Source organism: Paramisgurnus dabryanus, chromosome 12 (genome assembly GCF_030506205.2).
Source record: "Paramisgurnus dabryanus chromosome 12, PD_genome_1.1, whole genome shotgun sequence".
Lineage (NCBI taxonomy): Eukaryota > Metazoa > Chordata > Actinopteri > Cypriniformes > Cobitidae > Paramisgurnus > Paramisgurnus dabryanus.
The window spans coordinates 10,115,090-10,259,268 of record NC_133348.1 but is presented as its reverse complement, the minus strand read 5'-3'; the positions used below and the strand labels follow the sequence as shown (position 1 = coordinate 10,259,268).

At 36.7% G+C, this 144,179-nt stretch overlaps 6 protein-coding genes across 10 annotated transcripts; 3 read left to right on the top strand and 3 right to left on the bottom strand.

The window, feature by feature from the left end:
* The first annotated feature begins 9,317 nt into the window (after positions 1-9,317).
* Positions 9,318-56,376, top strand: tmem121ab (transmembrane protein 121Ab). The gene is made up of 2 exons (XM_065256537.1): positions 9,318-9,539; positions 51,555-56,376. The coding sequence occupies exon 2, from the start codon at positions 52,460-52,462 to the stop codon at positions 53,408-53,410; it is 951 nt and encodes a 316-aa protein (XP_065112609.1). The 5' UTR covers positions 9,318-9,539; positions 51,555-52,459; the 3' UTR covers positions 53,411-56,376.
* Positions 56,377-68,084: 11,708 nt separating this feature from the next.
* Positions 68,085-92,569, bottom strand: slc24a4b (solute carrier family 24 member 4b). Of its 3 annotated transcripts, XR_010528704.2 has the most exons (18): positions 91,244-92,562; positions 89,524-89,634; positions 84,161-84,237; positions 82,252-82,326; positions 82,006-82,090; positions 81,752-81,855; positions 81,598-81,672; positions 80,193-80,218; positions 80,042-80,095; positions 79,845-79,936; positions 77,674-77,843; positions 77,444-77,585; positions 74,574-74,740; positions 74,382-74,496; positions 72,575-72,687; positions 72,388-72,453; positions 70,290-70,537; positions 68,085-69,535 (listed from the first exon to the last, which is right to left on the bottom strand). XR_010528704.2 is itself a non-coding variant. In XM_065256539.2 (17 exons), exons 1-17 carry the CDS (start codon positions 91,419-91,421, stop codon positions 70,388-70,390), a joined length of 1,845 nt encoding a protein of 614 aa, XP_065112611.1. In that variant the 5' UTR covers positions 91,422-92,569; the 3' UTR covers positions 68,085-70,387. The 3 variants fall into 3 exon arrangements, 2 of the variants coding, with proteins under 2 accessions (XP_065112611.1, XP_065112610.1); XM_065256539.2 differs by having other exon boundaries at positions 68,085-70,537; positions 79,800-79,936; positions 91,244-92,569; XM_065256538.2 differs by having other exon boundaries at positions 68,085-70,537.
* A 3,486-nt stretch (positions 92,570-96,055) lies between these two features.
* Positions 96,056-108,041, bottom strand: cpsf2 (cleavage and polyadenylation specific factor 2). The gene is made up of 15 exons (XM_065256540.1): positions 107,898-108,041; positions 107,222-107,387; positions 106,981-107,140; positions 106,766-106,871; positions 105,977-106,106; positions 105,766-105,881; positions 105,314-105,501; positions 104,780-105,070; positions 104,577-104,677; positions 104,226-104,429; positions 103,826-103,978; positions 100,779-101,004; positions 100,242-100,553; positions 100,009-100,143; positions 96,056-96,352 (listed from the first exon to the last, which is right to left on the bottom strand). The coding sequence occupies exons 2-15, from the start codon at positions 107,368-107,370 to the stop codon at positions 96,260-96,262; spliced, it is 2,364 nt and encodes a 787-aa protein (XP_065112612.1). The 5' UTR covers positions 107,371-107,387; positions 107,898-108,041; the 3' UTR covers positions 96,056-96,259.
* Positions 108,042-108,356: 315 nt separating this feature from the next.
* Positions 108,357-109,288, top strand: LOC135738473 (NADH dehydrogenase [ubiquinone] 1 beta subcomplex subunit 1). The gene is made up of 3 exons (XM_065256543.1): positions 108,357-108,451; positions 108,903-109,047; positions 109,131-109,288. The coding sequence occupies exons 2-3, from the start codon at positions 108,908-108,910 to the stop codon at positions 109,165-109,167; spliced, it is 177 nt and encodes a 58-aa protein (XP_065112615.1). The 5' UTR covers positions 108,357-108,451; positions 108,903-108,907; the 3' UTR covers positions 109,168-109,288.
* Positions 109,289-109,939: 651 nt separating this feature from the next.
* On the bottom strand, positions 109,940-116,256 carry riox1 (ribosomal oxygenase 1). Of its 2 annotated transcripts, none has more exons than XM_065256541.1 (15): positions 116,111-116,256; positions 115,428-115,562; positions 115,199-115,350; positions 114,843-114,942; positions 114,628-114,741; positions 114,311-114,417; positions 114,107-114,214; positions 113,592-113,626; positions 111,964-112,142; positions 111,614-111,718; positions 111,390-111,531; positions 110,597-110,717; positions 110,413-110,512; positions 110,251-110,337; positions 109,940-110,140 (listed from the first exon to the last, which is right to left on the bottom strand). In XM_065256541.1, the coding sequence occupies exons 1-15, from the start codon at positions 116,180-116,182 to the stop codon at positions 110,072-110,074; spliced, it is 1,626 nt and encodes a 541-aa protein (XP_065112613.1). In that variant the 5' UTR covers positions 116,183-116,256; the 3' UTR covers positions 109,940-110,071. The 2 variants fall into 2 exon arrangements, with proteins under 2 accessions (XP_065112613.1, XP_065112614.1); XM_065256542.1 differs by having other exon boundaries at positions 116,117-116,242.
* A 643-nt stretch (positions 116,257-116,899) lies between these two features.
* extl3 (exostosin-like glycosyltransferase 3) lies at positions 116,900-143,003 on the top strand. 2 transcript variants are annotated; one of them, XM_065256545.1, is made up of 7 exons: positions 116,900-117,045; positions 133,320-133,544; positions 133,636-135,897; positions 136,451-136,578; positions 139,461-139,605; positions 139,897-140,025; positions 141,030-143,003. In XM_065256545.1, exons 3-7 carry the CDS (start codon positions 133,756-133,758, stop codon positions 141,237-141,239), a joined length of 2,754 nt encoding a protein of 917 aa, XP_065112617.1. In that variant the 5' UTR covers positions 116,900-117,045; positions 133,320-133,544; positions 133,636-133,755; the 3' UTR covers positions 141,240-143,003. The 2 variants fall into 2 exon arrangements, with proteins under 2 accessions (XP_065112617.1, XP_065112616.1); XM_065256544.2 differs by lacking the exon at positions 116,900-117,045 and adding an exon at positions 119,611-119,690 and having other exon boundaries at positions 133,320-135,897.
* The last annotated feature ends 1,176 nt before the right edge of the window (positions 143,004-144,179 follow it).

Below are 144,179 nucleotides of genomic sequence, written 5' to 3'. Positions count from 1 at the left end.
GAAAGGGTCACAAGAAAACTCATCTTGGCAACAGAAAATAGCGAGATTTGAAAGGTCAGCTTTTGGAGGAGGCGTAAATCTATCATCAAACTTTTATTCCTTCATCTGTTCACTTCTGCTGCCTGAAGGAGAATAAAACTAAACCAATGATAAAGCACACGCTACAACATGCATTTAAAAACACAACACTAACACACATATTAGCTTAGACAGGGAAATATTTGGTAACTTCTGTGTTTTATATGAACACTGCTTACATTTTCACAGGTACCAGCAAAATTAAACCATCAAGCAAATCCGGTGGACATCAGTTAATTTAGTCTTTGATAGCTCCTAAAGGTTTCAAGTATGAAAACAGCACCATGTCAGCGTAGAGCATAGAGAACCGGAAGTGATCTACTATGTTTAACAGGAATGCGAAAGTAAGTTGCTCATATACCCTATTTACGTGAAATTTTTGGGAATTATTTGGAAATCCCCAGTTTATTCCCATTAATTCCTATGAAAAGTTTCTAGCCCTAAAAATTTGTGCAATTTTGCTACTCTAATACTATTGCTAGTGTGTGCTAATATACACTCACCTAAAGGATTATTAGGAACACTTGTTCAATTTCTCATTAATGCAATTATCTAATCAACCAATCACATGGCAGTTGCTTCAATGCATTTGTGGTCCTGGTCAAGACAATCTCCTGAACTCCAAACTGAATGTCAGAATGGGAAAGAAAGGTGATTAAAGCAATTTTGAGAGTGACATGGTTGTTGGTGCCAGACGAGCCGGTCTGAGTATTTCACAACACACAAAACCTTGAGGCGGATGGGCTACAACAGCAGAAGACCCCACCGGGTACCACTCATCTCCACTAAAAAAGGGAAAAGAGGCTGGAATTCGCACAAGCTCACCAAAATTGGACAGTTGAAGACGGTCTGATGAGTCTCGATTTCTGTTGAGACATTCAGATGGTAGAGTCAGAATTTGACGTAAACAAAATGAGAACATGGATCCATCATGCCTTGTTACCACTGTGCAGGCTGGTGGTGGTGGTGTAATGGTGTGGGGGATGTTTTCTTGGCACACTTTACGGCCCTTAGTGCTAATTGGGAGTCGTTTAAATGCCACGGCCTACCTGAGCATTGTTTCTGACCATGTCCATCCCTTTATGACCACCATGTACCCATCCTCTGATGACTACTTCCAGCAGGATAATGCACCATGTCACAAAGCTCGAATCATTTCAAATTTGTTTCTTGAACATGACAATGAGTTCACTGTACTAAAATGGCTCCCACAGTCACCAGATCTCAACCCAATAGAGCATCTTTGGGATGTGGTGGAACGGGAGCTTCGTGCCCTGGATGTGCATCCCTCAAATCTCCATCAACTGCAAGATGCTCTCCTATCAATACGGGCCAACATTTCTAAAGAATGCTTTCAGCACCTTGTTGAATCAATGCCACGTAGAATTAAGGCAGTTCTGAAGGTGAAAGGGGGTCAAACACAGTATTAGTATGGTGTTCCTAATAATCCTTTAGGTGAGTGTATTTAATCATGGCAAAATACTGAGATGTGCAAATAAATCTGATTTCTGCACAACTCCAGATGTTAAGTAACTCTGTGTTGATAAATGAACTCATACGAGAGAGAGTTTTATCCTCTTAATAGGATGAAGTGCAGAAGATAGTTAACCTCCTGAATTTTATCACATTTTTTATGGATTAATGTATGGGGCAGGAATTTTAATCAAAATTAGGTTGTTTTTATGAGTGTAATAAAATATTTCAACCTGGATGAAAACGGCAGTAGAATACAGCGAACGCTCACAGATGAAGCTGAAGAAGAGCATTTGGGGAAAACATCTTTACCTGAGACCTGCACATAAACAAACACGGCGTATAACTGTTACCTGTGAGATTTCAGATGTTTTCCTGACAACTCATCTGAATCTTCTCTCAGCAGAAGTGAATCTGAAAGTATTGATGGATGATATGATAGCAGGAGACAGATGATATGAGACAACAAACATGCTGAGAAGACGCTCATGTTCGGTCTGCATGAATGTTTACGCTGCCAAAAACAAACACTGAAATACAGCCAAACTTTTCTCAAATCACACAAAAAGATCTGACAAACTGATTCTCTTAAACTAATATAAATATCTAACCACTAAAAGATATTTGAATCTTAAAGATCATCTGTGATTTATGATTTTACATTTCCTTTGGTGTGTAAGTCTGTATTAATTGATGTGCAAAAGATAGACGATAACGCAAGTAATCATTTCCAACTTAAATCTCTTTTCTTGGACTCCAACGAACACACGGATTGTAGGCAACCATTAATTTATGAAACGTGTACTCAACTGTTTTGCATTTTTGCAGTTCAATGACCACAATGCGTGGCGTAATAATGCCCTCTCGGCTGATCCTGGATCTGTTCTTCCATTCCTTACTAGATTCTGCCAACCTAACAAAGCTGATCTGAGCACTCCGTCATTCCCCAGACCTGCTAGTAAATCATTTAGACTTTCACTTAGACTAATCTTGAGTCAGCACATAGGATGACACAAAAACAAACAGCTGATCTCTAACCAGTGTGAAAATGTAACCCATCCTTTATTTTTTCTCTGAGCTGTTAGATTCGCTTCAGCTCTCCTCTCCTCCTCCCAACCGGCAATTTATGTCCTAAAATTGGCAGAGCACAGAGGCGTTTGTCCTGCCACTGCATGTACATAACAAATAAATTGATCCTATAAAAGCGCAGAGCCCAGATATGAAGACACCGGGACGCAGTAAGCCATTAAATTAATGTAACACCACTAAAAATGCACATAAAGGACAAACGAATCAAATAAATGAGATGATTTTTACAGTCATGTATCTGAGATTTGTTTGGTAAGAAGTCATAGTTAATAAAAAAAGAAAATTCTGACAATATTTTTAATCTAACCAAAACCTTAACTGTCAAAACTGCCAACATTCTCGTGGCAACCCGTACCTTTTATATGCATTAAGTTCATATACGTACGAAGTGAATCGTACCAAAAACATACGATTATTATAAAAAAATGAAAGCCCACCCCTAACCCCAACAGCAAAATCGTAAAAAAAATTTCTTATTTCCTTATTGTTTTTTAAAATAATTTTATGTCTTTGTACGATTCACTTTGTACAAATGCATACAAATTACCCACCTCATAAAATACATACGAAAGGCCATTCGATAGCGTTGTACGACCACATTCATACGTTTTTGTACGATTTGCTTTCACTCCTGTAACATTGGGGTTAGGGGAGGGGTTAGCTGTAGTTTCCTGATTGTTTTTTTATAATTGTATGTTTTTGTACAATTCACTTTGTACAAATTCATACAAATTAGTCACTTCATAAAATACATACGAATTGCCATGAGATAGCATTGTACGACCACATTCATACGTTTTTGTACGATTTGCGTTCACTCCTGTAACATTGGGATTAGGGGCGGGGTCAGGGGAGGAGTTTCCTTATTGTTTTTTTAAATAATTGTATGTTTTTGTACGATTCACTTTGTACAAATGCATAAAAATTAGCCACCTCATAAAATACGTATGAAAGGCCATTAGATAGCGTTGTACGACCACATTAATACTGTACGTTTTTGTACGATTTGCTTTAACCCCTGTGACAATGCGATTAGGGGCGGTGTTAGGGGTGGAGTTTCCTTTTTTTTAATAATTTTATGCTTTTGTACGATTCACTTTGTACAAATGCATGCAAATTAGTCACCTCATAAAATACGTACGAAAGGCCATTAGATAGTGTTGTATGAACACATTCATACTGTAAGTTTTTGTTCGATTTGCTTTCACCCCTGTGACAATGCGATTAGGGTCGGGGTTAGGGGTGGAGTTTCCTTTTTTTTATAATTGCATGCTTTTGTACGATTCACTTTGTACAAATGCATACAAATTAGCTGTAAGAATTCCTGTGAAATCAGGCTGAAACTGCTGTTATTTTCCATAAAGATGTGCTCATGTGAACTAGTGAAGATATTTCACAGATAAAATAAGTGTGTAGTGTTAGAATTGCCAGATGAGTGTAAGTACATAATGACAGAAATCTCATTTTTGGCTGAACTTTTCCTTCAATCACTGCAGACTCACTAAATTAGGGGCACATTTTGTCCTCACATAAATATATTTTATGTGCCAGTATGTTCTATTAATTTCTTTTTTTTTTATTACAAGAAAACGTCTGCCAAAATATGGCGAGCTCTGCTGATTCAAGGCAAAAGTCAACGCTGGAACGATGTGAGCGAAGCAGAGTCTGCCAAAGGTGCTTTTAAAACATCATGACAAACACCATCATGCTTTAATACACACACGTGCGTGCACACCCGCATACATCAAATTAACACACACACCACATTAACACACACACATACACTGTACAAACTGCTAGTTTAGACAAACAGACACACAAACACACACAAACACAAACAGTGACAGCAGCACTGAGATCACATCACCATCACTCACAATTTCTCTCCTCTTTGTTTTTCCATTAACAGCGAGAAGAGGAAAGGTTGTGATGAAGTGGGAGGCATGAAATGAAGACAGCGTGAGACGAATGAAAGATGATTGATAGATACCTGCACACAAAACACACAAACAAACACACGCACACACACACACACACACACACACACACACACACACACACACACACACACACACACACACACACACACACTCCATCAAACCTATCCCTGAAGAACAGATATAGTCGGTCAACAGCATATGGAAAATATTGAAATCTGTGAGAGAGCTTAAGATATACAGCATGAAAACTCACTCATTATAACTTGATTATTAACAATCGAAATAAACATTTAAATGTCTAACAGGACAGAAATAGAGAGCTAACAGTGTGAACGATAGCAAACCCTGAACCTCGTTTTTTTTACTTTGGCCTTTACTGGACATGAATGATCTTTAAATTATGCAGCTCATTTGAAGAGATCATCTAAATGATTTGAGACACAATTTTCACTTGGCAGATGATACAACAGGCAAAGAAATATCAATATACTCGCTTTAAAGAAAGAATCTAAGCCAAAATACAATAAAGATTTAATACGACCACACACAAAACCACAGGGATTTCCTAGCAACCAATCATAACACCTTAGCAACCACACAGCTTCATGATTAAAAAACACTTCACCACCAGGTACACCAGCACTAACTAGTATTAACCAGCTCACCACTAAACCAACTAAGCTGATGTGATAAACAACTGCAGGGCTTCAGGTGACATTCATCAGTTCAGGTCAATCCTTGACATGGTAAAGAGAAAATCTGTTTATAGATCAACACATCTGAAAGAGGCTGGCAGGAAAAGAGAGGACTAACAGGAAAGACTCAATGTCTTAAAGAGCACATATTTCATTGCTAATAAACAAGGTTATTTTGTGTATTTGTTATAATGCATTGTGTTTGTGTGGTTTATGGTTAAAAAAATATCTTGTGGCTACAGACATCCCTGCCTTCATGAAATGCACTGATTTGAAAAGCTTTGTGTTCCTGATTGGCCAGCTAATCTGTACATTGTGATTGGTCTGAATACCTCTGACATCAGCTGGAAATGAGACGCTCCTTACAAGATTCGGTCACAATGCAATGCTAACAGGAGTTAACTTACAGTCTGAAGCGGGAGGAATTATGATAATGTCGGTCTTGTCTACATCACCAATCCCAGGAAGTAAACTGTTGCCTACAATCTGTGTGTGTGTGTTGTAGTCCAAGAAAAGAGATTTACGTTGGAGACGATAACTCACATCATCGTTTACTTTGGGGTTTGTACCTTTTGCATATCATTAACATGAACTAATACACACTTGACACATGTAAAAATTGGTGCTCTTTAAGATTAAAATGAAATATCATTATGCTATACACAATTATTTTACAGCTCTATATATCAGCAATTGAATCATGAACAACTCCTATTTGAAAAGAAAAATTCAACCAATGAAATAATTACAGGACACGGTTGAATGTTTGCATTCTTCCCCCAAAAATGCACCTGTAGCTTGAAATGAATGTTAATGACAGAAAAAGATGCTGAAGGATAAAATAAAGAAACCATGTCTTTCCATTGAGTTACACACTAACTAACAGACAGACAGACAGACAGACAATAAGCTGTGATTCAAATTCACAAATTTGAGTCTCATTTATAACAAAAACTCAAATGAATAATCTCATAATGTATGAACGACTCAGAGCACCAGAACTAACTCGGTGGAAACAGAATCGCTATAAACCTCAAGATAAAATGTCTGAGATCTTCACCAAGTCTCCTGAGCTATGAATGAGAAACACAGAGAAAGACAGAAACAGATTGTGTGAATGTGAGGAGAAACAGTGAATGCATAAACACACAACGCAAAGAGACTTCAGACAATTCACAATATCTTCCACAAAGCCATAATATAAAAACAAAGGTATAAAACAGCTGAAGGGAGGAAGATGATCTTAAATATCTTCAAAAGATTTCCTGCAGTTATTCAGGGTGAGGGGATTTGGACAGCAGAAGGTTAAACCTCGTGAAAATGAAGAATAGACAGTGGGTGAAAATTAAATATGAACTTAATTATGCACATCAGTTTAATTCTGCATTCACCACCCAATTAACTTCTCTATATAACCTGCTTCATTTTAAAATATAAATAATGCTGTCTGTTTCTATACATAAAGCAATAACATGCATAAAGATCATCACTGGGTTTGATCATTTGGCTTCCTTCATGTTCATAATCAGCTCAATCCATCAAACCATGAAACACGTGTCCATTTTAATCATTCTGCATACTGGCACGTGACAAATCACATTTTAATTATTATTTTAATTTAGTCCAAAAAAAAAAAATGAGACTGAAAAAGAGAGAGCGTAATATTGTAATACAGTATATTGTACAATCATGGCAATAATACTTTTTTAATTGAGAATTTGAGAGAGTTGTTTTTATTACAGTTTTTCTCAATTGCTAAAACACTAAACCCTATTGTCTGAACCAAATGCTCAGTTGCCTGAACCCACTGATTGAATCAGTCACTCTTTTGGCAAAACCTGTGCAAAATGGTGAACACAGGTGACAAAAGTCAAACACAATTAAAGCACAAGTGTCACTATTTGAACACAACAATTCAAATTTGATCACACTTGTGTCTAATGATATGAGGGAACATATACAGCAAGACAGTTCAGAGAGCACTGGTTTGTGAGGCCCTACAATGGATAGAAATCTGTGTGGAAGAGTTTGAGAGGAGGTCTCGGTGGTCAGCGAAGACAAAGATCAGTAATATCTGACGAAACCATGTTCTGCATAAGATTTCTCTTTTGTCTTTTTGTACAAGTGCCAAATGCACAGTTTTTTTTTCAGTTTTGCAACATGCATTTAGCCTACAGTAAACAATAAACATTTATTTTTCAAGCTTCATGTCCTGAGCATTGTGTTTTCTATTTTTCTACGTAGTGACTGTTCCATAGTGTTTTTAATTTTGATTGACTCGGGGCACGATTTGACAACATAATTCAGTTTTGAGCAAAGATTGAACTGTTTTGAGGTGAAAGCTTGGTTTTGCAAGAAGAGTTTGAGGTTTTGTGAACGTAGCTTGAAAACTGGGTTTTGTGTTCACAGTTTAGAGAAAAAGAGAGCAGCATTCAAGAAATGTATCTTAGCAATAGTGAAAAACTGTTATATATTAAGTATGGGATAATCCACGGCCAGCCATGCATTAAAGGGTTTTAATGCACGACGTAGAGGCGAAGAACCACCCGACGCGTAGCTGGCCTTTAATGCATGGCTGGCCGTGGATTATCCCGCTTATACCTTGGTTATTTGCCAAGTTAAAGCTGTAATTAATGTTTACAGTGTAATTTTAACCGACAGGTAAAAAATGACGGTCATCTTCTTAAGTTAAGGCTCGCACTTCGTCCGCTTTAAATAAAGTAGTGCCATTGTATTGCATTTATTTAAATGAATTATCATATTTATTTAAATTCATTAAATAATTTATGAATGACAGCCAACACTGACAGTGACAAGGCAATCTTTATTTGAACTAATCATTTATTTAAATGAATTATGTAAAGTGTGAAATAAAACCGACGTCTCTAACCACGATTATTATATAAGGACACATTACATTTATTGAAATGGATTAAATTAAATGAAAACAAAAATCAAACAGTTGGAAATCTCTCTCTCGCTCTCTCTGCAAGTGTAACTGTGTTACTATGGTTACCAATGTTTATAGTAGTGGATTAATTTCTAACTTTAATCAAACTGACTGGAACTACCTTTGCGTTAAACGGTTTTAATGCACACCTTCCAGCCAATCAGAATCGAGTATTTAAACAGACCATGGTATAAATATATATATTGTACCATGATATTGTGCTTATGCACAATCGTGGCAATAAATTAAGATTCTGAGAGTGGGCGCATATTACCGTGATATATCGCAAAACCGTGATATGCTCTGATATTGCAATGTTGTAAGTACCACAATCATGTCAATAAAATGCCTTTAAATTAAAAATATGAGTGTGCGAGTAACACTGCGATACATCATGATATACTGTGGCCATATTGTAAGCGCATGGTCGTGCCAATAAAATGCCTTTAAATTAAAAATATGAATGTGTGCGTGTAACACTGCGATACATCACAGTATACTGTGATGATACTGTAAATACACGGTCATGCAGATAAAGCGATACATTTAAATACCTTTAAATCAAAGATATAAGTGTGTGCACAATTCTGTAGTTTATTGTAATATTGTAATTTCACACAATCGCGCCAATCAAAACAAATTTATGCGCGTGCATAATATCGCAATATGTTTGCCGTTGTATCGCTATATCACGATATTGTGAGGGTCACACAAACGTGACAATAAAGTTCCTTTAAATTACAAATATGAGAGTAATACTGCATGTAATATTGTGATATCGCAATATTGTAAATACACATGATCATGCCAAAAAAAGTACTATTAAATTTGGAAAAAATTAGAGTTAGTGTAAGAGAGTACGTTAGAGATAGAGGGAGAGACATAGAGAGTGTATGAAAGAGAGAGAGAGAGACAGTGAGAGTGTGTGTGTTAAAGAGGCAGAGAAAGAGAGAGAGGGAAAGAGCGAGAGAGAGAGAGAGAGACATAGAGTGTGTGTTAAAGAGGCAGAAAGTGAGAGAGAGAGATTGAGAGCGAGAGCGAGAGAGAGAGCGAGCGAGCGTGAACTGCATCGTTGTTTCATACGAGCGCAGCTGTGAGCTGATCAGGTTAGGCGCTGGAAACCAAATGTGTTTTTCTCTTTGTAAAGCTTCTCCTCTCGACATTATCTGCCTTCTGAGCCGTTATGTTTATGTCTCACTACATGAGCTGGATTTTAATTCTGTAAACCTCATGGAATCATTATTATGGAGGGATTTCTGTCCTCTGGATTAAACCCTCATTCAGTACGACGGACTGCGAGCTGTGAGTGAGTAGGTGAGAAAAACAATAACTTTATTATTATATATCAAGAAACTAAAGCTTTATTTAAAACTAGTAGTCTGAAACTAGTACTCTGTGGTCTGCATGTCACTCAGCTACTCAAAGTAACAGTTAGTAAACCGGTCCTGATTTTACATTTGGACTGAGGGTAAACCCAAAACTATTGAGTGTACACAAGTAACAGGAGTCAGATGTGAAACTGCAACATGACTCAGACTAGTTAGTAAAATGGCTGTTTAGTAAAAGTATGATTACCCCAAACAAAAACATGACCAATTGATTTTATATTAGCATTAGAGAGCTATTACCAAGTGACAGATGATTTTACACCAAAATACAACATTTCTCATAGATAATCTCCTAACATGCATGATTTAAATGATATCAAATCACACATCACTGCTATCACATCTGTGTATTATGGGATGTTTGTATCTGCTTTAGTTTCTGCAAAGGATTTCTGCTGCTGGGTTTTAAGTTTATTACGCACACACAGCACTGAAGTCCTGAAAGCCTCTCCGGGTATTTTATGATATTAGGCAGCCAGCGTTTGATTTATGAAGCCTCAGTGTTCTGGAAATCATTGGACTGGTGATCTCTTGGGAATAACCCTGCTCTCCAAAGCCTTCATAAGTGGTCCAAAGTTGCCTTTAAATGCAATATGTGATATGGTTTGTTTCTCAGATAGGGTAAAAGATAAAAACATAAGAAAAAGCTTTTATGCAGGACTTTAATAAGCCGACTGTCAGGGGAATCTTTTAGCATTCAGACATATATACAGTACAGTATATCCTCTTACTGAGCAGACATTGGTGGCTTACTGGTACATGAAGCTCCTATCCATCAAACGGGCAGGTCCCATTTCAAGATATTGACTTGAATTGAAGTTGCTTTAGTTTGCTGTCATTTGACTTTCCTCATTCACTCAGTGAAATGGCCTTCCTGCATCTGCCTAAAACTGACATAAAACCCTCGGAAAGAAGATGAGATTTGCCACTGAAATCACATCTGAAAGGAATAAACTGCAGTCCGAGCTTTAAAAATCCCCTTAAAGCATCTTCACCGCTTAGAAATATGAAAAAAATCACCCTTTATTACTATGGTGTGATAATGAGACTATTGCAGGCTCATAAAGAGCAAACCCATTTTTACCCTAAGGATAAGATGTGTCATTCCCCAGACTGAAGGAAATAAACTGTGTAAATTGTCAGATGAACTCAAACTAGAACAGGTTTTTGTCTTATTGTTCAGTTTAAATGGGGTTTTCTCTATTTATAGACTCTGATGTATGTGCCAGATTTATTTAGATTTTTTTTTTATCAAGATTATAGTCGCTGGCGAGTCTCACTGTGGGTTTATCTGAAAGCAAATAATTGCATTTCTCTATAATCTGTTTGTTTATGAGAACTTCAACTGAAAAACTGTGTGTGCTGAGACATGAAACTATGATATATGAAGAGTTTGGTTCCAAAACGCGATAAATGCCATTTTTGAAAAAAATGAGTTACTGTCAGAATCAGTATTATATCAGGTCAGTATTTAAAAGTAAATTCTTAATTTTACGCAAAATCCAATATCTGCAGTGTTATTCTGTCATCTTTTCTCCCAAAACGTGATATACGCCACTCCTCCTTTTCTACAGAATGCAATAAATCCGCTCCACATATTACAGAGCGCACCATTCCACACAATGTAAACAAACAATGGCGGCGCGTTGAGTACACAGAATCCTAGTTTTCCTCATCTACTTTTTACTTCGTGATCAACAAACAAACAAAAACAAAATAATACTTTAATTGCATTGATAAACCTGTGGTTGTTTTCTGTAATTGAGAAAGATTGTAACTTTAAGTCGTCAACATCCAATAACTTACGCGAGAGGCACTCGGGAGACGGGTGCTTGTTTCTTCCGACAGCATCTGTGAAGTTTATGTGATTCTAACACATTGACCCCAGGGGATCTTATGAAAAACTTTCCATTATTTTACTCAAAGTCAACGAAAATCGAGGAGGACCAAAACATTTTACAGCTGATCGCTTTGAAGAATGTTAAGCGACGGCGTCAAATATAACCGCAGCAATGACAGGGTCATTAATATAACAAAGTAAGTGTTGTGATAAATGGCATTAATGTTTATTTTTTATCGGTGTATACCAACTAAATGAATATATAATGGCAAAGATGAATGCACATTTATACATCATTGATTGAATAGATTTATAGCATTTTGAAAAAAAACTTTTATTTACTCTGATTTATTGCATTTTGTGCATTAGTTTTTATACTAAATCTTTGAAAATCAAGTTATGGATTTGAATTTTTTATGTTTTTATAACCTAAAGATGCTATGTGAAAGTTTGTAACAGAAAATAGTGGTTTTCATCTTGTCACTTTCTTGGTATAGAAATCATGTTTTTACCGAAATTTGACAAAATGGATTTATTACGTTTTGGAACCAAACTCTTCATATAATACTCTCTGAATGCTAATGATTATATATATTTTATCTAAGATGGGTGCTAATAAATCAGAAATGACCGATATTAGATGTTGCTTTGAAAGTGAGTGTAGAAATACACAAAAGAGATTGTGAACGTTACAGTAGATATGTCTCTGTGAATATAGATGTGACAGATTAGTAGTAGTAATTAATATGCAAACACAGCCACTTACTCTAGAAACTGTTTAAATCACATGCATAGTGTGAATAAATCTACCGCTGTCTTGTGTGAGAAATCTCTGAAGATGGTGAAAATCATTTCCCTAATAGAGAAAAAGTAAGAAGGAGATAATCTCCATTAATTGATTCTGGGATAGCGCACATGAATCTTAAAGTCCCCTTGTAGTCGATAATTTTATCACTTAAAACTCATCTATGAGCACCATATGTTAAAGTTTTTCCTGTTACAGTATTTTCTTCATGCTCTTAAACTGCTTTAAAGGTACATTCCACTTTTAAAAATATGCTCATTTTCCAGCTCCCCTAGAGTCAAATATTTTATCTTTACCGTTTTGGAATCCATTCAGCTGATCTCTGGGTCTGGCGCTAGCATAGCTTAGCATAATCCATTGAATCTGATTAGACCATTAGCATCATGCTAAAAAATAACCAAAGTTGTGATTTTTTTAGGCAGACATGGCTAGGAACTATACTCTCATTCTGGCATAATAATCAAGGACTTTGCTGCTGTAACATGGCTGCAGGAGACGCTGATATTACAGACTGCCCCGAATATACTCCCCTGCTATTGAAAGTAACCAAGGGGACTTTTTCATTGTTATCAGAAATAAGCTACTGTAAAATGACTCTGTTGTTATTGATTATATGTGGAAGTCTACCAGAAGTTGCGTTTAGTCCACAAAAGCCGTTTGTTTATGTAGTGAACCGTCTATATTTGGAAAAATTTTATGAGTCACACTATACTTAGGAAATATGAAAAAGTAAAAACAGAGGGGTGTTAAATAATACCAATGTTTAACTTAAAACTACGTTATTTTTTTACTATTAATTTATTACAAAAAAGTGTCTATCGTGTAATACTTTTTTATTAGCCTTTGCTGTATCTGTTTGAATTAAATAGACATAAGAGTAGCAGTGGAGCTGTATTACACTTTTTGTCAAGCATGACAAGTTACTAGTTTATTAGTTTTAAAGATCAGTTCTTGTGACGACTAATTACAATATAAATGACATCTAAAATAAAAAGCCAAATATATCAAGTTTAAGACATCCCATCTAAAAATCTCTTTACTCTTTTACTAAATCCCACATAATCCATTACAACCTTAATATCCAAGGGCAACTTATTCCACACTTTTGCACCTGAATACGCAAACACCCTTTGTCTATACACAGTCTTAATCCTACATTACATAGATAAAGTCCATCTAGTAAAATGTTCATGTCTTAAATTAACCTGAGAAAAATAAGAATTAAAATCTGTTGCAATTTAAAGCATTAAGAATTCAACTTACAAGTGTTTATTGGCTATTTCATCTTATCCAGTGAGAGTTAAGATGAGAAACTAATACACTAATATTCAAGATGGAAGATGATGATGTATTACCAGTTTTACCCCAGTAACGGTTACTCGGTATCCCATCAGTGTGTCTCCTAGACTGACAGCTCTCATACTGAAACATTACTGTATATATCAGGCATTGCAGAAGTCTACAGAGCTGGACGGTAAATGTCTTTCAAAAGAAACTGTGACACCGACACCAACACACCTAAATAATCTTACATTAAAAGGTTAAAAGCAGCACTGCTGGGAAAGTATGATAAGGGCGACCTGTATTTCTCATGGCTTCCACAAATCCTCCATCATGTCACAGCTACACTAAACCTCCAGTCAATATGTGAGGTCAGGATAGTTAAGGTCTTAGGATGTCGACTGTCTGACCCTGCTAAACCTATCTGATCTATATCAGTGCGCCTTAGATTTAAACAAACACCCAACACTAATGAATTGTCATTATTTACTCACATAAATGTACTAAACCCATGTGCTGCCTTTATTTACATTTAGCAGACACTTTTATTTAGTGTTATGTCTGTGAAACAAAGAAATTAAAGCATTAAATTTATTTGTACAACAATTTACAGTCATTGTTAGCTGTCAATAAAAGCACAATAAAAGTGGTTAGCACGACATGTGTTAAGTTTTGTAAAACTACACAACAGTTAATAAAAGGGATAGTTCACACACCCATTGACTTCCATATAGGAAACAAATACAAATGGAAGTCAATGGTTACAATCAGCTGTGTGCTTACCATCATTTATCACAATATCTTCTTTTGTGATCATCAAAATAAAACACTCATACAGGTTTAGCACAACATAATGGTGAGTAAATGATGCCAGAATTTTTGGGTGAACTATCATTTTAAGAGTGAGGAACAAAGTAATAAACAGTCTTAGACCAAGGGTTTAGTATAAATCAATCTATTTTTATGAATAATGGAATAAAACTTCACATGCTCCAACAAGCCAAAGCAATAAACAAACCCACAACTCAACCCTCAGTCTACATAATCTAACCAAAAGAACATCAAAAAGATAATACAGAAAAACATTATAGTTGAAAGAAAAAGACATCTAAGCTCTATTGTTCCTGTCAGATCATTTACTAAATACATTTACACAGTTCAAAATAAACACATGTAAAGAGCCACAAACATCACAAAATGATTAGCACCACTTACAACCACTTACAATATATTGTTATATATTCAATATTTACGGATTCAAGAACAGTGACCAAAAACTCAACCATCAGAAGAACCAAACTCCATCTATAGAAACAAATCCAAATAAAACTTGCTGCTCTGATAGATCAACAAACCAATCAGGATAAATATATATCAAAACTAGAAAGAAAATGCGAAGTGGTGCTTGCCATGGTAAAATGCAGGAAACAAACTGGTACAATAATGTTAATGGGCCCTATCTTGCACCCAGCGCAATTGACTTTGTCAGTGACGCATGTATCATTCGTATTTTGCACCGGCGCACAGCAGGTTTTTTCCTCCACAAACGCACGTCGGCAAACTAGGGAATGAACTTGCGCTCCCTGGGCGGTTCAGCGCAAAAAAGGAGGCGTGTTCCGGCGCAAACCATCCCTGATGCTATTTTGCAGTTTCAAAAAACAATTGCGCCACTGACCAGAAAAAAAAAGTTTAAAGACAGTGGCGCGTTGCGCGTTGTTCATTATGCTATTTTAAGGGCGCAGGGTTGACCATAATGTATAGAGTGCACAACGCATCTAATCTACACAGATGCAACAGTTATTTTTGCAAATCATAAATTGTTACACTAAAAAATATTAACACATGAGATAAGGGGAATCATAGTGGTGAGCATTGTGGTGATATATTTTATTTATTGTGTGGCTGCGTTAAAAAATTATCATGCAAATAACGATTAAAATGTTTTCATAAGAAACCTTAATGTATATGAACTTGATTTGTAAGAGTACTTTGTAGTTGGACGTTGCTTGCGTTTCTTGAGTCCGATTTCAAAGCCCCCAAAGCCTTTCAGCGGTGAGGGTGGACGCAGCGATGTCCTCTGCTGGCGTCTGTGTAGAGGCAGATCCACCTCCCGTTACACCGTGCGCCCGATTTATGCTGGCAAGCTTGGGATTCCCCCGTCTCCTGACATCATTGTAGCGCTTGGCGCAACGATGGGGATGTCAGCTGATGAGACTGTGGCTATTTCCTCTCACGCCTGTTTAACCTACGCTGATTTGGGCGGGTTTCTCCTATCCCTATACAAAACAACTTCTCTGTCTTTGACTGCTCTTACAAGAACGTCGGTCTCCTCGGCAGTGAACCACTCCTGGCGTGTGCCTGGTAAATCCGTCATAATAATAGCAACCCGCCATGGAACTTGCGCCCTTGCGTTTAAAGGGAATGTTGGATAGCATTCTGATTGGTTTATTTGACGTTACGCCCAAACCACACCTATGAATAATGAACCTACTTCAGACCAACCCCTTATTGATTTGCGCCCGGCGCAAGAGTTATTTCTCACGCCGGGAAAATAGCAACAGCGCCCAAGATCCGCCCACAAACTCACTTGCGCGTTGCGCTTCGCACTTGCGTTTCAGATCATTAAAATAGGGCCCAATATGTTTCAAAAGAGCTCACCCGATGTATCAACAGAACTCTACTTCAGAGATATAGGTCTTGCAAATCGGTTGCTAGGGTACCTCTGTTTGGTTGCTAGGAAGTGAATTGCCATCCACCAGTGATTATACTCCAAGCCACAAGTGAAACAATCCAGTCCCCATGTTTCTACGATGTTCTGATGCAGAGATATAGGCTTTGTTAATCGGTTGCTAGGAAACTGTCTTTGGTTGCTACGGAGTAAATTGGCATCCACCAGTGATTATATTCCAAGCCACAAATGAAACAATCCAGCCCTTGTGTCTCTTCAATGTTCTGATGCAGAGATATAGGCTTTGTTAATTGGTTGCTAGGATACCTCTGTTTGGTTTCTAGGGAGTAATTTGGCATCCACCAGTGATTATACTCCAAGCCACAAGTGAAACGATCCAGCCCCCATGTTTCTACAATGTTCTGATGCAGAGATATAGGCTTTGTTAATCGGTTGCTAGGAAACTGTCTTTGGTTGCTACGGAGTAAATTGGCATCCACCAGTGATTATATTCCAAGCCACAAGTGAAACGATCCAGTCCCCATGTTTCTACAATGTTCTGATGCAGAGATATAGGCTTTGTTAATCGGTTGCTAGGAAACTGTCTTTGGTTGCTACGGAGTAAATTGGCATCCACCAGTGATTATATTCCAAGCCACAAATGAAACAATCCAGCCCTTGTGTCTCTTCAATGTTCTGATGCAGAGATATAGGCTTTGTTAATTGGTTGCTAGGATACCTCTGTTTGGTTTCTAGGGAGTAATTTGGCATCCACCAGTGATTATACTCCAAGCCACAAGTGAAACGATCCAGCCCCCATGTTTCTACAATGTTCTGATGCAGAGATATAGGCTTTGTTAATCGGTTGCTAGGAAACTGTCTTTGGTTGCTACGGAGTAAATTGGCATCCACCAGTGATTATATTCCAAGCCACAAGTGAAACGATCCAGTCCCCATGTTTCTACAATGTTCTGATGCAGAGATATAGGCTTTGTTAATCGGTTGCTAGGAAACTGTCTTTGGTTGCTACGGAGTAAATTGCCATCCACCAGTGATTATACTCCAAGCCACAAGTGAAACGATCCAGTCCCCATGTTTCTACAATGTTCTGATGCAGAGATATAGGCTTTGTTAATCGGTTGCTAGGAAACTGTCTTTGGTTGCTACGGAGTAAATTGGCATCCACCAGTGATTATATTCCAAGCCACAAATGAAACGATCCAGCCCTTGTGTCTCTTCAATGTTCTGATGCAGAGATATAGGCTTTGTTAATCGGTTGCTAGGAAACTGTCTTTGGTTGCTACGGAGTAATTTGGCATCCACCAGTGATTATATTCCAAGCCACAAGTGAAACGATCCAGCCCTTGTGTCTCTTCAATGTTCTGATGCAGAGGTATAGGCTTTGTTAATTGGTTTGCTAGGGTACCTCTGTTTGGTTTCTAGGGAGTAATTTGGCATCCACCAGTGATTATATTCCAAGCCACAAGTGAAACGATCCAGCCCTCCTGTCTTTACAATGTTCTGATGCAGAGATATAGGCTTTGTTAATTGGTTGCTAGGGTACCTCTGTTTGGTTTCTAGGGAGTAATTTGGCATCCACCAGTGATTATATTCCAAGCCACAAATGAAACGATCCTGCCCTCGTGTCTCTTCAATCTTCTGATGCAGAGATATAGGCTTTGTTAATTGGTTGCTAGGGTACCTCTGTTTGGTTTCTAGGGAGTAATTTGGCATCCACCAGTGATTATATTCCAAGCCACAAGTGAAACGATCCAGCCCTCCTGTCTTTAGAATGTTCTGATGCAGAGGTATAGGCTTTGTTAATTGGTTGCTAGGGTACCTCTGTTTGGTTTATAGGGAGTAATTTGGCATCCACCAGTGATTATATTCCAAGCCACAAATGAAACGATCCAGCCCTCGTGTCTCTTCAATGTTCTGATGCAGAGGTATAGGCTTTGTTAATTGGTTGCTAGGGTACTGTCTTTGGTTGCTAGGGGGTGGCTTGACAGCTGTCAATGACAACACTCCAAAGGCTACTTGCCAGTTTGAGTGATATAAACTGCCATGTCTCTAAGACATTCTATAGAGATATAGGTCTTGCTAAACGGTTGCTAGGGTACCTCTGTTTGGTTGCTAGGGAGTGAATTGGCATCCACAAGTGATTATAATCCAAGCCACAAGTGAAACGATCCAACCCCTGAAATATATATAAAAAAATTACAAATACACATCACACCATACAATACGTCTACTGTGTGTGTTTGCGTGCACTGTGTACTGTACTGTGTACAGTGTTGCTTTTTTAAATGCACATTATAAGCGACTCAAACTCAATAGTGATTTTAGGTATTTTTAATGGGGAACGCAATGCATCGTCACAGCCTTAAAATTGAACATCAGTATAACAACAGTTCAAACTTATTGTTACTCCCTCATAGGAGAGCGAGATAAACAATTATTTTATTTCACATTTTGTTGAAAATAAATTGCCTGTGAATCATTTCCAAAGACACAACAAATACTCATGCTCGCAGTTCATTGATGAGAACGCCTCTCTCCTGCTGGGAAGTAAAACTAGGCTTTTTAAAGAGATGAGCACGCCTGTGCACCGGTGTACCCAATCCCGCTGATTATAAACGAAGTAACCACTTCAAACCAATAGAGGACACTGCAAAGGAGAGGCAGAGCGATGGGACACTTACTCATTTTAGAGAATATCATATGTCCAACATAATCTAAACAACTCTTCAAATCTTATAAAATATGAAAATTCACTGTAAAAATAGTCTCTCTCTCTCTCTCTCTCTCTCTCTCTCTCTCTCTCTCTCTCTCTCTCTCTCTCTCTCCTGTTTCTAAGGCTCATAATCCCTACTGACATAATGGCCTCTATTTCAATCAATATCAGACTGACTTGTGTGATCAATGAGAGGTGAAACATCCACCACTAAGACTCTGATGGCCAGGAATCAAGTCAGTCCCGCCATTTACATTTCTGTAAGGTTTATAGCGAGTTAAAACCACATATATACTATCTATAACCTGCAATGAGGTGAAGTAATAGGACAACAATGTAGTGGATACTCCAGACTTTCACATACTATGGTAATATTTTAAAACTCACATCATTGGTTGAGCCGGAGGTTGACAACAGTTGGTTAACATTGGTAAATTGTCACAGTGTTTCTACTCTTCAGGAGTGTCACGTGCACATCAGTGTCATTTACAAATGATAGTGAATATTAAACCGAGACTAAACATCATGGGAGAAACACAGGACACACAGGAGTTTAATCTTATACTCTACACACAGTGGTGATGTATTAAAGACCTCAGTTTCCTAAAGGCCTACAGTAATTAGACGTCTGATGTGAAATCAATCAGCTGAAGTGGAGAGGCCAGCAGATACACACAAACACACACATACACACCTCAAATACACGCATGTATGTGCACAGACACATGTCGCACACACAAACACACAATACTTTCTCCAGTAAACTTTATTGCTATTGTGCTCATCTCTTGGGTTTGATAAACTTATGTGACCTAAATTTTCAAAAGTCTCATGAATATGCAAATGTCATGCATAAATGCTTGATAAAAATCAGACGCACACACACAAATGCTGCTATCCAACCTGCACACTGTTTGCACTATTTAAATATATTTTAAATATACTGTACTTTTATGTGCCGCAATGTCTACTTTTCTTCTTCTTAAATACTGCATATTATTTATATCTATTTTTAATTTCTAAAACTGTTTTTGTGTAATGTTGTTGTTGTTGTATGCTGCGGTTTGAGGGGACCTAATTTTAATAGCATAATTGACAATAAAGTTGACTTTGAGACAAACGAGCACCATACACGTTATATCCAAAGCTGAAAATAAGGGTGGACTCATAGGGCTCTATCATACACCCAGCGCAATGCAGCGCAATGCAGCGCAATGTGTAAGTGTCTTTTGCTAGTTTTAACCCGGCGGAATGATAATTTTCGCGTTTAGCGCCACGTTATTTAAATAGCAAATACACTATAGACTATGCCATTGTCCAACTAAAACCTGGTCTAAAGTCTAAAGTCAATGGCGCAATATTGCTTTTGTTATTTAATGAGCGCGTTCGTAATACCGGACGACAATGTGCGTTTGCTTATCACACACATGAATGCGCAGCAGAACACAACCTTTTTATAATATGAAAAATTAAAGAATTAAAATGTAAAAGATTATTATTGAGTCTCTTGGACATAAATGAAGATCGATTATGAGAAGTTAGAAGGCGTAAAGAGCTGCTTCACCTGTAGCCTGGTTTTTGTTTTGCTTTAAACAAATGCAAATATTCCATCTATTCCTAAATGTTTTTCAAATGCTACCACACAGATTTATTGTATATGATGACTCTGTACCTGTGGATATGGTAAGATGAGAAACATTTTTAAAGTAATGCTTTAAAAAAAAAACTCATGCCACTGTCCGGGTGCTGAAACGCTTCAGCTCTCCGCATGTTTGTAAATTCTTTATCTTCTGCAAATAAAGTATTTTTAGAGTACAAAGCTTTACTTACATACTTGTAAATTATTTGTTGATGATATTGGATAGCCATACATTTACAGCAATTAAAAGCCTGCTATTTTTACTTCCATGACTAAAAGAAAACGTCTTTTAAAGGTTTTAATTAAAAAATAACAATTTCAATACGAATGAAAACAACACAATTACTTGACATTAATCTTAAACTGGGGGTCTTGTTCCTCCGCCCAAAATACACCCATTACTCAAGAATAGGAACAACCCTCTCGTGCGCTCCATGAACATAAGTGGATTCGGTCACGCCCCTCTACACTGTGCACGTGCGCCGCTTTAGACCATGCGCTTAGTTCGTCAAATGAGGGCACACTGACTCAAAACGCTATGTAAATTTCATGCATAGATATCGTGGGATTTCCTGCATCTACTGTACTGTATGATATAAAAGTATAAAATAGGTCCCCAAACAGTGAAACTTGGCTATTTCGACCACTGGTTCTACACATCTTAATAAATTAAATGTTCACCATGTTCACCAGTCACCAGCTTTTCGGACCCAGATCCTGCTAACAATCCAGAAAATCGTAACAAGACTTTAGCAACTACATAGCCAAGTCCTGACAACCACCCACATAACACTAATAATCTATAGCTCTGAACGCCGCTGATATGCTGCAGGGTCGAGGTCACACATTCGGGTTCCTCACAAAGCATCTGTCTGGATTTGCTGCTGCTGATTTTCTGCCTTCACTGTGTGTCTGTGGCTACGTGCAGATATCTTATCCGCAATTGTTATTGATTTTATCTTTGCAATTACCGAGCCCTCCGGCCAAATGAGAAGAGGAAAACAGAGGAGAGAGGTGAAGTCTCCTCGCTGCTAAATAAATAAAACGCTCTAAATGTAAATGACAGTCAGGGGGAATTACAGTGAATGAGGCTGAATTGTGTCCGCTGATGGTGTCATTTATTTGCATGCGTTGTCCGTGCTATATGAGCTCCCAATTTATTTAAGGAATTATGCAAACCAGGTAATGGCAAACCTCCAAAAATCAGTGCTGATGGCAAATTACACGGCATAATTCACAAGTATGTGGGCCGGATGCAAGCATGAGGTCGTGAGGGATGGATAATAACAGAAAGTCATGATCTTACAGCGCGACTATAACACTGTGATCTAGACACAGGATTCAGCTCTTTATAATGCAGGACGCACAGCACTGGATTTATGCCATTATAATACACTTCACCATCAGTTAATGTATTGTACTGCTGTCATGATCACTAGACAATCATCCATCAATACAGTTGTGTACACCAACAACTGCATGTCTAAGGATGGAGCCCAGCATCATAAAAGATTTGAGCACAGAGATTTGATCATTTATAAAAAAGCATGCATAGAAAGCAATGACAACTACTTTATATTGTGTAACACTACACCAGCATGTGTTAAATAGACTGCGTTGTGTATAAAACAGGACACAAGAATAGTTAATGTGAGCGTGTGTTTGTGTTTGGGGTGAATTTGAGGTTATTCTGTCCGTTGTACTTTAAAGGGGGCATATGATGGAAATCTGACTTCATGTTTAAGTGCTATAATTGGTTCCCCCGTGCTTTTATCAACCTAAAAAATGTGATAAAGATCAACCCAGTAACTTAGTTTTGGTGACCCATTCTCTGCAAGCATGTAAAAAAATAGATCATTAAAATGTGGCTCCCCTTGTGATGTCAGAAAGGGATAATACCCTTTCTACCCTTCCCCTTAATCTACACTATCCAATCATGACACTGACATTTAGTGCTGAGGGAAAGAGAAAATAATCGAGAATCAATTTCAACGAACCACTATTATGGTGATCAGTGTTTGCATTTCATCGGCTCATTTGCATTTTAAAGGACACACCCAAAAACAGCACATTTTTGCTCACACCTACAAAGTGGAAATTTTAACATGCTATAATAAATTATCTGTGAGGTATTTTGAGCTAAAACTTTAAATACGCACTCTGGGGACACCTAAGATTTATTTAACATCTTAAAAAAGTTTCATAATATGACCCCTTTAAGAACACTCATAATCTCAACATGCACACGCTTGCAGATCCAGCAGATAAGGAATCGTCGGCAGAGATCTCTTGTTATGAGCTTATTTTTAAATAGTTATTTTTTATAATCCATAGTGATGTACAGTGTTTATAGATCTATGGCCTTATAATTCAATTCCGTTGAAAAGGTCAATTCTATTCACAGGGATTTATGGGAGTAATACACAATTCCTTTAGAAGAACATTTACTTTAATTTACTAATAATAGTGAGATAGTGTGCATGAAGGGATTTTACTTTATTTAAGGTCATGAATAACTGTTAATTGGAGAAAATATATGAAATGATACATGTAGTATTGTGTTTAAACAGGGCACAGAATGACTATACAGAAGCTAGACATCAATGCACACTACTGTACACATTTACTTATCATAAAAATAGCATACACTGTAGTTCAACATACAAAACACGATGTTTCACAGTACATACAGTGGGAAAAATAAGTATTTGACACATCAGCATTTTTATCAGTAAGAGGGTTTCTAAGTGGGCTATTGACAAAATTTTCATCAGATGTAGCCATTAAGCCAAATATTGAATTCATACAAAGAAATCAGAACATTTAAGTATACAAGTTGAGTCATAATAAATAAAGTGAAATGACACAGAGAATAAGTATTGAACACATAAAGAGAACAAGGTGCAAAATGGCATAGAAAGACAGGAGATCACCTGAAATCTGTCAGTATTGAGAGATAAACCCTGCCCCCATCAGTACTAACTGATATCAGCTGCTTTAGTCCTAATTGATGGCCTATAAATGCTTCTCATTACCCAGGAGGCACACAGGAAAGACTTCATGATGGGTAAAAGCAAAGAACTCTCTCAAGATCTTTGTAATCTTATCGTTGAAAAGCATTTTGATGGGAATGGTTAAAGGCGCATTTCCATAATGCTGAATGTTCCTGTGAGCACTGTAGGGGCCATTATTCTGAAATGGAAAGAGCATCACTTCACCATAAACCGGCCACAATCAGGTGCTTCACGTAAGATCCCTGCCCGAGAAGTACAAAGAATAATCAGGAGAGTTCTCCAAGAGCCAAAAATCACTCGGACAAAACTTCAAGAAGACCTTGGATCAGCAGGTACTGTTGTTTCAAAGAAAACTATAAGCAATGCACTGAACCGCCATGGCATCCATGCACGCTCACCACGCAAGACTCCATTGCTGAACAAAAAGCATGTTGAGGCTTGGTTAAAGTTTGCGAAAGAGCATTTGGAGAAGCCTGTGGATTATTGGGAGACTATAGTATGGTCAACTTTTTGGCAGTCATTCTACACACCATGTTTGGAGAAGAAATGGCACTGCCCACCTCCCCAAGAACACCTTACCAACAGTTAAGTTTGGGGTGGAAGCATCATGGTTTGGGACTGCTTTTCAGCAAGGGTTACTGGCAGACTTCATATTATTGAAGGCAGGATGAATGGAGAAATGTACAAGAAAGCTGAAAATGAAAAGAGGGTGGAAATTTCAACAAGACAATGATCCCAAACACAAGGCCAAAGAAACAATTAAGTGGTTTCAAAGAAAGAAAATCAAGTTGCTTGTATGGCCCAGTCAATCACCTGACCTGAGTGAACTGAAGACCAAAGTTCACAAAAGAGGCCCAGGAACCTTCAAGATTTAAAGACAATTTGTGGGGAGAATGGGACAGGATCACTCCTGAGCAATGCAGACGACTGGTCTCTCCATACAAGAGACGTCTAGAAGCTGTAATCATCAACAAAGGCTTTTCTACAAAGTATTAAATAAAGTCTGTTCAATACTTATTCCCTGTGTCATTTCACTTTATTTATTATGGCTCAACTTGTATACTTAAATGTTCTGATTTCTTTGTATGAATTCAATATTTGGTTTGATGGCTACATCTGGTGGAAATTTTGTGTTAATAGCCCAATTAAATATCCCCTTACTGATAAAAATGCTGATGTGTCAAATACTTATTTTCCCCACTGTACATACAACATAGTGGTCAACCGATGTGTTTTTTTAAGCCGATACCAATACTGAGAATGCGGCTGATATATATTTTAAAAAAAATCTAACTACAGTAAATGAGAGACAAACAAAAAAAGGGTGAAACAAAAAAATTGTTAATATTTATAAACAGTCATATCCATAAATATTGGGACAGAGACACATTTAGTGTTATTTTAGCTGTCATATAATGAATAGTGGCATACAGTGCAGCTATTTTTGGAAACATTAATTGTTTATTTGTTAAATAATTTCCTCATAAATGAAGTCTGTTAAAGGTCTGGAGTTGATTGAAATTTGGCATTTTAGGGCTGCACGATAAATCTCATGCAATTGTCCTGCGCATCTCGCCAGTAATGCTGGTTCCTTGATTAGTAATAAATCTCCATCACCTGCTTTCAGATGGAGCGGCATTTACTACACAAAGCCATAGTTCACTAACAAGTAAACAATATCGCATACATATCACCAGCAATACGTCCGCAAATAATAAAAGTGAAATTGCCCCGATTGTCAGTAAACTACGGTCCTGTCAGTGAACTAGTGTCTTTTCATTACGAAGAAATTTAACATAGAAAAACTTATTAGACATTATTAGACAAAAACATCGGCCATTGCAATGTATCGGTCTATAGCTAATTCAGTACATACATACAACTTTTTTTTCATCTGTTGTCTCTTGAAAATAATTCTGATCTGATCTAAAATGAGTCAAACTCATTAAAACAATAAAATGTGTTCCTGTCTGTGAAATCCAGACTAAAGTCACATAATTCTAATGATGACATTAAGAGCATCAAAGATTGATTTCAATCATTGATTTTAACCTAACAACAACTAATGAAGTAGGCAAAGGTGTTTGATTAGATTCTGATCTATGCTGCATTATTCTTATAATTATGGTTTAGCTTCACAAAAGATAGAAATAACTGCTTACACACAAACTACTGACATTATATTATGTCTTTAACAAAACAAAATCATGTCCTACACGGCAAAACAAATAACAAATGGTAGCATATGAAAAACACACACACAACACATTTATTTGTGCCTCGAAACACAGTTTAATTTGTCATCTGCCCATTTTTTCAAGCTAAGCAGCTAGAGACTGAATCCCTGTGGGAAATGAATCCGTCAACTCAACACTATATGGGGTCCAATACATTAAAAGAAATAACTAAAATGTGTGTGTGTGCGCGTGCGTGCGTGCGTGCTTGCGTGTGTGCGCACTATGAAGAAAAGCAGGTGCTGTTTTGAGGGGAAATGTGATTTCTTCATGCACCATCGCCTGCCTGGTAAACATCTTACAGAAAAAATTTATTTTATTTTTCCCTTCATAGTCTAAAAAACATCAATCCAGAAAATGAAGCATCTCAATGCTCAATAATCAGATGCATCACAAATTCGGATGTTTTCTTTACTTAAATCAGTTTTAGATGAACTGTGTAATTGTTTTGATTCTCGTGAGACTGACAAAGAGTTTTTGGGCTGTTGAAAATCTGGCGTGAAGTTGATATAACACAACACACTTTATTACACAGCACTCTGAAATGCTTTGATGGATTGATACTTGTTTGCCTTGTTAATCTTAGCTTGAAGCCGTTAAGAAAGTTTTTTCCTCAAAAAAAGTCTTGCATTTCTTAGAGATAAGCTACAAATATATATATTCATATCAATCTATTGAATCAATTTTGTGTATGCTGTATATTTTATCATGTTAATAACATACAAAAATCCAGACAAAATCGCTGCACGGCTACAGCTTTTCTTGTGTAGTGAAAGCATTATGTGCAGCATTTAGTGCAAATACATTTATCTTCAATGTGTCAGGTTTTTAGGTGCACAAGCAAGGCGTGCGAACCGACAATAACTGCCCACGTTTTGCCACTATCTACGCGTCTTTTATTGAAAATGAACTAGACACTTGCGACTGCCGCAATATAGTAATATAATATAATATAATATAATCATAGATTTTATGGCAATTTGTTCATTACTGTTCATCTGCAAAGGATGCTAAAATGTGATATTGAAATATTATTTATTGACTTATGATAAAAATGTTTCAGACATCTTTGTTTCTCTGAATCTTAAAACTTGTGTGGACCCCGCATGAATGCATGAGATCATTATGGCAGAAATAACAACAGCTTTGTTGGCGTCAGGTTTAATGTTGAAGTTTGATGGATATTTGGAGGATCTCCTCTCAAAGCTGCATAAAGTTTGGCTTTGTCTTTTCATTACAGCACAGTTGGACACCAGCAGAAAGACACAGATGAGTTAACAGACTGTGGAAAGCTGTCACAACACAAATCTGCTAGAAACTGACTGAGAGTTGAATGGTGCCCACAAACATTGAGTTAAATTAATAAACAGACCGATGACTTAGCATCAGATTCAGTAATCTTGCAGATCTCTGTTCCTCACCTCACAGGCCGGTTCCTCACGTCACGGGTCGGTTTAGAGAGCTGCAGATCGACACGCTTTACTGAGATTGTAGGTCATCGCTCCATCACTGCAGTCCAGGTCTCTGAAGCACTCTTTATAATGCAGTACATGAAGCTCGGATACAGTAGATGTCTGGACACACAGTCGCTTATAGCACACCTTCTCATTACTTGATGAATTACTGCTGCCATGATCACTACAAAGCAAACACAAGCAAATCTCTTTAAAATCATTACAGTGAAATCAGATAGTTTTAATATAATCACAAGGGAGTAAAGAGTTAAGCATGTGTATACAGAACACACAACATGCAGTCGTTTTCCAAGCATTGAATGTCTATACGTCATTATCTACAATGTACAGCATACAACCAGAGCTCACTCCAATTAATATTCAATCCCACAATGCAACACTCTTCATTAGACCTTTCACTTCTCATTGAGATTCACTCCTATCAGTTTAAGAAAGAATCTTACTGAACGATCAGTTAGTTAAAACACGATTAATCATTTTTACTGAGGTTTATTACAGACGCAGAACAGCCTCAACTTTCGTAACTTCGAAAACACAAAACGCATTTTTTGTACATTTAAATTGATGCTGAAGCGGTAAATGTAGTCGTATTTGCAACATTTAATCGTAGCATTATTATGTTTTACAGCTACAAAAAATAAACCAAATCCGTCATACCATAAAGAATTTCCCTTTAACCACTTTATCAATAATGTTACCACACTAACCCTACCCCAAACCTTTCCTTACACCCATAACTTTATGAATTACAGAGAAGTACTAAAGTTATTAATCCACGAGAATGCTAATCCAGCTTCTCTCTGTCAACACGCACATTTTAAATTTCAAAAGTAAAATGACTGAAAGACTGAAAGAGCCAATGAGCGTTTGATATCACTGCCGTAAAGCAACACGAGATTTGATGTTAACGGTCACTGATGAGAACTGAGATGGATAAAGAGCTGAGTTTGGATCTGTTAAAAAAAATGTGGATTACAGCGAATGAATCAAATGAACATCTTTTGTGAATTTATGTCGTGATTTGGTGTAATTATTATTGTAGGAGAAAACGCCTTTTGTGTGTCATGAGAATTAACAAACTAAATATTACAAAATGGTTCAATAATTTGTTTTAAGGTTTTATCTTGTTTAATATTGTGTGATTCTGTGAAAGTCATGAGCATTTCATTAGAAAAAATGAGTAAACTGTCTTAAATAAGTTTCCCTGTGATTTTAATATTTATAAATAGGAATATTGTATGTATGTAAAGCTGTAAATATGTAAATAATTAACATATTAGTACTGTCAACATGTTAAAATTATATGTTTCAGCGTGTATAAAAATGTAATCAAATGTTTGTGTGGTACCAGGGGCGGACTGAGACAATAATTACATTTTTGAATTATTTAACTCCATCCCAGGCCACCTTCGCTGCTGCCCTCACCATGTTCATGTAATCTTATAGGTTAACATTATTAGTTGATATAACAGGTAAACTACCAGACGAATTATAAACTCAGCCCCTGTGTTTATCTGACTGGGAACAAATTTAAACAGATTTAAAATATAGAAAAGGGGACTGACCAACAAGTGATCTATACCTTAATGAGGAGTTATCATTAGTGATGCACCGATGTATCGGCCGCCGATATTTATCGGCCGATTTTTGATGGATTTGAAACCATCGGCATATCGGCAATAGCACGAGAAAGGCCGATACCGATTGTTTATTAATTAACTAAAGAAATTCATTATATGTAAAAAATGAGTTAATGTCGTTAATAAAATAAATGCTGAATAGCAAAAACCACCTTTGAAGGTTGTCATGCTGTCTTCTTATATTTGTTTTAGCTTAATTTGTGCCTCTCTTATTATGTTGGTCAGTTGAATGTTAATTAGATCCAATCCATGTTCAGTAAAAATAATTTGATGCAGAAATAAACTAGCTAATAGACAAACTGTATAGTATTGTATACAAGTGTTTAATATCGGTATCGGCATCCATATCGGCCAGAAGTTGTCTGTTTAAATCGGTATCGCCCCAAAAAATCCTATCGGTGCATCCCTAGTTATCATCTATGTCTATAATGTAGGTGAACCCTCAAAAACTTAATAGGAATACACAGTGTATCCTACAGTATCAAACCACAGACAAACACACAGTTGGCAAATACTTTTTAAAAGGGATGATACACAGTTCAAATGTTGAAATATTTATATTTTACATTAAATGAAATAAACATATTTATATAGGCCTACTTTTTGTGTTTTTGCAGCATCTCACTGCCTCTGTGACAAGGGCTTTTTTTTATTCGCTCACTTTCTCTCTTTGCATTTGCACTGCATGTTTCTCAGATATAGCCAAATGTGCGTTGCTGGAGTAAGGTCATGTGGTGGCAGTTTTACACCGCTATAGCCTAATTCATAGATGTTTAGAGGTTCGTCATTCAATCATATCAGCCTACCACGTCAACCTGAGCTGAGCTGACTGCACGGCAGGTCAGAACGACCGCCAGGCCACCGGTAAAATGTCCTGGTGCTCCAGATGGCCAGTTAACCCGTGTATTACAATCATACTTTATGTTAAACAAACACATATTCTCATGAGATCATGTTGGTATGCACAACAGCACTGCAAAGCCAACAAAGCCAAGCTTTAACATCTTTGTTTGCATGTTGTTTGTAAATACAGCGCGGGTGAATAATGATTGTTTAACACACTGCAGTAAAATTTTACAGTCATGTTTCATTACAAGGGGAGTAAATTATTATTATTACAAATACTGTACACAGAGAAACCTATTAAAAACGTCTGTATGATCTAATGGTTCGGTTAGTCTATTCCTGGGCTTATGTACATAATTTATGATTCATGGGAAAATTACCACATTCATCTTTAAATTTAGAGATCAAAGCCGGATGTCTTCTTAAAAGAGATTCATTCTGGATTTAATGTCTTCATTTAATCAACTACTTATATTTTAAATATGACTTGATTTCATTAGCTTGGAACCAAAGAAATTCATTAGACATGAAATATAAATGATATTGAATATCTGCTCGCTTTGTGAGCGTGTAATATATACTTTATATTTGTATTTGGTAGTATTTTGCAGCATGGTAAATAAACAGGGTAGTGTTTACACTTGACATTTACTGATAAATAATGAGTTTGTATTGGTGTTTATTAACATACAGTTAGTGTGCAGACAAACAGTACAACATGTGTACAGCAGAGCTCAAGATGGATGAATTTAATGAGAAATTACGTTATCTTGAGATCTCTGACATGTGATTACACACAATCTAAGTAAAGTTTGTGATGTTACAGAGATGTTACAAAGTGCTTATGTTAGTAGTTGACACACATGAGATTGCTCAGGTCTTTTAGGACAAAGTTTCTTTAAATGTCATTGCTGTTTAAAACAAATAATTAAAGAGAACCTGCGTTACTGTTATCTTATTTTTTACATGGACTTTTATGGGAAACTGAGACAAAGTTGATACTTAATAAAGTAGATACAACAGCACAGTGATTCTCAGGGGCGTCATGCACCAATTATTTTTAAGGGGGCACAGCTCAGAAATTTGTGCATAAACAGACATTAAAAGAAACAGTCTGATGTAAAATAGTCTTTATGTAAAAACCACCAACATAAATGTGTGTCAAATACTAATATCAATGAATTCAATCAGAATAATGACATATAGGCAGAAGATACTAAAATGGCATTTATGTTTACTTACGTTTTGTTTAACAAACTGCGTTATTCTATAAAATTAATTTAATTTTAAATGCAAATAGTACATAAACAATGAAAATAAAGTATAAACAACAGTATGTGGTTGATTTTAATGTCCAAGCTGCAAAACAATAATGATGTAATCTATACTTTTATTTATTTTTAACTTTCATTGTAAGGCTGCGTTTACACCAGCCGCGGTAGAGGTGTCAAGCGCGAGTGATTTCAATATTAAGCGCGGCGCAGTAGTTTGCACGAATGGCGCGCATTAAACGTCTATCGTGGTACCTGCGAATGGTGCTTTTTTGCATTTTGGGTTTGCAGCTTACTCCCGAGTTAAAAAATGTTAACTTTGGCGGATTTTCGCACCGCATTAAGCAGTCAGGAGCCGATGCTGATGACGTCTGCGACTAAGCTGTTGCGTCTGCATGAAGTAACATGTAACACAATCAAGTGTCAAGAAGATCCTATCAAAACCGCAAAAATCTCTGAAAAGTAATGAGGATGCATTACATAACTCATAATATTGCACATATTAAACGGACAAAAAGACATGTAACAGATTAATGGGCACTTCTTTGATTTGGAGGATGCATGCGAAATCCATTTGGCTCAAAAACACACTTGCATGACGCGTCTGATGATTCTTTAGCAACCAGTCATAGCAATGTAACATTGGGCTGTTTAAAAAAAAAGTAAACATTTATGAATTCTTTGTAATCTAATGGATTTTGTACTGGAAGTTGATCTATAATGTGACGTGAGGAACTTTGTGTTTTTGGATGGGTGTTAAACATCTCATCTGAATGTTCTGGAAGGAACTGAGAATGCCTTTGTGTGAATAAGAACAGAAGGACCGCCGCATTTTGTCCCAGAGGAAGATGATGAGTTTGGCTGTATCAGCAAGATGTGGGATTTTATTGTTACAGCAGCTATATTTTATCATTGTCCAGTAAAGTACAGATGTAAAACTCAATATCCACACAAATCATTCAAAATCAATCAGCTCATGTTGTTAACTGCCAGAGTGTGATGCAAGGCATGGCAAGGTCACGGGTACGATCAAATGTATAAGACCCCGAATGCTGTAACTCTGGATAGAAATATCTGCTTCAAAGTGTCAGTACAATACAATATAAACAACAACCTGAACTACAGCTAATGTTCATTCAGATCTCATACAGGCCACGAGCGGACATTCATGATAAACAAGAAGCATTATTTCTGACACTGTTTAATGCTTCGGGTCTCTTTCAACTAGAATCAAAAGACCTCAGTCACAGTTCATCATTCATACGCTGAATATTCATCTGACCAAAAACTGAGTTGCAGCTGATGTTTTTCTTGTATAATAATGTTTATGAAGCGTGTAAAAAGTGAAATAAACAAAAAGTTACAGTTCACAAAAACATCTTTAAAAACAAATGCAAAAAATGTAGCAACCAGTGGCGGATGGTGCCTCCGTTCGGGTGTCGTGTGTGTGGATTGTCATGTCAAAATACTGTATGTGTTCGGTGTGCCATGGTAACCTATGTGCATCACGTGTCATGTCAAAAAAAATACGTGCCGTCTGCACACGTGTCAAAAGGGTTCATGATAAAAGAGACACTCATGTCTCTCAAGACACTTACTGCATTTAACAATAAAACTTACCCATAAGATTAACGAGTATCTAGCAAACATGGGTGTCTTTTTTATCATAAACCCCTATAAAGAGTCTGTAGCAGGCACATATTTTGACATGACGCACGATGCACATAGGTTCACATGACGCACTGAACACATATTTTGCCATGATGATCCACACACATGACAATGATTTGACAAGTTTCACATTCATGCCCTTGGAAAAGAAGTCACAAGCCGCCACTGTAAGCAACCAAACTCAGAAACTATCGATTTTTATTTCAAGCAGGTTGTGCATCACAATCTCATGGTAATTCATATGTGTTTTGCAAGGTTGTTAATTCATATTAATTCATATGTTTTTGTACGATTGACACAATTTGCTCTCGCCCTATGACGATGGGGTTAGGGCTTCATTATTGTTTATTTTCTAATGATTGTATGTTTTTTTATGATTCACTTTGTACATTATCATACAAATTCGCCAAACCATAAAATCCGTAAGAATTCCCATAAGATTACGGTAGTAGGTGAAAAATATGCAGAAAATTTTTCATTAGATCTACAATCCACAGAAAACTCACATTCAGCTGTGACTCTGATGTGACATATCCATCAGCCAATCAAATCCCAACAAATAAAGTCCCGCCCACCATTTTTCCTTATAAATATTCTGTATAAAGGGACCATTTAACATGTCCGCCCAAAAAAAAAATCAATTCATACTCCACACTCCAAACAGACGGGGGCAGTATACCTCCAGAAAGTGAGTTGGTCTATTTTAATTTAGCAGCATATATCAAGTTTGATTTACATAAGCAACTAAGTAAGTTATCATTAGTCACAAAAAAAAAACATTCGGTCTCATTAAAATTGCAATGTTTTCCGCTACGTATCGTGCGTCCATTTGGTGTTCATTATAATCGAAGACATTTCAAGCTTCTTAGCTAATGTAACATTTTAGCATCAGCTTGGTAGATAACGGGTGAAAACCGGATCGGATCCGTGGGTAGAGCTAACTATTAAACGCTAACAGCTAAGGATGCGCGATAATTTGCATGCGATAGTCATTGCGCTTCTCGTCAGTGAAGCCGGTTTATTGATTAAAAGTGAATCGCCATCAGCTGCTTTCAGATGGAGCCACATTTACTGCACAAAGCCGTAGTTCATGTACAAGCTGAGCATAGGTTATCACAAGGCCTATTATAAGTGAACTTCTAGCGAAATACTAACAGCATCTTACTTACCAATCGAAAAGAAATATTGTCATTTCGGAGTCGAACCTCATTTCTTTCATGTCCATTAGTTGTCCCCAGCGATGAAAAGCAGTGCCAGTATTTACTCTGGTTCGGTTACTTTATTTATCATATTTTATTTGTGATTCCGAGCGCGTTGTTCCCTGCAGCAAATGGTTGTGGTAGTGGTAAATGTCTCTTGCTTTAGCCATTCTTCCGCTCTCTTCCCTGAACTGAAATACGTCCGAAACCCCTATTGCAAGGCAGGAAGGCATCAATGCATGTCCGAATCCATGGCTGTCCGAATTGCATTTCTCTGAGCTGCCTTCATGAATCTTAAGTCAACAAGTCAGCTGTTTTAGTTTTCGGACACAGCGGTAGTAGTAGAGGGCTGTACTCCCACACATGCGACTTATTCGTGTATTGCAGTTTGGCTGGCGGTTAGGTACGTGGCCAGCATACCGCCTCCCATGGTCGAAACTGGTATTACAACACCAGTCGGGCTGTAGCTAGTAATTTAGCATGCTAATTCAGATTGATATTTCTGCAGCACTATACTTTGTCATTTTTTTAATGACATCTTTATTTCTTCTCATTCTTTTGATGCGTGTAGCTAATTTTTTTAAATCTTTTACCTCAATTATTACAAATGGCACCTTTAAGTCAGAAACATGAAACGTGTTATATCAGAGAAGCAAAACAGGTTGTGAAATGTGAGGTGTCAGTCTATGAAATCCTCTTTTTAATTCTGTGCCTCTTCTTCTCTTTCATCAAAGCTTCATTTCCCCTGATTATTTTTTGGTGTTTCAAAGCAACAGTGAATCAGTATTCATAAAATGATGCGTCAGCCGTCAGAAATTACCAGCAGAAACGCGCCGTCGAGCAGGAAAGAGGCTGCGCATGCACGAATGCAAATGATTGGGTAATTAATGACTGACGCCTCGGATAATTATCAAAAACAAAGCCGGCGTGTGAACAGAGACAGACGTTGAATAGAGAAGCACAGTGGTTTATAAAAGCCCACACGATAAAGACAGAACAGAACAACTCACCCACTTACAATAAAAAACAACATCATTGACTCTTCCAACAATGGTGAATTTTAATGCCTGAGTCATATTTCATCCTAAAGCAAGAAATGATATTATGGTTTAAGAAAATGAAACCCAATATTCTACATAAACACATCCTCCTGTACATAATGTAAAAATCGTTGTGAAAATAATAATTGATCATTTTTCTTCATGCATAATAAGGGCAGGGCAGGGGTGTCAAACTCATTTTAGGTTGAGGGCCGGATGGTAAATAGCATCACCATGTGAGGGTCGGATAATTTTTTTACACCTTAGTGTGCTGATAATTGAGTTAATATTAACTAAACAAACTACAAATTAATTAGCGAGAAAGCTAGAAAAACACATGGCTCTGTGAAAACTTAATTTCATAAGACCTCAGAAACATTAACACTCATGATGTACAATAAAAAAATATGCACACAATTTGTAAAAACCCACTGGTCTTGGGTTAAAGAGTAACTAAACCCCTGGTCAGAGCCTGACTCCACCCACTGCAATATTTGAAAAATGCAAGAAAAGTGGGCAGATCCCAACGGAGATAGAGGGGACGAACTAGCTCGTACCGAGTGTGTGGTGAGATCGTAACAAGGGCGTGGTGAGCTTGAACCTGCTTACGTCACAAGTTATTTCTTGGACCCAACATCCAATAGGAAAATTCAACTGCAGTAGCCACCGTTCAACCTGAAGAGGGCAGCACTCAGACGTCTTTACACCATATATTGTAGTATTGAAACACTTTATATCCAAATGTCAAAAAACTTACTAAAATCAATGAACAGCACTAATAAAGCATCATTCTTACAGATCATTAACTAAAAAAAGTTGGTTTAGGGTTTAGTTACTCTTTAAAAATCTTTAATTTGACTTCATCTACACTGTAAAAAAATGTCTGTATAAATGACAGTATTACTAGGAGCTGGCTGCCAGTAACTTACTGTAGATGTCATTTACTAGCAACAGTTTGTTCAAGTTAAATGAACATTAAACATTAACAAGTCTTTATCTTTACAGGAAAAACTAAAATAACAGCCTCATGCAAAGCATTCTGGGAACCAAAATCTGAAGGAAAAACTTAAAAAGGTTGATGAGGCATTCTTGTTCCCAGAATGCTTTGCATAACGCTGTTTATTTCATTTTACTCTGTACACCTAATGCTCATTTAGCTTTGAACAAACTGTTGCCAGTAAAAAACATCAATTTAAATCTACTGCAAGTTACTGGCAACCTGCTGCCAATAATGCTGTCATTTTACTAAATAATGCCAAAATCATTCATAAATCAGTCACTTTTCTTTAGGATATATATTTGTAATGAAAACAGTCATTTAGAAAAGAAAATGTTAGATTGCATTTGTAAAGAATTTCAATACAATTTAAAGTCATAAAACACAGGCCAAACACGAAACCAAACCCCTAACCCCACGTCACAGCTGTGAAGGCAGATCATTCAAAAATCTACGCATGTGCTTGTATGAATTAATACAAATCGTAAAGTATGTAGAAAATTGGCATGAGATAGCGTTGGTCCAGACCAGTCAAGACATTTAATAGAAACCACTGCTGTCCGTCACTTCTAAAGTGGAAACTGATTTGAGGGCGTTTTATACACCGTACACGGCAAGTGTTGGAACTGACACACGGCTGCCGCTTTTCTTGGCACCTGCCGCGTAAACAGCAGTATTTTTGGGGTGCACGAGCATCTGCTTGAGCAGGGCTGTGCATTCCTGGTCCTGGAGGGCCACTGTCCTGCAAAGTTTAGCTCCAACCCTAATCAAACACACCTGAACAATCTGATCAAAGGCTGCAGGATGACTTGGAAATGGCATTCAGGTGTGTTTGATTAGGGTTGGGGATAAACTTTGCAGGACAGTGGCCTTCCAGGACCAGGAATGCCCACCCCTGTGCTTGAGGAACGTATGCTTGCGACCCTCGTGACTGCAGTGTCCCACATGAAACGGTTTTTAAAATATGTATTTTATATTTAATAATACTTAAATCATCATGTGGGCTGGATTGGACACCTTTCTGGGCCGTGTTTGGCCCGCGGACCGTATGTTTAGGGGGTGAGATCCATGTGTTATACTACAGTATATGAAATGAGGACCTGCTCAATAAAACATAATCACTGAAGATCTTGTGCAGAGCATCTCTGTGAAGTGAATATCTTTCTCACCCTCATGAGTGAAAGCTTCAGATGAAGAGAGACATCTGCAGCTCCATTATCATCCTCATCATCCTCATCATCATCCAGTCTCTGCTGGTCCTGATGTGACACAAAGCCCATATCTGTCATTAAACATACTGTCTGTCATTTCAGAATCACATAGATAAAAGTATTTGAATCAAATATTCAGAAATGATCACCTCAGGAGTGCTGATCTCATTGACTGGAGCTCTCATTAGATTTCTTCTCCATGCTTGTGTTACTTAATGAACTTTCGGTTTTAATTACACGAGCTTTATGAGATGATAGAAACTCTAAAATGCTGCTTTTATCTACAAACACTTCTGGCAAAATGAATATGTTTAGTTTTATTTAAAATGACATTTTATCTTGCCCTCTTTTTCACCTGTATTAAAGTTTTGTTTTTTTTTTTGTGAGGGACACGCATGCTTGGATCGATGCCTTGGCTGTGTTCATTTCCTGACTGTTAAGTCAGATGCTGAGCTGGTGGACGAGCTGTCTGTGGACTGTGATAAAAAATATTTAACCATTTAAAACAGCTTGGTCTCACTGTTAAAACGTATATTAATACATAACTTTCAAAAACATAAAATATACTTTTTCCATACGTTTTAATAGATGCTAAAGCGTACAATGTAGACGTATATTTGCAATATTTAATCATAGCATTACAGCTAAAAAAACAAAAATACTTAAAACATTTACAAATCTTTCATACCATTAAGATTTCTTAATAATTCTTAATAATTTGCCTTTAAACAGTTTATTGATTATGTTACCACCCTAAACCTACCCCAACCCCAACCCTAAACCCAAACCCCTTTTATACAAATTTTGATTGTAATGCAACATAACAGACAGAAATGTGCAGGAAACAACAGTAACAATTTAGCATTTAAAAGATATTGATACAATCCTACCCTAAACATTTTATTAAAATCATTTAATGTTAAAAATAAAAGCATACCAGACAGACAAGAGTAATCTCAATTATTGACTTGTTTCAACTTTTGTATGAATTACAGAGAAGTATTAAAGTAAAAAAGTGATTATGTGATCGCATGATTCAATGAACAATCAGCCAAAGTCCACATATTTTTGCAGGAGCCGCATTTTTTCAAATATGCAGCACTTTCGTCACGTAAATTGCAGATTTCCGCACGCAAAAAATGCGGTGCCACAATGATTTCATAATCCGCACATTTTCTTAGCAAAAAGTCACATATGTCTTATCAGAAAGTTGAAAATGTTTGCATTTACTTTACACAAGCGCAGCCATGTCCCCTGTTGCTATGGGAACGTTATGAAGTGACGTAATTACGCGACGTAAACATCATTGAAAAGCTGCAAACCCCAACCGCAGTTTTTGCAAGATCTCCCCAAAATTTCATTGCATAAATATCCCGCATATTCCATCGCATTTTTTAAGAAAACGTGTCGCAAATCAAGGATTTTTGCCCACAACAACCACAAAAATACCCCACAATTTTTCTGGAAGGACTGTAAAGTTAATTAATCCACCTGAATTCAGCTTCTCTCTGTAAGCTGCACATTTCAATTTTCAAAAGTACATCGTCTAAAGACGGCAATCAATGGCACAAATCTGTGAGGTAGCACACAAGAGCCAATAAGCGTTTGATATCACTGCCGTAAAGCAATGTGTCGTAAAGCTTCTTGAGGCGCAATATTTGAATTAAAATTCATAACGAACACAAGCTTTTAGTTTACGGTCGCTGATGAGAACTGAAATCTAGATCACTGGATAAAGGGATGAATTTGGATCACAACCATATGAATCTTAAAGATGTGGATTACAGCGAATGAATAAAATGAACATCTTGTGAGTTTTTGGTGTAATTATTGTTGCATAGCAGAAAATGCCTTTTGTCTGTCATGGAAAACAAACTAAACATTACAAAATGGTTAAATGATTACAGAAATGTTATTTATTTTAAGGTTTTAAAGTGAAGTCTTGTTTAATATTGTGTTATTCTCTGAAAGTCATCAACATTTCATTAAGTAAATGAGTAAAACTTAAAAAATAAACATATTAGTTCTGTCAACAAGTCGATATTATATATATTTCAGTGAGTATGAAAACTCAAGTAAATGTACTTGTGGTACAACCAAACTTTAAGTAAAAACACACACATACAGTATTCTCATGAAATGATGTTGGCTCAGAAGCATACAGTAATGGTTACAGCTTTGAGAGGATTTTGAATGTAACAAGTAACTGAATGTTTTTTACCTTCTACAAATCATTTTACATTTGATGCAGTTGTCAAATATTACACATTTTAAAAATCTAAGCACAAATACTGTTTTTGGAAATATAAATAAAATAAATCTGTGTGACAAAACATCATAACACGCCATCAGGTGCCTGACAGATGTGATAAATCCAATATAGTCTTTATTGTTTTGGCCTGGAGCTAATTTTTCAGATGGGAACAGATCGAGCACCTGCTCTGGCACCAGATCACAAACATTCAGTTTTAGACTTTGTAAATTTCATTGACACAGTGTCAGATGGGAGTCTGCATCAATGAATGTACTTAAGTTAGCAGCAGATATTTCAACATCTACAGACGTTTATGCTTTAAATTTAATCTCCATTATGGTCCAGCAGTCTGAAGACCAGATTAAAACATCAGTCTGTATTTGCAGAGAGCATCATGACCTTGAAAACGAGCAGAGGTGCGGGCATCGCCTCCTTTACGCTTTTAGTCAGAGTAATAAACGAGTATATTTCTAAATTTGTAATGCTGCTGTGTTCACCGCTCTCATTAACACAGCGTGAAGCCGAACCCCAATGAAACATTCAACTTTAATCCCAGTCCATTAACACAACCAGCAGAAAAACATTCGCAAACATTTTGTTCATTTTATAAATACCAAATAATCTCATCTGCAAAAATAACTTTTAATAGCTCACTGTCATCCAGATTTCACCTCTGTGGAAATATAGAAGTAAATATTTGTGATAATATGAGATTCAGTTTGGTCATTACTTACACCGGTAAAACATGTGCATGCACACAGTGTTACGAGATGTTTATTTTAATAAATCTGTATATGTTCATTCATACAGTACTGTATATATCAGGCCTGTGGACTGTTGGGTGAATGTGAAGAGGTTTGTCATAATCGTCGTTTCAGTTCATCTGTGAATGCTAAAAGTTGAATGACTGATATAATCACAATAGCATGAAGACTCCTGAGTGACAGATTATCTGTGGTGAATACTGAGTAGATACTTTCACCATCTGATGCACTTCATCACTTTATTCAGTTATTCCAATGATTGATGGTGGAGAATAGAAGATGAAGTGAAAGTTTATGTGTAAGTTTTCAATCACTACTTCACATTTTAAATCATTTGGTGATGTGACAAATACATTTATTAAATATGGGAAATGTACTTTTATATGTTGTTTGAACATAACTGTGTCATCTGTATGTGTACCCAACCACAACAAAATCTGTCCACTCCTTACCATCTCATGGGACAAGCTGTTGGCGTTTTCTGAGCAAAGTGATGTCACTTTGAGCAGGCCCCGCCCACAACCATCCAAAGACCAGTTAGGTCATCATTTCTATTAAAAATTTTCACTTTACATACTGTAATTCATCACTGCATGTGCATTATGAAGAATGAAGTAAGGTGATGGATTTATTAAAAACGGCGTTTGCTTTCGGTATATTTAACAGTAAACAGGAAGGGAAGCAGCAGCTCATTTGCATTTAGAGAGACACACAAAAAAACCGACCTTTTCAACATGGTATAAATAGTATATGGTATTTGGACCTGAAACTTTACAGGCACATTTTGGGGACACCTAAGACTAATATTTCATCTTGAAAAATTGCCCCTAAAAACATTGCAATGTTTTTTATATAGGTGCATGCTGGATATTTACATTTATACCAATAAGAACAAAAATATCAAGACTCATCATTTAGATGTGATTTGACTTTTCAAGCACTTTTCAGACTTATGATTAAACACCTGACAGACAAAAAACAGCTGAAAGCATCTACGGTAAAGGAGCACAGGTCTATTACAGAGACCTAGACATTTACCACAGACACAACAAGACCAACATACTACTGAATAAAACAATTGCAACAAATATAATTAAATAAGAGTTGGGCCAAAAATGGACAAACCAAGCCGTTGTGTTGAAATTAACCAGAAAATGTTTATACAATATTAGACATAGTGAAGAAAATGTCCTAAAATGAACTAACTGTGGGACTTTTTTATTTATTTTTGATTTTTTGCAGTGCAAGGCAGCCTCTTAACTTAATATTTTATATAATTATAATATATAATATTAATATAATTGTTGTTTATATTTACTGTCAAACTGTAATTCATTATGATTTAGGATGCTTTAATATTTGATCACTGCTTATAATTAAAACAGTTACAGTGGGAGTAATTTCACTGATTATAGTATTAATATTATTTATAAAAAATAGTACAAATAATGGTCCTCATTCTTTTCTTTTAACTGTGTGTTCAACAAAAAGGATAATTTTTATGTTTTATTTTTATCTAACATTCAGGCATTTAATGCATTTAACAAAAATGTTATTCATTCATTTTAATAATCTAGTTTGCGCTAATGTTCCTGTATAGATTCTATGATAAACCAGTCTGCCCCCAAGCTTAAATGTCAAGCTACGCATATTTCAAAGGGTTAATCCAACAGTGGGTTGAAAATAACCCAGCATTAGAGTGTAGGTAAACATGAATTCACATAAAGTCAGTAGGTCAGAACTAAATTTCAGCTTAATCCAGATTGAAAAAGTCATTGCAGTTTGAGATTTCCCAGCTGACAAATCTTTGTGTCTCTCTGAAAGCTTCCTTAGGTTTTGTCCTTCAAAAAATGAATTTGCACGTTTCTAAAGAGTTCATGACAGCATAGCAGAAGTTAAAACATATTATACACACTTGACAAAAACATCTAAAGCTTTCAAAACACAAAACATCAATCTCGTCCTTCAAGCTTTTCATCTGTGTGCATACAACTTCTTTTCAAACTGATCTCAACACAGTACACTTTATAGAGGACACAGTATTTAAAATACAGCATTTAAACCTGCACAAGTCTTTTTAAACTATCTTTTAACTTTCAGACAAACGTCTGTCAAGTCAACATCACAGACTGTCTTTCTTCAGAAGAACTACAAATAATTATTCACAACAGCACAAAGCGCAAAACAATCCCATCTAAAAATAAAATGAAAATAATTTGAGAATATTGACATTATAAGATGAATTACCCTGAATAAGACCATTTATTGTCCTGAGGGTGAACACGATTCATTATTTTATAAATGAACAACATTGTGTCTCATACAAATCAATGCATCTGCTACACTATGATGCTGATGTCTTTATATTCACTTGTTTCATTGATTTGTTTATTTATTGACTTCATTGCGTCTTTTAACGTTTTTAATCATTTAAGAGATGACAAAAGAATTAACAATGTAATCAAACCATTATCTAATGAAATTGATGTCCAGCCTGATTGAATGGGAATTCGTATGACTCTTATTAAGAGAATTGTACAAATATGATTATTATAACAATAAAAAACAGTCCCTAACCTAAACATCACAGGGGTAAGAGCAAATCATGCAAAAAGTCTGAATGTGGTCGTATGAATTAGCCACCTCACAAAATACGAACAAATTGTCATGAGGTTGTGTAACGTCAATGCATTTTTAAACTAAATTAACGAAAAACGGTTTTATTTCTTTTTTCTTTTCTATGGAAAAGCAATGGATTATAGAAAGTTTTCAGCAACTTAAAAGTTTGTAAACCTGACATCATCTTGTGGTAACCAAAAATAACACATACAGACATGAAGACGACAATAATGTAACAGGACTACAGCCTGGTATAACATTGTGCAGTCATTCACATTGATGTTTATGAATATCTTTGAGTCTGTAACTGATGTGGAAATGATGTCAATACTCAAATAACTGTAAAATGTTTTGAGTAACGTTTGCAATGCTTTTTAAATCTTACAGCAGTAAAACTGAAGATTTGCATGTTCATAAATGAATTGCTATTGGAAAACATGAAGTCTTTAAATCCACGAGTTCTTGTTTTTCTCTGGAGCTTTGAGTGACAGGATGGGGAGAATCTGTCTCCTCTCATCACTTTGAGGATGAATTATTCATACATACAAGCTTTCATCCTTTTATCCCGTTGAGCACAAAGAACACAATTGGATTGACATTTCGCAAAAAAATTGTTTAGCGCAAATTAACTTGCTCATAAAGAAAAAGACATGAGTGGGGAAATGACATCGGAACAACTTTATATACATGCGCTTCCTGTGAAAATAATTGACATGTGATTAATCAGGCACATAATGTCCTGTTCATAAAGGCAAACTGTGATTGGCTGCTTTACTTTTGCTCAGTGACGGCCGTGACTTCTCTTCCTAAGACTGCCAATTCAAAATTCAAAAAGCGTTCATTGCGTGCATCATGTGTCATGTCAAAATACAGCCTAGTCACATGAAATTACGTACCTATAGTCACATAATTTTTTATTCTTCTTCGTGATACTGTCACGAATTTTCCACCTTTTTTCGTGATCGTATCATACAATTTCTGTTTATGTGTCATTGTCACGTTTTGGTTACTCAACTGTTTTGTCCCATTTCTTACCATTTTTGCTATAGGGTTAGACTTACATAAAATGACATCCTTACCCAAACCTAACCCTAACGCCAGGCGACAATTGTTTAAAATTTAGAAAACATAAAAAATAAATCTGAAAAAATTGTGTAAACCAATACTTAAAGTGACATACTAATGCAAACACCAAATCTAACCCTAAACCGAAGCGACAATGGTTCGAAAATAGGAAAAAGCAGTTGAGTAACCAATACGTGACAATGACAAATAAACAGAAATTTGTGAAACGATCACGAAAAAAATTCGGGACAGTATGACGAAAAAGAATAAAAAATTACGTGACTATAGGTACATCATTTTGTGAGACTGGGTAGCAAAATACGTCACGCACATGCATCGAAAGGGGTGATGTTATAGGAGATGCTCACGTTCACGAAATACTCGCGAGACACTAACAAAACACTAAACTCTGATTACAGATGAGATTAAGCGAGTATCTTTTATCATAAACCCCTTCAAAGCATCTGCAGCAGGCTCGTATTTTGACATGTTGAGAGAGGCACATAAGTTTACTTGACCTGCCGAAAACTTGAATGTAAACGTGAATTTGAAAATAGATGCTCTTTAAACGTAAAACTTTTGTTCCCATAGTGATGCTTAATTTGGGAAGCCCCACTAATTCTGCATTCAGTCCACAGCACGACCCTCATCTGCTCTGAGCAAATCATCTCCTTTACTTCAAAATGACTTCAGGTTAGCGTTGAGAACAAATGATTTCACACTTTTTATAATATCAGCTTCAGTATGACTCCACAGCAGTGCTGAGCTCCTGTGATTTCATTTCACGGCCAGACGTCTCTTAGTTTCTTTGAAATGACCGAATAGCTGTGAATAATTAGGGAGGAATAAAACCCCGATGGTTTCATGACCTTACTAATGCCAAAGAATTTATATATACATGCCAGTTAAATTAAAATAACATCGTCCAAGCAGTATGATGTAGAGAAACTAAAGAAAATGCCACAAAGAGCAAATACAAGCTAGTGCTAAATGCACAGATCAAAGAAATATCTTGTGTCTTTATGACACTATACTGTGGTCATTGCACGGCATGCTTGCTACTTGATGTTCATATTTATCAGCACAAATATCATTATGTTTGGTTGTTATAAATAGTCAACAGAAACACAGATGAAGCGAGTCTGAGAAAGACAAGCAGCTATAAAGCAATGTCAGAAAACATCTGCTGTGCCAACAGAGACAACACGCCAGTTCAGCACACTGTAAACCCCAACCAAACAATGTAGTCATTTAAAATGAGTGAACTCTACTCAAACCAGTGAAAAAAGTTTATTCAATTTAAAAGTTTTATGTGTTTTAAGTTTTATGTCCCACAAACTCAAATAAAATGAGTTAAAGAATTTAGCTAACTCAAAATCTGGATTTATAACTTCCAAACAGAGTTATTTCAATAAAAACAAACACTGCAAATAAGTTGATCTTTATGGCATTCAATCTGCCAAAGATTCTGGCACTGCAAATTTACTTCAGTTTAAAAATAAATCAACACGATTGGTTAAGGAGGCTTTCCAGTTTATGTGACTTGTGAACTGAAAACAAATGATAAACAATACTTAACCTCCTAAAGCCCGGTATACACTGTGCGATTTTAAAAAGTCCTTTAGGATTGTTGCTTGCCACACTGTGCGATCAAGATCGTAGTTAAGTCCTTGTCACACTATATGATCTCAGTTTCCATCAATGTCAGACTGTACGAGTTTAAAGACTTTTAAAAATCGGATGCACGCAAACAAACACATCCGCAGTTTTACGTCATCGATTGACGACGGCTGGGAAAACACACGCTGAACAAACCGAAACAACATCTACTGTTCATTTTAATCATGACTTGTCTCGAGCATAAAACGAAGAAAAAACGAAGGAGACGAGTACCTGGCATTTGTATTTCCAGCGTGATTTCTCTTCAGGCTGCTTCATTTTTATCCTATCATGGTACAGTGGCGATGACACAAACAGTCTCTTTCTGCAGTACAGTTTATCTGGCTTTTTTTGACATTTGTCTGCGTTGATTTGTTGTTGTCGCGGCACTAATTGCGTCATCTGGTTCTGTGCTTCTATTGGTTCTTGATTTGCCGGTTGTCGTAGGGAGATGTCACACAGCAGGATTGTCTCACAAAATTTCTGACACTGCCAGAATTTTGTCGGAGTATAATTTTGATCGCAACGGTTATTAATCGGCTGTCTGTGAACATGTCAAACTAGCGATCAAAGACGGCAGATTTTAGCCTAGGCTTCCAGAAATCTTTTAGGATTTCAAAATTTGTCCCAGACAGCTAAATTGTGGCTAAAATCTCACAGTGTGCACCGGGCTTTAGACCTGATATTTAGTTTGTCTTTTTTCAGATTTCTTCAAGCTATTCTGGGGTTAGGAAGAACCAATAATTTAATAACCAAATATTTTTCTTTGAACAGTTCCAGTTGCACAGAATTAAGTATTATGGTGCAAACAACAACAAAAAATTGGTCTCAGGAGGTTAAAGCGGTAGATCACCCCAAAATGACAATTTGATCATAAAACACTTACAGTACCCCTGTCTCGTTCTTAACCACCAATGCATCGACTGTCTTCAGGACACATTTTAAGGTATTTCTGATGAAAACCGTGAGGCTTGTGCCTGTCCCATAAACAGCAGTTTGATTTTCACAATCAAGCCCAAACAAAAAATGAAAGACATTGCAAAAAGGTCCATCAGTAGTTCAATAATAATGTTATGAAGTGACAAGAAAACTTTTGAGCGCAAAGAAAACAAAAAGATTTTATTCAACAATTTGTTTCCTTCTTGGTCATTCAGGGCGTATTCACGAGCAGACAACAGCGCAGGCTACAGACGTACAAACACAAAATACACTGGCTAGTAATGTGTGCATTTATATGGGCTGTTTAAGTATTACTTACAACAGGGGTCTCCAGACTTTTTTGTGTGGCGATCTACTTTTAAAATGATAGAGCTGACAAGATCTATCTGCTAAAAACACAGTTAACACTTAAAATGCTTGTTAGGACTATACCACTACATTGAATTTAGGGCTGTTATCATTAATTTACTCTTTTTGAGGAGTTAAAAAAAATCATTGAGAACATGTTGAGTATTCCTTAAAATAGCGGAGATGCAGTTTTGTTAAAAAAACTAGAAAATGACAACAGTGCGCCGGGGTGAAGGCAAGAATGCGCATCCTGGTGAATTTCGGAAGTTAGACGACTGAGCTGCAGCGGCCTGGCATAAGATTTATAAAAGCACACTTGATAAGAAAGGCGCAGCAACTCAGAGTAATTGTGAAACACACAAGTATTTTAAGACCATAGTGCCAATTTCGCGCGTGGAGCAGCAGTTAACTTATGTGCGATCTACCGGCATTGCCCTTGCAATCGAACAGCAGATTTCACTCGCGTTTAATATCTAACTGTAAAACAAAGATATCTAAACACAGACAAAAACTATAGCAGGTTTAAGTATCTACCACATGCAAAACGACAAATCAGTGTCACTCAAAATGAAAAATAAAAAAAGATTTTGAAATTAACATAAAAAAGCACTAATGGATTAGTTTCAGGATATTTTTAGTCTCAAGGATTTATTAAACACAACAGATGAGATAAAGACATCTGACAAAGTGCATTTTTAAATGACATCTCTTCATGAATATTACAGACTTTTCATTATGTATTTATACGAGTATGCATTTCATTATTCATTGTTTTAATTTAGGCTAAAAATAAATCTCATCAGCTGTGTCTGAGAATATCTGTGCTTGTTATAATCTCGTCTCTACTTTGAAGAAAGTCAAATTATGAAGAGATAAAGTTGTGTCTAAAGTAGGACAGTATGAAGACTTTGTAACTCACCTGTGGGAAAATATTTATTGTTGCGCATGCAGGAGACTTGATGGAGATCACAGTTGTGTCTAAGCTTCTCAGGATCCTTGAGGAATAAAACAACACAAAAACCAAGATACAGGAAGAGTTATAAAGGGAAAGTTTTGCTCATGAAAGAAAGTGGTGAGAAGTTTTTGTTGAGAAATGTTCATCCACTACTACAAACAAGACTGAGATGCTTTATAACATCTAAACTGAGTCAGTGAGTCAATACAATACATCTGCTGAAATGACACAATGATGAAAGGTTTCTTAAAAATGCATTATTCTGTGAGCATAATAAAAAAGACCCAGCAGCAAGTGAATAAACAATTAATTTTTCTTACCAAAGTGGTTTCACAAAATTGATTGATCTTTATTTCAGATATACAGTATATTATTAACTGCAAACGTATTAGCAAGTAAATCCAACTGCAATAAATCATCTTCATTAAACTTGACGCACTAGCAAAACATAATAAATGGGCTCTTGCACACTGAACTTAATTATTTAGTAGAGAAATATTTGAACGTGAACAGAATTAGAAGTGGAACTTGCCAGCATATCTAACCTATAAATATGCATTTTCTTGCGTATTTGTTAATTATTCTTTGAGATTACATTTACAGCAATTAAAAGCCTGCGAATTTTACTTCTATGACTGAAAGAAAACAACTTTTAAAGGTTTTAATACAAAAAATAACAATTTCAATACAAATGAAAACAACGCAATTTTTTAACATCAATCTTAAACTGGTTTAGTTTTTCAGTTTACAAACTCCGACATCTAAATAGGGAATCAGCATGGCACCAGCGCAACTGGCTTTTAAAGGGGATGAGAGCTGAGACTCTCATTGGTTTATTGCACATTAGGGCCAAATCGCACCAATTACTCATTAGGAGAATAGGAACAACCCTTTTAGACTTTGTGCTGGGCACACAAACCATTTTTCCCATCATTAAATTAGCAAAAGTGGATTCCTTCACACCCATCTAGACTGTTCGCGGTGTGCTTTAGACCATGCACTTAGATCATTAAAATAGGGCCCTATTGGTCAACTCAGGTTAAACAGCAAAGTTATCAAACAACTATTAACTACCAACAAAAACTATTTACATGAGCTCCTCCCCTAAGCCACACCCCCAAACCCAACACACATGTGAACAGACACACATTTAAAAAATAAAAAGAGAGCGAGAAGTATTTAAAAAGGCGTATTACCTTTAAGTATATTATTAATGCTTTTTTCTAAAGACTAAATCTAACCTCAGTTTTCCTACGGTAGAGCAGCCATGAACAGTAATGAGACCTATGTCTCGTATTATTTAGGCATGGGCCGATTACCGGTTTCAAGGTATACCGAGGTTTAAAACAGTCAAGGTTTCAAAACCACTAAAATGTTCTGTGATACCGTCTCCAAGGTATGAGCTGTGCTTATACAAAATTCATTAAATCATGAAGTCATGTGATTGATTTGATGTTTACATTTAATATACATTACGAAAATATTATATGTGTTGAAAGCATATTATAATTTAAAGGCTTTATTGTACCTGGCTTTTGAAAATAACACATTTTAGTGTTGCAATGGCAAAACCGCAACACCGTGAAACCGTGGTATTTTTGCTAAAGGTTATCATACCGCCAGAATCTTATACCGGCCCATGCCTAGTATTATTAAATGTAAATAAGATTGTGTTGGACGTGACTGGAGCTGTAACTCATCTACTGATCTTTCTGTATTTAAAATACATCACTGATACTTTAATAGCTGTCGTTTATCCAGCCTCTGTGATATTTTAGTAAGGAAACGGTGAGTCCGGTGAGCTGCGTTGTGCCGTCTTTCCATTATTTGTGTGTAATTTCTGCTTAAATGTGAGTGAGCGTGTTGACTGGTGCTCTTGTGACCTTGACTATGAGACAAACGCCTGCCGCTCTGTGTGTGAATATTAAACAGTTTCAATTATTGAGCTTTATTGACCTCCATGAATCCATTCAACAGATGAGTCCTGAACAGACATGTCAACATAAACCTTCCAGATAATGTTATATTCATTATTTGTAGTCAGGGACCTTCTTTGTTCATATGTATATAAGGGCTGTCAATGGATTAAAATATTTAATCTAGATTAATCGTATGATTGTAATGAGTCAATTTTCGATTAATTGCAACTAAATCACACATATTATCTCTTCTATATTAAGCTAAATTTAACACTTTTCAAGTTTTTAATACTCCAATCAACATTCGCATGAACAAATATGAATGCTTTATGCAAATGTATGTTTATTATTAGTGAAAGAGTCAGCAAAAATAATTTTGAAAAAAATCTAGTTAAAGATTTTTTAAGGTTGAAAAACAAAATCACAGCATCCCCATACCTTAAAATCACTGTAAAACTAATAGATTTATCACACACAAAGTCAAAAACATTATCTATAGGAAAAATATATGTTCAACTAATTCTCTTTTTTTATTGTTTGATTGACATTGAGACAGACAGCTTTAAGATCGACTGTAATGCAATGTTCTAATTTAATCTTACACATCAGATCCCCAACAGTTAACCAAACAATCAATAAAGACATAAAAAATTATATCTGCGTGAATTCTTGTCGAAACAGATATTTTTCAAATTTTTGTAATTCTGTCTATGTATGCATGTATCAGGGTCACGCCACGTGCCTGTGTGCATGCTTCAGATGTATCAGTCAGCGCGAAGAAGATTGTTTTTGAGTCGTGTCCCTCTTAATAACTCTTTCAACATCAACCATATTGACACGCATTATTAACCCATTCATTTTGACAGCCCTAATATTTTATATCTTTATTCATTGTGTCTTGTCAATCACTTTAAATGGTCTATTTCTTTTGTTTTGTAAAAAGCCCAAATGCTTTCCTCTCACTTTATTTCGACAGGACTGTTAAACTTACAACTCTCTTTATTATCTGACCTGTTTCTTTAAAACACCCATGAGTTTAAACAGAGAACACATGTTATTTTAAAATCTTCTCAGATTGTTGTAATCTCACAGGATCTCATCTGGAGTTTCAGAAGTCATCAAAGTCTTTAGTCGTATGTCAGACATTTCAAACATTTATCTGCAAATCCTCCTGAAACCTTCTGACAGCTTTTGTACTTTCTTTACTAATGAGGTATGAAAAAATCCAGCACACACAAAAAAAAATCGGTGGACCAGCGTGAAGTTTCAGGTCTAAACGGTTGAAACTAGTTAAAAAAGGGGCAGTCCTCCAACTCATACTATTGCTTTGGTTGTTTGTACATTTCACTGAAACGGTAAACTGTTGAGGTCCACTAAAGTCCACTATATGGAGAAACATTCTGGAATGTTTTCCTCAAAAAAATGTGGAATACTCCTTTACTAAAAGTTTTCTTCTTATATCTGATATTTACTCAACTTTCGTGTAGAGAGAAAACACTTCAGGAATTATTTTCTATTGGGTTCTTGGCTTCCACCATCAAGTGAAGCTAAAATCAATGCTAGAAAACTGCCATGAATTATTGCCCTGGGCTGTACGCTTATATTCGGTAGAGTAAAATAAGTGGAAATACTGTCTAACATTGTTTTTCCTCTTTGCTCTTTAAAAGAAATCCTGTAGCTTAAAGCACGCCGCATGCAACACTGCGTTCTAATAAAACACATACAGTACTGGAGCTGGTGCTGGATAAAAAGCATAAATGTTAATGCTGACAATGTCAGGAGACGGTGCAGTCGGATGTGATTTATTATCCAGTTTGTGCTGACAGATCCTCTTCTTCACTTTCTCTTTCTCAGGTTGTGTCAGAAAAGGAGGGAAGCATGAAACCCAATAAAAGATCTTTCCTCTGGAGAGTCACAGAGAGATGGCAGGTCCCTGAGGCCAATGACCCTTTGTCCAAATGATCTATGGTTAGAAACCAGCTGCCCTATACAGTCAATCTGCTCAACTACTTGACACAAAGACTGAAAGACTGAAGAACTGCTCGATCAACATTCAGTACCTGCATACACTCTGAAAACACACATTTCAACATCTCTCTTCTCTTAAAAAAGGTTATCTCATATGTGAAAAACTACCTAAACCAGAATCTGTTTATGGAAGAAAAGATTTACCTAGAAAAAGGTAACGGCCCTCACGTATCCTTGCATCACCTTCTGTTACCATGACCACCAAAGGAAGAATTATTGCATCTCATTTGAGAATGCTGAGGTCGTGCAGGCGTGCGGTCCAAAGCGATCAATACGACTTCACTGATTAATGAACAGATTTCTCTTCCATTTAGTGGGTCAGAGAAAAATCATCTGCCAAGACAAAGATTGTGAAATTAGCTTCAGTATTTACGAGTTGTGTTTCCATTGCAATGTACGGCAGCACAAACTTTATATCATTTAACACCGTTTTCTTAAGACTCAGAATCGATTAGGCCCTTGCAAAGCTATGAATCAAACTGTCAGCTGGTAGCAAATGGCCTTTTGGTAGAATCATGGGTTTGTGGACCTACTGACCTTTTAAAAATTAAAGCTCTCCTTTTAGACATTTAGAGGCGAGATGTGTAAATGTCCCGTCTGGGTTTATTTTTATGCCTTCAAAGTACAAAAAAACTGTGATGATGGACCAAAAGAAGAGAATCCAACCAGCTTAGCGTAGCTTAAATCGTCCAAAGTAACTCGAGCGAGTGCATGTCGTGGCGGCCATCAGCATGGTGTTGCCACCACCGGACAAACGGCATGTGTGTCTCACCACCTTGGTCATCATGACAAGCATGGCCTTCATGGACGCCTACCTAGTAGAGCAGAACCAGGGGCCACGGAAGATCGGCGTCTGCATCATCGTGCTGGTCGGAGACGTCTGCTTTCTCATAGTCCTCCGCTACGTGGCCGTGTGGGTGGGGGCAGAGGTGCGGACGGCCCGACGCGGCTACGCCATGATCCTCTGGTTCCTCTACATCTTCGTGTTGGAGATCAAGCTTTACTTCGTCTTCCAGAACTGCAAGGCTGACCGCAAGAGCCTGGAAACGGTCGCCAGGAAGGCTCTGACGTTGCTGCTTTCCATCTGTGTGCCGGGTCTCTACTTGGTTCTGGTGGCTCTGGACAGCATGGAGTACGTTCGAACCTTCAGGAGAAAGGAGGACATGAGGGGTCGGCTCTTCTGGGTGGCACTGGACTTGTTAGATTTGCTGGACATGCAGGCCAACCTCTGGGAACCCCAACGGACGGGTTTGCCCATTTGGGCAGAAGGTTTGATGTTCTTCTACTGCTACATTTTGTTGCTGATTCTCCCTTGTGTGTCCTTGAGCGAGATCAGCGTTCAGGGCGACCAGGCGTCCCCTCAAAAAATGATGCTTTATCCTCTCCTCAGTCTGGTCACCATTAATGTCGTCACCATTCTCATTCGTGGAGTTAACATGGTGCTCTTCCAGGACAGCCGGGTTTCCACCATCTTCATCGGTAAAAACGTGGTGGCCATCGCTACCAAGGTGTGTACCTTCCTCGAGTATCGGAAACAGTCGTTGGACTTCCCCGCTCGGGAGAACGCGACGGGCATTCCGATGGAAGTCCAGCAAAACTCTGTTGGACACGGACAAGCTTTGCCAAATGCTATAAGCCTCCCACATGAACCAAACCCAGCACAAGAGATTATGAATACATGACATGATGAAAAAAGTTTGGCATAGTTGTAACTTCTTATACAAAGTGACTCATTCCATCTCAACTCAACCAAAGCTTTTATAAGAATTTATTATATTATTATAGAAATTTTTAAACAAAAACAATGTTAATTCCAAATTGTAAAAGCCAATTTAAAATATTATAATAATAATAATAATAGGAGGGATCAGGAAAAAACATTTAATCTGGAGCCTGATGGGACGTACACACCAAACGCAAATTCAACAATTGAATTGGGTGTTATGTTTGCCACAAAAATAAGCGTTATTCGTCTCAAATTCGTCTTTCCGCAATTTGAAAATATTCAACTCAAGCAAAAATTCGCAGGGCACGAAGTTAAATCCCGTGAGTAATCTAGAGCCAGGAACATGACGCTTTGCGCTTTGTGTGTACGCACCATAAAACACATTGAATAAAGTCACTCTTGGACATTTTTATATTTTAGCAAATAAAGACATCATCTAATACTTATAAAACAATTAGAAATTTTAGTTCACAACATCTGTATGACTCAAATACAAGAAGATTTTTTTCATGCTGAATTTTTAACAACTATACCTGATTTTAATACACAGCCTAAATATTGTACATTTACATTTATGCATTTGGCAGATGCTTTTATCCAAAGTGACTTACAGTGCATTACAAGGTATACATTTTTATCAGTCGGTTCGAACCCATGGCGTTTTTTTGTTTGTTTGTTTGTTTTGCTGCTTACGCAATGCTTTACCACTGAGCTTATACATCAATAAAACGTAGTTTTCATTTCTTTTTGAAAGGCTTTGGTTTTAAACATAATTGCCATAGTTATACACGTGTTATACCATAGTTTTGATGAGTTTACTATTTTTCAAAAATGTGAAAAATATAAATAAATTGCTCATCATGTGTAAAAATGGTATAAACAACAAATCAGCCCATAATATTTGTTATAAGTTATGTTGAGTTGAAATGGAGTGACTATCATTGGATGACTTGATAAGGAAGAGACATTTAAAGAGTATGGGGAGTTGATATGAATAAAAGCAAAAGTCTTACAAAGACTTGTATCTTATGAGTGGAAATGATCAAACCTTTAGTGTTTTATAACCACTCCACTTAACTATCTAGCGAAAGCTTGTTATTAAAAAATACAAACTTTGTGAGAACCATTTTTATTTATTATATTTAGTATTTTTAAGTGCAGTAGAAATTAATTCTCATGTTTGAGAGGAAACTATAGTGCTAATGTCTATTGTGTCTGATGTTGAGGTGAAGGAGTAAAAAGCAAAACAACTGAAATGTTGTATCGGTGCATCCCTAGAAAATAACTACAAATATCATTGTGAGAATAACCATTAGAGAGTTACTGTACATTCCCTTAGAAAATAAAACAGAGAATGAACTTCTAGACCTTGGATTGTAAATGGATAACATTATTATGATGATTATTATATACCACTTGTGTACTTGATTTTTTTACATTTTTGTTCAAGAATTCAGCTGTGTTTATTAAAAAAAGGAAAAAGGAAGAATGTTTTTGACTAAAGATTACCTCCTCACCAGTGCCAGACAGTGATTTCTCTTCCAAGGGACGCAAAATCAAGATATGTGTTCGTTGCGTCATGTGAACCATGTGCATCATGCACCATGTCAAAATACGTACTGCACACGCAATGCAAGGGTTTATGATAAAAGAGACGCTCACGTTCACTAAATACCCGCAAGACACTAACTTAACTAAACTCTAATTACACATGAGATTAAGCGAGTATCCGACAAACATGAGCGTCTTTTTTATCATAAACCCCTTCAAAGCGTCTGCAGCAGGCTTGTAATTTGAATGACGCGTGATGCACATAAGTTTACATGACGTGCTGAACACATATTGAAATATGACGAGTCAAACACATGATGGGCTATATACATGTTGTGACGAGCTTTGCATCGTGCGCCCTCGAAAAAGAAGTCACCGACCACCACTGCTCCTCACACAATTCTTACGCTGCAGACAAGATCTCAGTCTTTCTATCGCAGTGTTTGTTTAAACAGCTCCTGTAATGTCTGAGTAAACATATGATGTGTACAGAAACAGATGGTGGGGTAAATGGCATGAGAGAAATTGAAATAAATGCCAAGTGGCCTCTATCATCAGAGATTCACCTCTCTAGAGACACACATCACAAAACAGATTCCTAAAACATCCAGTCTGCCTTTTTATATTTCATACATAATTTATACCCCATAGGAATGAGAGAACTATTCGATATCCTACTCTTATTTATTCAGTACAACATGTATTTATTGCCACCTGCATATGGTGGGCGGTCTGTGTCATATGCACAATGAACGTCGACTCACCAATCTGTGCTTTTTAGAAAATTTGTCAACTTCAGCATCCACCCACTGGCAAACAACAGGAATATGCTTTCTCTCTAATACGCTGTCACCATACGGCAACATGTCATTTAACTTCACACTACCAAAAAGCTACAACAACTTGAAAGGTTGGAGTTTTTCAAGCCATCATTATACAGATGGAGCAGCAGTTATTAAAACAGACTGCGTGTCCATCACACACTATGACTGTCAGTGTAAATGAGCCCATTAACAAGCTTTCTTAGCTTTTGAAAACAAAATATATAGCCTTATTCTGAAATCACCTGTATATGTAAGGTTTTCTTGACCTGGAACCACAAAAACATAAGGGTAAATATACATCACATATGTGGTTTGTTAGGATACAACAATATTTGACTGAGATAAAACAATTAGAAAATCTGGAATGTGAAGGTGCAAACAATTTAAAAATATTGAGAAAATCGCCTTTAAAGTTTTCCAAATGAAGTCCTTATGCTGCGTACACACCAAATGCAGAGCATTGCGTTCCTCACTCGCGATTACTCGCGGGATTAAACTTTGCCATGCAAATTTTCTGCTTGAGTTGAATTTTTTTAACTTGTGCGAAGACTGCGCGTTTTGAGGCGAACAGCGTGTTTTTTCACGCCAATTGCACCTCGCATCATTCACATCGCCCAGTGCCAGTTCACGTCTACTCATTTCATTGCATTGACTTTCTATGTAATCTAGCCATGCAAATCGCTGAATTCGAGTTTGGTGTGTACACCCCATTAGCAACACATATTACTGATAAATAAATTTTTTATTTATTTACAGTAGGAAATTTATAAAAATATCTTCATGGAACAAGATCTTTATATATGATTTTAACATAATAAAGCAATAATGTTGATGCATGTAAAGTATTTTTGGCTATTACTACAAATATACCCGTGTGATTTATGACTGGTTTGTGGACCAGGGTCACATATACAGAATGGTAATATTCTTTAAGGGGCGAATGTCACAAAACCTGCCAAAAACATTACTGGTCATATTTCACCATAAAAATCAATAACAAAGTATATTTTGAAAAGGAGATGAAAGCCTGTTTTTGGATCGACATTAAATTTCTCATTACTGTAAAATATGTTCAATTATTTGAAATAATTTCTGGTGAGATTCATCCAACTTATTCACCAAAACATACTAACAATACTAATGGCATAAATGCATTAAAATATGTTGATACAGAGCAGACCAACTTCTATATATTATGGATTTCAATACAAAAATGCAGCACAACATGAATCAAGTAATTTTCATTTATAACACTGACTGAGGCACATTTATAATGTCATAAAAGTTTCCTCAAGACACATTCACTAGTAAATGTGTAGCTTGGATCTTCTCCAATGCTTCAATGCTTTACTGTAGTCATATGATGTGAAACATCTACAAACATCAGGAAAACACAGAATCTGCCTCAAGGATTTCTTAACCCCAGTCAATGATTTAAATGTTTTCTGATGGGAAATTCTGTCATTTTCAGTATTTAAAAAGCAACTTATGAAACTAATCCAAAATTGAAAACGGCTCATTTGGGAAGTCTAGCATGACAGGAGAAATTTAGCTCTTAATTTAATTTCAATGCTTTGTGTGCGGCAGCAGGATTGTATTGGAAGATTAATTCAATTTATTCAGTTTAATAACATTTACATTTCTTTCTCTTGAAAAGAGAAAAGTTTCATTAGATTATGCTAATGAGGACACACTGTGTGTATTTGTTTGATAGACCAGTTTCAGTTTTAGCACTAAACATTGTAATGATAAATTATTATTAAAAAATGCATTGATTAATAACTCACTGCACATTAATTCTTAAGGTTATTTTGCATCACAACTACAACACATGATCAGTATTAAACAATGTCTTCATAATCATGTCAGCACTCTGTACAGCATATGGGCTACTGGAGTTTATTCAACATCCATCACCACGACACACAGGTAACAATAACTTTAGAGGAAACAAGAAAAATAAATGATCTTATAGACAATAACTAGCCACAAAACAAATTAAAATGTTAAAGAAAAAGTCAATAAGTTAAGTTACTGGAAAACAATAAACACTGATCTTCATTGCACTTGTTAAAGCATTACTTCAACCCTAAATAACATTTTGTCATGAATTAAGTTACTCACCCTCATCTCACGAATTTCCATGGGATGGTCACGGAATTTTTTGCTAATTTTTCCGTGGCACTCTCACAGATCTCCACATTTTTCTGTGGCCCTGAAACGGACTGTTTTTTTTTCGTGGCATTCTCACAGATTGGTTACTCAACTGTTTTGTCCTATTTTCTTACCATTGTCACTTCAGTTTAGGGTTAGATTTGCATTTACTTACCCAAACCCAACTCTAACCCTAACGGCAGGGCGACAATTGTTTAAAGTTTGAAAAATATAAAAGAATAAATCAGAAAAATATAGTATAAACCAATAGTTAAAGTGACATACTAACCCTAAACCGAAGTGAAAATGGTTTGAAAATAGGAAAAAGCAGTTAAGTAACCAATCCGTGAGAATGCCACAGAAAAATGAGCAAAAAATTCGGTGACTAACCCACAGAACTTTGTGAGATCAAGTTGCACGAAAGCAGCACATGCACACATTAAACATCAGCCATAGACATATATACACATAAATGCCTCATCTGACCGCTCCATAGATGCAAACTGTTAACATCTATGTATATCTGTCGTTTAAAACGCATACGTGTGCTGCTTTCATTAATACGCGTCAAAGGCGACTTTATTAGCGCAAAAAGTATTCTTCTCACTTTATGAAATGAAGATTGAAGACTGTAGTCACATGTAGGGGTGTGCCGGTTTCAGAATTGGTGATGACGGTTATGACATGAGTCAAATGTGACGGTTCATAACATAACCGTCTGTGGGGGGCGTTTTGCTCGTTTAAATGCTTGTGGATTGACGCGAAAGTGTCATTTTACCATAAAATCATGAATGTGATGCCAAGTGTGTTTTAAACATTAATGACTTTAAGCAATTTAACAGAGAGCAATGAAATATAAAAAAACACACACTGTTAACAGAAGACTGCGCTGTCACTCCCTGCTCAGCATAAATGAATCCTCTCTCATCTATTTTGATAATCTTCAGAGAAATAGATTTAATTGTGTCTATATCTGTCATTACATGGACTGGAATGTGGATTAAAAAGCGTCTTGAAGAGGTTTTGCTCATAAATGCATGTAAAGTAAAGTAATATGAACTTGAGATTTTTATACTGTTATTAAACTGCAAAGTATGCGCTGCAAACGCAGCCGACAATGGCCACGCGCGGCAAACGCTCTCCACATACAGTACGCGCTGTTCAGTGCTCACACTTGCGAAGTAAACCGGCGTTTGAATAAACAAGACACTGATTAGCTACTTACTCTACGTTTATTTAAAATTAACAGCAAGACAAGCAGTGAATGTGCTTTCAGGAGAGTTAGTAGATTAGCACGGGAGGATTTGAACTTGAAAAGCGGAGTGTACTGACGCCTTTCCGCGGTTAAAACAACATCCTTCTTATGGTCGATCATGTTTATTTGATGCTATAAATTAACTAGAAGGAAGAGATGATTTGAAAGGTAAGACTTTGTTTAATTTGTTAAACCTCAAAAGTAACTGAAAAGTAACCTGGTCTGTCCTGTATGTCAGCGCGTTTTCAGTGTCTGCCCCGCTCTGTATTTTTCACTGCGTGAGAACGTGAGGGGGCGTATAACACAGACTGTTAACAACTGTTTTTAATAACTATTTAAACATTCTTTATGATAAAAATGTTTTTTAAATATGTTAATAACACGGTTTTGCCGGTTATAGAGTTCTAATGACGGTGTTCAACTATAACCGTCGGTCTCACGGTTATATAATGACCGTCACAGCCCTAGTCACATGGACTGTTTTAATTATGTCTTTACTTGCTTTCTGAGCCTTATGGTTGTGGAACGACATAAGGGAGAGTAATAATGATCGAATTTTCATTCTGGGGTGAAATAACACTTTAAAGCTTTTAAATATAAGCACATAAGAAAGCAAGGATTTACATTCTCAGTACTAATATAAAGAAAGTGTTCGGAAAGATTTTTAAACACATACACGTCTTTCTTTGATTGCAATAAAATTCAGAATTTCTCAGGGGTTCATACGGTGTCATGTTTCATTTGAGAATGTGTAATTAATGACAGCCTTTATAAATATGGTCCTTAATAAAACTGGGAAAGATTTCTTCATTAGAAACATTTCTGTGATGAGCATGTGACAGGAATCTGTGTTTGATCAAACATCAGTGAAATTCAGATGGAGAACTAGCCGGAAAAATTCTCTTTAACGAAACATAAGAGGGTGAAATATGTCAGACAGAAACTTTAAAGAGAATCATCAAGTTAATGGCTGTCATAGTTAATGGAAGACCAGTAAAAAAATGACTTATCACCATGCAAAACTGTGTAACCTCTCTGACTACCTACGGGCCTGTTATATACGCTTGACTAGTAAAGCAGAACGGAAACATTACCAGTCAAACACGCGTACAGTAATTATGGAGCAAACGCAGCATAATGGCAGCTGGTGAATTGCCCCTTAAATAAAAGATTTCAGCCATCAGAATATATGTTATGGAGAAATGATGGAGTTTAGCAGTAGCAGATGCTTTAAATCTCTCTTTCAGACATGAAAACTTAATTTAGACACCATTCAGTTTTAAAAGCTCAGAAGTGTGCTTTACCCGGGTTATTTTTGTAAAACATCTAGAGGCACGGTCTGTTTGGCAGACAGGTTCATAATCCACAGATTTTTAGCCTTAGGCTTTCATTCTTATTCAAACTATACACTGTGACAATGTAAATATAATAGCCATAAAACAAAAAAAGTTTTCTGTAAAATAAGACCTTTTTTATCAATTTACTCCAAATGATGTGGGTAAATGACTCTTTTAATTCAGGCATGCACAATTCTAAATTATACTGCAGAGTATAACAGGTCCAACATTAAATTAATTGCAATGTTGTCACAATGCTAAAAACAAAGTTGTGACTGCTGAGTTAGCGCTATAGGCTAGTTAAAGGACAAGTTCGGTATTTTAGACTTAAAGCCCTGTTTTCAGATTGTTTATGGTGAAATAGAATGGTTTTGACTGAAATTTCGACATTTTCGGCTGCCCTGAGAATTTTCGCGTGTTTGTGTTTCAGCTCAGACCTCTACAATGGGTTTAATGGTGCACTGGAACAATCCTTCCTAAAATGCATTAAATTTTCGTTTACAAAGACGTGAAACTCACCGAGTGGTCAGGGGTGTTCACTGGTATGCTCACACAAAAATCGCTGCAAAAGATGCTTTCCAACAGCTGTTTTAGCATTCGTTGTAAACTTGTGGACCTATTTCCCCAAACGCCTCACACCCGTACATTCTTCCGCTTAGAGCTTGAATAATAAACACTCCAGCCCAGGTGGTGGCGCTAATCCGCCTTTGCCAATTGCAAGAATAGAAACAAAGTTCCCGGCGCGGAGTAATACCGTACCTCACAGCACATCTAATACAAGTCAATGGAGTTGGTAAAAACTACGATAAAACCTGTTGGAATGCGTCTTTTGCAGCGATTTTTGTGTGAGCATACCAGTGAACACCCCTGACCACTCGGTGAGTTTCACGTCTTTGTAAACGAAAGTTTAATGCATTTTAGGAAGGATTGTTCCAGTGCACCATTAAACCCATTGTAGAGGTCTGAGCTGAAACACAAACATGCGAAAATTCTCAGGGCAGCCGAAAATGTCGAAATTTCAGTCAAAACCATTCTATTTCACCATAAACAATCTGAAAACAGGGCTTTAAGTCTAAAATACCGAACTTGTCCTTTAATGCTATATGCTAGTAAATGTTATATGCTAGTGTTTAGGCTAAACTTCTACTATTGAGGTTACAGTAACGTTTTGCTGGTCTATACTGAAAAAAAACACAAACTTACCCAATAGAGTCTGGCTGCAGACACATGCACGCTCAGCCGCGCCTGCGCACTTAGATACATGCACGTTCAGCCAGACAGAAATACGTCAAATACTGTTTACAATCTAAAGACACAAAATAAAAGAACTTCCCGCTAACCCTGCCTGAAAATATAACAAAGTATTTTACGTGGTAAACTATAAAACACTACTTTCAAAAGGTGTAGTAGATCACTGCTTTTAAGAGTAGGCCTACCGTAAACTGGTGGTTCCGATCACGTACAGATTTATATTAAATTATAGCTGAAAAATATTGTTGAACATCCATACTAATATGTCCTATTACTTCGCATGTGTGACTATGTAAAAGATGCGAATTTTAACAAAATGCATTAATGATTAACATTAATAAATAAAACTTTGTACACATATTCTTCCAGCCTAAAAATATCTAAAATTATTTTAAAATAATTAAACGGAAAACGAAAAAACACCTAATTATATTTCTATATTGTGTGTATATGTATACATGTATGTAAAAAACACACAGCAGTTGGTGATTGTTAACTTTAATAAAACATGGCATTGTGCCACTCAGAAACGTCCATTAACAATCTCCAAACAATTGATTATTCCTCAAAATCTGTCTCTTCATCTGATACAGACTCAAACATATAAGATCTGTTTACACACACACAGAGCTACTGAAGGAGAAACAGCCAATCAGAACAGAGCTCAACATTATTATTCATGATCCTTTCAAATAACGTAATAATAAACCATTTCAATCTAATGGCATATCCTAAATAGACATTTAAAATTGTCTCTGGATCATTTTTGCACTTAATAAAGCCACAAACCACCTATGTAGATATCAGAGAACAAGATTTCTATGCATTCTTTAGTCCTATTCGGACGGGATTAGTTTTACAGGGGGACCTCTGAGAAAATCGTGCTTCTCACAGAGGCTCTGTGTTTTTACTCCCGTCCGAATCGGCCATGTCTGTGTTTTTCTCTGACAACCTCCATAAAAATTCCAGAGCAATTTTACCTACTGTTTTTCGCTGAACTCAGAGATCCTCTGAGAAATTTAATCCCGTCCGGATACAAATGACTGTGTTTGCCCTTTTGGCCAACGTGATCTGCCGTAAGGTCTTACTAACACGTGTATATTGTACTTCCTGAGTCCCATTTATTCAGATATGGATGTTTTTATCCATTTGGCGAAATAAAATAATTAAATCAAGACGAGCTGAATATCAAACACTGTTAAGACTGGCCACTGTAATATCACTAACGTTATAAGGTAAGAAAGTCCGTTCAAACTCTGGAATGGTAATGTTAATTAATAAAGATAAGAAATTGTTATTAATCATTATTTCTTCATTTCTTTGGGTTTATTATAAGCAGACAGTTATATAAAACACATAGGCTAACGTTACTTAAGTAGGATTTGTTTATTTTACTTTGATTTGTTAAAATTAAATTAATAAATTACATGTTCTGTAATAATTTTACATTTAAAGCAAAATATCAAACATTACAAACACGCTTATCCAAAGCACGTGATCCTCTGCAACGCCCAAATGCATGAAACAGACACACCCATCTCTGGAATAGCCTGCATCATTTTAATCCCGTCCGAAACGCTACATAAAATCACAGACGTCCTGGGGGACACTAATCCCGATAATAGTGCTTTTGGCACATTTAAACAAATAAATACACTTTTTACATGTATACTTGTGTTCCTGTAGCTCAATTAGTAGTGCTTACCAGTGCAAAGGTTATGGGTTCAATTCTCAGGGTATCTGTACACACAAACTGATCCCATGTATAACACAATAGGTCAATTGAACTATATTTGAAAAATAAAACCAGCAAAGTGATCACAGATGTGCAGTGCAGCACATTAACTATTAACATGACCCACATTTACCAAAATAGTGTTCTTCATTTTGAACAACATACTGTTAAGTCTTTGCATGCACTTAAAACTTGTTTTTGTGAAACATTTGGCTTGAAACAAACTTTCATAAATACACCTTAAATGTCACAATATCAAAATAATATGTTAATACAAGGTCATCATGGTGATCTTAAAGTTAAGCTTGGGGATAAAAATGAAAACGATGTCATTATTTACTCATCCTCAAGTTTACAAACCTGTATACTGTACATTTCTTGGTTTTGCTTTAATTTTGGGGTGAACTATCTATTCCTTTAAGCGTTTTGCAGACACTAAATAAATGCCTTAAACGTGGATAAAATCAAGGTAGAAATGAAATATTGATGTCAGAGCGCCACCTGCTGATCATTACAGACTGAACATTCAATGAACATTTACTGAACAACTGTTCAACATTTTTCTAAATACCCCACATTACCTACTAATTCTGTAGTATAGTTTAACATTTACTATAGTAAAGCAGAGTATAGTCAACTGTGGTTGACTATACTCTGTTCAGAGATACTAGAGTGTTTTTAACTATACTACACTATATAATATTTGTAGTTATTACCATACTATTCTACAGTATACTTCAATATATTCATTTATTATACTAAAGTATATTGCAGGATTTTTTTTGTGGCATATCAGAAAATATTATCAAAACCAGATATTACCGTTTGATGTTTACTTTGCTCCTTTGTCACTACAACGGTATTTACTAAAAAACATGTTAAAATAATGAACATTTTAGTGCTTTCCTGTCAGTGTTTGATAAACTTTGTGTTTGATTAGAATGTCTTTACCTGTATATTCATCTGCACGTGTCGCTCACGCGCAGGTAATGAAGTTCATGAAGCTTTTCTTCACTGACAACAGCAGGATCTGTCTCACTCAGCTCTAGTTCACTCATTATTGTGTTGATATTTCAAAGTTTGCTGTTTAACGACTTATAAACCGCTCAAGAGTGGGGCGTGAATAAGCGAGCTGTAAATGATCGAGTTGTTCAAACTGATTATGAACCGATTCATGAATCACCCGAGTCTCTGACTCGCGCCCACCACATAACCCGGATGAGGAATGTCCGTAATGTCTTATAGGCTAATATTTTATTGTCACCGACAGTAATTCTCTTTATGTATATAGATTATGATCCACAAGCAGTGTTGGGTTACTTTAAAAAGTAATGAATTATATTTACTAATGATATTTTCAATCATGTAATAATTAGAAATAACTCTCCCCAAAAAGTATTTAATTACTTATGCCTACTAATTATTTTCTAAATCCTATTTAAATGATACAAAGATATGTTTAAGACGGCTGAAATAAATAATTTAAAAGTGCATCAGTTATCACACTTTTCAAAGTCCAATTCTCACTATTACCTAACTATTAACTACTTTTGCCTAATTACTACTTATTAATACTTAGTAAAGTAGTTGTTAAGTTTAAAGGTGACATAGAATGATTGAACAGGGTATTTATCCTTGTTCTGTGATGTGACATGTAGACAAAAATGTTTTTGTTTGGGTCTGTAATCAGGGGCGAAAATCTCATCTAAATGTTGGGGGGGACAATAAACATAAAATTTTTCAAGAACAATTTTTGAAGGGGACACCAATAATACAGGCAAAATTGTACTTGCAAGGAAATGGGTACAGATAGAAAACGTTTCTCTCTCTCTATGAACAGACGCAAATTTAATTTTAATACATATGAATGCAGAGGTGAAAAGAGTAGGCTAATAAAATTTTCTACTTAAGTAATAGTAAAGTTACTTTAATAATATGCTACTTAAGTAAAAGTAAAGTTACTTTAATAATATTTTACTTAAGTAAAAGTAAAGTTACTGGTCTAAAAATCTACTCAAGTAAAAAGTCATTTTAATTTTAAGAGTTACTTTTTTACAGCGGGGAGAGGTTTCTAGTATAGTTCACAAAGGAAGGATATATACATCTCAAACTATGTTTTTAATTGTAAACATCTCTACAATTAAAGTGCAATAACAAATGTTAATAAAATAAAAAGCTTTTTTATAACTAAGAAACATTTATGGAATTATTTAATGATTTTTACAGGTGAGTTATGCACTTTTGAAGCAAAAATAATATGAGGTCAGCAGCTAAATACAATCATTATATGAAGGTTGTAATTGATGTATTGCTGGTAACATACATTGTTATTAAACTATATACATAAATGAGCATATAATGAGATGAGTGCCATGGCTATACACTATACATCCTTTACACGTTTATTAGCTCCCAGACCTGTGTACCTGATGTCTTTCAATCTATCTCTCTCGCGCGCTCGCTCTCTCTCTCTCTCTGCAATGTCTAATGATCTGCGCATTCTCGAGGACTTCTTAAGTTGTTTGACTTGACGCAAAGCTGCTAGACCTCGGAAGATAATGCGCATGTATTAAAAACGCATCGTGCAAATTAGCGGTTAAAACCCGGTCGGCAATTCACAAACTCCGTACTCAAGAGCACGAACCCTACCTGAATGAAACAATCGCTTTGCGTCAATGGCCAGGGGTTTCTTTCGTAAGAATTGAATTGAGGGTCTGCATTAGCCCGCGCCTGTCTCGTCCCTCTCCATGGTTCTTTTTGCGCGTTCCCCCGCCCATCAATCAATCATCCGACCGTGGCGCGTCTTTATCACCTTACTTTTTTATTTATTTTTACTCAGTAACGGATATGATTTAACATGTAGCGAAGTAACCTACAATACTTTAAACATACTTAAGTAAAAGTAAAGTACAGATTTTAAAAACTACTCAAAGTAAAAGTACACAAAAAACTCAGTTACAGCCAGGTGAGTAAATGTAATTTGTTACTTTCAGCTCTGCCTCACCTCTGCATGAATGCATAAAAATGTTTTCTTGATCGTTTATCTGCTTCTGTTCTCAGAAAACAAAATATGTTCATGTTTAGATGTCAAAATAGTCCAGTTTTAAAACATATGAGGATAAACTGATAAGTGATGGGAAACGTTGTATAGCTGATTAACGCGTCGGCTCCGTACACTTCTCTACCACCGGAATGTGTGGTGGTGAGGTAAAAGGGGCGCGGGCAGTGGACCAAACCACTGTGAGGCAAGGGAGGGGGAATCAAAATGTTTAAAACGTTTTTTTGTTGTTGCTCCGTTTGCATTTGTATTGTTTCACTTCTTACACAACTATTTTAAGTATTATAAATCATTAAATTATTTTCAATACACATATTCTAATGATATTTTAGGGGGGACAACCCTCAGATAGGGGGGGTCCTGTCCCCCCCGACCCCCCCGGGATTTCCGCCCATGTCTGTAATGCCTTAGAAGCTTCCTAATAACCTCTCTCAGATAGCTCTATTAGGGTGGGTGATGTTAAACAAGAGGTTTTGCACCTATTTGGCTCCCCCTACTGGCTGAACTTGCAATCTCATTACTGATTGGCTGACTTTGCTGCCGCTCAAAAAATGTAGCCAATTATTTTAAAGTGGAGGGGCAGTGAGACGCCTGTGATGTCATAAGCATCAGTTTTTCAGATTGGGCCGTTTTCTGGCTGACATTTCTAAAAGAGGAATTTCTATGAGACTGAGATGTCTAGCACTTTTTGTATGTTTGTGAATGCGGGTAGACTACATTATTCAACAAAGACATGGTAAAAATGTTTTTTCATTCTCTGTCCCCTTTAAGTATTGGTAAGAATTGCGTATTTAAGGGTGGAGAATAAGGTTTAGCAGAATCATGCATTAATATATGCTTTATAAGTATTAATAAACAGCCAATATCTCACTAATGCTAATAACCAGTTAATAGTGAGAGGATTGTAAACTACACTAGAGTGTTACCATTATTCTTTTTATTCTTAAAGTGAGAAATAAAAAAACATGCATTTTACTTTAGACTTTAAATGTTGATGTTAAATCCATTATTGTATTAGCCTATATATCACTGATCTACAGTCCATACACAGTATTTACTTTTGTACTATTAACTCTCATCAATGGAAAAGGTAATTAAATTACAGTAGGCCTAACTAATTAAGGTAATAACCGGTAACATTTATTTAAACCAACAGGTTAGTGGGTTACCAATGCTACCTGAAAGGTCAAAATTCCAAGCACATAAATGTAAGATCAAGTGAAGTGTTTTGCGATTCACGAGTTGTTCGGGTGTGACGTCATATGGGGCGTGTCGATTCCATCTCTATGGTAATGAATAAGTGAATTATTATATGAATTATTATTATTATTATTATAATTAATTATAAGTGGAGCACAGAGAGCTTTCAAAACAAAAATATTGGATATTGAATACTTCATATACACACATATAGAAAGATTTAAATCACCACAGCAAAAGCCACAAAAACTATGAAATGGGTATAAATGGCATTGTTTAATTTGTCAATGATTTTAAACATTTCTTTCTTGAAGATTCATATGACAAATTTACAAGAATTCTTTTATATTTTCTTTATATGTTATTGCTTTACAGTAAAGTCCATTGTTTGGATATGTCCATTTTAGCATGACAATACATTCATATGTGTTTCACAGACTAACTTTACATTAAATATAGATATATTTTCTGATCATCATACAGTTTGTTATTGACATGAATCTCACATCACATTACCCTCACAGTGCATGGGGTTTGCTTTCATTCGACAGAAACACAGAAATACATACACTTTCATTCATTAAATATGTGTGCACTTATTTTAGGTTCCCATATGACCCACAACATGTAAAGTACAACAATTATCTCATTTGAATTAGACTTTAAAAAGTGACTTAGATCATAGAATAAAGATCATTCCCCATCTGCATACATTAAAAACTGATGGAAAATCATTTACATGCAAATTATTGTTCAACAAATATGTGCACATATCTTTTTATGCATCATCAACATCTCACAAAGCCAGAACATATTCAGCTCATCTTTCCCCCTAATGAATTACAATTTGCATATAGAAAGCTTATTTCCAAGCCTTTAAGATTTTTTTTACATTAATTAAGCATAATTTTCCTAAATAAAAAATTACATTTATATTTTACACTTATACTGCATTGTTTTTTAATAAAAATATAAGAAGAACCACAGACAATAATATCATTTATAAAAAACGATCATTGAAATATAATCAGTAAATGAATCATTCTTTTGATTTATTGTTCCTGTAGTTTGACAAAATGCCACTGAGAAGATTTTTTAATGCTTAGTTTTGTACGTTTTACTGTCAGAAAGAAATGCAAACACATGATGTGTACTGTATGAACAGATGAACTGTCTGTGTGAGGCTGGGAAGGGGAAGTTGTGTTGTCAGACCAGCCACAAAAAACACCTTCTCCACAGTCTCCATCATATTATCTCAAGAGTTCAGGGCACTGCACCATCAGGAAAAAGTTAATGCCCCTTGGACAGCAATCACACCTGCATAACAAAATCATTCCCAAATCCTATTGCTATTTCACAGTTTTCCAGAAAAATTGCTTTTATTGTTTTCCTTTGAAGTGTATTGCATAAAGAAGCACCAGCCACTGTTCATTCAGCACAAAGCACACGTGACGGCCCAAAACTGAACAAGAATCACCGATATCCCAATTCAACCTATTCAACAACCAGGAATATTTCCACAGAGGTTTGGTTCAGTAGCTGCCAGGTCGAAACGGGGCTGTGGTTGCCATGGAAACAGATGTAGGGAGATTGCATGGGTCGGCGGTGCCACGTTACGTCCCATAATGCACCGCAGACTCGGATTGTGCCGTCGTGGCTGTGCTCATGGAGTCGCCGGGTGAAGGAACTGTCAAACTGTCAGGAAAGACGATTCCCCTGACACACACAAATACACACAATATACAATCTGACAGAAGGAAGCACTCTGAAATTGAATGACACAGGACTGCTCGCTTGCATTAAAGTGCTAATGTCTACATTTATAAACTCTCTCATTTGTCTCCAAGACCTCATCAAGACTGGAAAGGAATAACACTGTGCATTACAATGGGTGTAATCTAGTTTCTGTGTATAGGAATTATATCCCAAGAGCATCCCTGATACCGACCTGCACTGTCAAGATCACCAGAATGAATAAATAAATGTGATCAAATCTCTGTAGGCCACTACAACAAAAAAAATCTTAATTTGGTGACCCAAAGTGTTTTGGTAACTTTGTCTCTCTCTCTCTCTGTCTTATAGTACCTGATTAATACAAAGAAAAGCCCTATATGAGACAATAAATATGGAAAATGTGATTTTCTTGCATTTCAAAACAATATAAAAAAATCACAGTTGTCGAATGAATCTGACAAAGTTACAAAAAGACATTTTGCAACACTAAAACCAAACAGACACATCAGTGTAGAAAAGAGTGAATGTTTATCCAGGCGTCCACGTGATGAGGAAGACAAGAGCTGCCAAAGAGAAGAGCCTCCTCCCGGGTCAACATATGGGGTCAGAGGTCAGAAATAAATTATCCTTACTGGAAGGTCTGATTCATCATCCACAGTGAAAAGTGAGTTCCTGTTACCAGGGAGCAAGAGACCACACAAGAACATTCAGCTTTAATCGAGTAAGAAAAACTCACATTCATTCAGTCTGAGGTGATGATGGTTCAGAACGAAGATCAAACTGAAGTAAAGATGGTCGTGACATCCAGATCATTGGTGGTGCATTCTGGGATATTTATTCATCCTGACACATGGGTAAGTTGACAAAGGTAAAGACGTTGTACTCGATCATGATGGAGAAGCAGAGGAAGACGGCATACAGCACTAGCAAATAAACACCCAGCTTAAAGTCCAACTTCCATCTGTTCAGGTGAATGCCAAAAATCTGCAGATAGAGAGGAGATCACATACAGTAGAGTTTATACTGTTTACAATTGATGAATAACACAGCAATGCATTGCTTTAGAAGTTTACATCAACTGAAATCTGACTGGAAGATAAATGGGGAAAATCAATAAATCAATAATGTCCAAATATGAATAAAACACTATTGAACAACTCAAGAATCAAAACATGTGCTCAGTGGCAGCCGGTGACTTCTCTTCTGAGGGGCGCAAATTCAAAATTTGGTTTGGAGTGTCATGTGTGTTGCTCATAATGTCAAAATATGTGTTTGTCACGTCATGTAAACCTATGTGCATCATGCATCATGTCAAAATATGTCAGCTGCACACGTGTCGAAAGGGTTTATAAATGGGTTATTAACCTATCTGCATCATGCGTCATGTCAAAATATGTGTTCAGAGTGTCATGTGTGTTGCTCATCATGTCAAAATATGTGTTTGTCACGTCATGTGCATCATGCATCATGTCAAAATACGTCAGCTGCACACGTGTCGAAAGGGTTTATAAATGGGTTATTAACCTATCTGCATCATGTGTCATGTCAAAATATGTGTTTAGAGTGTCATGTGTGTTGCTCATCATGTCAAAATATGTGTTTGTCACGTCATGTGCATCATGCATCATGTCAAAATACGTTGGCTGCACACGTGTCGAAAGGGTTTATAAATGGGTTATCATAAACCCCTAAGACGTGTGTGCAGCAGGCACTTATTTTGACAAGACGCACGATGCACATAGGTTCCCCTGACGTACCGAACACATATTTTGACATGACAAGCCACACACATTACAGGCTAAATACATATTTTACGAGCTTCGAATCTTGTGCTTTGAAAAGAAGTCACCAGCCGCCACTGCATGTGCTATAAATAAACACAAAAACAGCATTTAAAAACACAATATTCATAATCATTTTCTGTCACTTCATTAATATGCAGTAATTCATGTACTATCATTATCATATCAAGTTAATTTAACCCAATGGTTGGTTTGTCTCTTTCTGACTTAACGCTGGGTTGAAAAAAAAAAACAGTTTTTTTAATGTATAGACATTTCAAAATGTATTAACAAATTTATAGATTTTCCAAAATGATTAATGAGTGGCACCAATGGGTTCTTGCAAAGTGATCACAACACTGGTTAAAAGATTTGTATTGATTATAGTTATATAGTAACTCTGATACAGGCATATATGAAATCTTCTGGCCAATCTGACTATGCTTCTTATATATGGTAAAAAAATATTTTGTGGCTTAGTAAATTTAACTAAATAAAATGAGTAAATTCTATTAAAAAAAATAATTCTTGATTTTTATCCAAATTTTAGTAAAAATGACACAAAAAGGTGAGTAATTCTAAATGAACAAATTATTTGGTAAAACAACTAAATTTTATCATGTAAAATTTGTAAGAAGGAAATTGTTATTAATAATTTGGGGTTAAAACTTGAATTATATTAGCAAATATAACTAACTAGGCAGTGGATTAAAAATAATATGCTGGATTTACTTAAAAATATAGTGCATCATTTTTGCATCCACTTTTTTGAGTTAATTTTACATGGAATTTTAAGCAAATGCTTAAATTGCTTAAAATTCCATGTTAAACTTACTTTAAAAAAGTGGATTAAAAAATTATGCACTATATTTTAGTTTTTTTTAGTAAATCGAGTGTATTATTTTTTCAGTGTAGAGTTTAGTCCTTATCTTAGCTTAACACTTTTTTACCACGTTTACATCAATTTCACTAAATCTGAAAGAGGCAGCAGATTCCTGCTGTGCCGGTTATGAATAATGAATCATCTGGTAAAGAACAGACTGAATAACTCACAGTGAAAGCTACAGAGCCCAGCAGAAGCACAACAGAGTAAAGCAGACCTCGACTGTTTATCTTCACCTGTGCAGAAAAACCTTAATCAATCTCACATCACTGACATTACACTAAAAACAGAGGGTTTGAATAGTGCAAAGTCTGATCTCTGTTTAAACGCCAAAGATCAGATCGACTGTGTGCTTACAACTGATCCATAACTGACTGCCATGGTCTGAAGAGCCCAGGGAACACCGAGTCCCACCAGAATGTCAAAGACATTACTGCCAATAGTATTAGACACTGCCATATCACCCAGACCTGCAGAGAGAAATCAAATAAAAAAACATCAACCGTTCAGTGTCCAGATTTCATCTAAAATGATGCATCTGTAGTGAGATGTTTGATAGACAAAATATACACCAAGAGTATTGTATTGTATCTTTGCTGGTGATAGGAAACAAGTGTATGAAAGTGTTTAATTGAAGTGTTTCATAAGAAACTGAGAACTAAGTTAAAGTAAAAAAAAAAATGCAAATGTAAAGAATTGAGGAGAAAGAATCAAATGTTTTTTATTTAAAGGTAAAACTTTTCTTACCTCACTTTCAATGTTTATTTAATCCATGGGCGTCGGAAGCAAATGAAAAGTGGGTGGGTCCCCACATAACCCCCCCCCCCCCCCCCCGAAAAATACATTTACTGCATTATTTGACATTTTCATGTTTCCTTTTAATTAGCCTGAAAATTTGCGTTTATTAAATTAAAGACAGTAGCCTATTGCAGTCGAGATTCTGGTAATAGCCCTTTAAATATTTAGCAAATAATGACAGATGTCATGTTTCATTTATCTTTCTCTGTGTCATTTTTTTTACTCTGCTGACAGTAGGCTACAATGTTTATTTTTTATTTTGAGGAAATAAAAGGTAAGAAAAACGAATGAAGGTAAACTTTTGTATACCTTTTTTATTTGTTAAACGCAATCTCTCTTTCTCTCTCTTAGAGAAATATAAATGTGAGATTCTGGAAATAAGATCACTTTATTTTATGGTATCCGTCGGGAAACAATGCTGTCATAAGAGTTTGAGCATGTGTACTTCTAAAACACAATCGATTAAACAGAGGTATGACTTTATGAATTATCTGCAAATGTACCTCGCAAATAATAACAATACGTGAGGACATTCATGTCGCAAATGAAAAGTAATTGGCTTCTGTAAAAAAACTTGAAAATTATCCAGCGATCGTGCCATAATCAAAATAAACTATTTTACAGCAGTAATAATATTTTAACGATTAGCCTACACTTTTAACGTTTGAAAGGAACCACATTTAGTGCTGTGTTAATTACCATTAAAAGCAAAACGGGATCTCTGTGCCTCCGCGACAGACGCAATTCTTCTGGCATCTCTCCTCATCATCTCCTCTTTTTTTCTTCTGTGTCTTGAACTTGGGGCTCGAGTCCGAAGGTTCGAGCTGCCTTTAAGAACACCAAGCTAAGTTCGTTTACCGTTAATTATTAAGACTAAATGGGCAGGCAAACTCGTGAAATAATGAAAGGAAAATAATCCGCTTTAATATGGTTTTACACGTCTATAGAAAATATACTATAAATAAAGCAGTTATTAATTTTCCTAATGCATGGTTGTTTGACATTTACTTCTGTTTAAAACGTTATACATTTGGAAAATGAGGTTTTCAGCACTATGTTCGAACAGCAACTCAGCGTCCACCCCGCGAATTATGTTTAAAAGCTGAAACGGGTCCGCGGTGTAAAAAATGCAAAGGTTAGGGATCCCTACTCTAGTGGAATGGATTTGGACTAACAGCGCTTTGATAAGTGAACAGACAAATGCGCTAAATTAGAGAAAAAGTGGGTGGGTCCATTATCATTGGTCTTAAAAAGTGGGTGGGTCCTGTCCCACCCACGTATAATGGTTCCGACGCCCATGATTTAATCTACCACAGTTATTGATCAGACTCAAACCGTACAGATTAAAACAGCATCTTTCATCTACCTTGCCTAGCAACAATCAGACTGGCGATACAATCGGGAACACTCGTGCCCGCTGCCAGAAATGTGATGCCCATGATAACATCAGGAATGCCAAGAGTATATCCGATGATAGTCACCTAGGAGACAGCAGAAGTGGTGAAGTTAATAAAAAACAATAAGCGAGAGAGAGAAAGAGAGATTGTGTTGTTCATACCATCCACACCATCAGGTATGAAAAGACAGCGATCCAGACAGTGGAGAGGATAAATGACAGCATGAAGTATTTTTCCCAGCGAGACTTGGCACAGTTTGGGATGGTGAAGTACAAGATCAACAATAATGGCCACGAAATCAACCATTTGGTTTTGTTCATACAGCCACCTGAAATATAGACACACAAGACACACAGACAGACAGACACTTTATTCATTCATTTATGCACAGAGAATGAAAAACCATTTTTACCTTGTCTTTGTTGAATAATGGTAGTCTACCCGCATTCACAAACATACAAAAAGTGCTAGACATGCTAAACATCTCAGTCTCATAGAAATTCCTCTTTTAGAAATGTCAGCCAGAAAACGTCCCAATCTGAAAAACTGATGCTTATGACATCATAGGCATCCCACTGCCCCTAAACTTTAAAATAATTGGCTACATTTTTTGAGTGGCAGCAAAGTCAGCCAATCAGTAATGAGATTGCAAGTTAAGCCAGTAGGGGGAGCCAAATAGGTGCAAAAGCGCTTGTTTAAAATCCCCCACCCTAATAGAGCTATCTGAGAGAGGTTTTTAGGAAGCTTCTAAGGCATTACAGACCCCCCCAAAAAAACATTTTTGTCTACATGTCACATCACAGAACAAGGATAAATACCCCGTTCAATCACTCTATGTCACCTTTAAGTTTAAACAATGTCATTTTAACTTTCTTGACTATAGTGAGGAGTTTGTTTAAAACAATTAAGTTGAATGGGTTTAAGTTATTACAACTTTATTTTTATAATTTATAGCAAATTCTAACTTTTAAAATAAGTTGATATATCTTAGGGGCTGTCCACACGGAGACGCGTATCACTGTATACGTATAAATTTGTTATCGTATTGGCGTTTCATCCACACGGATCCGGCGTTTTCGGAGACTGAATCCGCAATTTTTTGAAACCGGGTCCTAAAGTGGATAAATCTGAAACCGACACCCTTGCGGTTTCGTCTGTACAGCCAATCCGTATATTTTGTGAAGCGAAAACGTCATCACATCACGTGTCGGAAGCGTCACACGTAACAGCAACAACAATAACGGCGGATTACGTGATTGTGTTCGTGCTACAGAAGCTACTAAGCCTACTAGCTTTATTACAGCAAAATCTATTGCTTCTATGCAATTGTGGTGACCAACAAGCGATAATGGACAACACCATACGTTGGCTATGCGCATGCTCAAAGTCTTCTTCTCCGTGTATAGTGTATATCTGTGGCAGAATTACAGCGCCCCATACTGGTCCGGCATATATACTACACCGCTTTCAGTCGGTTTCAGTGGTTTCGTGTTTATGGAATATTTTTTTAGAGCAAGGAAAAAAAAATGATCGGATAGGGAATGCACCGGCTTCGTGTGGATATAGCCTCACTGTGGATTCACACCAGCCGCGGAAGAGGCGGCAAGCGCGGATGATTTACATGTTAAGTCAATGCAAACACGCGATTAGGCATCCTGCGGCGCGGTACACGCGGTAGCCGCGGCGCGGATGTCGCGGAACGCACGGAAGGCGCGGGGCGTTCCGCGTGAATTGAGCGTTGCCGCGGGAAACGCGCGAGTTCAAAAATCTGAAGTTTGGCGGAATTCCGCGCCGCGTTAACCAATCAGGAGCTTGCTGTAGTAGTGACGTGATTACAGGAAGCGAGCGGAGTGGTGTAGTCTCCGCGGAGTCGCAGAAGCCCCTCCCATGACGCGGATTTCCGCGTGAATTTCTCGAATGACTAGAATTTCACGCGCGGATTAAGCGAGTAAACTCAAAATGTTCAAGCGGCAAACTGGACGCGGTTCACGCGTTTTTGCCGCCTCTTCCGCGGCTGGTGTGAATCCACAGTTATTAATTTAAGTTGTTCACACTTGAAAATGTAAGTGCAACAAGGAATTTTTACAGTGTGGGAAATCACAAAATCCAACAGTAGCCACAAACTAAATTGTACACAGGATAATACTATTAATATAATTAAAAGTAAAAAATAAAAGACATGCAATACTTAAAGCTTATAAACTTAACTTTCTGTCATTTTAAATTAATATTTGATTAGATTTTTCTTACATACGGTTACATGACATCGACATATGGAGAACATTCACACGTGACGTGTTGTTAGACATTCACCAAATGTTCAACGCTCACTTATTTGTAAGTCATTCGCTTTGGATAAAAGTGTCTGTGAAATGAATAAATGTAAATTTAAAATAAGCACCTAACCCTGTCTGTATGCTTAAACGTCACATTAACTGTAAACATATCTTTTAAATCTGATTTCTTTTCTGAATACAAGTTGAAATTCTGACAGTCCAACTCTTTAACTCTTTCCTCGCCTTTTTTTTAAAGTTGCCAGCCAGCTCCAGCTTTTTTTGTGATTGAAGTTGAATGCCTTCCAGAAAAAAATGTTCTTCAACATACAATATATCAAATGAAAGGACAGACCTTCTGCTTTCAGACAGACAAACAAACAAACAAAACAGAAAAAAAAAAACGTTTCATCCTATCTTCATTTGGTCTCTTTTATCACCTCTCAAAAATGGGTAGGTTTCTTCAAAATGTTGATTTTATTTAGAATTTTGAGATAATTGCATTTTTGTGAAGGAATTTTGTTAGCGATCAGATTTAGAGCGATGATCAAACATACACAGAGTTTTTACTGTTCTTGAATCAGTGGATGCTTCAGTGTTTTATAAGTTGTGTAAGAGCTCCACATGGTGAATAATAACGGAAATATGGATTGCCGCAAAAACTTGTCATTGGGAGGGAAGCGTTTTCTCTTAATTGACGAGATAACTCATCAATGGCAGGGAAAGAGTTAACTACTGTATCTGTATGTGATCTTCACCTGGTACTCTGAAGGGTGAGGTCAGTTCACTCTCTTTATCTTCAGTAGTTTTGTCTTCTGGTACGTTTCCATTTTCAATATCAGGTTTACCGTCCACCACAGCGGTCTCAACCCCATTGGCTGCCTGGACCAACCTCTGACGCTACAAGCATACAAAAAAAACTCTTCACTTCAATAAATCACATTCAAAAGATCACATGAGTGTTAATGGTCTGGTACTGATGTCACACCTCTGTTATAATGAGACGACTGGCCATGCGTAGACGAGTCTTGGGTCCAAAGTGATTGGTGATCATGATACGGAGACTCGCTTCAGGGAAACGGTAATGTGGAGGACTGGCATTGATGATCTCATCCACCATAACAACAGAACCCCGACTGTACATCTTACTCGGCTTGACTTAAAAAATCAGCCCCCCCCCCCCCAAAAAAACATAAAAAATTACGACTGATGTATTTTCCTGATTTTCTAAAACAAAAAGATTAAACAAACCTTTTCTCAAATCTCTTCGATTACACTCCTAAAACTAAAGATACTTCACAGCGATGCCACAGAAGAACCATTTTTGGTTTCTCAAAGAACCGTTTAGTCCAAGGTTCTTACAAGAATAATTTCTTTCATATCTTTTTATAATCTAAGAAGCTGCTTTTTTATAAAATAGAAAGGTTCTTCAGATGTTTGTATCTGTGAGGCATCAGAAATATAAGAAGCAGAGTTTGAAATGTTCATGTAAAGGTTCAGTAAAACTAAGCAGACAGGCTGAGACAAGCAGAAACTGATCTGAGATATAACGGAGAATCTGAGAAGAAGTGCAGTAGAGATGCAGGAGACAGGAAGTGATGTCACCTCAGAAACAGGAAGTAACAGCACAGAGATCTGAAGAACTCACAGAAGACAGATTACTGCTTTAATACAACTCTCATAAAAACAAAACAATAAAAAAAACACTAACAAAATAATCTGACAAATTTTCTTTGTATTTAGGGCTGCATGACGATTAATCGCAACTAATCATCTGCAGAATAAAAGTTTTTGTTTACATCATGTGTCTGTACTGTGTATAATAACTATGTATATATAAACACACACACATATGCATGTATAATTTAAAACAAATAAAATATAAATTATATATAAACGTTTCATTGTACGCACATGCGTTGTCGTGGTTACGAGTCTGGTCGGAACTTAACTTTTGGTCTCTGTTTGTTTAATGGTCTGACTGATGGCTAAAATAAACCCTGGAACAAATACCTCGTCAAATATAATAAATGTTTTGGTTTCCTAAAGACGAGGGGAGATGACGATTATGAATCGCTACTATGTGAAGGGAAGTTTGGCAGTCAAAAATGAAAATTCTGTCATCTTTACTCACTCTCATGTTGTTACAAACCCGCATAAATGTATTTGTTCTGATAAACACAAAGAAATATATTTTGAGAAATGTTTGTAGCCAAACTGTTTGTGGACCCCATTCACTTCCATAGTAGAAAAAATACTATGGAAGTAAATGGGGTCCACGAACGGTTTGGTTACAAACATTTCTCAAAATATCTTCCTTCGTGTTCATCATAACTATGAAATTCATACAGGTTTGTAACAACATGAGTGTGACTAAATGATGACAGAATGTTTATTTTTGGGTGAACTATCCCTTTAACATTGTATACATTATATAGTACACATTTAACACAGCAACGTTAGCTCAGTGTCGTTTTTTATACTCTTTAGCTGTCAAATATGAACTAAGGTAATCTACCTGTTTTTTTTTTGCTTGTTATCAGAAATATACAGAGCCCTGAAGGGGACATGGAGCAAAAATTAAATAAAGTTTAGTTTCGCATGCTCGCGATTAGTTGCGATTAATTGCGATTAGTTGTGATTGATCGTTATGCAGCCCTATTTGTATTTTGTAAATTCTTAGAAATATATGTTTTTTTTATTCATGTTTGTTCATGGATATTCATATATATGTATGTAGTGTATTCATTCACCTTTTTGTCTTCCTGTTATACCACATAGTGTACCACAACAAATATGGATATTATTAACATTATTTACCCAGTTAACATTAAAATAAAACTTCTTCACTGTGTTAATAAGTTTAATAAAAAACAAAAAAATATTATTTTTATTTCATATGGTGCATAAATCCAACCGCAAAATTGTTGAATATAACAAATATAAATATTTCTACTTAAATACCAATGTCAAAATGTCAGACAGTTGCTTTCTCTTTTATTCATAGTTTCTGACCCTCAAACATCTTAACTAAGAGCAATCTCTACTTGTACACAAAATGGTATATTGTGACTTGTTTAATGATAATATTAAAGCCTGTCTGTTTAGTTTTACCTTCACACAACAGCGGTACAGACGGATCATCTACACTTTCATTACCATCTTCTAGTTCACTGCCAACCGCCGCGTTTCCATTTGCAACATTTTCGTCGCTTCGCCTTGTGAAAAATTTCTGCATGGGTGCATTAAACCTGAAACGGACACAACAAACAGAACAAACAGTCAGGAAATAAAAGAAAGATTTGATAGCTTTCACAGAAAACAGAACATTTATATCATTTCACCGCCATACTCACTTCATAATGAGAATATAGACAGCATACATCACCACCAGAATTAAACTCTCCCACCTGACATACAGAAAAGACATTTACACAACATATCACTATCAGAAACATAAGAGATGAAATCATCAGACAGATGATCAGAAAAGAATCAAACACTCACCACACAATCTTCTCATCATAGATGAACTAATATTAGACAACAGGGATGAAAAAGAAATCAATGCTGTTATAATCAACATTCATGTGCATTTCTGAAGTGTAATCACAAGCAAACATTATCAATGAGAACATTTACAACCTTTTGTGTTGAAAAACGGTTGTAAAAACGTATCAAATTAATATTTTTGTTTTGCATAAATGCTCTGTTTTTTGCACAGGCCTACTAAAGGGTCAATGGTGCCACATGGTCATCAACAGTAAAAATGACAAATTTTACCTCTTTGCAAAAGGAAAAACCACAGAGAATCAAAAATGCATGATAATAAGGTGTCATGGCTCTGCAATCAAAAAATGTTGTTATAATGGAAGTCAATGGGGAATAAATGGCCACAAACAATAAATGAGGAAGAAAAAAATCAAATCTGATGCTGCACAAAAACTAAAAATTTATCAAAGTCAATGTTTTTACCAATCTTTGACATGCCCAAGACTGTAAAAAAGGTAAAGGAAAATCCAGTCCACATTCACTTTTTATATTGAAAATCTGTCGTTTATTTTTTCCAAATCAGTGACACAACTTATAAACTTGGCAATTAAAAAGTTAAAATCATGGAATTTTTGTAAACATTTGGTAGTTTTGATCATTAATGAGGTTGATTAACAGATTTATGCAAATTTGGAAAAAAATTCATTTGTTACATTTTTACAGCAGTTTAACAACACATAAGGGTAGTATATTTGCCCACAGTATATTGATAAGTTTTTAAAAAAATTCAAAGCATTTTCTTAAAATATGTGTAAATATAAGATTTGTCACCAAAAATCATTCCATTTGCTGAAACGCAGAGAAAGTTGTGGCCAAATTAAGACAAAAATGGCCCCAACAACACATAAGGGTTAAAAGATTATTCAGAGTTTAAAGCATGTTAGCTCAATCACATGACTTCTGTTATTGTGCATCCATTACTGTAAACATATGTTTAAAGTTTAGTGATGGACAGATGTGGGGGGTTTTAATGGGTGGTGGGGACATTAATAAAACAATGTGGTAGATTTCAGCTCGATATAACACAAATGTAATTACAGTAAATGAGAGACAAACACAAAATTTGTGAAACCAAAAAAAAAAGTATGCATAATATTTATAAAATATATAACTTTAAAAATATATTTACAAGACATTTGTGAGGTACTGTTTGAATAAGACATTGCTGCATGCACATAATGTTGTTCTGTGTAACACAATGTAAAATCGCATAATAAAGTGAATAATGATTGACCTGAGTGTCTTTTCATTAGAAACAGAAAGATTTATTGATTAATTAAAAAGATTTATTGACCAAAAAAATCATATATCTTAGTTGCATTAAACCTGGAATGTTTTTCCATTCGTATGTGAGACTCACCACAATAAGAGCGACTACAGCCATTATGTAAAAGGATGAATCACGGAAAACAGCCCACCAGGTCAATAAGACAACCTACAGACATCAAGACAAACCAATGACATCACTGTAAAAAAAATACATCAACCTATCACAAAGAGACACCCGCTTATACCTGTCCAGCAAAGATCCCACAGACTCCTATGATACAGAGAATATTAAAGACTGCAGAACCCACGATAGTTCCCACACCAACATCACCGTGAGTGATAAAGACCCCTGAAAATACAGAAACACACAAAACTAAAGAAAAAGAGAGCGTTTGCCTGTTCTGTGGAGTTAAAGTGAATTTGAGTGATTGTGCTAGGGTGCATTTGTTCACAATAGACAAACATTACTAATGAAGAAAGATTTAAGACATATCATCACCTATAACAGATGCAAAGAGCTCAGGTGCAGAACTTCCAGCCGCCATGAACGTCGCACCGGCCACATCTTCACTTAGATTCAACTTCTGCACAACAACAATAACAGCAGATGTTTAATAAACCCTGCGGCAAAGATGCAACGCAGTTCATTCGCTTCTTAAAGTGGGTCAGAAGAAAAACTCATACTGCGGTTTTTGATCAAGTGAAATAAAAATGCATTGTTCTCACTGGATTTTTAAAACCCTACCTCACAGATTTTCTCAAGAGATGTCACAAAATAGTCGTCACAGACGATGGCCAGGGCCAGGAACATGTAAAGAGCCTGTAACAGAAGATCTGGAGTCAGAATCAATGAAATCTATTAAAGCAGTGGTTTCCAAACTTTTTCAGCATGTGGCCCCCCTTGTGTACGGTGCATTCCTTCGCGGCCCCCCCAAAGAAAATTTGTGACAAAAAAACTGTTCTAAAACTCAACATTTTAATAAAAAAACATTAAATTATACAAAAAAGTAGTGCTTTTGGTTAGTAGCCTTATTTTTTTAGGTTTAATTACACAGAATTCATGATAAATTAATGTATTTCATAAAAACTGGGGCCCCCCTGGCCCCATCTCGTGGCCCCCCTGGGGGCCCCGGCCCCCAGTTTGAAAACCACTGTATTAAAGAGAAGACATAAAGAGATGATTTGTTTCTCTAGAAACCAGAGATATGCGGAGTCTTGCTTCATAAATATTTTTTAAGTAATTTTTTTGGGCCATTTTTTCCTTTATTGGATAGAAAGTAATTGAGGAGTCGACAGGAAAGTATAGGGTGAAGAGAGGGGTATGAGATTGGCAAAGGACCTCAAGGATTCGAACTCGGGCCGCCATAAGTGTGTCTGCACTATGTGTCGAAGCACCATCCACTACACCATCGGCTCCAACAACACTTACAAATTAATTATTTAACTCTTTCCCTGCCATTGACGAGTAAACTCATCAATGAAGAGAAAATGATGATGAGTTTTTCTGGCAAATCCGTATTTCAGATATTATCTACCAGATGGCGCTCTTACACAACTTATACAACCCAGAAGCAACCACTTACGTCAAACAGTTCAAACTCTGTGTATGTTTTGATCATCGCTCTGAATCGAATTTCTATCAGAAGTCTTTCACAAAAACGCAATTATCTAAGCTTTTTGCTCAAAATTTGGTATTTTTGAAGAAACCTACTCATATTTGAGAGATGATAAAAGAGAACAAATGAAGGTAGGATAAAATGTTTTTCCTTTTTTGAAAGCAGATGATCTGTTCTTTCATTTGATTGTTTGTTTATATATTTTAAGAAGAACATTTTCTGGAAAGTATTACACTTTTGTTAAATCTTAAAAAATGCTGGCGGTGGCTGGGAACTTTTTTAAAAACCTTGGCGGGAAAAAACTAACATGAACACGGTTTTAGTGAATGATTTGGGTTTTACAAGAAAATTTTGCATTGTAAATGTAAGAGAGTATAGTAAAAGGTAAGATAAATGGTTTTTTATGCGAGCCCTTTAAGAAAAAGCCAGAAGTTTGATCTTAAAGATCACCTATCATTCGATTTACGATTTTATATTTCCTTTGGTGTGTAAGTCTGTGTTAGTTCATGTTAACGATATGCAAAAGTTACAAATCCCAAAGTAAACGATGACGCAGGTGAACACATTGTATTACAGCAAACACACAAAATAACCTTGTTTTTAGCAACATAATGGTGCTCTTTAACCGAGAGAAAACAAGCCTAACCAAACTAAACCTCTATTATGAACATCCAGCAGGTCATTTGTAAGTTTTGCACAAGATTTGTGTTTTACACACAATATAACTAAACAGTAGTAATTGCTTTAATGATAAATGACTTCCTCACAGTAATGCAAAGTAGGAAAATAAATAAGTTTTTTATTCCAGATGCAGATATTTGAATGATAAATTACACAACACACAGATATGAATTCTCCAAAACTTGCAAATGTAGCACACATTTTACACTAGATATGAATACTGATTCATATTTAAACATATAAAGAGAGAGAGAGAGAGAGAGAGAGAGAGAGAGAGAGAGAGAGAGAGAGAGAGAGAGAGAGAGATAGAGAGAGAGAGAGAGAGAGAGAGAGAGAGAGAGAGAGAGAGAGACTTACTGCTATAATGTGTAACAGTACAGCACCACTCTTTCGTTCAGTGTTGGTGAAAATATCGTGTGGAAATTCATGGATGGCTATAAAGAATAAAGCACAACAAAATTACAAAACGCACAGACACATACATGTGCACACACATACATTTGCAGCATATTTTCAGGTCTGTAGGCTCAGATCGCTTCTCTAATTTAAAAACACAACTTGCAATACTTGTTTTTCTGTTTTTAATACAGAGGAATATGTTTCCTGACCAATTACCATTTGTTTCTGTCTTTCAAACCTAACAAACACAGAAATGACAGAAACACACAACATATGCAGCCGGGTAGATATTTAACATAAAGATCATCTGCAGGAGGGAGGAGGTCACAATAAAACACGATCTGAATTTATGAGCAATGAAATTGAATGAGTTTGTGCTTTTATGATCTCCAGAACAGCATGAATTATAATCTCTCGACAGACGAACATCAAACATACAACAGCTTGAGAAATGAATTATGATCCATAAACATACAGGCTGACACCTGGCATACAAGATAAATGACACAAAAACATCTTCATTTGTTCTGCATGCGCTCATCAGTTTCATTATGTTTTTGTACTTTATAAAGCAGAACGTACAGACTATGAAATGTGATGGAGACAGTTGTTGTAAAGCGTGTGAGATATACACACATCTGTGATCATATGGGTTGATAAATTTACTAGCATGCTGAAAGAACTGTTTATTGAAATCACTACAATAATTATTGCAATTTATATGAAGCACTTGTAGATTGTTTTAATAATTCCCAGTTAATTCCTTTTAAGTTTTGCTTTTAATTTTGTTTTGTTTTTTAATAAAAGCAAGAGTGACTTACTTACTTTTTATAATTCAAGAGATTAAACAGAAATATAATTAATAGTTTATTGATTTAGTGTTTTACAGTAACCTAACACATGGATAAATGAATGTTTATCTTGTCGAGTCAGATTTTAAAACTATTCCTTTAATAAACTACATGTGGACTTTTACACAGCACATCTGAGACCAAACATCATCTCTAGTTTGTAGTCCTTTATCTTACAGACTCAGAAGTTGAAGGAACCAATAACTTATTCATGAATGAAGCCGACGTACACACACAAGACGCAGATGTTTCACGACTGGGGAGAGAGGAAATTTAAGCAAACATGACAAAAGCAAAAGCATTCAGAAAAAATAACACGGGACAGAAAGTTTACCATTCAGAATGAGTTTTCTGCTTATGCATCACTAACATTCATGAAGAAGTGATTGATTTCTCCACGTCTGAGTCTGTTAGATAAAAAACTGTGGAGCAGAGATGTTGTTTGGTTGTAAATGCCCGTGTGCCGTCTGGTATCTCTAAACAGCCAAGATAAACATATTTTCTTTTATCATTTATAACTATATAAGTATTATATTGCTGTTGCTTAATTTTGCATACATTAGTTTACATCATGCAAAATATTTTCAGTAGAACTAAAGCATTACAACCAATGGATTTGAAAACCCACATTTGACACATTTGAAAACCCATCCCATTCCACAGGAATCCTCTAGGATAACAATAAATATGCCAGAGGACACAAACCCAGACTCTCATGAATCATACAGCACAGTCTGATCTAAAAATAGGATGATATAGATTACACTCCTGGACAGGTGAAGGTCACGGTTATGCCTTTATTTCATGGATTCATTATTCAGACGCTCTGTGTGGACTTCTGCAGGACGTCTGTATGCAGGGTTCTCACACCTTAGTTAACTTCAAATCCAAGGTGCTTTCAAGGACTTTTCAGGTTCAATACTCTCAAATTCAAGGATTAAATGTGGGGACACATTTTTAAGTGAGAGCAAGGTTACATCGTGTTACCTTTTAAGATACATTGTTACAGTTCCCTTTCGAGGGAACTCGCGCTGCGTCACTGCGGTGACACTTTGGGGACACTTTGGGGACGCCTCCAGGGGTAAGTGCGTCTGAATGTGTATATCAAATTCAACCAATGGTGAGGCTTAATGACAAAGACAGGGTGACGCGGGAGCCAGGAAGTATATCGCTATCTGAAATATTGCCAAAGACGGCGTTACAGGGACGCAGGAAGTATGGCAAGGGAGACGCAGCGTCTCGTTCCCTTCTCAGGGAAAAAAGCATTTTGGTATGAATTAACATTCAGGAGATATAAACATTTAAAGCAAACAGTTTAGCACGTGTGCTTACAAAGTCTAGAATTTTTATGATATTATCCTACAATACACAGGGAATAATATGGATTTTTTTCCTGAAAACTTCTTGCATAAAATAGATTCAAGCACTTTCAATAACCTGTATCTATGTATGTATATTTTCAAAAACTTCCAAGGTGCTTGAATTATTTCCCCCAAATTCACAAACTTTCAAGGATTTCATGGATCTGTGGGAACCCTGTGTATGGTGAACATTAATATTATGTTCAAAAGACAAGAATACAAACCATCATTAAAGCATCTGTGTGCAAATCTATTTATCTACTTTGACTGTGAAAATGACAAAATAATACAAAATATAAATTAATACAAATAAAAAATATGACCCTCCAGAGCATCCACAACATACCTTCAGTAGTTTCTGTATATTAGACGTCTACATGTGACACTATTTTAACATTCACCTTAAAGCTATGGTTTCCCAAACATGCTCCTGTTTCCTAACAGCATTCCTAACAAAATTGATCTGTTATGAGGAATTTTGGGCATGTAATGTGATGTGTTTATATGATCTCATGAGATGAGTCTCTTAACAACATCATGAGCTCACAATAGTTCAGTGTTGAGATGTGCTCATCCAGTGTGGACACAAACACATTCAGTCCCAATCTTCTGCCTCATCTCTTTATGATAAAAGATAATATTATATTTTACACATCTTTAATACATTTACATTTATGCAAAGTGATTTCAATCAAGCTACAGATGTTTTTATCAGTATGTGTGTTTGCAACCCACAACCTGCTCACACAATACTCACAGCAACATAATAAATAAATCACGTGATGAGTAACTATGAGGAAAACCCTCAGATGTGATATAAGCCCAAGAAGAGAGCGTGATGTAATTATCCTGTTACAAACTCTTGTAAAGCCACTGAACTTTAAAGTGTGATCAACAGAAAAGGCCAACGCAGACAAATCCAATCTCTAATGTGTGGAATTAACTAATGATGAGGAAATGATCCTGGAGAAAGAGAGAGAGAGAGAGATTTTAACAGGTCAGCTGCTAAAGGTAATGCACTGAACTTTTCTATGCCACATTTTATTAAAATAATAACTATTGTGTAATAGATAACCTGATATCTAGTTGGTTTGTAGTTGTTTGTGGGTCAGGACAGATGCTCTTAACATCTCAATCACAGAAGCGTAACAACAACACATCTCTTTCTGCCCTGTTTCTCACAACAACATCTGTCTCATCACACTCTCACACACACGCAGATACACACACATGCACACACACACACAAACAACACAAATGCACGCACACAAATGCACATGCGCACACATGCACCCACGCACGCACACATGCATGCACCTACACGCAAATGCACACACACACACATACACACGCACACATGCACGCACATGCACACACACACACTGACAAATGCGCACACGCACACACCCACACACACCAAACCACACAACGCACAAACACACACAATATCTAGTTTGATATTTAGACAGCATTGCCCAAAAATTGTTATAAAAAATAAGAGATCAGAAAATAAAGATGCATGAAGCAGCACATGTTGGAGAGGAGTTGTGAGATTACCAGATTTACATTTAATCTTCTGGCACATTTAACTCAGGCTGAAGGATTCATAACATTCATTACTTTACTCTTTAGGTTCCTAAAAGGTTTTTATTAAGATGAACAGAACCTTTCTGTTGCAAAAAATGTTCTTTGTAGTGAAAGACTCTTCTAAAGACTATAAAAGATAAGAAAGAAATTATTCTTGTAGGAATCTTGGAACTAAAAGGGTCTTTGAAAAATAATAAATGTAACATGGACCACAAAACCAGTCACAAGTAGCACGGGTATATTTGTAGATATATTGTGTGGGGCAAAATTATAGATTTTTTTATGAAATAAATCATTAGGATATTAAGTCAACATCATGTGTCATAAATTTTCTACTGTAAATATTTTTAAAATGTATTTATCATTAGTAATATGTGTTGCTAAGGACTTGGACAACTTTAAAGGCGATTTTCTCAATATTTTTATTTTTGCACCTTTAGATTTTTAAATAGTTGCATCTAGGCCAAATATTGTCCTGTCCTAAGAAACTCTAACATTTCTATATATCAATGGAAAGCATATTATTGTTTATGTATAGATTTGACCCTTAGGACAGTGGTGCAGGGTCACAAATGGTTCTCTTATGGCATCATTGCGTAGGATCCTTTAAGCTTTCTGAACGTAAAGGTGGCTGATTATGGTTTTGTGTTTATATGCTTTATAAGACACAGAAAATAAATATGCATGTATAGTGAATAATGTTCACTGTAAAGAATTCTGTAGAAATTACAGTATTACTGGGTATTACTGGCAACTGCCAGTAGCTGCCAGTAACTAACTGTAGATTTTACATTTATGTTATTTACTGGCAACAGTTACTGGCAAAGTTAAATGAACATGAAACATTTTCAGTCTTAATCTTCTACAGTAAGTTACTGGCAACCAGCTGCATAATTACAGCTAATGTTTTACAGTGAATACTAAATTAAATCATATACAAAATATCTCTTGAATGTGTTTGAAATGAGTTCCAAACACAGAAACTTCAAACACCTTCTGACTGAGATTTATAATAAGGTAAAAAGCTGCATAAACAGAAGATCCACAGCTAAAATTGGATTTTTAATTTAAGTTCAAGAGATTTTAATGAGAAGCACTGCAGTCAGATGAACAAGCGTAAGTCCGGGAGAGAATGAGTGTCAGCTAAACACAAACCCACCAAAGCTGATTAAAACTCCCTCAAGTGAGCAGCAAACCTCCGCTTAAATCTCACAAATAACAATCTGACATAGAGTTGAGTATTAACATCTCTTTAAATCTCTGGAGTACAGACTTTAGTCTGAGGACCCTTAAAACATCTGTCAAATCATATCAGACAACAGTGCAGTGTATAATGCACAAACGAGATATTACATCTATTTATCTGTGTAAAAACCAAAGACAGCAGAAAGTCAATAACTTAACACACAGCATTTATGCATGAAGGTGTCTCCTAAGATTTGGATGTGATGTGATTTTAATATCATACCTCTGTATGATGCATGTTAAGGGAACATTACTCAGGTTTGAGGCATCATCTCACCTGGACTGGTGCAGTTTTTCTCCTCAGTCTCATTATCAGATGGTGATGACATCAGCCGTCGACCCCAGTGGTCATGTGACTCCATCTGTTCATCAACAATCATACCGTGGCCTAAAACAAGACAAAACAACTGTGAAATAATGAGTTTACATATAGAGAGAGAAAGTAAGTCTACATACAAGAGCTGCACTGTGTTTAAAATATCTGCCATGCAAGCAAAATGCCATCGGGATATTCAATAAGCAAATCTCTCCTGACCTCACAACAGGTTATTCTCTAAAGTGAGCTCGAAGCCTCACACATTATGTGCTCATTTACAGTAAATGAATCATTTGATGTTGTGTTTAAAGCTCACAGCGTTTCATCCACACAACTATTCGGCTTCATCACTGGATGTCGATTCAAATAAACCAAACTAAACTCAATCTGAACAACACACAGAACTGAACCCGTAGTCACTAAAGCTCTTTTCACACAGAGATTATGGAAAATGCATCCAGGATTTGTCCAGGATCATTCAATTTATTGGTCTTTTAAACACAAAATAGTGTAGAAACGTGTAGACTTTTGTAGAATAGATGGGATTGTGGAAAGTGGGTGTCTAGTATCAAAAGGGCACTTGGGTGGTAGAAGGATTCATGATGTTTAAAGAAATACAGAGGCAGAGCAAGTTATTGCATTTTGATGAATGATTAGAAAGACAAACATTTCTTCTTTATTTAAAAATAATAAACCCTAATAAATCTCACACAATAAGACATTTACATTCATGCATGTGAGATGACGTCCTTTATATCCTTAAAAGCACATAAAGTCCTACCCCTCCATTATATGCACATCTGGTACCAGAGACAAGATCAGATCATGCGAATCAGACTGCACACATTTCACACGTTTGGTCAATAAAGATAAATAATGTCTTAAGATCTGCCCATGTTCATGTTTGACCCAACACACTGCGTCACATGAGACACACAGACTATCCACAGAAACACAGGCTGCAATGCATATTAAAACTTAAACAGATTCCTTTCTAGACAGCATCTTTGAGTATGCTGCCTAGGTAGGGAGCTCAAAGATTTTTGAGACGCAGACTCATGTCTCATAAGAACAGGTCCCTGTTTAGCTGATGCCACTGACATCATAAAAACCACGTTCAGAATAACATCTGATATATGACAAATGCACAAGATACTCATTGTCAGATTTACGATACACTTGTGATGTTTGGAGAACTGTTATTACTTCTTTATCTCTATTTGTGTTCGTCACGGCAAGTGAAAACAATGTAAATATTTTACCAATAGCAATTAAAAATTAGTTCATTCTATAATCACTGTTAGATGAATACTAAACTAAAGTTGGGATTCTTTGGGTCAATGACACCAATTGCAAAAACATTTCTGTCCAAAGCAGTCCTAATGCGATTCTTAGGACTGTTTAGTTTAGTTGATCCCAAAATTACCCTTAGATTTTGATTCAACAATGATCATGCAGGAAAATCTGATTTCTTGTTAAACTAATTAATCTGTCAATCAAAACCTACACTGATACTCCCATTGCTCTATCCTGCAGAATTTCTGCAGGCAGGATCCTCTATTTTTCAATGAATCCTCAATTTTTCGCTAAGGTCTGACCTGTGTCTGTACAACAGCAAAGTCAAATCTCTCATTAGGGCAATGCAGTTGATATCATGCCATTTGGCTCTGGTGGTTCTCACCTGTCCTTGTCAGGAGGGCTGACATGCCCCACGCCACGAGCAGCATGCTGCAGACCAAACCCACCTGCGCCAGCAGCATCTCTCTCCTTTTGCGCACCTTAAACATCTGCGCAATGATGCGCTTCTTAGTGACCGTCACGGTCTGGTCCTGATGCTGGTCCTGATCGGCGCTCGTCATCGTCGGGGGTTTAATGAGGTCTTAATGAGGTCCGTCGCACTCATGCACGGACGCGCTGGAGAGGAGACGCGCGCTGGCGAGCACATGCGCGCTGGAGCGGCTCGGACCTTCGCGTAATGCGCAGCCAGAGACAGATGAGAGGTGCAGATCCAGAATAAAACAGCAGCAGCAGTTCCAGTCTTTACTAGTCGAGATATCTCCTGTCATCAGAGTCTCCGCCGCATTGCAACAACGCTGAAAACATTAAAATCCTGCAGCCACGCGCGCATCCATCATCAGCCACACACATCCCGCAGTCTTTGTAACACTGCCGGTGGATCTCTGCTGACCTTCATTGGTTCATAGCGCAATCATACCTGGTTCTCCCATCTGGATCATCAGGAAGTTTGTACTCGTCTCTGGTGTCCACCGGAGGCACGTGACGCTCTGCGTTAAGTCACGAGCGAGATTCCGACGCGTCACCGGCGGCACTTAGGACAGAGCTACACGTGCTATTACTATTCAATGCACTGATATGTTATAATGTGTGCATGTACATACTTTACCAGTGTTGATGCAAATACATGAAAAACTCGTCAAGATAGGACCTTAACTTTTCTAAATGCATGCAAAAATGAAAATATAAAAAACTAATATAAAATATATCATTTTTAAATATATTTAACCTACAGTGCATTCAGAAAGTATTCAGACACCCTTCACTTTTTTCATTTTGTTATGTTGCAGCTTGATTATACAATCATACAAATACATTTTCCTCATTAATCTACAAGTTATAAGCATTAATAGTTGGTGATATCTGTGTACAAGAGCATGATGAACACAGACTTGTTTAACCTGTTTGTCATTTTATTTGTAGGTTTGTCTTGATGGTCTGTATGAGTTTCCTTAAACTCTATCTTCAATGTTAAAGACACTTTAACCCCATCTTATCCGACTGCACTCTTTTAAGTCTGCAGTGAAATCAACACACAAATCTCTAAACCTGTTTAGTGGAGGCACTCATTTTAATAAGTGAAGAAAGATAAATGATTCTGCTCTTTTAGTCGATTACATCGGTGTGTACCCACTTACTGCACTTATCTTCCCTTTCATCAACTTTATATCATTTGAAAAAAATCTTTGCTTCAAGCATTGATATAAGATTGTGGGCTTATGTAAGACATTTAACATCACCTCATAAACAAATCTCAAATGAGAGATTGATTGATTGAATCATGAGTCTTTACCAAGTCTTAGTTATATAGTTCATAGAATATAAAGTACATGGGTATCAGCTAAAAACAACAAAGAAATAATAATTTGCATTATCAATGCTACTTTAAGCCCTTTGAGGATTGCAAACTAGGATTTACATTTATACATTTTGTCAAAAGTTTTATCCAAAGTGACTTACAGTGCATCCAAGCTACACATTATATAAGTATACAATATGTTTAATTTATACCCCTGATCATTTCACTACCAACAGAACAAGGAATCCATAGATGTGTGATGTATAATTAATTATTGCCAAAATCATGGATCGTTAAAGATACAAATAAACACTGTTTCTTATATATATCCTGCTGCATTTCTCTCTCTCACACACACACACACACACACACATACACCAGTGTCATCTTACCCACAATGCACTCTGTTCTCATATTGTACAATAATAGTTACAGCAGCGCATAATTTGTTTTTCATCCTCCAGAAACTTACAGATTGGTTTATTGCTGTCTCACATTGCTGTAATGTTCATGGAAACAAATGTGTGGTTATCTGCAATTTAAACAGTAAATACCATAAGAGACTGGATGATTATGAAAGATACCATGGTTTTACGGGGAATTATAAAGGCTACCATGGTACATAAAAAAAAAAAAAACATTGTTTAGAACTATCGGCTCAAATATAATACATTGCTCGAGTCTTATTTCAAAGCATCTGCAAATGATAACAACACATAAGATTACCAGTCAAGGCATCATAACTTTAGGAAAACTGTTTGTGTTCCTGTATAGCTCAGTGGTAGAGCAGAACTGTGCAGGGACCATGCACTGTAAGCTGCTTTTGGATCAAATCATTGGCCATATGCATAAAGATAAAATGTGAACAATGGGCAGATCTCAATCTCACCCATAGTAAGTTTAGAAGTGATGTAATCTGTGAATATATCGGTTGAGTATTTAAAGGGACACTCCACTTTTTTTGAAAAAATGCTTATTTTCCAGCTCTCCTAGAGTTAAACATCTGATTTTTACAGTTTTGGAATCCATCTCGGAGTCTGACAGTACCACTTTTAGCATAGCTTAGCATAGTCAATTGAATCTGATTAGACCAGTAGCATCACGCTAAAAAATAACCAAAGAGTTTAGAAGTTTTTCCTATCGAAAACTCTTCTGTAGTTACATGGTGTACTAACTAAGACAGATGGAAAATAAAAATGTGCGATTTTTTTCTAGGCAAATTCGTCTAGGAACTATACTCTCATTCTGGCGTAATAATCAAGGACTTTGCTGCTGTAACATGGCTGCAGGAGGTGTAGTGATATTACGCAGCAGGCGAAAATAGTCCCCTTGGTTACTTTCAATAGCAAGGGAATATTTTCCTTGATTATTACACCAGTTTGAGAGTATAGTTGCTAGCCATATCTGCTTAAAAAATCACAACTTTACATTTTCTGTCGGTCTTAGTGTTTTTAGCGCAATGCTAATGGTCTAATCAGATTCAATGGATTATGCTAAGCTATGCTGGTACCACCAGACCCGGAGATCAGCTGAATACTGTAAAAATTGAATGTTTAACTCTAGGAGATCTGGAAAATGAGCATATTTTCAAAAAGTGGAGTGTCCCTGTCCAATGATCAAAGGCAAAACAATACTGAAACTATCAACCCCAACAATCTTGAACTAGAAAGAGAGAAAGAAGATCAGATACTGAGTCATCATCTTGTGCTGTACACAAAGTTTGTACTGAACAAGAATTTTTTGCTGAAGTCTTCACCTTAAAAGCACATTTTATTAGATTTTTGGGACAGTGCAGCATCAGCTTTATTAATAAAAGTAAATTAGCATTCACAGACCTATGCTGGGTCACTAACTGACTTCAATTAAGTTTAAACCCTCCAACCCTGGAACAAAACATCCCAGTCCAGTCCTGTCCTGTCGCTCAGCTGTTGTGTCCATTAAAGCACAGTCAGCATTATAAAGCTAAAACATATTAACCGATGGACATTTCTTCTGCTTACTGTCAATTTTCAGAATGAAAGCAGAAATGCAAAGCTATCGACTATGGGTAGGGATTAAATACAGGGACTATGAGGAATATAAAACATGATATCCGCCTTATACAAGACGTTTTCACATCTATATATCTAAAGCAAAAAACTGATAACACACAGCGTATAATACCGGTGTGAAACAAGATGAAGTTTCATTCTGTAGGGTGAGAAGTTTGATCACATTATTAACCATAAATATTAGCAATGATAATCCACTCTTTATCTTTGATAAATGCTCATTTCTAAATGACTGATGCAAATTTTGCACAGATTAAGTTGCCATTGGCACAGTTAACTATTAAATCTTTTCAAACATTCGTATTCAAAACACATTTTGTGATTAACAAGCTTCATTAATGGTGGTTTCATCGATTCAGGAGTCAGTTGGGGGGTGTAAAGCTCGACCTATCAGACTGTAGTCACAGTCCACCATCTGACAAATAAAGCAAACGGGTGATTCTCACAAAATACAGATTAAGGTGTCCAGCATCAGATCTTTTAAAAAGCCCTTGAAGCCAAATTTTTTTTGCACATTTTAGGTCTGAACTTACTATACTCATTATTTTTAGAGGATTAAAAAAAATTCCTATAGAATTATTTACATTTTTTAGATTATCATTATCAAAAATGATCATTACCGCAACATGATATTACGCATTTACAAACTCATGTTTCGGTAATGAGAACTAAAAACTTGTCTATGTACTATGACAAACAAAATTTCAACTTTTATCTGGAGAGAAAAAATAAGAACTGCCTACCTGGTAGCCATCTTGACTGTCACAGTCAATTATGTCCCTTACAACTATTTTTTTATGTTAGTTCAAAGACCCAAATCCAGTCATGGTCATGTTGCGGTAATGAAATTTTTCCCTTAAATATGAAAAAAAACGAAATTGGTTTGTATGATGTCATTTGAAATCAAAATAGTATGTGAAGAGATGCTTCTTATTTTGATACTCTTACTTTACATTTACTTTTTTTTATCAAAATGTTTCATGACACCTCATAAGTCTAATTTCACGAGAATCACCCAAAAATGTCTCTGAATATAAAGAGTTTGGTGGTAGAAGATTAAAAGACTGAGGATTTAAAATGTTAGCACAATGAACCGAAATAATAAAATACACATTTCAAAAATCACAGCACTTGGCATTGTAGCATTGACACGCTGTTACATTTTGGGAGGGGTGCATATCAGGCTACTGCGTAGGGTTCACATGTCTGCGTAGGGTCACCGTTCAATCGGCGCAGAAGTATAAAGCCCGCTTTACCTCTCATCTAGAAACTAGAATCCAACATCTAGCACAACAACTTCAATGCTCAATAATGGCAAGTCCTCATGCACAAACTCACAAAGACGACATTTCATTACCAAAACTGAAATTTATCAGCAAACAAAACAAATGTAAAAAAACATTGCATTGAGCAGTTCTGAACAAAACATCATCTTTAGTCCAGACGGAAGCTCATGGGGAAAAACAATGAAATATACACAACTCAAAACCTACAAAATGAAAAATCGGAGCTGTAGTCCCAAAAAGAGTGATGTGAGCTCTGGATTAAAGAGCTAAATGACAGCATACTGCTGATACAACAGCTGACGAATCCTATAGTAATCATCACAGTGACAACCCTCCAGACAGATACGACCAGCCTCCGTCTGAAAGAGAGAGAGAGAAAGATCAATATTCCAGAAGATTAATGATGTCATCAGATTAGCATGTTATGGGAAGTACACTATTAAGTAAGCTTTTTAAAGTTTTTACATAGTTTTACAATACAGTTTTTCCAGACGCTAGGACACATTTCTCAATACTTAGGTCACTTTTGCAAAACTCTTCACACAGTGAGCACAACAGAAGTCTATGTGGGCTAAACTGAGGATGAATTATCATTGCTTTGGCACAAAATGCATTCAATGACTACATCTCTCAAATTTTATGAATTCTTTTCTCACTGCCAAAACTCTTTATACGTACAGGCCAATTTTCACATGCTTACATACTGTTTTCAAAACTGTTAAACTTATGTTCAAAACAATGACATGATACAAAACTGAATAAGACAGCAATTTGCTACATTTCTACAGTAATATTTTAATAAAAAAAATATTTTTAAATCTTTAAATTAAATGCCATAAAAACTATTGGCCAAATGGAGAAGACCGAGTAGATAAGCATATTTTATTTGTATCAGTGGATAATGTGTATACAAATTGTTATATTTTGGAATTACATAAAATAAAATAAAAAAACGATATAAAATATTGATAAATTCTGCAACATGTCCGATTCATTCCAGTAACATATATTTCAGTGAATTATAAACAGAGATGTGTCCTTGTTTTACACAAGAAAACCTTGTATAATTCTACATGTTGTTAGTGTTTTTAGGTCATTGTTTTGTGGGTGACAAAGTGTTTTTTGCTGTTAACCTTTACTAATGTTCTTGAAAAATGAGTTGATTTGAGACCTGAATAAAGTGTTTTGGTAGTTGTAGTGCATTTTGAATGTGAAATGAACTGCTTTGCCAAGCTGAAGTTGGTTATGAGAACTGTGTGAAGAGTTTAGCAAAAGTGACCTAAGTATTGAGAAATGTGACCTAGCTTCTGTAAAAAACTGGAAGCTTTACTAGTTAAAATGCTTTATAAATAAAGGGATAGTTCACACAAAAATAAAAATTCTGTCATCATTTCTTCAACCTCATGTTGTTCTAAACCTGTATGAATTTCTTTTTTATGTTGATCACAAAATTTTTATAAATAATGTTAAGCACACAGTTGACCATACCCATTGACTTCCATAGTATTTGTTTTTCCTACTATGGATGGGTCAATGGGTACCATTAGCTGTGTGGTTACCATTATATATCAAAATATCTTATTTTGTGTTCAACAGAATAAAAAAAAACTCTACAACAATAGGGTTAGTATTGACCGAGTCTTCTTTTTTGGGTGAACTATCCCTTTCATTGCAGTGTTTCCGCTATATACATTCAACCGTGGCGGCCCGCCACTCATAAAACATCCCCGCCACGCCTGCGGTTGTGGATAGAAGGGATACAGCAAACGAAATCTCGTTGGATGAGCACTGTTTTATCCTAATCCTTTAACCAAACCCAACTCTAAACACAAAATTTCACACGATTGTAGGATGTATTTGTATCTAATTTAGCCAGAACCGCTGTTTTCATCCTAATAATCCTACCTCCAAATCTAATCCGTAACTTTTCGGCATTTGCTGTATCCCTTCTAGACAAAACCCACAGCGGGAGCTCGCAAAAAAGCTACTGCGAGACTGGCTGTCTTGAAATAAATTCCTTTCTGGATTTGCGTTGTTCACTCATTTATAAATAAATCTCCTAAAATATCATAATTTCCTCCATGGGTTTAGTTTCATGCACAAATAGATTTAAATCAACAGAGGATTATTAAGCTACGTTTCTGTTTTGAGAAATAATAATAAAATAAATAAGCCTATACGAAATATGTTGCACTTAAATAATTATTAAATTGACAAAACGAATAAAAAAGTATTTGAGTTTCTGTTCTTTTTTTGTGACGCGCTCTAAAACCAAACCAGCAGAAAGCACGTCATGTTTTTAATGATTATAAATAAGCACAAGGTTTTCTCCTTATTGTGAGTTTACAAAAATAAAAATACATCATTTGAAGTTGCGAATGTTGTTTTACTTTTATCTTTATGACTATAAATTTAGGGTGATTTAAGCTGCAAGGTCATCACGCATATGATGTTCACCGGCGCATATCTACACCAACACAGCGCAGGGCTGCGAGAAAAGACATTATTAAACTTTTGATTTAACATATTACGAGTTTTTGGACATTCATTTGGAATCACTGTACTCATATTATCAACTTATCTGGCCATTAGTTATTCAGTATAGGCTATAAATGCAGCGCACTGCTGAGCGCTCAGCTGTCAGTCAATCGTCTGTGCTTTAGATCGACACTCACAAAGTTTCACATTAAATGATAAGATATTTGTCCAAAAACAAAAGGCTAAATACTGAATACTACTTATATGCGACTGCAAGACATTAATAGTCGAATCTGTTTGTAAGGAAACTTACATTATTCCCGTGGAAGAGAAGAACGTTGGTAATAGAAACTTGAGGCAGACGGTGAGACTGTTTTATCTGTTTTCAGACGAAACAGCAGGGTCGGGGTACCCGCGGGTGAACCGCATAATATTTGATCTAACGGGTGTAATAGGCTATTCGCGTGTCATTTGTGTTGTAGATGCAGGTCGGGACTCAATAGACAAGATTAAATGCGGGTCTAACATCCAAGACCAAAATTCGACTCGTTTTTAAATGACCCGTGCTTATTTGTGTTTAAGGTCTGAAGACCGGTAAAGGTTTATATTTAACTGCGCGATTTGCGGTGTGACCGGCTCGGGGTCACAGTCTTAATGTCAAATGGTACGGGTGTGAAATAAAATTGCTGCTGATGTCGGATAACTGGTCGGTTGTTCTGTCAATCACAGCGGTGCGGATTATCAAACAGGACTGCATGACTTTGTAACAGCTCTGTACGCTAAACACGAGGACGAACTTGCAATGCACACTACATTAAAACTACAATGAAATATCCAAACTACTTACGCAGCTGTGTAACGTTTTTTTAAGAAAATACAGTTTAGATCAAACATAGAAAAGCAATATGCTATAAATATAAGGAAAAGTAAATGACAGCGTGAAAATTATAAAAAAATACATGTTAGTTTACTGTAGCCTATATTCTACATTAATTTTTTTTTTACATTTATAATCATCATGGGCGCCCCCTGCCGCCACAGCTGAAAAAAATCCTAGAGGAAACACTGCATTGATAGAAATGGATCAACAGTTAAACATTTTCAAATAGTTTTTTCTTCCTATAACATTTCTTGCTTGTATTTACAGAACAAGACAAATATTTTTTAAATGTAATTCAAATAGGGTTGCATAACAATTAATCTCAACTAACTGTTTGCAGAATGACAGTTTTTGTTTACATCATATATATGTGTGTGTGTGTGTGTGTACTGTGTATAATAATTATGAATGTATAAACACACACACACACGCACACACACATGTAAATATTTCTTCAATATGTTCATGCATGTGTGTGTGTATTTATAAATACATAATTATTATACACAGTACACACACATATATGATGTAAACAAAAACTTTTGTTCGCAAACAGTTTGTTGCAATTAATCATTATGCAGCCCTAAATTCAATATTTAATTCAGATGACAGCGTGTCACAAAGGTTTATAATGATACGAGCTATAAAGTCACTTACTCTCCTCACAGCCACTAGATTATTACACACCAACACTCCACCGACAAACTCCGCCTGGATCCCTTCACGCAGAAGAACCTGTTTAAAGTCCGATAGTCTCGGTTCATTGATGAACACAGACTGATGACCTGGTACCTGGTGAATAAAAACAAATACTTTACTCATTCTGATCAAACACAAACATCTCATCATCAGGATTGTTTCTATTTTAAATGTCCTGATTGTTATCTCACTTCATGAGCAGGCAGGGGTTCGAGAGTTGGTATGACATCACTCTCCTCCGAGATCTCTCGCTCATCCTCTCCAAACAAAGTCTTCATGGCCCGCTGGTTAGCTGCGCTGCTGGGTTCAGTCATCAGGTCCGCTGAGACATCCATGGCCTGATCTCCATCCTCCCCTTCATCCTTCACATCTCCAACCTCTGCGATGACTCCTGTATCCACTTTCTCCACACGCATGTCCAGGACGCCATCGATCCAGGCCAGCTCCGTGTCTTTGGCTTTACAGAACTGAAGAGAGCTGACCAATGAATCCTTCAGTCTCACCTGAACAAGACAAGAACAAAACCAAACATTAATTTACCACACAGGAGAAATATTCATCTTAAAATCCAGATCATTTCGATGTTGCTCAGTTTTATATGCCACACATTTTGCCATGGTAGTGTTTAGTATCTTGCTGAACAAAATTGTGATTTATACACAGTGATCAAAAGTAATACAAAAGTATAAAACATATTCAAAAGAAAAGCAGGCATTTGTTAAGGTCACCTGATAAATGTGTGTTTCACTGGTGCCGTCCACAGTCTCGTGAAGTTTAGGAGTATAAACTTTGATGTCTTTTCCACTGAACGCCTTACAGGAGTCGGCCAGATCTTGACTGGCTTCAGGTGGACCATGAACAATGATCAGCTGTCTGGGCTTCATCTGGTTTATAATCTTCTTAATGGAGTCACCATCAGAACGACCCTCATAATCGATGTATGTAACTCGAGCTCTAAAAATCACAGCAACGAAATGAAAGACTCTGTGATGTCTGTCTGTCACAATGTCTGAGCTAATCTACAATACAATACAAATTTCAGTAATGGATATGAATTCGGTAATTTATTTAAATTACAATAAACCTCCAGGTAGCCACAGAAGATTGAACCCCATTGGTCTAGGGTTGCATGTGTATGTGTAAGAGCTTTCTCTGATATTTAAGAGCAATTAACTCTTTCCCTCGTCAATTAAGAGAAAATGCTTCGCTCCCAATGGCAAGTATTTTTCGGCTTTCCGCGATACCGCTATTATCTGCTACTTCCACAACTTATACAACCTGGAAGTATTGCCCTAGAGCAGGGCTAGTCGACTGGCGGCCCGCGGGCCAAATGCGGCCCTCCAATCATCTTAAACCGGCCCGCTGGTCATCTTTGTCTGATTTAAAACCAGCATGGTTATTTTTACCTTTCCACTGTACATGACAAATGGCCGATAAGGAGAAGGAGAGTCAGAAAGGGGCGGCGTGGGGTGCCAACCATCTGCTGGTGCATAATTTTCTGATACAATTTGAGCTTGGGATGCATAAAAAAACTTGTGGGATTACACCGCATGTGACACCCCAACCAGAAGTGATATATTTCACTGTGTCCCAATGTGTGCAAGGTCTAAATTATAAATCATGTTTCGTTTAACTTTATCAGTAACACTTGAATCCTTTAAAAATGATTGATTACTGATAAGTCAATTATTAATTATATATATTTGAAGAGTTTGGTTCCAAAACGCAATAAACGCCATTTTTGAAAAAAATTTGTTACTGCCAGAATCAGTATTATATCAGGTCAGTATTAAAAAGTTAATTCTTAATTTTACGCAAAATCCAATATCCGCCGTGCTATTCTGTCATCTTTTCTCCCTTTTTTCCCAAAATGCAATAAACGCAACTCCTCCTTTTTTACAGAACGCAATAAATCCATTCCAGAAATTACAGTACACGGAATCCTAGTTTTCCTCATCTACTTTGTACTTCGTGATCTACAAACAAAATAATACTTTAATAGCATTGATAAACCTGTGATGGTTTTCTGTGACGGAAAAGAAACGTAAGCCATCAACATCTAATAATTTACGCAAGAGGCACTCGGGAGACCGGTGCTTGTTTGCCCGGGCCGACAGCATCAAGTTTCTGTCACGCTAACACATTGACCCCAGGGGATCTTATGAAAAACTTTACATAATTTTACTCAAAGTCAATGAAAATCGAGCAGGACCAAAACATTTTACAGCTGATCTCTGTGAAAAATATTAAGCGACGACGTCAAGTATAACCGCAGCAATGACAGTGTTCTTAATATGACAAAGTAAGTGTTTTGATTAATGACATTAATGTTTATATTTTTAATTAGTGTGTACAACTAGTCAACTAAATGAATATAACATGGCAAAGATGAATGCACATTTATAAAGGCTATTGATTCAATAGATTTATAGCATTTTGAGTAAAAACTTGTCATGGATTTATTGCATATTGTGGAAAAAATTATCTGTTTTTATACTAAATCTTTGAAAATCAAGTTATGGATTTGAATTTTTTATGTTTTTATAACCTAAAGATGCTATGTGAAAGTTTGTAACAGAAAATAGTGGTTTTCATCTTGTTACTTTCGAAAACACGTTTTTACCGAAATTTGTCAAAATGGATTTATTTCGTTTTGGAACCAAACTCTTCATTTATTCATAGATTAGAGACTCTTGCGCTGGAATGTGCTTCTCTCCGATGTTGACAAGGATTTATGATAAAACTGAAATTTAATTTTGAGTGCCACTAGGGGTCGAACTCCGATAACCACGTCTGTAAGTAGTGTACAATGGAAAGGAGGTTTAGCTTATGTATCTTTAAAATATAAAAAAAAAAGAAAACATGAAGTGCAATTTTAGTCATTAGGAGGAAACTGGCTATATGTTGTTAATACTTGAAATGTAACAAAAGAAGTTTAAGAGTTTTTTTTTGAAAATGCATTTTTTTTATATATGACCTATAACAAAAAGTAACAAAAACAACATAATATATAATAGGTAAAAGTAAAAAAAAAATATAAGAAGTAAAAAAGGGGTAAAAGTTTGGCCCGCATCATTTTTAAAATCTGGCCCTTAAAGTAGAGTAGTTGAAGACCCCTGCCCTAGAGCAAACAGCTGTATGTCTGTATGTTTTTGAGAATCGCTCTGCATCTGATCTCTGTCAAAAGTCCTTCACAAAAATGCAATTATCTTCGCTTTTTGCTCAAAATTTGGTGTTTTTGAAAATACTTACCTATATTTGAGAGGTGATAAAAAGAGAACTAATAAAGGTAGGATGAAACTTTTTTTGTTTGAAAGCAGAGGGTCTTTCATTTGATATATTATATTTTTAAATATTTCAAGAAGAACATTTTCTGGAAGGCATTAAATCTAAAAACCATGAAAATGCTGGCTCTTGCTGGCAAATTTAAAAAAAAATGCTGGTGGGGAAAGAGTTAATAAAATAAGATCGCACAACTTTCACACACTTGCAAAATGAAACCAATGAAAGAGGCAGAGAGAGAGGCAAGAAGTCAGGAGCGATGTAAAAACATTGTGCTCAGTACATCACACGTTAGCTCAATAGGCGGACAGTAGGCGATCTTTTGTGGGTGCTCAAACACATTCGATCACATTTTCGACTTCCTCTAAATGTGGTTAAAAGTGGACGAGCTCAAACCCCGGTTACACTTGTCTTTAGCATCGTCCACTTGTGAACCGATCGACCACATCTTAATACCAGGTGTAAACAGCCCACATGTGTGGTGGACACTGACCTGATATCGAATGTTTGTGTGATACTGGTACATTTAGTGGGAACATCAGACAGGTCCTGCTCCATCGGCTCATCTCCATTAGTCATTCCAGACTCCAGTTTACTTTTCTCCTCTTCAGTGGCTTGAAGTTCAGGAACCAGAAACTCCTCCGGCCTGTGGTCAGAAGTCATAACACGTGAAATCAATGATGCAAAGATTATACTATAAACACAGTTAAAAGAAGAAAGAAGGACAAATTATTAGGACAAACCCTTCAAAAGTCAAAAAACATCCTGAAATATCCCACTACTAAAAAATGACAGTGGGTTGGAAGTGCTGTTTTATGTTGATTTAAAGAGCCTAAACAATCAATAATTGTGAACATATGTAGAAACACATTAATATAATTTTAGAAGTTCACCTGATGATTTCTCCATACTCGTCCCATTTAATCCTCTCCTCATGTGTGGGAAACATAGGGTAAGATTTCTTGGCCTGTTTGAAGAAGCTGCCCTTCCTTCCTCCCTCGCCCTTCATCATCAGATCATGATGTTTGGTCTTCACCACGGCTGGCTGCTCCAGATCATCTTCCATATCGCTCTCATCACTCGAGTCCAACTCCACCCTGAACAACATCACAACTTTAATGCTCTCTTATTTGTAAGACACTCTGGATAAAATTGTCTGCTAAATAAATAAATGTTAAATAAAAGTGATAATCTGTATTATAAGTAAATAAAAGTCTCTCAGACAGTATTTCATCATCACTCACTCTTTCGCCTGCTCCAATTTCTTAGCAGCTTCTTTTTTCATCTTTTCTTTCTCCAAGTATTCCTCCAGTTCTCTGCCTTCCAGTCTGCAGCGTTTTCTTATCTGTTTTTGTTAAAGAAGACTTTATTCAAATAGTTTGGCTTTGCAAACATCACTGATCTCTAAAACGACCACAATGTTGTCTCATATCTCCACAATCCTCACCTCCAGGTCGATCCTCTTCTCCCCTGGGTTATCAATGAGGTAGCGGGCCAGCGTTCCCGGTGTGGTCCGATACGTAAGGATCACAGAGTTTTTAGGGTCCTGGCACCACTGAATAAAGAGCTCTCGTGAGAAACCGGACTCCAGGTCGGGCTGGCTGCACAGAACCACTTTGGGACTCGGCACACGGGACAGATCTGACAGACCGTGACAGAGGGACAGGTGCCGAAACTGGAAGGGGTTGTTGCGTTTGTCCTCGAAACATCGCATGAGTTTATCGCTCATCCACTCCACCTATGAGAGAACATGAGAATCAGACTGAAGTATCCCACTGAAATTAACCCTGAAAGACTGAGAGCGGTGTCTTATATTTATGCATAGGTTTTAACAGTATGTGTGTTCCCTGGGTGTCTATCAAGATGGAGCAACAGAGTGATAGAGTTTGACTTGAATAAAGTATTTTTTTTGCATTATTACAAACATCCCGTCAGCTGAAGTTATACTGATTAGAAATAAAAACAAATCAAAATAAATGACCTGGGACTTTGAGAACTCCACCACATTGTAGCTGACGTTATTGAGCAGGGCGAGAGAGTAGACACCCAGCCCTGCGTCTTTGGTCCTCCAGATCTGATCCAGAAGTTGTGCGAGCTCCAGTACTCTTCCCGCAGTGTCCACAGCGATCAACACATTCCCATCACCGCGGAGGGTCTCCATGACATTGGCTGAGGGGAACGGACATACAGACACACAGTCACACACACATTAAAATGCAAAGCAAAATCCCTCACCTGCCATTGGTTAGACAATAAGGTAACACTCCCCTAAACTTAAGTGTTGAATTTTTTTCGACCACTCAACCAATATAGTGCAAAGCAAGCACTACAAACGTCTTATTTATGTTTCTCTGCATAATGAACGGGATAGATAAAACATTTAAACATATGAAAGCTTTTTTTTCTTAAATACATAAACTGTAAAACTCATACTGAGCAGTTGTTCATCACGCTGTTTCCTGCGAGGTTGCACGTATGAAGCATTGAAGGAGTCGGTGATGAGGAGAGACGGTCTGCTGATGGTCTCCAGGGAACAGCCGTTCAGATGACTGACAGAACACATTAACAGCGTCATCACATGAAAGACAGGACAGAGTGAATAATGACAGAATCATCATATTTGGGTGATGTTTTCTTCACTTACATCTCCCTCTTGTGATTGAAATCCACGGCATACACGATCTCTTCCTCTCCATCTTTAACGATTTTCCAGATCGTTCCACCGATCATGTGACCGGCGGGCAGAGGGGTGATGGACAGACCGTGACCTTTTCCTGTTCATTCATAAATTATAATCAACTGTCAAGACTGTCAAAACAAACATCATATTACAAATGTGGTGAACTAAAGGAATACTCAACCCAAAAAACAAAATTTGCCCATATTTTCTCATCCTCAAGCTATCCTCGATCTATATGACTATATAACAGAATTTGTTGAGTTATATTAAATAATATCTTGGTTCTTTTCAGATTTGTAATGGCATTGGATATTGCCCCAAAATCTATCTATAAAAAAACATTTCCATAGTTAATAAAATGTCTTTTGAGATTGAGGTAAAGCTAAAAGTAGAATATAATTTTTTGTAATTTTGGGGTGAAATAGCCCTTTAAACCTGGTTTATTTAAATGCTTAAATGCAGGGTGCATGGTTGTTTTAAAAAGTTTGGAAAAAGGAAGTCGGGCTGAGTACCAAAACACGATTGTAGCCAATCAGCAGTAAGGGGTGTGTCTACTAAACGACATGGGTTGCGTATGTGTGGAGAAGGTTTATCAAAAGAAGGTACAGGTTCTATTGCGGTATGGGCGTGTTTGTTTAGGTGATTTCAAATGTCAACATTGGCTTTCATAGATCATACACCCCACCTTTAAGCAGATGTTCATGAGACAAGAGAATTAAGATAAGTCATTATAGGGTCACAGATATGTTTTACCTTTCAAGTTGACGATCTGTGAGTATTTTAACTGCTGGATTTTGTCAAATGCTGAATCCACATCATCCAGGGTGAAGAGACCGAAATCTTCTGTGTTGTGTCGAGACTACAACAGAAGGTGAGGATCATATTAACCTTTTATCAATGAACATCAATACTTGCTGATTATGTTAAGCTGTGTTAGATGCTTTCAACACTGTGGAGATCTGTCTCACCTGATAAAGATCGTACATGAACATCTGGCCCATCTTGTAGACCGGGATTGTGGCATAGATGGTGCAGTTAAGCCCCAGTTTGCCCACAGCGTACGGCAAAGCTCCCAGGTGAAGTTGATCAGGATGAGAGAGCAACACTGCATCCACCTGATGTACGTACCTGAGAGAGACAGGACAGGACATCAAACACCGTAACATACAGGACATGACACCAAAAACACTTTAACGGATGGTCTCGCACCTCTTCAGGGAATCAATGATGTCCATGGAGAAGTTTTCATCCCAGCCGCAGTCCAGCAGGAAACGAAACTCATCCACCTGTAACAGGTAACACAGAGCCGATTCTTCCTGGACACCGGACAGAGCCGTCAGTTTGATGATGGACGTCATCTTGTCTGACGGTCACACTGTGAGGATGAATATAACAGAATGATTTAACTCTTTATGTTTTAAATATATTTTCACATCTCATCCTCATAAGACCAGCATGTGTTGTGTTTTCCCCATACCAGCTGTTGTAAAATAAGACATTACTTCAATAATCTGTGTGCATCATTTTCAAAAGTCTGAATGATCACAGAACGATTAAAGAATCACAAAACAATACAAAATACATAAAAGAAATAAAAAAATTAAACAAATCTCTGAAAATGCACAAAACCGTTTTAAAAAGACACTGAAAGAAAAAAGCTGTTTGTTGGTCTATAAAAACTGCCAAATAATAAACGACCACATTATTATTATTATCTACATTATGATGTTACGCTGGTATGAAGTTGACCTTAACATCTAATACATAACTTAACAAATGATTCTAGCTTATCGTCATCAAACTCATTCAATACCAGCAGTACAGAAGAAAAACACAACGTGTTCATATAAAATTATTAGACATGCGTAAATAAAACTTTGCATACCCGTATCTCGCTATGTCACTTGTGGTTTCTAACAAGTTTGGTAACTATAAAACATCGTAAACACTGAAAAATCATCTTTAATTCACTGTTACACAGAAACCTGCACGAGCCGAGCCGCCATAACTCCCGCTGATGACGTCACATGACCAGACTCTACCACTGACGCCACTAGAGAGGTGTCTTTAAAGTAATTAAAACCTCTTTTTGCTTGTCTGTTTTGATACACAATACCACATAATAACATAAATATAATGACGATATTTGTTCTACAAACACAGTCCACAATTTTACCTTTTTGAGATTATGAATAAAAAGTGAGAGGAGGTTATTTGTGTATTAATTTAATTAATTGTGTATTAATTTCAGTAATGTTTAAATAATCTAAATATGAAAAGAAATATAATTCCACAAAATTATACACAAAACATATCTTTTAAACAGTGTTTTGTTTTTCGGCCTGCTGTTCCTCCCCTGACATGTTGATATTTGGTATAGTCCAGTGACCCCTTCTGCTAATGCTGTTGTGCTAATAGCACAGAGGAATCCATTGGAAGGTAAATGTGATTAAATGCGTATTTATTTTATTAACAGACACATTTTAATGCTCATTGAGAAATATTTAACTTGTTTATAAGAGCTGTGTGAGGAATTAAAATTACATCGCGTGTTTATGTGATGAAAGTAGCAGATAGTTTCAAACGGGCCTAACGTTAGTAAGTTACATTCACCTTCAGCTCAACATTCGCAAATTATTCACATTTAATATTCACTTTTAACATTTCTATTTTGCTCCGTTTAGACCGGAGGTTTACATTGTATAATGTTTTTGCAGAAATGTGTTGCATTGCACGACACCAGATTGAGACTAGATGGAGTTTTTCTATATAAATATATTTGTCAAACAGCAGGGCCATTGAAATTTAACTAGATATGGCAGCTGTATCAAATAGCTTTGACCATACACTTCATGTCATTGAATCAGACATGTCTTTTCTTTCATTACAGGCATCATGGTGAACTTTGCTGCAGCGATTCGTGAACACTGGGTGAATATTTTGGTCCCTCTGGGTTTCGTTATTGGTGTTTATCTGGACAGAAGGAATGACCAGAAACTCACAGCATTCAGAAACAAGAGCGCTTTATACAGCAGGTGATCTTTTCCCTCATATAAAAAACATTTAAAATGATGCAATGATTTAGTCAATGATCTAAATGACAATTTTTTTATTTTAGGGAACTGAAACCCGGTGAGCAGTACACGTGGAAGTGAGATGTACCTGCAGTGATATTTATTGGACCCTTTGGTTGTCTGAATGTGTATACTGTCTGTCCATATACTGTGTCTGTTTCAAAACATGTGGGCACAATAAATTTTGCATTTAGTTCTCTTATTCCGTATGGTTTTTATTTACACAAGTCTGTGTGATTGAATACAGCATCTTATACCACAGGGCTGTTGAACGCTTTATTTTGATTGGTTGAGAAATGTTCCACGGGTATGCATTATTTTCCGATAACCGCACACCTGACATGTCAAACGTGTAAGGAATAATTGACGGCGGGCCATTGAATTATAAGAAAATAATGCACACCTAGGGTGATGATGCGGCATGATGCAAAGCATGTGAATTATTTTCGAATAATTCAAAGGACCGAAGTCAATTATTAAGCTAATACCACGGTTACCACAGACATTGCTCTGGTGGTTACTTTAAGACATTAGACAGATTAGGTGTGTGGTTTACAGAAAAAACACCCGTGGAACATTTCTAAAGCATTTAACAGCCCCATGGTATAACTTAAAATAACCACCAGAGCAATGTCTGGCAACTGTGGAATATGAAGAATAATTGACTTTATAATTGATTATTCAACGGTTCATTGCCAATTATTCTTTACATAACCAACATGACACAATTATTACAAACAATATTTAAATGTAACTTTTTTTAAATCCACCATCGTTAATATTGTCTAAACTTGATTTTTCATAGTTAACGCCTGGTTTTGCATCATCGAGTTGTATGATGTAAACGTGAGACTTTTTAATAAAGAAATGTTTATCATATCTATAATAATGCAATTATTTTATTACATCGCTGTTTAACAAAGTACACAGATTTAAGTTTTTTATTGTCATTTGAACAACAAGGGTATGATACAAAACAATATTTTTATTCAGCAGTCAAAGGTTTGGCTGTGTGGATCAATCCTTTCTCAAAGAGCAGCTCTGCCAGAGATGCCTGCAAAAACAAACTCCATTTCAAACTAAACATAATACATGTATACAATATAATAATACATTTATTTAAGTAAATAAGTTTGTGAATTCTTTAGTTTATCTATGTATTACCTTCGCAGCCGCTGTGTCACATGGTAAACTGGAAACAGTGATGAACTTTGGATATGCATGAATGAGAAACTCCATGGCATCTATGTGCTGATAAAAAAGAGAGATGTTGTACCAAATGTTCATAAAAGGTACAAACTGAAACTATTTAGTATAAAAGTTTACCTCTGCTTGTATCTCAAAGCTCTTGGGCTCTTCTTTATGATAAACTCTTGAGTTCTCTGTTGTGTAGCAAAGCAAAACATTGTCTCCATTACTGCACAACCTGAAGACACAAAGATACGACTGTCATGTTTTTATAAACATTGTGCAGTAGATTCAGTGTGAGAGAGATCAGACTCTCTGTTACCTGGCAGCTCCGGCGCGCACGAGTCTGATTTGAGTTTGGCCTTTTATCCTAACATTCACATTAAGAGCTTCTCCATCTCCCCAGCGGACAGGAGCTCCATACACACTCCTGGCATGTTCCTCTACAAATCACAAACAACATCTCTTTGAGTAGACTTTTCATCTTTAGAGATTAGTACATCTTTTGAATTAATGCAGCAGCATATTACATTAACAGCTAATGAACTATATTGTCTGAGAGAGAATTATTATCATTATTTATAAACGGTTCATTCCAGTCCTTGATTCTGATTGGTCAATAGCTGTGTTTTATTTATGATAAAACAAACTATGACTGCTATACCCAAAGATTTATCACTGAACATCACCATTAGCAATGTAAACATTTGTGAATCATTACTGTTCACAGTCGATCAGGGACTATTTTTCCAATAGAAGGACTGCTTTTAGTGATTTTAATTAATGAAAGTTCTGTTAATACATATTTTTGATTTTAATATTTGGATTTTCTTGTCACCATTTTATAAAATCAATTAGATATCCAAGGCTGTGCTGTATTGTGAAGAAGTCACGGATGAAGGGCTTGCATTGACTCCACTTCATGTCGTGCCTAACAACGCCCTTCGGCACAATCCAGCACAGCCTTGAGTACCTTATCAATATTATTATTGACATCTTTGTGTTTTATACATTACAATTCTGATTACACACAGATTTTACTCTGCGATCAACTGTGGTAAAATAACTGTGGGACAGCGTTGAGTGGCTTTAATCCAGGTTTGTGTGAAACTGACCTGCGGTCAGCATTGGAGGAAGACAGTCGTGCAGGAACTCTCTGGCTTTCTGATCCACAGCGGCATCTACTGGTGCAAAGTGAACCAGTTTCTTCATCAGACCCTGAGCGTGTGCCATGAATTTATCTCGCCGGGGATCTTCCTGTTTACAAGCACCAATAAGTTTTAACTTTACTTTTCAATAGCTGGTTTTAACAGAATAACAAAGCTTTCAGCACACATACCTTCTCAGAGTACTGAACCCCCATGAACTGAAGGTAATCGAGCGGTAATCCCTTCCTAAACTCAACATCGTCCTCCATGGCGATCTCCACTGCTGCTGGCATCAACTGCAATTTAAATCAATTCACATTTCTTCACATCTAATCCTAAATGAATTTAGTCTAGGTCACGCATGAACATCATCAATATATACAAACAAGTACTGAGAAGTTATTTAATGTCAATATTCAACTTCTACAGTATAACAGCATTATTGTTAGCAATATATACAAACAAGTACTGAGAAGTTATTTAATGTCAATATTCAAATTCTTTAAATTTCTACAGTATAACAGGAGGTGAATGGCTGTACTTTAAGCAGCAGATCTCCCCAGCTGTTTTTCTGGAAGGAGGAGATGGTGATGTGCAGTGAATGGGCATCAGGCAGACATTCACCCTGATGAATGAAGCCACGAGGAAAATACAGCAGATCGCCTGCTTCCAGAACCACATCCATGACAGGCTGCCCGATCTCTGCCTGATTGAAATTAGCTTGAAGAAGACAACACAGTTTATAATTGTTGTGTCCCAAATTGCCCCCATCTATACTATATACTGAAGTAGATGAAAATCAGTATGCGAGTCAAGTACTATAGCCAAATTCAGCAGTACCCAGATGAACTACTACTTCCGGCTAGATTTTTAAGGGTGTAAAAGTTGAATAAAATAAAAAATAGCAGAAAATCTATTAACGTGATTAAGGTACTTGTTAAACAACACATAAATAAATTATGGTTGTGATTGTTCGGATTACATCATAGGTCAAAGGACGGATCATATGACAATGAAAACATGGTGGATGCAGTTTGTCCAAAATTTATTCACACTGCACCCATACATACTGTATGAAGAGTTTGGTTCCAAAACGCGATAAACACCTTTTTTTTTATATAGTTATCAGGTCAGTATTTAAAAGTAAATTCTTAATTTTACACAAAATCCAATATCTGCAGTGTTATTCTGTAATGTTTTCTCAATTTTTTCCCGAAACACAATAAACACCACTCCTCCTCCTCTTCAGAATGCAATGAATCCACTCAACCAATCACAGTGCACCATTCCAGGCATTTTAAACAATAATGGCGGCGCTTTGAATACACACAGAATGCTACAGTTTTCCTCTACTTTCTTTGTACTTTATGATCAACAAACAAACAAAATGCTACTTTTGATGTCATTAATAAACCTGTGGTGTTTTTCTGTGGTGGGGACGAAATGTAAGCCATCAAAATAATTTCCATAAGAGGCATTCGGGTGAAGGAAAAATTCCGCCTGTTGCTCGTTCTCACACAAGAGCATCAAGGTTCTGTTATGCTAACACACTGACCCCAGTGGATCTTATAAAAAATTTTCCATTCTTTTACTCAAATTCAAGGAAATTTGAGCAGGACCAAAACAATTTACAGCTGATCGCTGTCAAAAAAGTTCAGTGACGACATCCCAAGAATAACAGCAGCAATGACAGTGTTCTTAATATGACAAAGTAAGTGTTTTGATTAATGCCATTAATGGTTATTTTTTTATCAATGTATACCACTAGTCAATTCAATAGATTTAGAGCATTTAAAAAATTGTCATGGTTTTATTGTATTTTGTGGAAAAACATGAGTTTTTATAATAATTCTTTGAAAATCAAATTATGGATTTGAATTTTTTATGTTTTTATAACCTAAAGATGCTATGTGAAAGTTTGTAACAGAAAATAGTGGTTTTCATCACTTTCTTGGTATAGAAAACAAATCTTTACCCAAATTAGTCAAAATGGATTTATTGCGTTTTGGAACCAAACTTCATATATAGTTTTAATGATAAAGCAATAAGTATGCGATTTAAGATGTAGCAAATGTTTCACTTTATATATGCAGAACATGAAGTAAAACTGAAGTGATCATTCAGGCCAGTCCGTATCTCCACATGTGAATGTAAAGAGCGTCTACTTACGGCTGGACACCACAGGCAACACTTCATCTTCAGAACTACAGGACAGAAAACAAGCTCTTACTAGTCATTTCAGATAGAAATGTAACTGAATTTACCGACAAGCTTATATAGCAGAGAAACAGAAAACTTGAACTTGGTTAATAAACATACAATGGGCCTATGAAGTATTTGAGCACTTAAAGGGATAGTTCACCCAAAAATGAAAATTCTGTCATCATTTACTCACTCGCATGTGATTACAAACCCACATAAATTTCTTTGTTCTGATAAACACAAAGGATGATATTGTGAAAAATGTCTGTAACCAAACCGTTTGTAGACCCCATTCACATAGGGTCCACGAACGGTTTGGTTACAAACATTTCTTAAAATATCTTTCTTCATGTTTATTATTTTGGGGTGAACTATCCCTTTAAGCCACACTAATAACAAATATGAATGTCATTGCATTATATCATGAAATATCAAACTAATCCATACAGCTCTGACATGGACCGGGTAAAGTGAAAACTTACCGAGGGTTGTAAACTCTCCAGTGCTTTTTACCCTCCAGCTGAACAATAAACGCTTCAATGTCATCATAGTGTGGGGCAAAGCCCTGCGTCCCCGCTGGTGTCAGATATCTGAAGGGATTGACAGAGAAAACAAATGTAAAAAACAATTCTAACAAAGGAACCTGATTAAATTATGTTTTTGAGTAATCGGTTAACATCACATACGTATTTGCGCCCGCCATACTGCCAAACATCTCCTGAAGAATGGACAGCACTTGCCATACAGTGGAGGAGAAAGCTTGAGGATTGAGCATTCTGATAGAACAACCGCTCTGAAGAAGAAACAATAACAACATCAATGCTGAAACACATCCACTAAATGTACTGTACTGACACCTATGTCAAACATCTACATATTAATTTATACATTATATATTCATTGAATTAACCGTAGCAATATGTAGCAGTTTGAAAGAGGATAGTCAGAGAGAGCTAAACTAATAATAAACAACACAATTTCTTTGATTTAGTGGATTCTGTACCTCAAAGAAGTCCCACACCGCGTACGGTAATGCCCTTCCTGGAGGATTGTGCGTCTCTCTTGTGTCATTTGTGTAGCTCGTCACATCTAGATTCACTCCATACAGAACATTATCCTGAACACAACACTTAACGTTATCATCTGACATCCACGCATCATTCACATTAGATGATCTAAACCAGAGTCACTTGAAATCAAACAGCAGAATCTACTTACATTTCTTAAAATGTGATCAAACTCTGCAGTTGAAAAGAGTCCTTTATAATAGTCTGGATTCTGTCGCTGGATTAAAATTGGTTTCTTCTCCCAATTATCTCTGTTATGTAGACAAAAAAATCAATAATACACTTTTATAATTTTTTTATAATTTTTGCTTATTATTGATGCAAAATAAAGAGTAATATTTTTTTTCAAGGATCTGTGGTCAGATGTGCATTTGAGTGTAGCATTGCATTTGCAACATAAAGGTCATGGGTTTGATTCCCAGGCGACACACATGCTGAAAAAATTTATACTTTTTAATGCAACCTATTTTGCTTTAGATAAAAGTGTTAAATGTAATGTGTGTAGACCTGAAGAAGGTTTTAGCTTGGACTGGATGAATAAGCCACTGGAAGAGTCTGTTGGCTCTTTCTCTGCTGTTGTTGACCTTCGCTAGATCCGTCAGAAGCTTGTCAAGAGCTGGATTATCAAATCCTTCACGGTAATCGTTCTCACGAGACTCCTGAGAAAACACATCAAATCTATATGTTTTAATATCTCCACGAACACTGAAACTCTTGTATAAAGTCAGACACTCACATCTTGAGCTTTATCACTGCTGCTGGGATTTGTGCTGGATTTCAAAGCTTTCACTCTTTTCTTTTTATTCGTTTTCTTGTTGGGTTGGGGGACATTCACTTTCTTTTTGGGTTTCTTTGCTGGTGGAGACTCAGCCTGCAAAAAATCATACTATTAAACTTACAGACTTTTTAAAAAATACTTGGTGCTATCAGATATCATGGTACATTAGCATATGCTTTATTCTAACTGACCTGAGGAAAACTATGAAGCAATTTATCATAGGAGGCAATGATAAGGCATACTGCAGTATTAACATGTTACAACAAATTAAACCTTTGTACATGTCTACTCATTCGTTATTCATCAGACATTACATCGTCTTCAGCTAAAATATTACTTTATAAAGAACTGTGATTATCAAGCATGAACCTTACATTAAATGTGTATAACTTAAGGTTAGTGTGAGAATACATTTATTCAACTTTTGATGAGTAGTGCTGGTTATTTTTGTTAGTAAAACAATAGATACATCATTTTTCCACACTTTATATATTGCACATTGCATATTGAATGTATATTAAATCCCTTACATATGCCACTGATTTGCTTAAATTTGCGTTTGACTTTTTAACTGATCCACGCCCCTTTAAAAGGTTTCGTGTGCAAATACATTATACATTTTTATATTTAAATATTCATACCTGTACCCGCGTTGCTGGTCCCCATGATAATGACTGATAAATAGATAATGCGGACATGTGTTTTCTATCCATGGCTAATATTACACACTGCACACATTAAACACATGAGCCACATGAACCGTTTTCTTCTGCAGGAGATGAAACAATCTGACTGTGCACATACCGCCACCTACCGGCGTGGACAAGCACAAACGTATTTAAAGTACATTATAATAAAACATTTTCGAACTTTTTTTGGCTTTTAGTATGAATATGTCAACACCCGGGGTAGTACGGTGGCCACCGTAGTGAAGTGCTAAACAAAACAACAAATATAAAATCAGAGAAACAACAAAGACAAATCTACAAACCGGAAAAGCTAGGTGAATGGATTGGTTACTGCTGATTGGACGACACATCTGTCAATTAAAATACACAGAAAGTTATTACTTTTTGTGTAAAAAATCTAATTTTTACTTGCTGAATTTCAAATTAATATATCTAAATGTCCCTTACTCTAGTGACATGTAATAAAAATATGGCCAAACTGTAATTTATTTTGCATTGTTAATTTTTTATTCTCATGCTTTCATTCACTTCAGTGAGTCTTTAAAACTAACTACCCCCCCCCCCCCCCATACCCATATATTAGATTTTAAACACGGTTGTCAGTAAATACATAGTTTAATTTTTTTTCATGATGCTGTATTCTTCTCACAGCGCTAGATGGCAGCACGCGTATGTGCATCGGCGCATGTCCGCGCTCAATGTTCTGTCACGCACGCGCATTACTGCTACTGACTGCGGGGACGCGCATGCGTTTTGCTGCACCTCAGGTACGGAGCGGTTTCGGCAGCCGTTTACCGGGCCGTTTCTTTCCGTTACCGACGCCACAGAGAGGCAGATAAGCGCAGTTTGTGAGGAGCGGCGCGTGCTTGGATGGATTTATTCTTGAGGTAAAGTTTAACGTATCTGTAGCTCGTTAGCAGATCGATTAGCAGCGGCTAACATCTCATACAAGCAAATAGAGAAAATGTTCATGTTTTTGTCGCTAATATCACTTATGTTTGTCCGATTTGTAATCAGAATAATGATCTAAGATGAATGATTAAGGGTCTTTAAGTGGAATATGTTTGGTTTTTAGGTGTGTAGATGGTGTGTAGTAAGTGTTGAATGGATGGTGATTTAAACGCCGCGTTGAACAAACCACACTCTGATCTGATCAATAATATGACACACACTGACCCTTATCAATAATAATAAACTGATTTCGTCTATATTAGGATGTTAACATTTGTAATACTGACGCACTCTGATTTGGTCTGATCAAACATATTAGATGCAAACTGATCTATCAGATACAGTATTATTTACAATGATCTGATCTGTAATATTCGTCACACATTGAATCAAGTCGATCTGATATCACATTTAGAATATCAGACATTTATCAGGCCAGTATTCTGATCTATTGATAATAAGCAATACTCAGAATATCATACAAGCACTGTCATCAGATGAGATCAGACAGGTCACATTATAGCAGTGCACGTCTGATACTAATATCAGTGTCAGACTTCTATCTTATGAATTAGAGAAACAGATTGTGTGTCTGTGTATCAAAAGTGTGTTATTTGTGTTGCATTGGATTGGGCAGTAGTTATTTGACAAACTGATGAACTGTTGTGTGTAAAGAAATGTTGATTCAGATTGGTTGTTTTAGTTTGTAGCCATCTGTGAAGTTATAACTCATTGTCATATTTTAGTTGTAATAGTAAAATGAGTGAATTGTGTATTCTCAGTGTCTCTGCCCTGTTAATGAAAGACCATCTGTGTAATACAATGCCAGTTCAGGCGTGACTAAAACAAATACTACATCACCAAACCATTTCATAGTACAGCAGCTGTCATTAAAGGCGTCATGTGTTGTTGAAGTCTGCAGTCTTATTTTGGCTGTTTTATTTTACCATAGTCAGAAATTGTCTAGAGAGCTTTTGATTGGATAAAATGAGTAAGTGCAGTGTGAATCATGGATGTTTTGTGTTTTTGAAAAAGACAGACTGTATATTTACATTTTTAGTCAACATTTAGGAGAACAGTGGTATATGAATAACCTCAAAGCTAACAGAATAAAATAATTACTTGTGTCAGAATATAACACAATTGTTTAGTTGTGCTATTTTTTTGCACAACATAGTCCTGACTCCTGTCCCAAACTTTACCTAATGTTGGTATGTTGGTTTGACCCAGATGTGTAATTCCCAAACTTATCATAACTGTAATTAAAGAATAGCTTTTCAAGAGAATTTTGATAGAGCCAAAGTGTTAAAATTTTGGGGAAATCAGTTTTCAGAAGAGATGCTTAAAGGTGCTATGTTAAACTGTATTTATGTAGGCATAGATGAATAATAAGAGTTGTGTACATGGTAATGACATATCATGAGCCTTAAACACGATTGTTTTCTCTTTCTTATGTAAACCTCGTGTATGCAAAAGATCGCTGGAAACAGACCTCAACATAACACCAACTGTGACTTTACAGTCCACATGTACACCCCAATTTTAATACTAATCAAGGAACCAGCTTTAGTGACGAGATGCACATGACTATCACATGCGATTTATCGTGCAGCCCTATTGGAATTTTCTATGATACATTTTTTAATCTAAGAGAGTTTGACCAAGCTTTTTTTTTAATGAAAGATAACCTTGTTTGGTTTCTTAGAAATGTTCTTTAATTGTGAACAAAGCAGGAACTTGTTTGTCTGATTCTTCTTATCATATGATCTGCATTACCACAGTCTGATCTTTATTACTAGAGTCTGATTTGCTTTATTAAAGTTTGGTCTTCTCTATATGTGAAATGTCTTGAGTTGAGTTGTTTACCCAAGTCTGATCAACTTTACAGTCTTATTGGCTGGATCTTAGTGAGCTGCTTACCAAAGTCTGATCTGCTTTATTATTTATTCACTTAATGATCTGCTTTATCTGAGTGAGACATTTTCCTAAATCTGATCAATTTTACTACTTTACAGTCTGATTTGCTGGTACTGAGTGAGTTGTTTCCTGAGTCTGATCTTCTTTCCTACTTTACAGTCTGATCAGATGTATTTGAGAGAGACATTTTCCTAAATCTGATCAATTTTATTACTTAACAGTCTGACTGTCTGGTTCTGAGTGAGTTGTTTACAAGAGTCTGATCAACTTTACAGTCTTATTGGCTGGATCTGAGTGAGTTGCTTACCAAAGTCTGATCTGCTTTATTATTTATTCACATTATGATCTGCTTTATCTGAGTGAGACATTTTCCTAAATCTGATCAATTTTACTACTTAACAGTTTGACTGTCTGTCTGCCTGGTTCTGAGTGAGTAGTTTACAAGAGTCTGATCAACTTTACAGTCTTATTAGCTGGGTCTGACCGAGCTGCTTACCAAAGTCTGATCTGCTTTATTATTTATTCACATTATGATCTGCTTTATCTGAGTGAGACATTTTCCTAAATCTGATCAATTTTACTACTTTACAGTCTGACTGTCTGGTTCTGAGTGAGTTGTTTACAAGAGTCTGATCAACTTTACAGTCTTATTGGCTGGATCTGAGTGAGTTGCTTACCAAAGTCTGATCTGCTTTATTATTTATTCACATTATGATCTGCTTTATCTGAGTGAGACATTTTCCTAAATCTGATCAATTTTACTACTTAACAGTTTGACTGTCTGGTTCTGAGTGAGTAGTTTACAAGAGTCTGATCAACTTTACAGTCTTATTAGCTGGGTCTGACCGAGCTGCTTACCAAAGTCTGATCTGCTTTATTATTTATTCACATTATGATCTGCTTTATCTGAGTGAGACATTTTCCTAAATCTGATCTATTTTACTACTTAACAGTCTGACTGTCTGGTTCTGAGTGAGTTGTTTACAAAAGTCTGATCAACTTTACAGTCTTATTAGCTGGGTCTGACTGAGCTGCTTACCAAAGTCTGATCTGCTTTATTATTTATTCACATTATTATTAAGTTTATCTGAGTGAGCTGTTTTCCTTTTTTACTACTTTACAGTCTGATTGGCTGGTACTGAGTGAGCTGTTTTCCTGAGTCTGTTTACTTTCCTAATTTACAGTCTGATCTGATGTATCTGAGTGAACCGTTTTACCCTTGTCTGATCTTTTTTCCTACTTTACCGTCTGACCTGATGTATTTGAGTGAGACATTTTCCTAAATCTGATCTATTTCACTACTTTACAGTCTGATCTGATGTATTTGAGTAAGCCATTTACCTGAGTCTGATCTTCTTTACAGTCTGATCTGCTGTATCTTATCGTTCTGCTCTGTGTGGAGTTTGTTTTTAAGGGTGTCAGATGGTGCTGAATCACATAGTATATCTTTTCATTGCTAAAGTTCAAGTTTTTTTCTCCGTCAACTCTTTTCTTGGAAGTGGAAATGAGAAAACCCACAGTATGTGCAGTCATGTTGAATTAAAGTGCTAATTATAGCAAGTGCAGCTCCAGGCCTGCGGCTGCAGTCCAGCTCAAAACTAATGGATGTGTAAATGAAAAGCGTAACATCTCACCAGTAGTCCATCACAGTCTTAACAGAATCATTCAGGGTGGGGATCGGTACAAAATCAAACGTTTTTCTGCCTCCATGTTGAAGGGATATGGATGGGAGAAGTTTGTATTTTTCCTGCATGGCCACACATGCATTGTGCTTTTTCTTCAGGGAGATATCAAGCTTCCTTCCTTTTGCTTTAAAAGTGTGACAGCAGAATGCAAATAATTTTCACAACTTGGAAAAACACCAGTGGGATAAAGTCTTATATTGTCTTAAGATGAAGCTATTACTGGTGTAATGGATAAGTACTATGGTAACTGGTGCTTATGCGTAGACTAAAGGATTTCTTTAAATTCAGAATACAAATTTAGTCATTTGCATTGAAGTCGTTGTCTCAGCAGCATTCAAAATAATCTTTCATGAAGATCAGGGATATCAGTTTAGAAAAGCAAGCATAGCTATAGTTAGTCTTAGTGTAGTATCATGTGTTATATTGAAAGTAATATATCTGTAAAAGAATGCATTGAGGTGGTTTCCTCATGTGACTTCTCTTAAAGCCCATTAAGCATGCCTTAAGGAAACAAGAACCTGTCTTGAATCCTTTGACTACAGCCAAGTTTTCCAGCTTGACTGAGATTTGAAAGACAAGCTCTACGTGAGATGAATCTCATCTCTTTCTCTTGTTTACCCTAGGTAAATAGACTAGGTACAATGCACTGCATGCTAATTTGAATCATAATCAAACTATGATACTGTACCCAATATTAATGTGAGAACAGTATGTGATGGGAACCAAAGTATTATACTTATATATTTTTTTGTAAAAGTTTGCATCTCTACATGCTTATTAAAGTTAGTGCTGCCCAAAGGCCTTGCTGTGAAGAAGATATTCATCATTTATAGTGCACAGAGAAAGTATGCAAAGTATGCAGCTATCACTGTTAATGGTGTGCTTGTAAGACAACTGTTAGGATTTCTGTAATAAAGTATTTGGAAAAAAATAAAGTTGTTTATACCATGGTGTATAAAATGCATTCCACATAAGTCCTGTAGAGGCGGTCCTAGCATTTCACAAGATCATTCAGAGATAAGTCTGCTTTTGTGGACCGATATCTCAATAAAAGCATTTAGCATTCTTGTGTTGAGTGACTGACTGTGTAAAGACTGCAGATGGGAAACACATGTTGTAGGGTTTAAAGTTTATAATCAAAATTTATCGTTACAGCCCTGTTGCGTTTCACCCATTGGAATCGAAGCCAAGAATCATTTTTAATCAGAATCAATACATTTGGAACGATGCCGAACCCTATGTTCCATGAAGATCTCCACTAAAATATATTGAAAAATATCAAAAATGTATTTATCATTAGTAATATGCATTGGCACTTCATTTGGACAACTTAATAGGCAGTTTTTTCAGTATTTAGATTTTTTTTGCACCCTCAGATTCCAGATACTCGTCCAAATATTGTCCTCAAACCATACATCAATGGAAAGCTTATTATTCAGTTTTCAGATGATGAATAAAAATTGCCCCTTATGACTGCTTTTGTGGTCCAGGGTCGGCAGTTACCCAAACATTTACACTAAATGTACAGGCTAGATGACAATGGATATTATTATTTTTTTAATTATGATTAGTGAAGCTGACCGATTCACTATGAAAGTAACCAAATTCCAAATATCTTTCAATATAACAGCCACTGCTATTTGACCCTGAACCACAAAACCAGTCATAAGTCACACAGGTATATTTGTAGCAATAGCCAACAATACATTGTACCTTATAGGTCAGAATTATAATTTTTTTTATGCCAAAAACCATTAGGATATTAAGTAAAGATCATGTTCTATTAGGGTTGGGAATCGGATCCTTGTTATAAAATTACAATTTCATTTAAAGGTGCAGTGTGTAAATTTTAGCGGCATCTAGTGGTAGGGCTGTGACGGTTAGGATTTTTTTCTCACCGCGGTGAAGCATCAAAAAATCACGCGGTTATGCGGTTAACCGCACAACAGTAACCCCCCAAAGCCCAAGCGACCCCAAACCCGACCCCCCGGCACCCCCCAGCAAAGCATCGGGGAACAGTATTCTTATTTATTATTAAAAACATGAAATAATATGTATTTCCATAGCTTTTTATATACATGTTTTGAACATAATAGGAATTATATAATTTTTTGTCATTGTTTATAACCCATTTTGTACAATACATATCATAAAATAGCAACCAGAAAAAAACTAGACAGAACATGTCGAGCTTAACATTGTTTCTTGTAAGCAAAACCTTGATTCCAATTTCTTTAGACATTTTTATAGTGTTTTTCGGGTAACATTCCTCCAAACGCAACTGGTTGAACGTTAAATAATTTATTGCACAATAAAATGGGTTACAACCAATGACAAAAACTGTTCCATAATTCATATTAAACTCAAAAGATATCGAAAATAAATACTATTTCATGTTACTATAGTTAATATGTTTCATTAGAATTTTTCAAAGCAGATACGAAACGAAATAGCCTATTGCATCATTCCGTAAATAACTGCGCAAAACTTATAGATACTCCAATCAATGCTTTAAATTTCTGCTGCCCATTTACATAATCAAGAACGTAATAAGAGTTTTTGGATCCCGAGCTGGAGAAATTAGTTTAAACCATTAGCGAGTCACGCTGTCAGTATGTTAGCGCTCACCTGCCTGACTGCTGTGCTGTCCCTTTGGTACTTTGCTCATCTCGCAAAAGTCTTGGAGATTTCCAACTGTCGTTGCTGGGCTAAAGTTTTTTGCTTTACTAAAGGTATGTTTGGTGCTCCCAAGTTCGACAAACGCCACATGATAGTTAATCATCAAAAGATGTGATTTTAGATAGTGGCATTTCCTTGATAGTCAGACATATAGGTCTACAGCCGATCGCGCTAGCCTTCATAACTATAGTTGGCATGTTTGCCCATTATAGTTTTAAATAATTATGCTATTCTTATCATCACCAACGCGCATTTCATTCTGCCCGGACGCCTTCTTGCACCTGAATAATGTAATGCGCGTGGCTGTGAGATGCACTTGAGATTTAGTTATTCGCGCAGTGAGTGAGTTGGTACGGTTCCATGGCGCCTAAAGTAATGGCTTCATGTTTAAGAAGATTGCGCCCGTGACAGTATGCTATTTATGTGTATTTAATTGAACATTTTCTGTAGACACCAAGTACTGAAACTAAGTGATTAAATAACAATAATCAAACATGCGCACATAATAAACCCCTATATATGTTTAATCCCTCCCCCTTGCGCGGAAAGCTGTTTTTTTTATCTAGAAGCCCTGAACACAGGATGGAAGACAGTAAATTATGATTAACAATGACTTTTGTGTATAGTTCATATCATACAGAATATGACTTCTGTAACTTTCACCAGCAAAATAAATAAATAATGAAAATATAAAAAAGTGCGGTGATGACGATGATGACCTCAGCACCGCGGTAGTCATCTCATTACTGCGGTGATGTGGTGACGCGGTTATCGTCACAGCCCTATCTAGTGGTGAGGTTGCGAATTGCAACCAACGGCTCAGTCCACTGCTCACCCCTTCACTTTTGAAACACGTAGAGAGGCTATGGTAGCCACCACCGGACAAACATGTCATCTTCGAGAACTTAGTAGACAACTTAGTAAAAAAATGTTGTCCGTTAAGGGGTTCTGTAGAAACATGACGGCCCAAAACGGCGACTTCCATGTAAGGGGACCCTCAGTGTATGTAGATAAAAACGTCTCATTCTAAGGTAATAAACACATAACAGTCCATTATGAAAGGTCTTTATACTAGGGATGGGCACGAGTACTCGATTGCTCGAGTACTCGAACGTAGCATCGATGATCGATCATGAAAACGATGATCATGTGGGTTTATTTATTTATTATAGATATGGCTGCATTTGGATGGCTGGTTAGCATTACACGCGCATCTGATAGTATAGACTGGGTCTGGATATGCGTGTTTGACGTCGTGTCGAGCTACGCAGACCGGCGTATGACATCAGTTACGTTACCATGCGTGATTCAAAAACAAACGGCGCGGCAGCAACCCGCCGATCCGCGCAATGCGCGGCAGCCCGCCGATCCCGTGAAGCAACCCGCCGATCCGCGCAATGCAAGGCAGCCGCCGATCCCGTGAAGCCGGCCACACCTCACATCACTGAGGCACTATGGTTTAAAAGGATGCCGTGATTTTCGGAAATACAGTCAGTCAGGTGCAAAATGTACATCGCTGTCAAAAGTTGAATGGGTTATCATCTCATTTTTAAACATCAAATATCAAGAGATACCAGAGAGCCATACGAGCATTACATCTTGAACAGGTAAGGGACGACGACACAGCTAATCGCTAAAATGATAGCAAAAGACTTAAAGCTGGTTAATGTTATAAAGCTTGTGCTTTGACTGAACGTGTTTAAAGTGCGCTGTTTATGATGCACATCCACAAAGAGAGTTAAACTTTCTGTACATAACTTAGTTGAAAACTTAGTTGAAGTCTTGCATTTTATGCAGATAGATGCACGTTGTACATTTATGTTGTATAAACGCCTAATATTATGTAGAGTGCGTCATATAGAAAGCGCTTCGGTTTGTGTTTATTAACTTAACCCTTTAGTTTCACTTTATCACGCAGCTATTCCTGTAAGAGGTTTCTGTTAAAAACATTTAATTCATAAATAATCTAGTATGTGTTCATTGTTCTGTCATAGTTCATAGTTCAAAATTAAGTTTTATTTGAGTGTTTTTAATAAAAATATTTTCATTTTCACTATGACGTGTATGCCCCGCCCCTTTGATTGCCCCGCCCCAGTTAATCGAGTACTCGTTCTTCAGACCTATGGATTAATCGAAATGAAAAAATGACCTAAATGCACATCCCTACTTTATACATCCCTGATAATATAGTTTTGTATATTATTTTGCATTGCTGTCAAGAGATCCTTTTAAAAATTACACACTGCACCTTTAACAATTCCAGACCGCACACATCATTTTCACGTCATCTGCACAGTGCGCAATCATTTTGAGCTAACCTAGCCATGTTTCTTTAAAAGTTTTGCAGCTCCTTAAAGTATTTTTTGTGTTCAGCTGTAAGTAATGGGACAAAATAAATATTTTTGATCTATAAAGGCTTGAATTTGATTGCGTTTTAGGGCTGTAATGATTAATCGCGTGTCCCATTAAAAATGCCTGTCTGAAATCGATTCAGAATCGATTTTAAATCGATTCTGTGTTTCATGCACAGCTTGTGTGTGTACTACAGTGTTTTGGTCAGTACGAAGTCCTTATCAATCTAAAATCATTATGATTCCGAGTCGTTTACAACGTGCATTTAAAAAAGCAACACTCGTTAAACAAAAACATTCAAAATATTCTTTATTATCATGAAAATACCTGAAACAATTTGAAGAACAGCAATATAAATATATCCTTATAGCTTTTGCAATGCTACTTCTTCTGTGGCACAAAGGGAGTTTCTGCACGAGAGCGCCCCCTGGCTTTGGAATGTGCTGGGATTTCACCGTAATACAGTTAAAATTCATTCATTGAGAAAATGCGCATTTGCTCGATTAATCGTTACAGCCCTATTGCGTTTCACCCATTGGAATCGAAGCCAAGAATCATTTTTAATCGGAATCAATACATTTGGAACGATGCCGAACCCTATGTTCCATAAAGATCTTCAGTAAAATATATTGAAAAATGTCAAAGCACTTCATTTGGACAACTTAATAGGCAGTTTTCTCAGTATTTCGATTTTTTTTTGCACCCTCAGATTCCAGATACTCGTCCAAATATTGTCCTCAAACCATACATCAATGGAAAGCTTATTATTCAGTTTTCAGATGATGAATAAAAATTGCCCCTTATGACTGCTTTTGTGGTCCAGGGTCGGCATGTCACTACATTTTAGATTAAAGTGAAAGATGACACTTTTATAAAGTTATTTTGGATGCTTTTATTATATCCGTTTCATTTGGCACTGCAGTCAGCTATTGACATTTTTCTCCTGACATCATATGGACAACTTGATGAAATACATGTAATATAATTCAGTAAAATGGGTTATATTACCTCAGTGAGTATAAGTGTCTCAGCTGCACAGAGGAACAGTTAAACTCATTTGTGTTCTTGAGAGATCATCAGGGAGATCATCCTGCCAAATCATTCTAGCACAGAGACGACGGCCCAAAGATCAACCTAACATCTGTCTGATGTTTACACTGATTTAATGTAGAACATAGATCCTCCTAAATGCTCGTCCTAGTTTACTTGTGTTCTCTAAATGCTTCTGCATTATTTCATCTAGTCTGTGTGTTTGTCATCTGCTTTTATTAATGAAGTGAATTAAAGCTCTGCTGTCTGTTATCTGTTATTGCATGTTCACAGACCTCTGAATTTATCCCTTGAGTTGAGTTAAATAACATTGAGTTATTGTTGAATTGACTGCCGCTACAGGCTTAGTTATTAGCTGTTGTAGTGTCTGATTAAGTGGTCTGATCCATCATCAAGAGATCCATCATTTTCTGCCTTTATTGGTATTTGTTTCAGTCAGACTGTAGAAAGTCCTTCCATTAACAAACCTGGATAAATATTGGCCTGTGGCGAGTTTACTTTGGCTTACAACCCAGAAGCAGTGGAAAATAACCTTGAGTTGACCTGATCACAGGTCAGTGTTAAGTTGACTTGTACCCAGCTGAGTTTTACATCAATCAGGTTTTCTGTAATATGTCTCCTTTAATTCACTATGTAAAGAGCTGTGCAGATGCTTCATCTCCTAAGGTCTTTTTTTGTAAAACAGAAATTTAATTGAAGAATTGTTTTAAAGGATTTTTCCCATTTTAATTGACTTTAATGGACCCCAACACTTAGCAGTTTCAACACAGTTTCAAAGAACTCTAAACAATCTCAAACGAGGCATTGGGGTCTTATCTAGTGAAACGATTTTCATTTTTGACAAGAAAAATATAAAATATGCACTTTTAAACAACAACTTCTCGTCTTCCTCCGGCTGTGTGACCAGCCGGCGCGACCTCACATAATTGCGTAATGACATGGAAAGGTCACGCGTTACATATATGAAACGCACATTTGTGGACCATTTTAAACAATAAACTGACACAAAGACATGAAGGGCGCACTCACACTATCCAAACCAAACCGCGCTCGAGCACGTTTGACCCCCAAAGCCTGGTTTGTTTGACTAGTGTGAACGCACCGCGGCCAGGTTGCAGAGGTGGGTCTGAGCGCGGTTCACTTGGGCTCAGGCGCGGTAGGCTGTGGTGTGAGTGCAATCGCGCCTGAGTGCAAATCAAAAGGTGAAGACGTCAGTTGCGCGACCACTCACGTTCATCTGCCTCCGTAAAAACCTTTTGATGCGAGCAGTGGGGTTACGTGAATGTCCGAGCTGCACACGTGACAGATCAACTAAGCAATATGATGACATGTGAGAGGGCTGTCTGTAATTGCGCACCAAACACCTCCGAATAAAAAACACAGACTTATACGGTGGGTTCCAGTGTTAAGAGAGAGCTTTACCCCCTGCTTTTTTTTTCAAAACAATCGCATCTTAATGACGAAAGCGCGCCCGGACTCGGATTGATAAAAAGTACAGTGTGAGTGCGTGCACCTGGGGGAGTAGGGAGGGGTGACAATCGCGCTGGGGCATGGTTTGGTTTGGATAATGTGAGTGCGCCCTAATTATCATTCCACATACAACAAAGTCGGTACGGTCCTCTTTCTCCACACTTGTAAACACTGGGGCGTAGTTTCACATACGTCCTCTGTGACCTCTTGACATGATGATGTATTGCGTGAGTTTGCGCTGGTGCATCACAGGACCTGAGGAAGACCAGAAGTTGTGGTTTAAAAGTGCCAAATTTTTTTCTTGTCAAAAATGACAATCGTTTCACTAGATAAGACCCTTATGCCTCGTTTGGAATCGTTTAGAGTCCTTTGAAACTTTGTTGAAACTGCAATTTTAAACTGTATTAAAACTGTACATGTTGGGGTCCTTTAAAGTCCATTAAAATGAGATAAATCTTGGAATGTTTTCCTCATTACATAATTTCTTCTTGACTGAACAAAGAAAGACATCAACATTTTGGATGACATGATGGTGAGTAAATTATCTGGATTTTTTTTAAGCAAATTGACTAATCCTTTGAAGGGACAGTTCACTGAAAAAATCGTCATCCTATACTCACCCTCATTTTGTTTCAAACATGTATAAATCACTTCTGCTGAACTTAAATAAAAATAGTTAGAACATTTTTAATAACCAAACAGATCTGGGGCACCAATCACTTTAATAGAATTATTTTTTCCTACTATAGAAGTCAATGGTCAGATTTGCTTTGTAAAGAACAAAGAAATGTATGCAAGTTTAGAAAAAAATAGAGGTTAGTAAATGATGATAAAATTTTTATTTTTGGGCGAACAATCCCTTGAATTTAATGATGGGATGTTCATTATAAAATATTTAGACCACCAAGCATACCCTACAAACGTAACCACATAAACAAGTGGCTTTCGTGGTCCACACGTAACTTACGGTAAACTCAGCTAAGAATAAATAACAACAAAGTACTTAGTTTATTTATATAACAAGCAAAATAAACAACACGTAGATTACCTAGGAAACCAAAACATTTGTTATTTTCAATGAGGTATTTGTTTAAGAGTTCAGTTTAGCAACTAGTCAGACAAAAACAGAAACCGGAGTTCTGACCACCAGACGTGTATCTCGACACCGCACGCACGTCCGATGAAACGTCTATAATTTCAAGAGAAATGAATCAGCAATAGGGTAATCAAGTCAATCCTGCGCGCCAATGGCTTAATGTAAACACAAAGATTAGCCTTTGTTCTCCTACTTTAGATCACAGATTTTTTGTAGCCTCAACCTTCTAAAAATAATAAAAATTTACCATGAATATCAACCCATATACCACAAATAATAGAGTTTAACAACTGAAAGGTCAATGATTTATCTGCTTGAACAGTTTATTTATGGGCCCCATAGTGCCAGCATCTCTCTCATCACTTCAACACTTCTCAGGAGATCTGAAGGACTGACTTTAGTTTAAAACATGCTTCTGTCTCACACTTTACAGCCTTTGTGTAACTTCAGTTTAGTTCAAGGCCAGATGTGAATGAATCAGTCAATAGTGACAGAGACAAGAAGTTCTGTTTCTCAGTTTAGATCTCCTGCTGGTGATAGGCTTATATCGTAAATAAGCAGAGTGTATATTATGTGTCTGTTCCAGGATCAGTGGCCATGTCAGAATCTGTCCATTAATAGAAAACCCATCCTGCATATCCTCTCATCCAGAGATAATAAAGCTGTCTGAGGTCTTCAGTGGTTTGCACTGATGGCTGTTCTGATAAATCTACTGCAGATCGTCACTGGAGGCGCTTCACTTTTTTTTTTTTTTGTATTCAGAGTCAGACCTGATGTAGTGTTTGCTCAGTGCGTTTGCTTTTGAACAGCTGCTGAGGCTTGGAGCGAGCTGTCAACATACTAGATATTAACATAATAGATGTTCAGTGAATTGAATGAGTCTGTGAGGTCATTTAAAGCTCTGGCAGAGAACTTTGAATCTAAGAAATGGGTGTGATCTGTAATCTTTATGGCTCTGAAATATAATGAAAATGTTGATTACTAATAGAGCACAGAATGCAGTTTGGCGTGGCTTGTGTAATCATGTTAGTCTAAACTTACAGTCTACAGTAACAGATGTTGAAAACAAATCTGCTTCTTTGTCTTTAAAAGTTTGATTCGTTTATTTCTTCATTTTTCTTTAACTCTTTCCCCGCCATTGACGAGATATCTCGTCAATTAAGAGAAAACGCTTCCCCGCCAATGACGAGATTTTCCGTCTTTCCGCAATACCGCTATTATCCGCAACTTTTTAAAACCGGAAGTATTGCCCTATGGCAAGCTGCTGCATGTCCGTGTCTGTTTTAAAGATCGCTCTGAATATGATCTCTATGAAAAGTCCGTCATAAAAATAGGGATGGGTACCGAAACCCGGTATTAAACTGGCCCCGGGGCTAAATTATGAAAGACCGTAGTATCAGTAAGATCTGACGCTATCGGTTCTGCTTTCGGTCCTGGAGAAAAAAAAAAAAAAAATGTACTATGTATTCTTGCTTAATAATGTTTTCGTGCACATTTTATCTCACCAAACATTTCTAATTTGCGATTAAGACGTTTGTCTGTGAGATCTCTCATGCGCGCCGCGGAGGCTGGCTGTCTGTCAAACACAACCACAACAACGAGCGCGGCGCACGCACACGCATAACAGCACGAAAACTACCGCTTAATACAAAGAGTGACGATGGCGGATAGAGCAAAACATTCAAAAGTGTGGTTATACTTCACTAGAGTTGATGCAGACAACGCTCGTTGTCATACAGGTAAGTGCAACAAGATGTTTGCATGTAAGGGCGGAAACACAAGCAATCTGTCAAAGCATCTTTCAAAAGTGTATTACGTGCAGAAAGAAGCTGTGTCCCAATTCAAGGGCTGCGACCTTCTAAGCATACAACCTTAAAAGGGGAGCACTCTGTCTTTCAAGGTGGCAGCCTCAGAAGTCCGCGAAGAGAACTGAAATGAGACAGTCTAACCCTCGGAGGACCTATAATTTGCATCACCTGTTGCACGCGCCCACCGCGCCTGTCAGCAGGACACAGCGTAGACGTTTCTGACTTATTTAAATACATATGGAATCAGAAAAATATTCATTTATTTTAGAAAATATGACACGTTGATGTAGATTAAACTATTCAACAGTATATAAAATTAATCAACCTTAGAAATACGCAACATAAACAGAATAATATTAACACAAGTCACAGCCTCAAGTCGCGCTGCTGTGACGCAATCGGTCTTAAAATACGTTCTTAGAAGGTCGCAGCCTGCAAAATTCAACCATCATCTCTGGTGGTTGCCGCATCAACGTCAGGCATGTATGCTAAAATCATGTTGAATCAACATTGTTCACGTCATTTAAAATAAATGTACAATCTACCTAATTGGTTTGCTTACCTTACGTTGAAATTCTGTTGATTTCTTTTGGGAGAAATGCTGAACGTTATGCATTCAACATATTTTCTACTTCTTTTTAAAATCCCAAATAAAGAAAAATCAGCATGTAAACATTTATTTAGGCTAAATATCCTATTTAGAATATTTTTTCTGCAGCTTTCACGCTGGTGCATTAATAAATATATGTATAATATTTAGAAATGATATCCAGAAATTAATTTGTAATAATGAAATGCAGACACATAATTAACTTAATCATGTGAACATAGGTTCGTGATCAAATGTTAACATTGGCCAAAGTACCGATAAGAATACCGTTAAAGCACCGGACCGTTAAGTAGTACCGGTAAGAGTAGTAATACCGTTAAAACCTTAACGATACCCATCCCTACATAAAAATGGAATTATCTCTACTTTTTGCTCAAAATATGGTGTTTTTGCAAAAACCTACCCATATTCAAAAGCTGATTGCAAAAGAACCACTAAAGGTAGGATGAAACAGTTTTTTTTTTGTTTGAAAGCAGAGGGTCTGTTCTTTCATTTGGTATATTGTATGTTTATATAAGAAGAACATTTTCTGGAAGGCATTAAACTTTGGTGAAAATCATGAAAAACGCTGGCGCTGGCTGGCAACTTTTTTTTAAAATGCTGGCGGTGAAAGAGTTAAAGTCAAGATACAGAAAACCCAAAACATTTTTTAGATTTAGATAAAAATATCATTGTAATGCTAAATTTGTGATTTTACACAAGCAATTTGACAAATTACGCAGGAATGTCAATGTTGGAGTTTGATGATATTGCTTGTAAAGTACAGATGTAGTTTAGTGATGGGAAGTTCGGATCATTTTAGTGATCTTGGAATCTCGTTCATCAAAATTAAATAATCTTTTTTCGAGTCATTTCGTTCATTTGAACAGGATTACGTGTTATTTAACAATTCCCCCAGAACAACCACTTAGGGGCCGTTCACATATTGCGTCTTTTGCGCACCGAAGTTCGTTATTTAAAATGTATGCACACGGTATGCACACTCATCATGGAAGCTTCGTTTCAGATACAACTACATTAGTGATGATAATGCAGTCAAGTATGTAGTTGTACATACATTATAAATAACGAACTTCAGTGCGCAAAAGACGCATCTCAAGACATCTCAACTTTTCAGAATGCCACAAGCACACCGCAGGTCATGTCGTTTCAGATACTAGCATTTTCCATGCGTTTTAGGCAAGACATGTGAATGGCCCCTTACATGAAGAGTAATTACATTTCTAACGAGAAATAGATGATAATGCAGTCAAGTACAAAGAATGAGAAACAAAAATGCTTATTTCATTATTTCTTGATTCCTAAGTCCTCGTCATCGTGTACAAAACATTCGTGATCTGTCCCCCTAAAGGCTGTGTATACCATCCGGAAACAGAATTGAGTTAATCTCTTCTTCACATGCATGGTCAACACAAACTTGTTACTCTCGAGTCTTATAAAATATTTGTTGAAAATAAACGAATCGTTCATGAACGACCCATCACTAATGTAGTTGTATCTGAAACGATGTGCAAATAACTAATACCCACTGTCTGTTTTGCAGGTTAAGTAGCAGTTAAAACCAGTTGGATGGAGCACATCATCTGCAAGAGATGATCTACAGGCATACTGTAGCCATTTCATGAGTTCCAGCTATGGAAGAGTGACCCACGCGTTATGCCGCAAGAAAAAGTGGCGATTAGCCATGCTTGCCACGCTTATCTCAAACAAGGACACTGGATATTTACTGCTGTCTGGGACTTTCTCTCTTATCTTGGATAGTTTCAAGGTACCTCATACCACAAGAAAGACTATCTTGCTTACGGATGATATTGCGATTTCACAGAAAAAGATGAAATTTCCTTTTATTTAATTTCCAGCTCAACCAAGAACTCGCATGTTAAGAAGACGAACTCAAGCGTACACCACACAGATGGCAGCTGAATCTCCTCAGCGGCTGCATTCACATATCTGGTTCGGAGGGGAGTGACGTTTGCATAATGCAACGCAACGCAGGCATCGTGGGGAACGGTGGACAGCCATGGGTACTGCGGCGAGTGCGGCTGACCTGGCTCAGTTTCATGCTATTTTTTATTTTGGTCTTTTTCCCTCTCATTGCACATTACTACCTCACCACAATTGATGAAGCAGGGGGCCCAGACAAACGCATTTTTGGACCGAGACCTGGAGGAGAGCTGTGTGAAGCGAAGCACGTGCAAGACCTGTGCCGTATACGAGAATCCGTCAGCGAGGAGCTTCTTCAGCTGGAGGCCAAGCGGCAGGAGCTCAACAGCGAGATTGCCCGACTTAACCTACGCATTGAGGCATGTAAACGGAGTATAGACAGTGCCAAACAGGACCTGCTGCAACTCAAAAATGTCATCAGCCAGACCGAGCACTCTTATAAAGAACTCATGGCACAAAACCAGCCAAAACTGTCGTTGCCAGTTAGACTTTTACCTGACAAGGACGATCCTGGGTCCCCCCCACCAAAGTCACCCCAGAGTTGTCGCCTACATTCTTGTTTCGATTATGCTAGATGTCCTCTTACGTCAGGCTTTCCTGTCTACGTTTATGACACGGGATCTTATCCTTGGGGTGAGATGATGGACCCGCTTGTTAAGCAGGCCTTTGCATCAACTGTCAAGAGTAGTGTGTATGTGACCGATAATCCAAGCATTGCTTGTCTGTATGTTGTTCTTGTTGGGGAGATACAAGAATCGCCCTCCTCTTCCACTCCCTCATCTTCAGACCTTGAAAAGCAGCTCAAGGCATTGCCGTATTGGAGGTTGGATGGCCATAACCACCTGCTCGTCCACCTGTCGAGAAAGTCTCTGACGCAGAACTTCCTGTACAACGTCAGCACAGGTCGAGCAGCTGTGGCACAGTCTACCTTTTTTGAACGACAGTACAGAGAGGGTTTCGACATGGTGGTGTCTCCTCTAGTCCATGCACTGTCTGAACCAAACTTCCTAGAGGTGCCTCCTCAAGTCCCAGTAAAGAGAAAGTATCTCTTCACGTTTCAGGGAGAAAAGGTTGAGTCTTTGAGGAGCAGCTTGCTCGAAGCTCCACCGCAGTCCTTTGAGGAGGAAATGGAAGGAGATCCACCAGCTGACTACGACGATCGGATTATTGGCACGCTTAAAGCGGTACAGGACAGTCACCTAGACCAGGTTCTTGTGGAATTCACATGCAAGAATCAGGCCAAGCCGAGTTTACCAACAGAGTGGGCGTTGTGTGGAGAGCGAGAAGATCGTTTGGAGGTACTAAAGGTCTCCACTTTTGCTTTGGTGATATCTCCAGGTGATGGGCAGTTGGTGGCAACTGCAGGCTGCAGCATGAGATTGTTTGAGGCCTTGGAAGTTGGGGCGATACCAGTGGTGCTTGGGGACCATTCAAAGTTGCCCTACCATCACCTCATTCGTTGGAGCGAGGCGGTTATTATGGTACCCAAGCCACGCATTACAGAGCTACACTTTCTGTTACGTAGTATCTCGGACAACGACCTTCTGGCTATGCGACGACAGGGTCGATTTCTTTGGGAGACTTACTTCTCCACTTCAGAGAATATCTTCGGCACTATCCTGGCTAGCATACGAACCAGCATTCAGATACCAGCCGCACCCATTCGCGAGGAGCCCGCCCAAGAGATTCCTCACAAAGCCGGAAAGTTGGCAGGAACCGATGCTAACATGGCTGATAATGGTGATCTCGATCTAGGGCCCGTCGAAGTAGAGCCCCCGTATGCTTCACCCCGCTTCTTGCGCAATTTCACTTACACCGCTGCTGATATTTACCGCACCTGGAATCGTGCACCTGGCCCTTTCCATCTTTTCCCACATACTCCCCTGGACCCCGTACTTCCCTCAGAGGCCAAATTTCTGGGGTCGGGGACTGGTTTCCGCCCTATCGGCGGAGGTTCTGGGGGATCCGGTAAAGAGTTTCAGGCTGCTCTAGGAGGTAATGTCCCACGGGAACAGTTTACTGTGGTTATGCTTACCTATGAACGTGAGGAGGTTCTTATGAACTCCCTGGAGAGACTAAACGGCCTTCCTTATCTCAACAAAGTGGTGGTAGTCTGGAATTCCCCTAAACCACCTTCTGATGACCTCCTCTGGCCAGATATTGGGCTTCCTATTGTGGTAAGCACACACAATTATATTTTTTTATTGGTCTTGAAGTCATATCTTGTAGCTTGAGTATTATAGACACTTGGGGTTGGGATTTTTTTAAATTTGGACCAGCACCTAAAAACTACTCAGAACACATAGCTCAAGCCCCACTCACATTTTCTTCAGAAAAATGGTTGTTAAATTCCCAAAGGTTTGAATTTGATGTAACCATGCAGTGACACGTTTTGCAGTAGATTTGGTTTGCTTGTGATTTTAAAGGAATCAGAGCTACCCACCGTAAGGTAATACTTTGTAATGAAAGTCCAAAAAGAATGCTGAAGTTCTCCTCTGAGAAGCAGTCTGCAGCTTTGAAATAGAGAATCTTAAAAAATGTATGAAAGGTTTATTTCTTTATTTCTTTAAAAATTTTAACAATTTATTTTAACTTTGCTTAGTTTTTTGGTATGATAAGGTCATGTACCTGGCAGATCCAGTGAAAGCTTTTGATGATCATCATCATTTTAGCCAAGCAGTTGTTCACAGGACGGCACATTGACTCAGCAGATGGGCTTTTTCTTCACAGGTGGTGCACACAGAGAAGAACAGCTTAAATAATCGTTTCCTTCCCTGGGACGCAGTTGAGACTGAGGCTATTTTATCTATTGATGATGATGCCCATCTTCGACATGATGAAATTATGTTTGGATTTAGGTGAGATTTTTGTAAATCCTACATATAAAGTTTTCAAATGCTTTGTCAATATGAGAAGATTTATCATCCTTCTATGTGTTGTATTATGTATATAGGAGTGTTCAGACATGTTTCTCAATCCACTTGTTAAAGGGGTCTTAGCGTGAAAATCTGACTTTTTCCATAAGTGCTATAATTGCATCTTATCAACCTAGAAAATGTGAAAAAGAACAACCCAGTAACTTAGTTTTGGTAAACCATTCTCTGCAAACATGAAAAAAATGCTCATTTAGATTTAGCTTGTTTTGTGATGTAAGTAGCGAGTCTTATTATAATAATACCGCCCCTTAATCTGCACTATCCAACCACAGCACTGCCATTTAGTGCACAGAGAAAGAGAACAAATAATTGACACCACAATTGAGTTTCAATTTCAACAAACCACTATTATGGCGATCAGTGTTTGCATTTCATCAGATCATTTGCATTTAAAAGGACAAACCCAAAAAAACGCAAATTTTTGCTCACACCCACAAAGTGTTAATTTTAAAATGCTATAATAAATTATCTGTGGGGTATTTTGAGCTAAAACTTCACATACGTGCTCTGGTGACACCGAAGATTTATTTTGCATAATCAAAAAATCTCATAATATTACCCCTTTAGGTCTAACATCATTCACCACCTCAGGAAAAAACACGAAAATCACTCTATTATGCACTCGTATCATAATGCAAAATATAAATTTTTATCTCCATAACAAAAATTGAGATGACCAGACATGAAATCATGGACATGAATTTTTAATAAATTATTAATGTACATTTACTCAAAATCCTACATTACAAAAGTACTAATAGGCTTAGTTGTCATGCCTGAAACATGATGCACTGAAAATAATGTTATTTATTCTTATTTAAAAAAAAAAAACATTTATCATTTTTCTTTTAGATTATTAGAAAAGTATGTTAAAAATGTTTAAATAAAATACTCCACATGATGTCAGGACTCTGGATAAAAGTTAAAACATTTTTGGAAAACAAAATTTTATGAAGCAGAAGAAGTAAAATATTTCTGTTGGACCGACAGTACAAAGTTGATCTGTTTCTTCTCACCCGCGTCTGAATATTTTAAGAACACATTTAATATAATCCAAAGACTGTCTGATTTGCATTTTTAATGAATTTCTATAGTGTATATGTTTGTATTATTAAATTGTTCTGGTATATGTCTGGTATAGGTTCAGTTTTTTAGCTTGAGGAATTTAAAGCATCTTGTCTGATAAAGAAACAGCAAAGCACAGGTGACAACAGGTTTACTCGATACAGCGCAAGCTAGCATGAAGGTAAAGCTAATCTTTTACATTATAGCAATGACGCTGGTAGTGACGATTCTCTCAGACCACTGATCTACAGTCTTTTGGCATCATGTTTTGGTATCAGCTAGGCTCGCTTGGAACCGTATTGGGTACAACGTACTGCACCCAGCCGAAAAGCCCCCAAAAGTAAGCTCACCCAAACCAAACCGTGAGGTACTATACAATGGAAAGTGCCAAAAGTTATGGTTCAGCTCTTTAAAACGAGGGCTTTACATGCAGATTAATGTTGATGACGAGCCTGCAAACTGGACTGAAGCAGATATCAGGGAGATCATTCAGCAGCATATAAGAATAGAGCGTCACACGCTCAAATGAGCCTATAATAAACAAAAATGCACACATGTCATCACAAGAAGATTTATCGTTAAGCTCTTCAAAATGGAGGTTTTAAATGCACATTAACAATCACGATGAGAAATGTAAACTGCAAACTGGACTGAAGGGAGCTCGTCAAATATCCAATCTGAAGCTGAGATCATTCACCAGCATACTAGAACGTCACATGCCCCTTAATAGTCTTATCAAAAAACAATGCACACAAGTGGTTTCTGGAGAGAGAAATAACAGATAATAAGCAAACTTCAGATGCTGCAGAGAAATAAAAAAAACTACCAAGTGCAGAACTTTAAACATGTAATGTGTCTTTATGGGATCATTACGGTATCTGTGTGAACCATAGACTGTAAAAAAAGATGGACGATGCCTGTTCGCTCTCTTCCATTGGTGAAAAGTGAAGCCGCCAGTGTCCTGATATGGCGCTGACATCTTGGGTCTTGAGTCTGCGCAGTAGCGATTTTGGGACCAGTCATGCGCAGTAGTGAGCAGGAAGTAAAGCCGCGAAATCAAGACCTTGCCCTCGCTCTCGCAGAATGCGCATATTACACGATATCACAGCTGTCAATCATGACGTGACACCACCGTTTTTATATCATAACTAACTAACTAACTAAACACAAACTTATTTTAAAAACAAACGTTTGAATTTTCATCAGCGTGATAAAAACTACAGTAAATGACAGAAACCAGCTTCGGAAAAAAGATAATTGAAGTGTAATACATTTTTTTAGTTGGTCATAAATCTCATTGAATAACATGGGGAGGCGGGCTTTATGACCTATACTGGGACCAGTCACTGGGGGGCGATCGAGACGTTTTGGCTTCACTTTTCAGGGCTTGTGCGGCACACTTGGTGTGAACGCACGCACAGATTTGAGCAAATAATTGTCAGTGTGAACGAACCAAAAATCAAACGATCCTAGACAAATCCCAGATACATTTTCCTTCCTCCCATAGATATTTTCTGTAATGTCTGTGTGAAAAGGGCTAAATACTTTCGCTTTAAATCCGCTTAATCCCGCCATTAGGCTATTCAGAAGCACTGGTTTGTTGGCATAATCAAGAGTCTGATTAAAAAAAAGCTCATTTACAAGAAACCATGTCAGATACACTTAAAGGGTTCATTGTCTGAGCTCTTCATATGAAGACTGTAGACGATTTTAATAACAGATCTTGTTTATATGGTTAGGGTGTGGCGGGAGGCCAGAGATCGGATCGTGGGATTCCCAGGAAGATTTCATGCTTGGGATGTAAACCATCAGTCGTGGCTCTATAACTCCAACTACTCGTGTGAGCTCTCCATGGTCCTGACGGGCGCCGCCTTCTTTCATAAGGTAAAACGTCATGTTTACTATTTCATTAAACACATCTTAACGTTAAACTTTTTAAAGTAAATGATTTTTTTATAAGATAATCCCTGCATACAATGTATTTAGTTTAATTTGGCATAGAATCATTGTTATTTTCATACTTTTCTGTTGGCTAGTCTTTTCATCTTTGAACATTTAAATCATCCATCCATGTTAGATTTTTAAGAAATATTATTCAAGATCTTCTTGATGAACATTATGACTATGACAGTGTCGGTTTTTTTATTAAAATGCATTATGTTTGTGTTTCTACAGTATTATGCGTACCTCTATTCATACGTCATGCCTCAGGCGATTCGTGATATGGTGGATGAGTACATCAACTGTGAAGACATCGCCATGAACTTCCTCGTATCTCATATAACACGCAAACCACCCATCAAGGTCAGAATGGACAGACGTGTCTTTATACCAGATTCATTCATTCATGATGTCATTTATTCGGTAGTGATAAACGTTCATTGTTTTTTATGTAGCTCTGCCTGGTCGCCGTGATTTCACAAAGTAAGATGTGATCCTGGATCAACGTTTTTTTGTTAGTCCTGGATCAACATTTTAATCAAAGAAACCCCAAATTACCTTTAACTCAAACCCTAACCACTTTTATCCCTTAAATTAGTGTTTCCATAATAGTTTGAGAAGATTTTTTTAAGTACAATCCTAAGTCTAACATGCACCCTTATAATAATCCTGCAATCTGATTGGTTAATAAAAAATGTTGTTCCAGGACCAACAATGGTGTTGATTCAGGATCACATCCTACTTTGTGAAATCACATTCACCAGCTCGGTCCACAGTGAAGTCTCTGTGGTACATAATTCATCTGAATGTGATATCTTTTGAATTATCAATGTTTGGTAGCGTTGTTTTATGTAACGCTTCAAAGAGAAAATGTTTTTTGTTACAGTGCCTGTAGTGCATAGTTCACATGAATAATTCACATGAAATTAAAAAGAAAGACATGTTGCATAAAGAGAAATATTTGGGACAAAACCCTGTAACATGTTTCTCTTTAAAAACTAGACTGTCGTCATGAGTTGCCATTAAAGCTGGCATGCTATTAAAAAAGACATTCTGGTAAAATGATGATGATGATGATGATGATGGTGGTATGAAATTACTGTAAAGTAATGAATGATGGATTTAAAGTGTGTTAAAGTGTTCAAACCAAGCAGATTAAAATAGAAAATTAAACTACACAAATGAATTAATTTATCTTTCATCTTTACATAAAGGAATTGGTTTTTAAAGAGCAGTTAACCGAAAATTTTGTTTTATTTCTCTCATGTTGTTCTTCACAGAGAGAAAATAGTTTATATTAAATGATTGTATTTAAATAACTAAACCCTTTGTTTTCTTCATGTCTTTCTGGCATCTCCCCCTCTCAGGTGACATCACGTTGGACCTTCCGGTGTCCCGGCTGTCCGCAGGCTCTGTCGCATGACGATTCTCACTTTCACGAGCGTCACAAGTGTATCAACTTCTTTGTGAAAGTCTACGGATACATGCCGCTCTTATATACTCAGTTCAGAGTCGACTCGGTGCTCTTCAAGACACGACTGCCCCACGACAAGACAAAGTGTTTTAAATTCATATAGCACAGGACGAAACAAGCACAGAACTCCAGACGCGTCTTGACGTCTCTCTGGGAATGTGAAGGGAAAAGCAGCTTTTTGTGTAAATATTGGAGGCTTTTATTTTGAATTTGTCTTCCCTGAAGCAAAGAGGGAAAAAATCTAGGAAAAGAAACGTCAGACGTTAACATTCACTCATGTGTGTGATTCATCAGCAACCACTACAGGATTTATTTGCACCGGTCGACTGAGACGTCTACAACAACGACGTCAAATAAACATTTCAATCGTGTTACGCTGACAGAAAAAACACTGACTCTTTCTGATGATGACATATCTGAGAAGTATGGTGACATATGAACGTTACTCTAAAGGATTCATGTAAACGCACTGATGGTTTTTTACTCCTGTATGTGTGTGTATGTTGTGTAGATGTGTGTGTGTGTGTGTGTGTGCGTGTGTTGCTGATCATCACTAAACCCCAGTGAAGTCATTGTTGATGGTCAGTATGAATAGCACAAGACTACATGAGTTCATTCGTGTGAACGGGAGGATTTATTCAGATCTGCATAGGAATAGCACCAGATCAAACTGTTGAATGTGTTCATCTCCATCACAATCATATGAGGAAATCTTCTGTATGTCATAAGGAACCATTCATAATGTATTTTGCAGGATAATGTCTGTAATGACTGACAAATAAATGCCAGGATCATATTTCACCCGGAAATCAAACACAACACAAAATAGGATTTCTTAAAGTAAATGAAATCAACATGAAGCAACATGAAGTTTTGTGTTGTTGCATTGTGAGATTATTTTCATGATTCTCATTATTATTTTGCAGATCTTATTCTCGTTGCTTTTGTTTTTTTCGAATGCATTTTACTGTCTTAAAATCAACATTTATTCATAACACTTACATCTGTGCTTTACATGATCATTTATTTCTGAATTGCTTTAAGGAAACTTCAAGACTTCAGTTTGTCATCAAAATAATGTCAACATGAAAACATTGAGTTTCTTTTAGCAGTATATAAATGACTTGTGTTGATTTTGGGGTGAAATATGACCGAGATGTGCTCCTGAAGTTTTTACACTGCAAAAAGTCAACTTAAACTTGGATCAACTTAAAAAATGATTTCAATTGAAAACACCCAAAATATTTAAAAGTTTTCAACTTAAATTTTTCACTTAAAATGAAAATTTAGGTTGAAAAGTTCATTTTTTTAAGTTGATCAAACTTTGACTTTATTTCAGTGTATAAGTGTGTGTGTGTGTGTGTGAGATGTTGATTTTAGATGAAAGCACAGTTTTGGGAATGATTCAGGAGGTTTGTTTCTCTCTTAAACGGTACACATCTCTCTTCTGCTCCTGATTTTTACCTCTGAGTTTTTAAAAACTGAAATGCCTGTGCTGATTCTTCCCATTGGTTAATTCATGATGGTTGTTCTGACAGGTACGGAGAAAAATGACTACACAATTGTGTACAGTTTTTTCTTTTTCTTTAACACTAAAATGAGACTCGGTTCTGCTCAGTGATCAAAGATTGCTTTTATGTTACCAGCCCATTGTTTTGTAATGTATGTATAAATCTTTTAAACTGTCTGAATCAAGGATGTGATGTTTTTTATTTGTTGCATTGTATAAACACAAAGCCAGCATTATAACATTATAAGTGACATTACATTAAGCACAGCTGTCAGCTTTTAATCTGGCAAACATCTCAATCCATCCAGCATCAGCATATATATGACCCAGTTAAAAAAATAAAACCAGTTTGAGTCATCACTTTTATTTTAAATGAAACATTTAGTTATTCAATTTATTATGATGATATAGTTTGTTAAATGTTGTGGGTTTTTGTTTGGTAAGTACAAACCAGCCTGGCCCATATTCATGAGCATCAATTCTTAAATGTTCATCAAATAATCTTCATGACTTTTCATGCATTTGTACATAAATTGTGCTTGTGTTTCATGAATTTCTCCTATAGTGAAGTGATTTACTTTGCTAATTGATGTAAAGGAACAGATTGAGAAGAAGTGTACAGCTGTGTGTAGAGCAGTGGTGTTAGTATTTGACTGTCCATCACAACCACACACATATGAGCAGAGACTTTACTGTAACACTACAGCTGTTTTCATTTGCCCCGGGCTCAGGCGGGGTCTTAACTTCAGTCTCAGTGTTTCCAGGAGGTGTCAAACATCCCGGAAATGCCTGCAGTCTGTAATCAAACCCCAGACACAGAGCTCTCTCTTTCTTTCTTTCTCTCTCTCTCTCTCTCTCTCTATAATATTGCATGATGAAAGGGTTAAAAACAGCAGTAAACCAACCCAACATCAAATTAAAGCATCTCTATAGGGACAAGGCTTAGCTAAAGCCAGGTCTTAGTTAAATTAAGATCTTTAAGCATCTTTTATAAACATGCCTTCAAAAAGGACATTACTGTTGTGTATTGAGACAAATCAATGGCTCTGGCTTATTTTAAAGGAGACATATGATGAAAATCTGTCTTTTTCCATGTTTAAGTACTATAATTGGGTCCCCAGTGCTTCTATCAACCTAGAAAATGTGAAAAAAATCAACCCAGTAACTCAGTTTTGGTAAACCATTCTCTGCAAGCATGTGAAAAAATAGATCATTGAAATTTAGCTCCCCTTGTGATGTCAGAAGGGGATCTTATAATAATAATATCGCCCATTAATCTGCACTATCCAACCACAGCACTGCCATTTAGTGCAGAGATTGACTCATTTGCATTTAAAGGGACAAATCAAAAAATTTCACATTTTTGCTTACATCTACAGTGTAAGTGTCAATTTTGAAACTTCACATATGTTCTCTGGGTACACCAAAGATTTATTTGACTTAAAAAAAAGTCTTAACTTAAATGTCCCCTTTAAAATCTGTCAGTGCAAGTTATTTTCAATGGAGACAACTCATGTGTTTTAGCATCTTGAA

Excerpts from the sequence above, each read along its gene's own strand:
- tmem121ab (XM_065256537.1), top strand. The coding sequence starts at position 52,460 with ATGGTGTTGCCACCACCGGACAAACGGCATGTGTGTCTCACCACCTTG.
- slc24a4b (XM_065256539.2), bottom strand. The coding sequence starts at position 91,421 with ATGACGAGCGCCGATCAGGACCAGCATCAGGACCAGACCGTGACGGTC. Across the intron at positions 79,937-80,041 it reads GTCTATATTCTCATTATGAA|GTTTAATGCACCCATGCAGA; the intron begins GTGAGTATGGCG and ends TGTCCGTTTCAG. Across the intron at positions 77,844-79,799 it reads TGTACCGCTGTTGTGTGAAG|TCAAGCCGAGTAAGATGTAC; the intron begins GTAAAACTAAAC and ends TGATTTTTTAAG.
- cpsf2 (XM_065256540.1), bottom strand. The coding sequence starts at position 107,370 with ATGACGTCCATCATCAAACTGACGGCTCTGTCCGGTGTCCAGGAAGAA. Across the intron at positions 105,882-105,976 it reads TTCAATCACAAGAGGGAGAT|TCATCTGAACGGCTGTTCCC; the intron begins GTAAGTGAAGAA and ends GTGTTCTGTCAG. Across the intron at positions 105,502-105,765 it reads GCGTGATGAACAACTGCTCA|CCAATGTCATGGAGACCCTC; the intron begins GTATGAGTTTTA and ends CGTTCCCCTCAG.
- LOC135738473 (XM_065256543.1), top strand. The coding sequence starts at position 108,908 with ATGGTGAACTTTGCTGCAGCGATTCGTGAACACTGGGTGAATATTTTG. Across the intron at positions 109,048-109,130 it reads AAGAGCGCTTTATACAGCAG|GGAACTGAAACCCGGTGAGC; the intron begins GTGATCTTTTCC and ends TTTTTATTTTAG.
- riox1 (XM_065256541.1), bottom strand. The coding sequence starts at position 116,182 with ATGGATAGAAAACACATGTCCGCATTATCTATTTATCAGTCATTATCA. Across the intron at positions 115,563-116,110 it reads GACCAGCAACGCGGGTACAG|GCTGAGTCTCCACCAGCAAA; the intron begins GTATGAATATTT and ends GATTTTTTGCAG. Across the intron at positions 110,141-110,250 it reads GTGACACAGCGGCTGCGAAG|GCATCTCTGGCAGAGCTGCT; the intron begins GTAATACATAGA and ends TTGTTTTTGCAG.
- extl3 (XM_065256545.1), top strand. The coding sequence starts at position 133,756 with ATGCAACGCAACGCAGGCATCGTGGGGAACGGTGGACAGCCATGGGTA. Across the intron at positions 135,898-136,450 it reads ATATTGGGCTTCCTATTGTG|GTGGTGCACACAGAGAAGAA; the intron begins GTAAGCACACAC and ends TTTTCTTCACAG. Across the intron at positions 139,606-139,896 it reads GCGCCGCCTTCTTTCATAAG|TATTATGCGTACCTCTATTC; the intron begins GTAAAACGTCAT and ends GTGTTTCTACAG.